Source organism: Chiloscyllium punctatum, chromosome 30 (assembly GCF_047496795.1).
Source record: "Chiloscyllium punctatum isolate Juve2018m chromosome 30, sChiPun1.3, whole genome shotgun sequence".
In the NCBI taxonomy this organism is placed as follows: domain Eukaryota; kingdom Metazoa; phylum Chordata; class Chondrichthyes; order Orectolobiformes; family Hemiscylliidae; genus Chiloscyllium; species Chiloscyllium punctatum.
Window position 1 is genome coordinate 40,942,195 of NC_092768.1, and position 133,107 is coordinate 41,075,301.

The 133,107-nt window shown below is 42.7% G+C and overlaps 1 long non-coding RNA gene and 1 other non-coding gene across 8 annotated transcripts; both read left to right on the top strand.

Annotated features, from left to right (window-relative positions):
• Window positions 1-5,576: 5,576 nt before the first annotated feature.
• On the top strand, window positions 5,577-73,326 carry LOC140455437 (uncharacterized). 7 transcript variants are annotated; one of them, XR_011952839.1, is made up of 11 exons: window positions 5,577-5,981; window positions 8,522-8,636; window positions 18,880-18,976; window positions 20,160-20,213; window positions 21,135-21,365; window positions 32,754-32,800; window positions 32,932-32,997; window positions 39,697-39,731; window positions 44,218-44,292; window positions 58,377-58,698; window positions 73,011-73,326. It is a non-coding gene; the product is annotated as an uncharacterized lncRNA (long non-coding RNA). The 7 variants fall into 7 exon arrangements; XR_011952843.1 differs by lacking the exon at window positions 73,011-73,326 and adding an exon at window positions 6,146-6,565 and having other exon boundaries at window positions 58,377-60,380; XR_011952840.1 differs by lacking the exon at window positions 73,011-73,326 and adding an exon at window positions 47,697-47,843 and having other exon boundaries at window positions 58,377-60,380.
• Window positions 73,327-115,802: 42,476 nt separating this feature from the next.
• Window positions 115,803-115,874, top strand: trnae-cuc (transfer RNA glutamic acid (anticodon CUC)). Its single transcript has one exon. It is a non-coding gene; the product is annotated as a tRNA-Glu (tRNA).
• The last annotated feature ends 17,233 nt before the right edge of the window (window positions 115,875-133,107 follow it).

The following is a 133,107-nucleotide window of genomic DNA, read 5'->3' on the forward strand; positions in this document are numbered from 1 at the left end:
AATTTCAGGATTTTTACCCACCAATACTGAACGGTGATTCATTTTTAAGTCAGGGTGCTGATAGGCTTGGAGGAGAACTTGCAAGTGGTGGTATTCCCCATGTAGCTGCTGCCCTTGTCCTTCTATAGGGTATTGGCTGTGGATAAAGAAGAAGTTAAGGATCTTTGGTGAACTTCTGAAATACATTTTTATAGATGGTGGTGGAAAGAATGGATTTTTTTGTGGATGTGGTGGCAATCAAGTGGGCTGGTGTCAAGCTTCTTGTAAGTGGTTGGAACTGCACCCATCCTGGCTCGCGGGGAGTGTTCTATCATACTTGTCACTTGAAAATGGTGGACAGGCTTTGGGGAATCAGGCAGTGAGTTATGTGCAGCAATACAGGTACAGCATGCAGGTACAGCAGGTCGTGAAGAAGGCTAATAGCATGCTGGCCTTCATAACAAGAGGAATTGAGTATAGAAGCAAAGAGGTGCTTCTGCAGCTGTACAGGGCCCTGGTGAGACCACACCAGGAGTACTGTGAACAGTTCTGGTCTCCAAATTTGAGGAAAGACATTCTGGCTATTGAGGGAGTGCAGCGTAGGTTCACGAGGTCAATTCCTGGAATGGCAGGATTGCCTTACACGGAAAGACTGAAGCGACTGGGCTTGTATACCCTTGAGTTTAGAAGACTGAGAGGGGATCTGATTGAAACGTATAGGATTATGAAAGGATTGGACACTCTGGCAGGAGGGAACATATTTCCGCTGATGGGGGAGTGCCGAACCAGAGGACACAACTTAAAAATACGGGGTAGACCATTTAGGACAGAGATGAGGAGAAACTACTTCACCCAGAGAGTGGTGGCTGTGTGGAATGCTGTGCCCCAGAGGTCAGTGGAGGCCCAGTCTCTGGATTCATTTAAGAAAGAATTGGATAGAGCTCTTAAAGATAGTGGAGTCAAGGGTTATGGAGATAAGGCTGGAACAGGATACTGATTGGGAATGATCAGCCATGATCATATTGAATGGCGGTGCAGGCTCAAAGGGCTGAATGGCCTACTCCTGCATCTATTGTCTATTGTCTATTGTCTATTGTCTCATTTACAAGCCTCAAGTTTGGCTTTTGTAGCCAACAAATTTATATGGCTAGTCCCATTCAGTTTCTGGTCAATGATAACCTCCCAGGATGCTGGTAATGTGGGATTCAGTGATGGCAACATAATTGTATGTTGAGAAGCATTAGTTAGATTGTCTCTAATTGGACATTGTTATTGCCTGGCATTTGCAGCATGAATGTTGTTTACCACTTACCAGCCAAAATCTGGCTACTATCCAGGTTATGCCATATGTGGATGTAAACTACTTCAATATCTGAGGAGTTCTGAATGATGCTGAACATTGTGCGATCATCAGTGAACATCTTCACTTCTAACCCTGTGATGGAAGGAGGGTCATTGATGAAGGAGTAAAACAGGATTGGTCCTTGGCCACTCTCTTAAAGAATACCTAGAGGGATGCTCTGAAGCTGACGCGACTGACCTCCAAAATGTTCAACCCTTCCATGTGGTCGGTACGACTCCAACAAGTACAGAGTTTTCTGCTGGTTCCCATTGACTCCTCTTTTGCTTGGGCTCCATGATGTCACACTCGGTCAACTGTGACCTTGATGTCAAGGCTGTCACTATCAGCTCACTTCTGAAATTATGCTTTCTTGTCCACGTTTGAAGCAAGGCTATAAATAGGTCAGGAGTTGAGTGGCCCTGGCAGATTTAAAACTGGGTGTCACTGAACCAATTATTGCTGAGCAGATGCTGCTTGAAAGCACTGTTTATGACAACTTCCATCAATTTACTGATGACTAAGGGTAGACTGATGGTGTGGTAATTGATGCTATTGGATTTGACCAATGTTTTGTGTACAGGGCACACGTGAGCAATTTCACATGTGTCATTAGACGCCAGTGTTGTAGCTGTATTGGAACAGTTTAGACAGGGATGTGGCAAAGACTGTAGCACAATTTTTCAGTACTAATGGTGAATAGGTGCCACAGACTTTGCAGTATCCAGTACCCGAGGAGCAATAAAATCAACGTTACTGCTCCTTGGATGCTGCCTGAACTGCTGTGCTTTTCCAGCACCACTCTACTCCACAATCTGGTTTCCAGCATCTGCAGTCATTGTTTTTACCTAGTATTCAGTACCCCATTTGTTTCTTGATATCACATTGAATTGCCTTAAAACTGGCATCTGTTAAACTGAAGACTTTGGAGGAGGCCAAGATGGATCATCCACTTGACAATTTCAGAGGAAGATGGTTGCACATGCTTCAGCCTAATCGTTTACACAGAAGTGCTGGGTTTCTGCACTACTGAGGATGGGATTTTTGTGAGCCTCTTCCTCCAGTGAGTTGCTAATTGTCCACCACCATTCACAACTAGATGTGGTGGGACTAAAGAGCTCAGATCTAATCCACTGGTTGTGGGATCACTTAGCTCTGTCTACTACTTGCTGCTTATGCTGTTTGGCATACATGTAGCCTTGTGTTGCAGCATAATCAGGTTGACATTTCATTTTTCGAATTTCCATGTTGCCCACCCAGCATGCCCTCCTGCACTCTTCATTGAACTAGGGTAGATTCCTTGGCTTGATGGTAATGGCTCATTTGGCAAATGCCTGCTACAAGGTTGTACATTACGTTGAAGCATGATTCTGCTGCTGCTGATGATCACAATGCACCATAGATGCACAATCTTGAGTTGCTAGATCTGTTCAAAGTCTTTCCCACTTAGTATGGGAGTCCTACCGCACAAACATGATTTAAGGCAAAAAAAGTTTGAAGGCAGGACATCATCTCCACAAGGACTGCATGGTTGTCAATTACATCTGTAGCAGACAAATTGGTAAGAATGAACTCAAATATATTTTTCCCTCTTGTTGGTTCCTTCACTATTGCCTGACCCAGAGTTGCAGTTGTTTCTCTTGCCAGGAGGCTATTTTCATTCCTTATTTTCCTTTCTAGTGGTAAGTAGAACTGAGAGCAGATAACAGTAACACATTGGCCAGAGAAGACGAAACTTTTATTTCTCTGCCAAAATCACCAGCAGTCATCATTGAACTGTAAATTATATATTTTTAATCTAATTCAAATTCCACTATCTTCCATAATTGGATGTGAAGCCAGGTCTCTGGAACATTACCTGGGTCTCCAGATTAAATGTTTAGTGATAATACCATGAAGACATCACCTACTCGCTGTACTACTGCACCTTGATATTCCTCTTTAATTTTTTTTTGAATCCCACAAACCCACTGAGTTAATTTAAAGCTCTCTCAACAGTACAGCACCTGCCCTGTGAGAAACCCAGTCCCAACTCAGTTCAGTAGAAACCCATTTTGTCTTATACAGAAATCATTTTACACAGAACTTGTTCAGATGTCTCAGCCCTCTAAGATTAATTTATATTTGTTTTATAATTTTCCACATTACTTCTGCAATTTCTGTAATAAAATGTTAAATAGTCAGGAAGAAACTCAACACTGTATAAACAAGTTGTTCACATGGGCTGAACAATGGCAAATGGAATTGAAATCTGAAAATAATGCGGTGATATATTTTGGGAGGACTAACAAGGCAAGGAAGTACCTATTGAATAGTGGGACCCCAGGAAATACAGAGAATTTCAGTGACTTTGGTATGTATGTTCATAGATGCTTGAAGGCAGCAGGACAGGGAGATATATTGGTTAATGTGGTTAAGAAGGCAGATGGCATACTTGCCTGTATCAGTCAAAGCATTGAATGCAACAGTCAGGAGCTTATTGTTCAGCTGCATAAAATGTTATTTAGGCTAAAACTGGAGTGCTGTGTGCAATTCTGGTCACCATGCTTTAGGAAGGATGTGATTACACTGGGAAGAGTGAAGAGGAGCTTTGAGGGGATGTTGTCTAGGTTGGAGTGATTCAGCACTGAAGAGACTAGATCATCTAGGGTAGCTTTACGCAGAGCAGAGAAAGCTGAGGGTGTATCTGATTGAGCTATTCAAAGTCCTGAAGGATCTAGACAGGATAGACTGGGAGAAATTTTTCTCTTTAATAGTGGGGGTCAATATGGAGTGCAATTTGAAGGTAAGGACGAGGAGATTTCATTTTTTTGAGGAAATATATTTTCACTCAGTGTTGTGGAAATCTGGAATTCACTAAGTAAAATGGCAGTAGAGGGAGGAATATATAAAGCCCCCAAGAACTAATGAGATGAACATTTCAAACAACTTTGTATACAGGGCTAGGGGTTACGGGTTGGATAATGGGATTAGACGTATGTTTGATACCTGACATGGAGACAATGGGCTGAAAGGCCTCTCCATTGACAGTAAAATCTATGACTCTTGACAAAGAGCTGATGGTTGAATTGGACAGATCCAGAGAAAGTACTGGATTAGTGGTGCTGGAAGAGCACAGCACTTCAGGCAGCATCCAACGAGCAGCGAAATCGACGTTTCGGGCAAAAGCCCTTCATCAGGAATAAAGGCAGTGAGTCTGAAGCGTGGAGAGATAAGCTAGAGGAGGGTGGGGGTGGGGAGAGAGTAGCATAGAGTACAATGGGTGAGTGGGGGAGGAGATGAAGGTGATAGGTCAAGGAGGAGAGGCTGGAGTGGATAGGTGGAAAAGGAGATAGGCAGGTCGGACAAGTCCGGACAAGTCAAGCAGACAGTGCTGAGCTGGAAGTTTGAAACTAGCATGAGGTGGGGGAAGGGGAAATGAAGAAGCTGTTGAAGTTCATGTCTTGCCTGCCACAGAGATATGCTACAACATGTCCAAGCCAGTTTACTAAAAATAATTTTAAGGGCCCTACTATCACTGGGTTTGAAGTCCAAGATTCCATTCTCACCTGCTCCCAAGGTGTAATATATCTGAACATAATCTATCTGAACAAGTTGATTTAAATATCTAAGCTCTGTTTCCCAACTGGTCCAAATAGGCCCCATTTGAAATTCTGAGGCTTTTGTGGCACCATGGTTATGTCCCTATCATAGGGTGTGGGTTAAAGTCCCACCTGCTCCAGAGATGCATTTTAGCATCTCCGAATGGGTCATATGGAAAAGGGATACATTTTCTCCGTGAGCTGAGAGATGTTTGGGTTTCCAAGTCATTGGTGAACTAAATACTGGTGCAAATGGACAAAAAAGAAACAAAACCTAAATTTCGTGCCTTTTATTCTCTAGATACTTACTTCTATTTCTGTAACATACATGAACTCTCTAACTGTTTTCCTAAGATCATGCCCTCCACTGTCCTTGCTGCTCCATTTTCCAATATTTTGGGTGTTAGAGACATTGCATACCAGCGTTGACAAAGAGCAATTTGTAAATTTGCTATTATTCAATCGCTGTACTTACTGTTTTTGCCTTTACTTGTCATTTTCGATTTTTAAGTGTCAGATTTTTCTTTTGTTTAGTGATTTATGCTTATATTTCTGAATACTGCAGACTTCGTATTTGAAGTGAGCTTTGCAAAGCCAGTGCAAAGTGATTGCAGTTCCTTTGATTGACAACTTGCTCTCGCCCGGGGAGGGGAGCCACCAAGCACGTGACTCGCTATTTACATCAACACGTATGTGAACCGTGGAGACGCTGTGAAGCTGCTTTGTTTGGAAGCTAAAAATCACAAAATACTAGGTTAAAGTCAGTCCTGTTGAATGATAACCTGGTGTTGTGTGATTTTTAACTTTGTGCATCCCAGTCCAACAACGGCACCTCCACATCATTGTTATTGAGCGGCAATGCGTGACCAGCAGAGAGGCTCCTGGGCACTGAATGCTAATGTTGGCGGCTTTTTCTGGATCGTGGGCGAGTCCTCTCGAGAGACGTGCGGACTGGCAACCCAGGAGCGGACTAGGCCCAGACGTTTGCTCGTTATCTCCGTTTCCGCTTGGATTTCCACCGGATGCCCCTGTTTCCTCCCACAGTCCAAATATGCGTAGGTTAAAGTAAACTGGCCGATAAAGTAAGTTGCTCGATAATGTCCAGGGATGTGCAGGCTCGGGGAATTAGACATGGGAAGTGTGGGTTTATGGGATAGGATTGGGGGAGCGGATAGGTCTGGGTAGGATGCTCTTCTGAGGTTCCGTGCAAATTCGATGGGCTGAATGGTCTCTTTCTGCTCCCGAGGGATTCTACAATTCTGGACCTGGCGCGGTGAGGGTGATCCAGTCATTGTGAGGTCACAATGGCTTAAGTGGGCGTAGATTCCCTGCAGTACAGAAAGAATCCACTCATCACATTCACTCTGCACTGACCCTGCAAGCAGAAGGACGTCCAGACCAAGGAGTTTGGCCTTCCACGATTCAATGGGGTCATGGCTAATCATCCAGCGCCATCCTCCTCCATTTGCTTCATATTCCTTGACCCTTTGGCTGACAAACATCTTTGGAGGATTTTGAGGAAAGAACACTTGACCTGCAACATGAACTCTGATTTCAGGCTTTTTCTGTTTTTGTTTCTGATTTGATTTTGCAGTTCTTTTTATTCAACTATCTTTCAATCTCAGAACTAGGGGAAAAGGTGGAGACAGGAGCAGTGAACCAGACTGTGAGTTACATTGGACCTCCTGTGTGGTTCTTCATGAATTTCCATTCTCACACCACCTGGTTTGCTTTCTCAGCACAGTCACAGGAACTAGGAGCAAGAGAAGGCCATTTAAGCCTGTCCCTTTGTAACACACTGTTAGATCCAGGGGGAAAAGAGGAGAAAAAAGGACAAGAAATAACTCTGGGCCAAATACAGAAAATGTTGGAGAAACTCAGCAGATGAGTTGAACATCCTGTTGAGTTTCTGTGAATTTCTACTGCATCTGGTGAGCCAGCACAGCTTAGCCATTGTGTCTCTTTTGCTTCCTCCTAGCCAGATGGGCAGTGTATTGGATCTTAAAATTGCACTGATTTAGGGGATGATACAGATGGAGGTAATCTGGCCCATAATATACTTGAAGTAGCTTTCTGAATGTGTATTTAAAAAAGGTGACGAGAGAGATTTTAAGAAAGACATGATTGTCAAATTGTTTACACCGAGGGTGGTTCACATGTAGAATGAACGTCCTGAGGAAGTGGTGGAGGTGGGCACAGTTATAACTGTTAAAAGACACTTTGATAAGTCCCTGTATAGGAAAGGTTTGGAGAGGTATAGGCCAGGAGCAGGCACATGGGATAAGTCTTGTTTCAGACTATGTTTGGTGTGGATTGGTTTGTATGCTATATGACTGTTGAATTTATATGGATTCAGTTGTGTGTGAGTGAGCCACTCTGCTATCATGACTGTTGACGTTAAATTTGTCATTCATAAACGTCTCTGCACAACTGGGATTGTCCAGCGCAGGATATCAAATTGCAAAATCAAATGTTGCACACTGTGCTCTGAAGTTTGCAAGGACACATGCTTTGTATCAGATCAGTTCTCTGTCTGTTCATAGATGTAAATGGACACGTTTTATATGATCTGCCAGTTGTGGGACATAATATTTGTTTCTAACTTCACACTAGCACAGAGAGTCAAATCCAGATACTTATCATAGAATCATAGATTCCCTACAGTGTGGAAACAGGCCCTTCAGCCCAACAAGTCCATACCGACTTTTTGAAGAGTATCCCACCCAGACCCATTCCTCTACCCTATTACTCTAAATTTCCCCTGACTAATGTGCCTAACTGACACATCCCTGAACACTATGTGCAATTTCGCATTGCCTATTCACCTAACCAGCAAACCTTTGGACTGTGGGAGGAAACCAGAGCACCCGGAGGATACCCATGTAAACACGGGGGAGAACGTGCAGACTCCACGCAGTCAGTGCCCGAGGGTAGAATCCAGTGCCCCTGGCACTGTGGGCAGCAGTGCTAACCACTGAGCCATGGTGCTGCTGTTTTGCTGCTTTTGCAGTAGGCACATTTATTTGGTTTGAATGCTTCTAGTGAAGAAAATGGTGGCACGGTGGTACACTGGTTAACACTGCTACCTCACAGTGCTTGGGGCATGGGTTCAATTCCCACCTTAGGCGACTCTGTGTGGGTTTGCTCTGGTTTCCTCCCATAATCCAAAAATGTGCAGGTTAGGTGAATTGGCCGTGCTAAATTACACCTAGTGTTAGGTGTAGGGGAATGGGTATGGGTGGGTTACATGTTGGTGTGGACATATTGGGCCAAAGGGCCTGTTTCCACACTAAGTCATCAATTTTTTTTTAAAAAATCACTTGTGTTTCCACTGTACCATCATAAAACTAGTTATGCTTGCTCCTGAGGTATTTATGTTTCCCTTTTTAAAATTACCTTTGGATTTATTTTATTTTTAAACAACACATCAGAAAATCATAAGTAATCATGTTTAAAATTACGTTCTACCCCAGTTCTGATGTGTTCCCAAAGTTCTTTTCATCTGGAGTTTAGTTTTAAAAGATGGAAAATTGGCTATTGTTAATTCAGCTGATGGTTGGGAGAGGTGGTCTTTGGGGATGTTTAGGCTCTGTTCTAAGATATCTCATTTTCCTTACTTCAGCTATTCCCATTTCTACCTTTTGAACTGACACAGTGGCTGTGACTTGACTGTTGTGTGATCGTGACTGCTTCTCCAAGAACATTGATGTCCTTTTTTATTCACAGCGCAGCTTGCCGTAAGTACTTCAAATGCATTTCAACATTAGATGTAAAATTGTCTGTGCCTTGATTTTAGCATTCTCATCATCTTGGGGTTGTTCGGGTGGTGGATAATGATAGCTCAAAGTAAATTGTGAAAATGACACAAGGAATCTTCAAAGGGGAAATAAATAACATTTGTAAGCGAGCAAAGAATTGCCAGATTTTAGGGTGGTACAGTGATTAGCACTGCTGTCTCACAGCATCTGGGATCTGAATTCAATCCGAGCCTTGAATGACTGTCTGAGCAGTTTGCACATTCTCCCCATGTCTGTGTGAGTTTCCTCTGGATACTCCGGTTTTCCCCACAGTCCAAAGATGAGCAGGCTAGATGGATTAGCCATGCTAAATTGCCATGGTGTCCAGAAATGTGCAGAATAGGTGGATTAGCTGTGGGAAATGCAGGATTACAGGGATAGACCAGGGGGTAGGTCTGGGTGGATGCTATTTGGAGGGTCAGTGTGGACTCGATGGGCCAATAGCCTGCTTCTGTGGCTATTGAATTTAGTCCTGGATTTTGTGTTATTGCAGTCGGTAGTGCTGGAAATTTATACTGGCTTGTGTTCTTGAACTGTACTGTTGGAATACTTCTAGAACATGTCTCCACTCATGCTCTCTCCCAGCACATCTAACCTATGAGACCCACCTCCAGCTTCCTTGATAGTTCTTATTGCCACCAACGACTTAGGAAGGGAAAAGATTGTGATTCTGAAGGAAGATAACAGAGAGTTAGGCAGGAATTTTAAAAGGAGGTCCTCAAGAGTAGTAATATCTGGATTGGAGTAGAATTGACCTGTACAAGAAGGACACATTGCAACTAAATTGGAAGGGGACTGATCTCCTGGCAGGGAGACTTGCTGGAGCTGCTCGGGAGGATTTTAAACTAGTAAGCCATGGGGGGTGGGAACCCGGGAGATAGTGAGGAAAGAGACCGATCTGAGACTGGTACCGTTGAGAACAGAGGCAAGTCAAACAGTCAGGGCAGGCAGGGACAAAGCAGACAACAAGATAGGACTGATAAATTAAACTGTATTTATTTCTATGCAAGGCGCCAAATAGGAAAGGCAGATGAACTCAGGGCATGGTCAGGGACTGGGATATCATAGCAATTATAGAAATATAGCTCAGGAATGGACAGGACTGGCAGCTTAATGTTCCATGATACAAATGCTACAGGAAAGATAGAAAGGGAGGCAAGAGAGGAGGGGGAGTGGTGTTTTTGATAAGGGATAGTATTACAGCTGTACTGAGGGAGGATATTCCCAGAAATACATCCAGGGAAGTTATTTGGGTGGAACTGAGAAATAAGAAAAGGATGATCACATTAGTGGGATTGTATTATAGACCCCCTAATGGTCAAAGGGAAATTGAGAAGCAAATTTGTAAGGAGATAGACGAAAATAGCCTGGAAGCAGAGCCTAGCGGGGAAGACAATAGAGCAAAAATGGCAGGAGTTTGTGGGTATAATTGAGAACACTGTACAGATGCTCATCCCCAAGAAAAGAAAGATTATCCGGGGAGGGATTAGACAGCCATGGCTGACAAAGGAAGTCAGGAAGTGTATTAAAGAAAAAGAGAGATCCTATAAAGTGGCCAAGAGCACTGGGAAATCAGAAGATTGGGAAGGCTATTAAAACAAACAGAGGATAACAAAGAGAGAAATAAGGAAGGAGAGGATCAAATATGAAGGTCGGCTAGCCAGTAATATTAGAAATAGTAAAAGTTTCTTTCAATCCATAAGAAACAAACGACAGACAAAAGTAGACATTGGGCCACTTCAAACTAATGCTGGAAGCCTAGTGATGGGAGATAAGGAAATAGCTGGAGAACTTAACAAGTACTTGGTGTCAGTCTTCACAGTGGAAGACATGAGTAATATCCCAACAATTAAAGGGAGTCAGGGGGCTGAGTTGAGTATGGTTGCCATTACAAAAGAGAAAGTGTTAGAAAAGCTAAAAGGTCTTAAAATTGATAAATCTCCTGGCCCCGATGGGCTACATCCTAGAGTTCGGAGGGAGGAGGCTGAGGAAATAGCGGAGGCGTTGGTTGAGATCTTTCAAAAGTCACTGGAGTCAGCAAAAGTCCCGAATGATTGGAAGATTGCTGTTGTATCCCCCTTGTTCAAGAAAGGATCAAGACAAAAGATGGAAAATTATAGGCCAATTAGCCTAACCTCGGTTGTTCGTAAAATTCTAGAATCCATCTTTAAGGATGAGGTTTCTAAATGCTTGGAAGAGCAAGGTCGGATTAAAACAAGTCAACATGGATTTGGTAAGGGGAGGTCGTGCCTGACAAACCTGTTAGAATTCTTTGAAGAGGTGACAATAGGTTAGACCAGGAAACCCAGTGGATGTGGTCTATCTAGACTTCCAAAAGGCCTTTGATAAGGTGCCATATGGGAGGCTGCTGAACAAGGTGAGGGCCCATGGTGTTCGAGGTGAGCTACTGGTATGGATTGAGGATTGGCTGTCTGACAGAAAGCAGAGAGTTGGGATAAAAGGTTCTTTTTTGGAATGGCAGCCGGTGACAAGCGGTGTCTTGCAGGGTTCAGTGTTGGGGCCGCAGCTTTTCACGTTATATATTAATGATCTGGATGAAGGGACTGGGGGCATTCTAGTGAAGTTTGCCGATGATACAAAGTTAGGTGGACAGGCAGGTAGTACTGAGGAAGTGGGGAGGTTGCAGAAGGATCTAGATAGTTTGGGAGAGTGGTCCAGGAAATGGCTGATGGAATTCAATGTGAGCAAATGCGAGGTCTTGCACTTTGGAAAAAAGAATACAAGCATGTACTACTTTCGAAACGGTGAGAAAATTCATAAAGCCAAAGTACAAAGGGATCTGGGAGTGCTAGTTGAGGATTCTCTCAGGTAAACATGCAGGTTGAATCCGTGATTAAGAAAGCAAATGCAATGTTGTCGTTTATCTCAAGAGGGTTGGAATATAAAAGCACCGTTCTGCTACTGAGACTTTATAAAGCTCTGGTTAGGCCCCATTTGGAGTATTGGTCCCCACACCTCAGGAAGGATATACTGGCACTGGAGTGTGTCCAGCGGAGATTCACAAGGATAATCCCTGGAATAGTAGGTCTAACATACGAGGAATGGCTGAGGATCCTGTGATTGTATTCATTGGAGTTTAGAAGATTGAGGGGAGATCTAATAGAAACTTACAAGATAATACATGGCGTGGAAAGGGTGGACGCTCGGAAATAGTCTCCTCGCCTAACGGAAACAAGGACCCGTGGACACAGCCTTACAATTAGAGGGGGTAAATTCAGAACAGAAATGCGGAGACATTTCTTCAGCCAGAGAGTGGTGAGCCTGTTGAATTCATTGTCGCGGAGTGCAGTGGAGGCTGGGACGCTCAATGTCTTCAAGACAGAGATTGATAAATTCTTGATGTCACAAGGAATTAAGGGCTGCGGGGAGAATAAGGGTAAGTGGAGTTGAAATGTCCAGCAGCCATGATTGAATGGCGGAGTGGACTCGATGGGCCGAATGGCCTTACTTCCACTCCTCGGTCCTATGGCCTTATGGAGAATTTATCTCAGTTATCTGTAAGAATAATAGGGTGGTTATGGTCAGGGATTTTAACTTTCCAAGCTTAGTCTGGGGCTGCCATAGTGTTAAGGGTTTAGATGGAGAGGAAATTAAGTGTGGAAAAGACAAAATTCTGATTCAGTATGTGGATATACTGACTTGAGAAGTTGCAAAACTTGACCTACTCTTGGGAAATACGGCAGGGCAGGTGACTGAGGGGTCAGTGGGGAGCACTTTGGGGCCAGTGACCATAATTCGATTAGTTTTAAATTTGTAATGGAAATGGATAGACCAGATCTAAAAGTTGAAGTTCTGAATTGGAGAAAGGCCAATTTTGATGGTATTAGGCAAGAACTTTCAAAAACTAATTGAGGGTAAATGTTCTCATGTAAAGGGATGCCTGGAAAATGGGAAGCCTTCAGAAATGAGGTAACAAGAGTCCAAAGAAAGTATATTCCTGTTAGGGTGAAAGGAAAGGCTGTAGGTGTGGGGAATGTTGGATGACGAGAGAAATTGAGGGTTTGGTTAAGAAAAAGAAGGTAGCATATGTCAGGTATAGACCAGATAGATCGAGTGAATCCTTAGAAGAGTATAAAGTCAATAGGTGTATACTTAAGAGGGAAATCAGGAGGGCAAAAAGGGGACATGAGATAGCTTTGGCAAATAGAGTTAAGGAGAATCCAAAGGGTTTTTACAAATACATTAAGGACAAAAGGATAACTAGGGAGAGAATAGGGCCCCTCAAACATTAGCAAGGCAGCCTTTGTGTGGAGCCAAAGGAGATGGGGGAGATACTAAACAAGTATTTTGCATCATTATTTACTGTGGAAAAGGACATGGAAGATTTAGAATGTTGGGAAATAGATGGTGACATCTTGCTAAATATCCAGATTACAGAGGAGGCAGTGCTGAATGCCTTGAAATGCATAAACGTGGATAAATCTCCAGGACCTGATCAGGTGTACCCTAGAACTCTGTGGGAAATGAGGGAAGTGATTGCTGGGCCTCTTACTGAAATATTTGTATCATCGATAGGTGCTAGAAGACTGGAGGTTGGCTAAGGTGGTGCCACTGTTTAAGAAGAGTGGTAAGGAGAAGCCAGGGAACTATAGACCAGTGAGCTTGATGTCGGTGGTGGGCAAGTTGTTGGAGGGAATCCTGAGGGACAGGATGTACATGTATTTGGAAAGGCAAGGGCTGATTAGGGATAGTCGACGTGGCTTTGTGCACGGGAAATCATGTCTCACAAACTTGAGTGAATTTGTTGAAGAAGTAACAAAGAGGATTGATGATGGCAGCGTGGTAGGTATGATCTATTTGGACTTCACTAAGGTGTTCGACAAGGTTCCCATAAGAGACTGGTTGGCAAGGTTAGATCTCATGGAATACAGGGAAAACTAACCATTTGGATACAGAACTGGCTCAAAGGTTGAAGACAGTGGGTGGTGGTGGAGGGTTGTTTTTCAGACTGGAGGCCTGTGACCAATGGAGTGCCAGAAGGATTGGTGCAGGGTCCACTACTTTTCATCATTTACATAAATGGTTTGGATGTGAGCATAAGAGGCATAATTAGTAAGCTTGCAGATGACACCAAAATTGGAGGTGTAGTGGATAGCGAAGAAGGTTACCTCAGATTAAAACAGGATCTTGATCAGATGGGCCATTGGGGTGAGAAGTGGCAGATGGAGTTTAACTCAGATAAGTGCAAGGTGCTGCATTTTGGGAAAGCAAATCTTAGCAGGACTTATACACTTAATGGTAAGGTCCTGGGGAGTGTTGCTGAACAAAGAGACTTTGGAGTGCAGGCTCATAGCTCCTTGAAAGGGGAGTCGCAGGTAGATAGGATCGTGAAGATTGGTCAGAGTATTGAGTACAGGAGTTGGGAGGTCATGTTGTGGCTGTACAGGACATTGGTTAGGCCACTGTTGGAATATTGCATGCAATTCTGGTCTCCTTCCTATTGGAAAGATGTTGTGAAACTTGAAAGGGTTCAGAAAAGATTTACAAAGATTTTGGCAAGGTTGGAGGATTTGAGCTATAGAGAGAAGCTGAACGGGTTGGGGCTGTTTTCCCTGGAGCATCGGAGGTTGAGGGGTGACCTTATAGCGGTTTACAAAATAATGAGTGGCATGGATAAGATAAATAGACAAAGTCTTTTCCCTGGGGTGGGGGAGTCCAGAACTAAATGGCATAGGTTTAGGGTGAGAGGGGAAAGATATAAAAGAGACCTCAGGGACACCTTATTCATACAGAGAGTGGTACATGTACGGAATGAGCTGCCAGAGGAAGTGGTGGAGGTGAGTACAATTGCAACATTTAAAAAGCATTTGGATGGGTTTATGAATAGGAGTGGTTTGGAGGTATATGTACTGGGTGCTGGCAGGTGGGACTAGTTTGGGTTGGGATATTTGGTCGGCATGGATGGGTTGGACCGAAGGGTCTGTTTCTGTGCTGTACATCTCTATTCCTCTCTCATTCTGTTTGGAAAACATTCTTTCCCTGTGTTAGCTTACATCTTGATCACTGTTTTCTCTTTTAAATCTGTCCCCTTTCCTGCAAAAATTGACATTGTCGTCTCTCCTGTCCTGCAAAAAAACCATTAATTCTTCTGCCCCTGAAAACTACAATCTGACTCCAACCTTCCTGTTCTCTCCAAAATGCTTGAATGTGTTGTCACTTCCCACATCTGTGTCCATCTTACCCTGGATTATGTCTGAAGTACTCAGCTTTCGGCCTCTGCTACAGTAATTAAACGGCCTTTTTACAAAACCATTAATGACTGCGTTAGTGGCTGTGAAAATTACGTTTGAACAATTTAGTATTGTGAAGGACTGGGTATTAGTCTTGGGTGTTAAGATGATGCATGGGATATCTGCCTTTAATAATCAAACCTTTGAATTCAAGAGCAAGGTGGTTATACAATGGAGCTGTGTACAGTATAATATTATTTAGGCCCAAACTGGACTGCTGTACGCAGTAATTGTTGCCACACTTTTGGAAGGTTGTAATTTGCACTCAGAAAGGTGCAGAGGAGATTGACTGGCATGTTTCCTGGACTGGAGTGATTCAGCTATGCAGGAGGACTACATTAGAACAGAGAAGACTGAGGAGGCACATGATTGATGTGTACAAAATTGTGAATGACATAGATCAGATCATCAGGAGAAACTTTTCTCATTAATAGAGGCGTCAATAATCAGAAGCACGGTTTTAAAATAAGGAACAGGAAGTCTCGAGAAAATTTGAAACAAGGTTTGTACCATATGGCGCTGGGTACCTGAAACTCAACACAAAAAATGATTGAGGCAAGAGCCCTCAACAAAATTCAATAAGTATTTAAATTCACTTGAAACAACATAGCATGGAATGCTATGGCCTAAGTGCTGGAAAATGTGATTAGAACAGATTGAGGCTTGAGTCAGAGTGGACACAATGGGCTGGAGAAGCCTTCTGTACTGTAACAGTTCTGTCTCACCATTAACTATGGGTTCTCATCTTTCTCGACCTCAATACAAGCTTTAGTGAACTTGATCGCAGAATCTTCCTCCAAAATCGTTCTGCTACTCTGCAGCTGGATTCAATTGTACTCGTTTTGTTCCGTTCTCATCTGTCTAACCATATCTGGAGAAGCACTGTTGTGTTCTGGAGACACAAAGCACTTGCTAGCCAGAATTCCACTGATCCTTTACCTTCAATCATCAATAAAGTGATGAAAAGGGTCATCAACTGTGCTATCTCACAGCACTTGCTTGACAATAACCTTCTCACCAACATTCAGTTTGGATTCAGCTAGGATTACTCATTTCCTGACCTCAATATTACGAGAAATATGAAGAAAGGTGGTCAGGAAAACTATAGACTGGTGAGCTTGACATCAGTGCTGGGCAAGTTGTTGGAGGGAATGCTAAGGAACAGGATTTATATGTATTTGGAAAGGCAAGGACTGATTAGGGATAGTCAACATGGCTTTGTGCATAGGAAATTGTGTCTCACTAATTTGATTATGTTGTTTTGTAAAAGTAACAAAGAAGACTGAATGGTATGGACATGAATAAGACATTCAACACAGTTCCTCATGGTAGACTGGTTAGTAAGGTTATATAACATAGGAGGACTACCCATTAGGGTATAGAACTGGCTTGAAGGTAGAATACAGATGGTGGTGGTAGAGGGTTGCCTTTCAGATTGGATGTCTGTGATCAGCAGTGTGCTATAAAGATCAGTGCTGAGCACACTGCTTTTTGTCATTTGTCTAAGTTATTTGGATCTGAACATGGTTAGTAAGTTTGTAGATGATACCAAAGTTGGAGGTGTAGTAGACAATGAAGAAGTTTACCTCCGAGTACAATGGCCCATCTGATCAAGATCCCGATGAGCTGAAGTGTGGCAGATGGAGTTTAATTTAAATAAATGTGAGCTGCTGCATTTTACAAACTCAAATCAGAGCAGGACGTATGTACTTAGTGTTGTTGAACAAAGAGACCTTGGAGTGCAGGTGTATAGCAGAGTCCCAAGTAGATAGGATAGTGAAGAAGGTGTTTGATCTGTTGCCTTTATTGGTCAGTGCATTGAGTATAGAAGTTAGAAAGTCTTGTTGTGGCTGTATAGCACATTGGTTAGGCCACTATTGGAATACTGCATACAGTTCTGGTCTCCCTGCTACAGCAGGGATATTGTGAAACTTGAAAGATTTACAGAAAAGATTTACAAATTTGTTACCAGGATTGGAGGGTTTGAGCTATAAGGAGAGGCTGAATAGCCTGGGGCAATTTTCCCTGCAACGTTGGAGGTTCGTAAAATCACAAGGGGTATGGAGAAGGTGAATAGCCAAGGACTTTTCCCCAGGGTAAGGGAGTCCAAATCTAAACAGCATAGGTTTAAGGTGAGAGGGGGAAGACACAAAAGGGACCTAAGGGGAAATGTTTTCATGCACATGGTGGCACTTGTATGGAATGAACTGCTAGAGGAAGTGGAAGAGGCTGGGACAATTACAATGTTTAATAGATTTCTGGATGGTTATATGAACAGGAAGGATTTAGAGGGATATAGGCAAAATGCTGGTAAATGGGACTAGATTAATTTAAGAAATCTGGTTGGTATGGTTGGGTTGGACAAACGGGTCTGTTTCCATGCTGTACGTCTCTGGTTCTAATGCTCACACAATGGAGAATCACTGGAAATGTGGGTTAGTAGAAAAGGATTGGATTATCAATCCAGGGGGGATTTCATCAACTCAGCCACACTGGGGATTACCCCTTCCCTGTTCTGTACATGGCAAGGAATTTAATCACTCGTCCCACTTGCAGACACTAGTATGCTCACTCTGCAGGGATGGTACCTTATCGGTACACAAGAAAGGGTTCACTTGTTCACCCTAACTCTGACACTTGGCATTCATGCTGAGGTAGTCGCCTGCTCTGTTTATGAAAGGGCATTTAATCAATCTTCACACAAGCCCTAGGGGTTTTCACACCACACCAGATTTTGTCTCTCTTGAGTCGAAGACAGCATTGAGATTAGTAACCTTGGCTGAATTCAAAAATAAGCATCAGTGAGCAAGTTATTGCTGTGTAAATATTCTTCAAGAGCATTATTGATGATACCTTTTGTTACTTTGCTGAAAGTGAAAGTAGAACGGCTGGAAGATAGTTGGTCAAATCAGATTTGTCTTGTTCCAGTTTCAGTTTGTTTTCAGCATAGCAGAGCGATTTTCACCCACTCGAACCCCGATTATCATTTGTCTAGCATCTCCTCTTCCCTGGTTTGATTGCACCCTGGTTTATTCACAACAATCACTTTGTCTGCCTGCTCTTCAATATCTCTCTCCAGGCACCTACTCAGTCACTCCATTTGTCCCTCCCATCTCCCCCAGCATGAATACCACCTTTTCCTCGATGTTGTCAGTTCTGAGGAAGGGTCACTCAAAATGTTAACTGTGTTTTCGCTCCACAGCCATGCTGAGTTTCTCCAGCAATTTCTGTTTTTGTGTGTTTTGGATCTCTCTTGAGTTGCTTTGTGTGTGTGTGTGTGGGGTATACCCGAGCAATTTTCGGCATCATTTCCCTCTGCTTAGTGAGCTTCTCTGGGGGATCAATGTTAGTGGTGGTGTCTGACTGTAATGTGTCGTAGTGGAGCCTCAGTCTGGCCAGAGTCAGCATAGCAGTTCTGGAGGAGGAATAGGACCACTAAGTGGGTTGGCGAATCTGACGGTGTTGGGGCGGGCGTGCAGACAAGCTGTCTTGCATCTGCGTAGTACATTCCGGAATTACAAGTCTTGGCTCTATGTTTAAAGGGCACTCAGACAGCCATTCGTTCCCTGCGAGCCACAAGGCATCAGTCGACCTGCAGCTAAATGTACTTTCACTTTTTCTCAGCCGGCCCACTTATGACAGAATCATTTTGGACTCGAGATGTTAACTCTTTCCGCGCAGATCAGCCAGCTGTACTGAGTTTCTCGAGCGCTCTGTGTTCATCTCAGAAGCTCAAAAACTGTCTGGCTTTGAACTTCCTGGTAACTGATGATAGAATGCTGTTTACCATTTTTAATTTTATTTTTGTTTCTGAGACAAACCAATCATTTACCCTCTGGTTGAAAAGTTCAAGCTTTGTTATAGTAGAATCCAGTAGAATGATTGTTCATTTTCTTTTCTTTCTGGTTAACTGTTGTTTTCCTATCGCTCAGAATTTTAATTCCCCAGTCCTAGTTTGGAATAGGGAGAGTGGATTTCAAGAATGTTGCTGATCCTTTTCATCTCCTTGTTTTTCCTGGGTCTCTGCCGGTAAGTACAAAAATAGCCTTCCAATTCCTCCCTCTCTACTGGGGTCACCCAACCACGTGCACGCACTCTATCCATTAGAAACAGATCTTTTGGTGAGAGTTTGAAATTGGGAAGTTTGATCAGAGCCAAATTGATTTGTTTTTACACTTTGAAGGCAACACAACCTGGCTTGACAAGGTAAATGCTGAGAGGATGTTTCCCCTCATGGCCGAGTCTAGGACCAGAGGATGTAGTTGTTTTTTATTCTCCCATGGGATGTGAGAGTCGTTGACTAGTCAGCATTTATTGTCCATCCCTAGTTGCTCTTGAGAAGGCAGTGGTGAGCTGCCTTCTTCTACTTCAGTGGGTAAACACAATGCTGTTAGAGACGGAAATCCGGAATTTTGATCCAGCAATAGTGAATGAATGAGGACATATTTTCAAGTTAGGATGGTGAGTGTACTGAGGGGAACTTGCAGATGGTTTTGTTCATATGTACGCTACCCTGGTCTTTCTGGATGGAAATAGTCGGAGATTTGGAAGGTGCTGTTTAAGGATCTTTGTCTCAGGATAAAGGGGTTACAATTTAAGATTGAGTTGAGAAGGCATTTCTTCTGAGTATAGAAAGTCTCTAGAGCTCCTTGCCACAGGGAGATATGAGGGAGGAATAGAGTTTTGTATTGAAGACTGTGATAGATAGAATCAAGAATTGAGGGAAATGGCAAGAAAGTGGGAATGACGAATGCTAGATCGGCCGAATGGCAGAGCAACTTATGGGGTCAAATAGTCTACTCCTTTTCCTATTTTTTATCGAAGACTCCGATGGGCTTTGTGTCCAGGTGTCCTGACAGCAGGATATAGAAACCCTGAGAACAGAGAAGCTCCAAGCAAACAGAGAATGGTTCAAATGGACAATTTTAGTCTTCCTATGATAACACTTTAAAAGTTATTTTGTCCTTTTTGTTTTGAAGAGTGGTTGTAAAGGCAGTCTAGCAGAACCACTGGACTAAACAACTTGTGAAACCTTGGTTTTCTTTTAACAGTCTGAGTAGGTGTGGCTAATTCTCTCAGATCAGAATTTCTGGGCTTTGATTTTTGTTCAGCAGTCAAAAGCTGTCTGGGGTCTCAGAAAAATTGTAAGCTTCAATGAATGATTGCTAGTTGCTACTTCCACTGAAATTTTTCTTGATGTTTTTTCTTCCAGGATTGGAAAACTGCATGTAAGAATCTGCGTCTGAATTTGCATTTTTGTCAAGAGGTGTGTTTATGGCATGTTACTATAATGCAATAGTCAATTAGTAATGGTCAGTGTATCTATTATTCAATTAAGTTTTCCAATAGTTAAGTTATTCTAAATTCTTCTTTCTTTTGTTTGTATTTTAACTGTAGAGTGTGAATAAATTGTGTTTTGCTTAATGTTGAGTAGTTTGAACAGTTGCAACTGGAGCACATGCTTCACATCTACCTTTTAAAATAAGAGTCTTAATCTTTGAGGGGGTCTGCTCTGGTCTGTAACAATATGAAATGAGAGAAGCCAAATGGCTGCGGATAATCTGTGTTGAACCCATCCCAGGTTCAGAAGTGATGCCCTCACTGTTGAATAGAACAGATTATCTCACACCATCAGCATCTGACTGCCTATACATGAAGAAATTAAAAAGCTCTAAAGGATAGTGTAAATCCAGCAATCCAGATTCACTGACACCATTCCCTTCCTGATTATGGTGATAAACCACAGACCTGCCCTTGGGTTGTCCTGAATTCCTAACTCCAAATGTTTTCTGGTCAGAAGGGTCTCTTCATTGTCTCTCTCCAAAAGTTTCCTCAAGTTGGCTTTACCTCATTGCTGTTCTGGATTAGTCATGGATCCAGAATGCCCCATATTATGTTTCCAAGTTAGAGAGTGAAGTAATTGTTATATTTGGGACCTAATATCTACCCCACATCTACATATATTGGGTTTCTTTCAGTCTATGTTTCCACATTTACTCCTCGAACTGAGAGACTGAAGTCTTCTAATTCTGACCCAATTTTATATGATTTGCTTCTCATACCAGACAGAATTCTGAGAGTGCAAGGATGTGGTGGATTATTGGAGATTGTCACTCTGGGTATGCCTTTGGTTGTGGTCAGTGTGTGTATGGTTGATAATCTGCCTCTTTCCTTTTTTGTTTTATAGACAGTGATTCACTGACTGTGCTATACATGGCGTTGATGACTTTCCTGACGTGACTAAAATTGCAATAGTGAAAGGAATTCAACTTAATTACCATGATACAAAAATCCGTAAAATGATTCCCAAGCGGAAGTTCATGGCAGACGCTTTTGGTGCCGAAACTTGGAATGTTGTCACCGATATTGCAAATTCACATTAACTATATCAAAGGAGAATCTCCACACAATAATGAAGGTAAGATCAGGTTGACTGTTCTGTTGAATGGATGTTAGTCAGATACAATACAGTCAAAAACAATAATACTGCAGACCTCTTATTGGAGAATTCGGAGTTACTGTTGTAAATAAGAGGAGAAGAAGCTTCTTCTCAAGGTAGAGAGTTTTGGAACTCTGTTCCTGAAGAGGTGATGGAAACAGAGTCTTTGCATATTTTTAAGGCATTAAAGTGGATTGAGAATTAAATGTTATCATGGGTAAGCAGAAATGTGGATTTAAGATTGCAATCAGATCAGCCACCATTATATCAATCATCACAGAAGGCTAATAGGGTCTATAATGGCCTACCCCTGCTTCTTGTAGATATACTCATGTTAGTAATTGTTTACCCCAGCTAGGTTACATAGAATTATGACTTTTTGAAATGATTCTGGTCAGCTGCAAACCTGAAGCTTGTAGCATTATCAAATTCCTTAGCCTTACTTTGGGCCTCATTGATTAGCATACTATCTTCAAATTAGCTACTACACACGGTGCATATGCATCCACTGTCCAGCAGCATCATTTAATGATGCAGCAACCATTTAGAATTATAGAATCTACAGTGTGGAAGCAAGCCTTTGGCCCATCGAGTTCACGCCGATCCTCCAAAGAGCATCCCACCCAGACCCACGGCCCTCCCTAACCCTGTAACCTTGCATTTCCCATGGTTAATCCACCTAAACACTATGGGCAATTTAGCATGGGCAAGCCACCTAACCTGCATTTCTTTGGAGCACCCAGAGGAAAGTGAACAGATATGGAGAGAATGTGCAAACTCCACACAGACAATTGCCTGAGGGTGAAATTGAACTTGGGTCGCTGGTGCAGTGATAACCACTGAGTTACCATGCTGCCCTGGATTACTGGTTTGAAGGTTACTTGGTTTATTACTGGGTTGATGCTTCCTGTGAGAAATAGAGTTTCTTCAGTAGGATCAATCTCCATCATCACCTTAAGGAGCTTTTGTTATCATGTGTTATTTCAAAAACCTTGTGCTATCAATGTTCATTTTATTATTTGAGATCTTGTGTTTTAAAGGAAAAATAGATTTAAGTGTGTGAAAATCAGACTTTTCTTTGAATGTCAGTCATTTTTAACATTGAGTTCGAATCAGCGTTTGCATGGAATTTCGTGACGTTTAACAAAAATGCCTGCCACAAGGAGATAATTGCTTAGGAGATTGCTGATTTGAGGATTTTTCTCACCAGCAAAACAGCAAGAGACAGAGGATCATGAGCAGGCCCATTCAGAGAGAAGACTTGCTGTTATGAGCAGTCTCCAAGCAATCAGGGCTAGGGGAGAAGAAAGTTCCAGTCGCAAAGGAACTATCTGAGAAAAAATCATCTTACAAGGCTGTTGAAGATATGGGCCAAAGGCTTGCTTCCACACTGTAGAGATTCTATGATTCTAAATGATTTAATTGTTGAGTCATTAAATTATTGCTGCCCATCAGTGAATGCACATGCACAGCATGTGGAATGGAATTTTTAGATTAGATTAGATTGCTTACAGTGTGGAAACAGGCCCTTCGTCCCAACAAGTCCATACCGACCTGCCAAAGCGCTACCTACCCATACCCATTCCCCTACATTTTACCCCTTCACTTAACACTACGGGCAATGTAGCATGGCTTGTTTTAATCATTGAGGCTCAAAGTAAGGCCAAGGAATTTTATAATGCTGTGTGCTTCAGGTTTGCAGTTGACCAGAATCATTACAAAAAGTCATAATTCTAAGTAAAGTAGCTAGGTTAAGCACTGACCAACATGATTATATCTACAAGAAGCAGGAGTAGGTCATTAGGCCCCTTTAGCCTTCTCTGACAATTACTATTGCAATTAACAAGTGGGCTGAGTTTTCTGCTTATTATAAGGATCTCAGAGAGGGAGGGGGAGAGAGAGAGAGAGACATTGGCTTAAGACAATAGCATTATGTGAATGCTGGCAAATTTGCCAAAAGGAAACTAGTTAACATCAAATGTGTTGAGGAGAAAGCTTTAACACGGAAATAATGGTGACTCTTCGCTGACGTTTGAATATTATAAAGGTATTGCTGCGATTAAAAGCGGATGAAACTCTTCCTGATATTTGTAAAGAGATCATTCCAGTTGTTTTTGGTTAGTGAAAGACAGTTTACATTTTTCATTTGCGTATTTAGGGCCCAACTATAATTGTTGGCTTTTCTTGGCTCAGTTGTGCCTGATTTGCATGCAGTGTGATGGCAGCAGTTCATGTTCCACACTGGCTTAGATTATCACGTGCGTTCCAGATTCTCAACCTCGATCCTGTCTGAGAGGTGTTAAATTCACTATCAGTTATCTCTCTGAGCCCTTTAGTCCTCTGGGGCTGTAGTGACATTTCCTTGATAGTGCCACACAAGTTATATCTGTAATACAACCAACAATGCATCTACTACTTACTTATTTCAGAAGTAACTTGCTAAATACGAGCACTATGCTGTGATCCGACGCCCCATGGCACAAATCAAAAACAGACAAACTACCCATATATGCTCATTTGGGAATGCACAGTTGTAAGCACTGAGGTCATGTGATGTCATATGCCAATGAAGTAGTGTGCAGATAGATATGTGCAATTTTGACTGGGCTTAGCAATAAGAGAGGGATGCTGAATGTGGGACAGGGAAGCCCCTAGATTAAGAAAGGAATGCAGACCAGAAGACAGGGTTTTGCGTGGGGGCGTGGTGACATGTTGAGCCTCGTCGTCAGATGGCCACCTTCCCTTCTCTCTCCTTTCCACACCCTCCATACTCAGCCTAGCTCTCTTTTTCCCCAGTGGCTTTCTTTTCCACCCACTGCAGCTCCCCAGCATCTGGCTCTTTCCCCACCTCCCCCAGGCTTCTCTGTAGGATCCCTGATACAACCCCATTCGTCCCTGCCCTTCACTTCCTGCCCTGCAAAAAAAAAGACTCTCCTGATCTCTCCCCACCGCAAACTTTTACACGTGCACAATTTAGTATATTACATCCTGTGTACACAAGCAGTCCAAAATGCAGGTCATATTCAACCCAGCCTATTTTGACGCCACCACTGTACTCTTGATCATCAGTGAAGTGGTGGAAGGTGTCACTAACGGTGCTATCAAGCAGCACCTGCTCAGCAATAACCTGCTCAGTGACGCCCAGTTTGGGTTCTGCCAGGGCCACTCAGCTCTTGACCTCATTACAGCCTTGTTTCAAACGTGACCAAAAGAGCTGAATTCTGGAGATGAGGTAATCATGAGAACCCTTGAAATCAAGTCCACACTCTACCAAGTGTGGTATCAAGGAGCCCGAGCAAGACTGCATCCTATAGGAATCAGGGAAAAGACCCTACTGGTTGGAGTCATTCCTGGCAAAAAAGAAGATGGTTGTGGTTGTTGGAGGTCAGGCATCTCAGCTCCAGAACATCATCTCTGCAGGAGTTCCTCATGGTAGTGTCCCATGCCAACCACCTTCAGCTCCTTCTTCAATTACTTTCTCCCCGCCATAAGGTCAGTTGTAGGAATGATTTGTAGAATGTACAGCACTATTCACAACACCTCAAATACTGAAACAGTCCATATTCAAATGTAGCAATACCTGGACGATTTCCAGACCTGGGCTGACGGTTGGTAAGTAACATTTGCACCAGGCAATGACCATCTTCAACAAAAGACAATCTAACCACCACCCTTGCCATTCAATGGCTTTGCCATTACTCAATTCCCACTATCGCCATCCTAGGACTTACCATTGACAAGAAACTCCACTTGGATGTTTCACAGAAGTATGGTGGTTGCAAGAGCAAGTCAGAGGTTTGGAATACCTTTGAGTAACTCTCATCCTGGCTCCACAAAGACTAGCCCCATCTATACTGCACAGTGAGAAGTATAATGGAATACTCCCCACTTGCTTTTTGAACTACACAAATTAAATCAAGAGGTTTAACATTATCCAGGACAAAGTAGTCCACTTGATTAGTGTCACATCCACAAACAACCACTTCCTCCACCCCGATGCTTAGGAGCAACAGTGTGTATGATCTGCCAGATGCACTGCAGAAGTTCACCAAAGATCCTTCAGAAAACACCTCTCAGCCCTCTGACCTCTGCCATTTAGAAGGTCAGTGGGAATATACATGGGATATGCAGATACATGGGAACCCGACCATGTGGAAGGTGGTGATCAGAATTGCACATAGCGCTCCAACTGTGGCCTAACCAATGTTCTGTCCAGCTCCAACATGACCTCCCTGCTCTTTTCATCCAAATCACAAAAGATCAAAGCAAGTGTCTTAACTACAGTATTAATTTGTCCTGTCACCTTCATGGATCTCTGAACAAGCAATCCAAAATCATCAGTCAGCACCTTCCAAACCCACATCACTTCTATCGAGAAGAACAAGGGCAGCAGATACAGCAGAACACTCCCACCCACAAGTTCTCCAACAAGCCATGCACCATCCTGACTTGGAAAGATATTGACATTCCTTCATTGTTGCTGAATCAAAATCCTGGAATTCCTCCCTCATGGCACTGTGTATGTACCTGCAGCACATGGATTGCAGCATTTCAAGAAGGCAGCTCACCCCCACCTTCTCAAGGGCAACTAGGCACTGACCATAAATTGTCACGACCCATGAACGTATTTAATTATAAATCAAATGTGATCATGATGGATCCTACAGATTTCTCAGCCAATCCTTCAGAATTTAAGGTGACGTGCAGTCAGTCAATAAATCCCATTGACTTTCACAAGGGTTTACAATACTTCACTTTTCCTGGTCTGGTCTTGAAATCTACTGTCAAGACAATCTATACTTCTAAATTTTTACCCATGTTGTTGTTTTTTCCCTTTATTTTCAAATCCATAATATCTGTGCAGAGTTGTCTTGTCCTGTCTTTTCTGGTATGAATGTGTTTTTGGATTAAGGATACACCATTTAATTCGAAACAGTATGATTGTTGATCACCAGTTTTGCCACTTGTTTGAATAATTTACATTTTTAATAAACTATTGTTTAGCTTTTTGAAGCAAACCAGTGGCAGTCTCTTGTTGTAGGTACAATAGTAAGGGTAAACACCTTGACCATTTTGGTAAAATGAACATTTATACTTGTAAAATTTATGTGGTGGGAAAGTTAATTACCAGTCAGAGTAATAAGAAAGTTTGGGGCTTAGTGTGGGCATTGGACGCAGATAACATGAAATTGGATGTTGAGTACTTGTAATGGCACCAACTTTCTCTTATTAGAAAAGTAAAATGCTATTTGTTAAATATTACAAGAGGTATCCCTGATTTGTTTGCAAGATTTAGTTAATTGGCAAAGAAAGGAAAGTTGAGATTTCCTGCATAAGACGATACGACATAAGACAGAAATTAGGCCATTCAGCCCATTGAGTCTGCTTTGCCATTCAATCATGGCTGATAAGTTTCTCAATCCCATTCTACTGCTTTCTCCTGTAACTCTTGATCCCTTTGATACTCAAGAACCTGTCTGTCTCCATCTTAAATATACTCAATGACTCGGCCTCCACAGCCCTCTGTGGTAGTGAATTCCATAGATTCACCACTCTCCGGCTGAAGACGTTTCTCCTTATCTCCATTCTAAACGGTCTTCCCTTTTACGCTGACGCTGTGCCCCCTGGTCCTAGCCTCTCCTACCGATGAAAACATCTGCCCAATATCTACTCTGTCCAGGCCATTCTGTATTCTGAATATTTCAATTAGATTCCCCTTCATCCTTCTAAACTCGATCAAGTATAGACACAGAGTCCTGAAACGTTCCTCAAATGTAAAGCTTTGTATTCCTGGGGCCATTTCTGTGAACCTCCTTTGAACATGCTGTAGGGCCAGTACATCCTTCCTGAGATATGGGTCCCAAAACTGCGCACAATACTCTAAACCTGATAATAGCCTTATGCAGCCTCAGAACTGCATCCCTGCTTTTATATGGAAGTCCTCTCAAAATAAGTGCCATCATTGCATTTGCCTTTCTAACTACTGACTCAACCTGCAAGTTTACCTTGAGAAAATCCTGGACTAGAGCTCCAAAGTCTCTTTGCATTTAAGACTTCTAAACTTTCTTCCCATTTAGAAAATAGTCCAAGCCTCTAATCTTCCTACCAATGTGCATGACCTCACACTTTCCCATATTGTACTCCATCTGCCACTTCTTTGCCCACTCTTCTAACCTGTCTTAATCTTTTTGCAGTCTTCCTGCCTCCTCAATGCTGTCTTTCCCTCCACCTATCTTTGTATTGTCTGCAAACGTAGCCAGAGTGCTCTCAGTTCCTTTATCTAGGTCGTTCATGCGTACAGTGAAAAGTTGTGATCCCAACACTGAGCCTTGAAGAACACCACTTGTCACTGGCTTCCATCCTGAGAATAACCCTTTTATCCCCACTCTCTGCTTCCTGCCAGATAGCCAAGCTTCTATCCATGCTTGCACTTTGTCTCTAACACCATGGACCCATATCTTACTCAGTCGTCTCCTGTGTGGCACCTTGTCAAAGGCCTTCTTGAAGTCCAGGTAGATAACAATCATTAGCTCTCCTTGGTCTAACTTGTTTGTTACTTCCTGAAAGAATTCCAGCAAGTTTGTCAGGCATGACCTCCCCTTGATGAAACCATGCTGTCTTTGCCCTATTTTAACATACACCTCCGCGTATTCAGAAATCTCATCCTTCACAATGCCTTCCAAGATCTTACCCATGACTGAGGTTCAGCTGATCGGTCTGTAATTTTCCGTCTTTTACCTTTAATCCCTTTTTTAAAAAGGGTGTCATGTTAGCAAATTTCCAGTCCTCTGGGACTGTCCATGATTCTAGCGATTTCTGGAAGATCACCACTAACAGCTCCATTCTCTCTTCAGCTATCTCCCTTAGAACTCTGGTGTGTAGTTCATCTAGCCGAGGTGATTTGTCCACTTTCAGGCCATTCAGTTTTTCTAGCACTTCTGCCTTGGTGATGGCCACCATACTGAGCTCCATCCCTCACTCTCTTGAATTTTTGGGAGATTGCTCATGCCTTCCATCATGAAGGATGACACCAAATAACTTTTCCGTTCCTCAGCCATTTCCTTGTTCCCCAAGACTATCTCTCCAGCATCATTTTCCAGTGGCCCAAAGCCCACTTTTGCATCTCTTTTGCCCTTTATATATGTGAAGAAACTCTTACAGTTTTTCTTTATATTATTGGTTAGCTTACCCTCATATTTAATCTACTTCCTCCATATTTCTTTTTTTTTGCCACCCTTTGTTGGTCTTTTTAAGCTTCTCAATCCTATGGTTTCCCACTGTCCCTCGCCATATTATATGCTTTCTCTTTAGCTTTTATGCTATCCCTGACTTCCCCTGTCAGCCATGGTTGCCTCATCCTCCCTGTACCATGCTTCTTTTTCCTTGGGATGACTCTCTGCTGTGGCTCTCAAATTACTCCCAGAAACTCCTGTCATTGCTGTTACACTGTGTTTCTTGCTAGGCTCCTCTTCCATTCAGGAGGGAGAAAGTGACAATTGCAGATGCTGGAGATCAGACTCTAGACTGTGGTGCTGGAAAAGCACAGCCAGTCAGGCAGCATCCGAGGAGCAAGAGAATTGACGTTTCAGGTATAAGCCCTTCATCAGGAATCCTGATGAAGTGCTTATGGCCAAAACGTCGATTTTCCTCTTCCTTTTTTCAGCTGTAACACTGTTACCTCTGATTTTGTCTTCACCCTCTCAAAGTACAGAGTAAGTTCAATCATATTATTATCACTGCCTCCTCGGATTTCCTTCATCTTAAACTTCTTTATCAAGTCTGCCTCATTGCACAATACTAACTCCAGTATTGCCTGTTCCCTAGGGGGTTCCACCACAAGCTGCTTCAAAAGCCATCTTGTAAACATTCTATAAATTTCTTTTCCTGCAACCCATTACTAACCTAATTTTCCCAGGCCACCTGCATGTTGAAATCCACTATGATCACTGTAACTTTGCCTTTCCTATACATGTTTTCTATCCCCTATTATATCTTGCAGTCCAGCTCCTGACGACTGTTTGAAGGCGTATACATAACTTCAACTATGTTTATTTTTTCCCTTTGCAGTTCCTCAATTCTACCCACATGGATTATACATCATCTGACCCTACTTCTTTTCTTAGTATTGATTTAATTTCATTTCTTACAATAAGGCAACCCTTACCTCCTCAGCCCGAAATGTTGATTCTCCTGCTCCTGGGATGCTGGCTGACCTGCTATAGTTTTCCATACACTCTGTCATTTTTTGTGTCTTTGCTGGAGATTTTAATAACCTCTCCTAAGTTCTGCACTCCTACCTCCTCTTTTAATTCAGGTTTTCTAGTTTCCCCTATAACTGAACCCTCCATGCCCAATCTAGTTTCAAGTCCTGTCCACAGCCCTGGTTATGCGATTCACTAGGACACTAGTCCCAGCACGGTTCAGATGAATACTGTCCCATTGAAACAGGTCCCTTCTTCCTCAGTACTGGTGTCAGTATCACATGAAGCCAAGAAGGCAGGGATGATTGAAATGTTGCCACAGCATTTAGGACTTATGGAAATGGAAGAAAGACCAGGTACTGTTCGAAGGAAATGATGTAAATGGAAGTGAAAAGGCATGAATTTTAACTTTAGAAAGAGGACACAAAGAAAATAAGAGAGAGAGGCTTGAATTAGAATTGCAAAGGGTTAAAAGGAAGGAGAGTGACTCTCAGTTTAAACTGCTGCCATTGAGAAAAGGGACTTCATATGCCAAGGAAGATTCTAATGAGAAAAACTTAAACATAACCTAAAGCCCAGTATGGGAAAGTTTAAATTTGTACAATTCCTATCTAAATTTCAGAAAAGAGATGTGGAGGCATTCCTTATACTGTTTGGCAAAAGTACTCAGTGGCTGAAGGTAAACTTGGATACTGACCAAGCAGAGCTTATGAGATGTATGCATCCTTCTGTTTTTCAATGGATAATTACACAGTTTAGAAAAATTATGTTATTCTTGGTCTATTTAAGTTCCTGAAGCGTCCATGCTGAAGTTTTGAAACTTAAGGAAACACATTGGCAGTTCCAAATTCAATTTGAAAGAGTAAAGCCAAGGAATATTTGACTGTGGTCTATCGATATTAAAAGGTAAAGTTCTCAAGGCAATGAAATTCCCATGGAAGTTATCCAGTCAGGTGAATTGAAAAATCCACTGCTGGCAGTACTTAGAGTTTACATTGAATACCAGTAGGTTGCTGCAGCTAAGCAGGCAGTGAGCTAGCTGACTATTATGAGGTGATCGTTCAATCTAGACCATTTTCCTGCTGTCATGTCAGCCATTATCAAATGGCGGAGCAGACTTGATGGGCTGAATGGCCTAATTCTGCTCCCCTAACTTATGGTCTCCCACTCCATAAAACCAAAAAGGGTAAAAGGAAAATAAAAGGAAGGCATGTAGCCAGGGCAAAGAAGGGGCAATTGGGAATGACCCAGCAATGTTTCCTCAAACTTTAAAATAAGGTGCTGAGGGTGAAATTGAGAATCAAAGGTCAAAGTGTTTCCATTGTGACAAAGTGTGACACCTTCATTCAGAATGTTGAAATTTGTGGGTATGTATTAAAAGGCCTTGTTGAAGTAGGAATGTGTCCAAGGAAGGGGCTTACAGAAGAAAACCTGTGGGTCAAATTATAATCTTAACTCCAATTATGAGATTCACTGTAAACACTGCAGAGAGGTGGAGAGGTGAATAAAGTAGCTGAGAAACGTTTCTTAAGTCCTCTTTATTGAGGCTCAACAAACAGATTCGGAGTTGGGCAACTTCACACAATCAGTCCACACTGAAGCTAAGGGCAAACGAGATCTATAGATTGATTGTTCAAAATATGGAATTCTGCTGAGAAAGTGGAAAAGTTCTAAGAGACCTGAAGACAAATAATAGATGGTTGTTCATCAGGTAGTGGTTTTTGCCTGGATATTGTTGAGACCTATATTGTGAGTGGCACATGAAATTTCTGTTGCTGGACTTCACAGTGACATCATAGCCAAAGTAACGCTGAATGAAGTTTATCAACTGTGCATCAGATGCTGATGACAATGAATTTGATGGTTCTAAAACGCTTTGACGGTGGTTGAGTTGGGTTGCGTTGTAGTGTGTTGTGTTTTGTTGTATTAGTTGTGGGTATGTTCTCCGGGCTGGGAAGTTGATTTGCAGATGTTTTGTCCCATCTAGGTGACATCTTCAGCACTTTGCAGCCTTCTGTGAAACGCTGCTGTACCGTGTCTTCTAGAATTTATTTTGTTCTATTTCTGCTGCTTCCAGTTGTTGGTTCCAGTTGTTCATTATAGTGGCTGGTATATTGGGCTGAAAAATGTGTTGCTGGAAAAGTGCAGCAGGTCAGGCAGCATCAAAGGAGCAGGAGAATTGACATTTTGGGCATAAGCCCTTCTTCAGGAATTCCTTCTTCAGCTTTTCCAGCAACACATTTTTCAGCTCTGATCTCCAGCATCTGCAGTCCTCACTTTCTCCTAGCTGGTATATTGGGTCCAGGTCAATGTGCTTGTTGGTGGAATCTGTGGATGAGTGCCAAGCTTCTTGAAATTCTCTGGCTGTCTTCTATTTAGCTTGTCCCATGATTATTATATTGTCCAAGTCGAATTTGTGGTCCCTGTCATCTGTATGTATGGCTACTAGGAACAGCTAGTCATGGCGTTTATTGGCTAGTTGCTGTTCGCGGACGTGGATTGCTAGTTATCTGTTTGTTTGTCCTATATTGTGTTTTGTGCAGCCTTTTCATGGAATCTCGTAACTTACTTTAGTCTTGCACGTGATGGGTATCGGGTCTTTTGTCCTGGTAAGTTGTCTGAGTGTGTCTTGTCGGTTTATGGGTTATCATGAATCCCAGTGGTCGAAGAAGGCTGGTTGTCAGTTCTGAGATGTTTTTTATATAAGGTAGAGTGGCTAGTGTGTTAAGTTGTGGCATGTCTTGGTAGAATTGTTTGTCTATTAGGCATCTGCGGATGAAGTTGCAGGGCTATCCATTCTTGATGAAGACTCTGTAGAGGTGAACCTACCCACAACCATGATAACCAGCACCCAAGCTACAAAAGTTTACACAAATGTTGTGTTGTATCTTTGTATTGTTAGTTCATTCAGTAAACCCCACCACACTTAATTTGAAATGAATTATCAGATTATGGTTGTTTCTTATATTTTAAAATCATGATCACTGACATTTTAAACTCTATTCTTAAGCCACCTTTCAAAAGTTTATAGGCTTCAAAAGTTGATTTGTATATCTTGATCTGCTGTATTTATTTAATACTCTCCATTCCAACGCACTTGCTTTGGTCTCATTCTCTAATCATGGGTTATTCCCCATTCTACTTAATATTTATTTTGTTTCTACAGATTCACCAATGGTGACCTAAACAGCAGCTTGCAGTAAATGACTGAAGGTATAGCTTGTTTCACAGTTACATTTATTGAAAAAAGTAAAAAAAACTTCATGAGGTTTGACTTAATTAAGGAAAGCCAGCTAGATTAGTAAAATACCGATCATCACTGACCATTTCAATTCAACTTTCAGATGAAATAACGCATAAATTTGATGAAGGGAAAGGAATGGAGAGGATTTTAAGAAACACTTGAAAAGGTACCATTCAAAACTACCAACAAAATTTAGACTTGTGAAGTAGGAAGGCCAGTGTCACCTTGGATAGAAAATTATTTTCAGTATTTCTCAGACTTGATGATAGTGGTTCTCCCCAAAGATCAGTGACTCAACTATCACTCATGTAGTTTTTAAATCTCTCTCCTCTCACCTTAAAACTGTGCCTCCTAGTCTTGAAATCCCTCATCCTGTGGAAAAGACAACTACCATTAATACTCTTATTAAATTTCATTTGTCACTTGGCTAGCCATTAACTCGTCTATGTCCTATTGCAGTTAGTTTGTATAATCGTTACTGCTTTGATCGCTTCTCCAAGTTTTGCGTCAGTGGGAAATGTAAAAATTTGCCACTGACGCAAAACTTGGAGAAGCGATCAAAGCAGTAACGATTATACAAACTAACTGCAATAGAACATAGATGTGTTAATGGCTAGCCAAATGACAAATGAAATTTAATAGAGTGTTAATGGTCTTTTCCATAGGATGGGGGATTTCAAGACTAGGAGGTACATTTTTAAGGTGAGAGAAGAGAGATTTAAAAACTACATGAGTGACAAATACAGTACTTTACAGGGGGTGCTTCACGTGTGGAATGAACATCCTGAGGAAGTGGTGAATGTGGGTACAATTACAACATTTAAAAGACATTTGGATAAGTACATGAATAAGAAGGGGATATGGACCAGGATTATATTCGGAATGGACTGGTTGAATCGAAGGGCCTGTTTCCGTGCTGTATGACTCTAAGTGTGAGTTGACACACTTGGCAGAACAGATATGGAGAGAAAATATAAATGTAATGGCATAATTTTGAACAGAATGCAGGGTATATTGGGGCAGCATGGTGGCTCAGTGGTTAGCACTGCTGCCTCACAGAGCCAGGGATCTGGCTTTGGTTTCAGCCTTGGCCAACTGTCCATGTGGAGTTTGCATATTCTCTGCATGGGTTTTTCCTTTGCGTGCTCTGGTTTCCTCCCATAGCCAAAGATATGCAGGTCAGGTGAATTGGCTGTGCTAAATTGGCTGTGTTAGGTGCATTAGTCAGAGGGAAATGGGTCTGGGTGGGTTACTCTTCAGAAGGTCGGTGTGGACTTTTTGGGCCGAAGGGAATCTTAAAAATAAAAGTCTGAATAACAGATCTGGGAGTGCATATGCATTGAATCTAGATGTAAACAGGCTAAACAGAGAGTGGTGAGCAAAGCATGTGAAAACTTGGTTGTCATAAATATAGTTAAAAATCCCAAAACACCAGGTTATAGTCTAACCGATTTAATTGGAGGCACTTGCTTTCGAAGCGCTGCTTCTTCATCAGGTGATTGTGAAGCAGGACCGTAAGACACAGAATTTATAGCAAAAGATTACAGTGTCATGCATTGGTCACTCATTTAAAATAGAGATTAGACATTTTTTTTCTGAGGGTCATCAGTCTTTAGAACTCTGATAAAGTAGTTATAGCAGAATAATTGAATTTGAAGTAGCATCCATGAATATTTTTAAGGCAGAGGTATGTAGGTAGGTAGATTCTCTCTAAATGATAGAGTGAAATGTTATCATTGGTAAGTAGGAATGTGAATTTGAGTTGCAGTTGAATTAGTCACTATCTTATTGAGTGGCAGGGCAGCCGTAATAGGCAGAATGGCCTACCCCTGCTCCAGTTCAAGTGTCACAACTGGAATATACCTTCCATAAATGATCACCATTCTTTGAAGAAACTGAGGGGCCTTGAGATTGCAGAGGAGATTTGCAAGAATGTTTCTAGAGATGAAAGACTTTATCCATAAGTTTAAAATCGAGAAGCTGGGCTAGTTCTCTTTGGAACAGTGGAGACTGAGGGGAGCTTTGACAGAGGTGCACAAGATTGTTATAATTTGGAAATACTGGTGTTGGACTGGGGTGAACAAAGTTAAAGATCACACAACACCAGGTTTGAGTCCAACAGGTTTAATTGAAAGCACACAAGCTTCATTAGGTGATAGTGGAAGACTCAATCCTAAGACACAGAATTTATAGCAAAAATTTACAGTGTGATGTAACTGAAATTATACATTGAAAAATACCTTGATTGTCTGTTGAGTCTTTCATCTGTTTGAATACTATGATAGTTTCACTTCTTTCATGTGTAAATCACAAAACCTTTTTTTAAAAGTTGCATTCTCAGGTTAGCTGTAACAATGGGTGATAGCTAGACAATATGTTGAAGGTGTTAGCCCCCTGTGTTCTCCGTCTATGCCATGATATTTAGATTGATTCTAATCCAAGAAGTGAGATAAGAGTTTCACATGAATTCATGCAGTTTTTGAGCAAAGTACAATGTAACTCTGCAAGTACAAATTCACCCCACAAAATATATGTGTGCATGTGGGTCTTTGTGCGTGTGTCTGTCTGGGCTGGGGGTTGTGAGTGTGAGAGAGAGTGTATGTGTGTGTGTGTAGTGAGTGTAGAGTGTCTTAAGTCTGTGAGGGGGTGCATGTGTGAGTGTGGGAATGGGTGTGCGCATCTGGGGTGGGGGGCTGTGAGTGTCTGTGAGAGAGAATGCATATGTGTGTGCATGAGTGTAGAGTGGTCTAAGTTTCTGAAAGGATGCCTGTGTTAGAGTGGGGGTGTGTGTGTCTGTGTGTGTGTAGTGCAATGGTGGTCACCTGACACGGAGGAGTGCATCAGACGAATGAGACACCGGGAATTCTTTTAAGATGCCGGCAGTGATCCCAATGAGCCCACTGATGAACTGGAACAGTCGTCACAGGGATCTGTGGAGGAGCGACCAAGGAAGGTGTCAACTTGGACCCCACCGGAGGGCCGCTGCCCTGGGCTTGACGTGTATGCTCAAACCGTCAGGAAATATATAAATGCCAGATTCATCAGCCATACCCACAAGGTAGAGCAAAACATCACCCGTTCACAAAGCAATGCCATCCAGGCTCTCAAAACCAATCTAACATTGTCATCAAATCAGCCGATAAAGGAGGAGCCATTATCATTCAGAATAGAACAGACTACTGCAAGGAAGTGTACCGACAACTGAACAACCAGGAACACTACAGGCAACTACCAGCTGATCCGACCAAAGAACACACCCGTAAATTGAACATATTGATCAAGACTTTGGATCTAGTCCTTCAGAGTTCCCTACGCGCCCTCATCCCACGTACTTCTCATGTAGGCGACTTCTACTGCCTTCCAAAGGTACACATCGTATCGGGCAATGGGACCCTGTGTGAGAATCTCTCTGGCAATGTTGAAGGCATCTTGGGAACCTATGGTACAGGGGATATGCAGCTTCTGTCGCGACACTATGGATTTCTTACAGAAACTCAGCACCCACGGACCAGTCAAACCAGGAACGTTCCTCATCAATGGATGTTTCAGCACTCTACACCAGCATCCCCACAATGATGGGCATCATGGCGACAACTTCAGTACTCAGCATCAACAACTGCCAATCTCCGAACTCCATCCTACAACTCATCCGCTTTATTCTCGATCATAACAACCAGTTTTGACAACCAGTTCTTCGTCCGGACACATGGGGACCAAATTTGCACCCCAACATGCCAACATTTTTATGCACAGGTTCAAACAAAACTTCTTCTCTCTGCAGGACCTCCAACCAACATTATGCACCAGGTACATTGACAACATTTTCTTCCTCTGGACCCATGGTGAGGAGTCACTTATAAAACTACACAGTGACGTCAACAAGTTTCATCTCGCCATCTAACTCACCATGGACTACTCTCAACTATCTGCCTCATTCTTGGACACATGCATCTCTATCAAGGATGGGCACCTCAGCACCACACTACTCTGCAAACCCACAAACAAACTCACAGTGCTACACTTCTCCAGCTTCCACCCAAGACATATTAAAACAGCCATCCCCTATGGACAAGCCCTACACATACACATACACCGGATCTGCTCAGATGAGGAGGAACGTGATGGGCACCTGGAAGTACTCAGGGATGCCCTCACAAGAACAGGATATGATGCCCAACTCATCGACCGCCAGTTCCGATGTGCCACAGCAAGGAACCGTAATTACCTCCTCAGGAGACGGACATTGTGCTGCAACCAACAGGGTACCCTTCGTTGTTCAGCACTGCCCAGGAGCTGAAAAACGACACCATGTTCTTTGTGACCTGCAACACAATGAGGATGAGCACCTCACCAAGACCTTCCCCACACCTCCACTATTTGCCTTTAACCAACCGCCTAACCTCAAACAGATCATTGTTCGTAGCAAGCTGCCCGGCTTTCAGGACAACTCCACACAACCCTGTCACGGTAGGCGCTGCAAGACGTGTCAGAGTGTGGACATGGATACCACCATTATGCGTGGGGACACTTTGTACATGGCAGGTACTCATTGTACTCTATGCTACTCTCTCCCCACCCCCACCCTCCTCTAGCTTATCTCTCCATGCTTCAGGCTCACTGCCTTTATTCCTGATGAAAGGCTTTTGCCCGAAACGTCGATTTCGCTGCTCGTTGGATGCTGCCTGAACTGCTCTGCTCCTCCAGCATCTGCAGTCATTGTTTTTACCTCAGGTACTCATGTGACTCAGCCAACGGTGTCTATATTATACGTTGCAGGCAAGGATGCCCTGAGGCATGGTACATTGGAGAAGCTGAGCAAAGCTACGACAACGGATGAATGGGCACTGCACAACAATCAACGGACAGGAATGTTCCCTCCCAGTTGGAGAACACTTTAGTGGTCCAGGAAATTCGACCTCGGATTTTCGGGTGACTATCCTCCAAGGCGGACTTCGGGATGGGCAGCAGCGAAAAGTGGCCAAGCAGAGGCTGATAGCTAAGTTCCACACCCGTAGGGAGGGCCTCAACCGGGATCTTGGGTCCATGTCACATTACAGGTGACCACCATTGCACTATACGCACACCCAGACACTCCTACACACACAAACCCTCTCACATACACACGCGCACACACGCGCACACACACACACACACACACACACACAGGCACTCCTGTACACACATGCACACGGACACACCCTTACAGACACATACACCCCCACACTCACAGGCATTCTCTCAGAGACTTAGACCACTCTACACTCATGCACGCACATATACACTCTCTCTCACAGACACTCACAACCCCTCACCCCAGACACGCACACACACTCCCACACTCACACATACACCCCGTCACAGACTTAAGACACTCTACACTCACTACACACGCACACACACACACTCTCTCTCTCACACTCTCTCTCACACTCACAACCCCCAACCCAGACAGACAGATACACACAAAGACCCACATGCACATATATTTTGTGGGGTGAATTTGTACTTGCAGAGTTACATTGTACTTTGCTCAAAAACTGCATCAATTCATGTAAAAATTCTGTTATCTTACTTTTTAGATTAGAATCAATCTAAATATCATGGCATAGATAGAGAACACAGGGAGCTAACACCTTCAACATATTGTCGAGCTATAACCCATCGTTACAGCTAACTTGAGAATGCAACTTTTAAAAAAAGGTTTTGTGGTTTACACATGAAAGAAGTGAAACTATCATAGTATTCAAACAGATGAAAAACTCAACAGACAATCAAGGTATTTTCCAATGTATAATTTCAGTCACATCATACTGTAAATGTTTGCTATGAATTCTGTGTCTTAGGATTGAGTCCTCCACTCTCACCTGATGAAGGAGCGACGCTTCGAAAGCTAGTGTGCTTCCAATTAAACCTGTTGGAATTGGTGTTTGTGATTTTTAAGATTATAATTGAATCAGATACAGTATACAAGGACAAGGACTAGGATCGCTCAGTGCTTAGTACTGCTACCTCACACACCAGGGATCAGCATTCTATTTCAGCCTCGGGAGTCTGTCTATTTGGAGTTTGCACATTCTCCCTGTGTCTGCGTGGGTTATCTCAGCGTCGTCCAGTTTCCTCCTACAGTCCAAACATGCTGTTAGGTTGATTAGCCATGCTAAATTGCCCACAATGTCCAGGGATTTTCCGACTGAGTGGAGAAGCGATGGGAAGTGCCGGATTGCAGGATAAGGTAGGGAGGGCGGCTCTGGATGGGATGCTGTTCAGAAGGGTAGTGTTGACTTGGGGCAAATGGGTTTCTATGACTCTAGGCGGAAGACAGGGCCATGAGTTTAAAGTTTTGCAGAAGAGATACAGGGGACTTGAGAAGACATTTTTTTGCACAGTGAGTGTAATAACTTCACACTCACTCCTTACTTGGGAGATGGAAGCAGAAATAATCAGCAATTTCAAAATAAAATTGAATGCCCACTTGAAGTAAATACGATTGCAAGGTTATGGGGCTACAGGGCAATAACTGAGACTAACTGAATTGCCTCACAAAGAATCAACATAGAATTAAGCTGAATGTCTTCTAATTGCTATTGTTACATCTCAGAATGTATCAATCCCCATCTTTTGTATACTCAATGAGTGCTCTGGGTGTGAACATTCCAAAGATTAATATTCATCAGTGAAAAAATTTCTCCTCATTTCAATTCTAAAGGGAGAAGCTTGTATCCTGAGACCGTATAGAACATAGAACAATACAGTGTAGTAGGTTCTTGACTCTAGCTAAGATGCAATTTGTGTCTTCTCTCAAATCTTCAGATTTGTTTGCTTGTCAATGGGATGTTGAATGCTTCACCTTTTTTTATTTTCTCAGCTTCTGATGTCACCGATCTACCTTCTTCATGACTAGTAAGTGAGGTTTTGATCTCTGAACCCACCCAGTAATTTACAGATGGATTTGTGTCTTGTTCATTACGTAGCATTGTGCTTCCATAGATTCAACAAGAAATCCTGGTTCCTGCAGATTGGGATCCTGATGTTTCAAACCAAACTTTGCAGATAGCATTTTCAATGAGCAGCAGCTTCACAGATAGAGACATCTTCAAAACTGATGTTTGCTCTCACGCTTTCTCATCTTGAACAATGGGCATTTCCAAATACAGCATGCAAGCTTGCACTGTTTCGCAGTTGCTTTTAACCAGACTTTGCAATGCTTATAGTTGACCCCAAAATGTTCCAGAAACACCACTTATTCATCAGATACTCAAACCACATGAGTTGACTAGACCAGTCGCATCACGATTCACAATAAGAACATCTGCAACTGGAAGGTCAGCTTATTGTTTGAATTTGGTGTCAGGGTTTTACTTAAACATCTGACCTTCATTCCTGCTGTGAGGAAGTTAATTTGAATGTCATTCTTTTTAACATGACCCAGGTATGTTGTTCACATTTCATGTGTATAAACTGATGGATAGAGATGGATGTGTACATACATTGATCAATGAATTTCACACACTTGCTAATGGACAGAATAATGGGCACACCCAGAAAAAGAGCTGAAAATGTGTTGCTGGAAAAGCGCAGCAGGTCAGGCAGCATCCAAGAGCAGGAGATTCCTGAAGAAGGGCTCATGCCTGAAACATCGATTCTCCTGCTCCTTGAATGCTGCCTGATCTGCTGCGCTTTTCCAGCAACACATTTTCAGCTCTGATCTCCAGCATCTGCAGTCCTCACTTACACCCAGATATAGATGCAATGATGGATCATTATATTTGCAGGCATGCTGATGCACCAAGATGTGCACTGAGATAGATGTAATGTTGCAGGGTTGTGATATTATAAACTCTAGAGCTGTAATAACTGTTCATGGATTGAAAGAATCAACAAGGATAAACTTGTTAGGTGCAGAAAGAAGCAGCAATATCTCTGGAATAAACTCTTGAAGGGCAAGGGCAAATTTGTACAGGAATTGACAGCAATTAGCCATGCCTGAGAGTAAGTGGCTTGAAGCTACATGAATGAAACTGTTAAAAGACTGCTTGATAAATAGCTAGACATACTGGCACCACTATTACCTTATATGGAGCATTGTATGTGACTGCTTGCAACTTAATATTAACATTTGGGATTTGTTTCTCAGTGAACTCCATTGTATGGGATCATTGTGATCAGGTTTCAGTCAATTCACTGGCTGAGTGCCAGAGAAGTTCCTGGAAGAGAAAGCACATTCTGGCAGTACAAAGAATTTACTTCCTCAGAGAGGATTGAAGACCCACATTTGTGACATATGTGCCCTGAAGTTGCCTTCAGAGCAAGGCAAAGTCTACACCAGCAGCAAACGTTTGTTGCTTCATTCGAGTTGGGGTGGTACATGTTTCCATCCAAATTTATAGAGTTACATTACTGGTTAGAGTTAAATGTAATTTATGTTACAATGAAGTTGATTGGAATTAAAATTGCAGTTGTTAGAGGTAAGAAGTAAATGTTGCAGCAAAGATATGTTTTAGACTGGTACCTGAAGTGTTAAATAAAGGAGAGTTTAATTAAATTCCAAATCGACTGTGTCTTTCCTCTCTAACACAAAGGAAGAGCACTTGGAGAAAAGGTTTAAGTACACCATTCGGTTAACATCTTCTTATGCTCCTGGAGAGGCTTTGATAAGAGGTGACCCTAAATTGCTCCAAAGTCAAACCTATAAACCTTTATCTTGTCAAACATACAGCCTGGGCCTGAATTATGAGGACCGCTGCTACACGTGATGTCCAGGATTCAAACAGATCTCTGAGGGTAGAGGTGGATTGACCAGAGATTGAAAAAAAATTGAGTGCTTGCTGAGTGAGACAAACAGTGGAATTTGTGAAGTTGAGCTAGTTTAGTTGAAAGGGTAAGGGTAAACTATAGCCAGCCACAAGAAGGCTAAGACTTGTCTCATAGAATGTCAATGTGACTGGGGACAGGGGAATTTCACAAAAGCTGGACCGTAACCCCAGTCGCTTCCCTTATCTTTTAGACGACACCTAAAGAATCAAGGGTAGAGAATGGTAGATTGCCAAGAATGGGAAGGCATTCTAAGAAAGTGCCTAATTAGTGGCCCAAGTGGGTCAAGCATGTGAGAAACAAAGCTCACTCACTTCAATAATTTCAGTCCGAGACAAGATCTGAATCGGTAGTATCGTTTATTACGTTCTTGCAAGAGGGGTGTTGTGTCCACTGTCCACAAGGCAGACACACACACACTGAATTCAACTAGTACACAATATTTATGTAATTTGTTTCTCTTCTCTCCTCCCATTGCTCCTCCCCTGTTTACATCTGTTTCTAATCTAAACCCGGCTGTCCATCTCTGAACTCATCCGGCCTTGTCCATGACAAAATGTTTATCTCTGGCCTCACAAGGCCATTTGACCACATCCTGCTGTGGGCCATTGTTAGGTATACCCTCCTTCACTACCATCTGTTTCCCTTCCTTGTTATGACCTTATGACCTCATGACTTCTTGATAGTGGTTTGTTCTTGTTTTTGCGGGGGAATGGAGCAGTTAATTAGAAGTGGGAAATAGATATTTATAACTACTGTTTGTACAGGCATACCTAGCTTAACCCCCTCCCCTCACAATACCTTATCTATTTCTCTGTAACATCTACCATTGTTGCAGGCAGTGGGCGGCACGGTGGCACAGTGGTTAGCACTGCTGCCTCACAGCGCCAGAGACCCGGGTTCATTTCCCGCCTCAGGCGACTGTGTGGAGTTTGCACGTTCTCCCCGTGTCTGCGTGGGTTTCCTCCGGGTGCTCCGGTTTCCTCCCACAGCCCAAAGATGTGCAGGTCAGGTGAATTGGCTATGCTAAATTGCCCGTAGTGTTAGGTAAGGGGTAGATGTAGGGGTATGGATGGGTTGCGCTTCGACGGGGCGGTGTGGACTTGTTGGGCTGAAGGGCCTGTTTCCACACTGTAAGTAATCTCATCTAATTTCATTCTTGTATGCTCATTTTAGCTAATACAAAAACAATTATATATTTCCTGCACATGGTTTTCATTCTTGTTGACTCAACTCTTGGCTGAAACAATTATACACTGGTGTGAGTTCATTTACCTTGCATAAGTAATTACAATTGCAGAAGTAACACTGCTTTACCTATATCCCAGAAGCACTTCTCTAAATTAGACTGGATTCTGGGATCCACGGGTCAGATTTGACAGTCATAGAAATATACAGCACGTCCCTTCGGTCCAACTCATCTATGCTGATCAGATATCCTAAATTAATCTAGTCCGATTCACCAGCACTTGGCCCATATGTCGCTAAACCCTTTCTATTCAAATACCCATCTAGATGCCTTTTCAATATAATTGTACCAGCGTCCACCACTTCTGGCAGCTCATTCCATAAACGCACCACCCTTTGTGTGAAAAAGTTGCCCCTTGGGTCCCTTTTAAATCTTTCCCCTCTTAAACTAAACTTGTGCCCTCAAATTCTGGCTTCCTCCAACCCAGGAAAAAGACCTTGTCTATTTACCCTACCTATGCATCTCTTGATTTTATAAACATCAATAGGGTCACCACTCATCCTTCAATGCTCCAGGTAAAACAACCCCAGCCTCTCCCTAAAGCTTAAACCCTTCAACCTGGCAGTGTCCTTGTAAATCTTTACTGAATCCTTTCGAGTTTCACAACATCTTTCCTACTGGAGGGAGACTAGAATTGCACACAGTATTCCAACAGTGGCCTAACCAATGTCCTGTACAGCAGCAACATGACCTCCTAATCCTGCACTCAGTACTCTGACCAATAAAGGAAAGCATACCAAATGCCTTCTTCGCTATCCTATCTCTCTGAGATTCCACTTTAAGGAACGATGAACCTGTACTCCAAGGTCTCTTTCTTCAACAACACTCCTGGAGCACGTAGAGTGTAAGGAAAGTGCACTTCTAAGCTTAATAAGGCAACAATGATCAATATTTGGAGCAGTTAATGGGGAAAAGAGCGAGAAAATGAGAAGTTATGTTAAGACAATGAGAAGTTGTCCATGTTGAAAAGTAGTAGAACAGGAGTGAAAGTGTCAGATAAATGTGTTGTAAATTGACCAGTTTCAAACACGGTGTGAGAAGGCTTGCCAAGATGTATGGCGTGCAAACAGTGAATGAGACGTGGACAATTTGCAGGCTGTTGTTAAAAGTCCTGTGTCAAGTAGGCAGAGAAAATAGAATTTCTGTGGCTGATCTCTCATTGAGCCAGCAGGAGATTGAGAAATTGACATCTCTGCTGTCAGTACAAAAAAAAGTCTATGTTTGGGAGAGTTATGTCTGATGGAGATGGTGATGATGGAATGGATTAATGGGAGACAGAAGTGAATGCCCAGTGGTATGCCCCAGGTGAAAATGACTCTGTTTCAGAGGCATCAAATCCACCAGTGCCACCAGAAACTACCCTCGCCCTGATGAAACCTGTGACTACTGAGTGCAGAGAAGGTGAGGACCCTCAGTCAGTTCGTTATACAATCCTGCTTAATGGTAGCACAGTAAGGGGAATCGCTAAAAGGATCTGTACTTTTGAACATACTGCAGATCCTTATTTCTTTTTAAAACAATCACCAGTGAAGAACTTTACATGGGCTTGATGATAAAGATGTAAAATGAATGCTAATATGTGTGAGCCCTGTGATTCAGACTGCTTGCCCACTCCTCAGCGTGGGGGAATTGAAATATATGAAGGAGTAGGTGCAAACAAAATGGAACATCCGACTGCATGTGCAGATTGGAAACATTTTACTCAAGGTTTTGAGGACATGGATTGTACGAGGTTAACTGGATGTGATTTTTCTAATTGGTTCAGAACCTTGAGTAGTACATGCTTCAGAAGGGGTAATAAGGCCTGTGAGAATTAAGAGTCTGTAGATGTTACACATAATAAGGTATAGATAGTAAGGCGACCAGTTTGAGCTTGGGAGAAGGAAGTTCAAAAGGCAAGTAAAGTCAAAGGGAGTAAGAGTGGGAACATATTTCTTATTAAAGGTCCTAATGCTGGTCCAGTGTGAAGAACTGAAGGAGGGAAAGGAAGAGGTGGTGTTGTTAATTTTTGTGGTGATGTTAATCTTTGGTGTTTTGCACCCCCATTTACAGTGCCTGTGGGTTGAGGTGGAGGACAATCACAAGGGGACACTAGACCTCAGGTGCAGTGTATTAATTGTGGCTGACTAGATTACTTCATTCGGGATTGTAGAACACCTTGTCACTATGCACAGGCACAGCACGAGAGTAGGGACGAGGACAAGAATCAGAACAGCGATACAGAGATCTGCCACTAGAGGGACCAGTTCGACAGGTTCCAGTAAGGGAAGCAGTCCTCTGCTCTTTATCCACTGTTCTTCGATGTGAGGGCGTGATAGTGCCAGGCCTTTCTGTATGGATGTGTAATGCTAGATAGGACTGTGTATGGAGACCCATAGTAGAAGTCAAATTAGGGGGATACCCCACTGAATTCCTAGGGGATGCATAGGGTTCCTGTACTACCCTTAAAACATCCAGAGTTTTTTGTTTTGGCGAAAGAATGGGACAATTGTTTTGAGTGGGTTTACCGAACATTTAAAAGAGGGACTTTGAATGGACTGGATTGAGTTTAAGTTGGGCACTTTATTTTGTTATCATGTGGTCATATTAGCACATGTTCCCCGAATAGTATTTTGGATTCTAATTTTATCAGCAGGTGTATTTTGTCTTTTGATCCGGTGATTTGTAACATCTGGCAGATGGCTGATATAAATGAGATGCCAATAGAGATATGCACAAGAATCGAAACAGACAGGATCCGTACATTCAGGGAATTTTGACTCAAACCTACAAAGATGTCCAATGATTTAAATGCACAAGAGCTTATTACTAAGCATGCAGATGCATTCGTAATGCATATGCAAGAGTGTGGTAAAATGTTAGGGGAAATAATTGTAGAAGGTTCAGACACAAAATATCAAAGGCAGTATGGTTTCTCTCAACAAGCTGAGGGTGAAGTAACAAAGGTAATTATAAATTTGCTAGAACAGGGAGATTTGTGACCTATACCTTCAACAAATAATTCTCCCAGTTGTCCAGTTAGGAAACCAGATAGTTCTTGGTGATTGACCATTGATCATGGAGAGTTAATAAAAGGACTGTTAACAGTACGAACACTAATCTTTATTGTGCAGTTAATGTTTTACTGAAAACATTGCCTGCATTGCTTCTACTTGACCTGCAGAACTAATTGTGGCGCATTTACCAGACTGACCATAAGATGAGGGAGCAAAATTATGCCTTTCAGCACATCAAGTCTGCTGTACTGTTTGTCATTGCTAATATGTGCTTCCCAAGCCCATCCTCCTGCCTTCGCTCTGTAACCCTTCATCCCATTATGAATCAACAGGATTTGTACCTCTGTCTTAAATACACTCAACAACTTAACTTCCACAACATTCTGCACAAGATATTCACGACCCTTTAGCTGAAGAAATTCCTTCTCATCTGAGTTTGAAACAAAATCCATTCACTCTGAGGCTGTGCTGTGGGTCCCCGTTGTTCCTATGAGTGCATTAACTGATTGTGGTGGTAATCTCTGATTGACTGATGTCTCCTTGAATATATTATTAATTCCTTCCCTTTGTCTTTCAAACACAGCTAATTGGTTGAAGCACACACTGTGTTCTCTGCATAAATTGCTGGTACGTGTTGCAGATGTGACATTAAGATGACATGGTGCAGCACAGCAACATGTCCAACTCATTGACTGCTCAGTGCTCCCAACTATGAAAAGCACCTGCCTCTCTATCTGCACTAAAAAGGAGTGTAGGTCACAGAAGCTGGCAGCCTTTAAATTGAAGATCCCAGGTGTTCAAATGCAATTCAAGCCATAGGCTAGCAACCTGTAAGTAAGCACAAAGTGAATGGTTTAAAAAAAAGCTAAGAACTTTAACATGTACCAAAACCATCACTGTTTAAAAAAAACTCAGCAAGTCTGACAGCATCTGTTGGCAAACCAGGTCACTAACTGAAATTTACCTCATTTAGCATTTCATTATTTCATGGAAACACTTAACCTTTTAAACTGGGAATAAAAAAAAAGACTTTTGGCAAACAGATTTCTTTGCCTGGTCTTAGTAACTGCTAGTCCTCATGTTTTATTAAGTTCAGACCTTATTTTCATCTCCGATATTATTATACATTACTGAATTGAATTGGCAGAAGGTTGGCACATATGATGCTGGGGACGTCAAAGGGAGACTTAGATGGATTGTACACTTGTCATCTTTCAATGAACGTGGTTACAAGAGCTTTAGCTCCCCTGTCAGTGTGGATGGAGATATTCATGGATCCTCCTCCTCCAGTGAGTTTGTTACATGGCCACCACCATTCATGACTGGATGTGCCAGGACTCAAAGAGTAGACCTGATCTCTTGGTTGTGAGATCACTTAGCTCTCTCTATCAAAGGCTACTGGAGCTGCTTCTCATGACAATTGCCTTATACTTTGTGCTGCTCTGGTGATATTGCCTCATACTCAACATTAAATGAGAGTTGGCCTAATGGCTTGCAGTATTGCTAATGGGAGATAACCTGTACTACAAGACTGTACATTGTTATTAAATGCAGTTCTGCTGCTGATGGTTCATTGCATCTTAAGGAAGCTCAGTCTTGATTTGCTCTGTTTGAAATCCCTCTCGTTCATGGTGTAGTGGCACACAATACAATGGAGGGTATACTTAAGAAGAAGCTGGGACTCGGTCTTCACAAGGTTTGTGTGATTGTCACTTCTACTAATCTGAGGCATCTGTTACAAGTAGATTGCTGAGGATAAGGTCAAGTGCATTTATTTCCTCGTGTTGATTCACTCACAATTTGATGCAGACCCTTTCAGACACGTCTGGCTCAGTGGCCATTCAAGTCCCCCACTCAGAGCACCTTCCACATTCTGATCATCCACATTGTATCCATAAAGTGGTGTTCAACATGGAGGAGAACTGATTCATCAGGCTTGAGGAGGAGCAGTATATTGTAAGCATACTTTAACAATCCCATTTCTGGGGTCTGTTGCTTTCTTTTTATCAGCCTGTACAAAATGCTATTTACATTATTAGAGCAGATGGGACTGAAGTCATAGATCAGCACAATACAGAATTGGCCCAACTTGCCAATTTTGATGCCATTCTGCACTAATTCCATTTTCCTCCACATGTTCTGGATCTCTCTATTCTCTGCCTGTTCATGTGCCTGTCTAAATGCTTCTTAAACTTGGCTAACATATCTGTTTCTACTACTTCACCTGGCGGCACGTTCCAGGCACCCATCACCGTCTGTGTAAAAAAAGTTTCTTTGCACGTCTCCTTTGAACTTTTCCCCTCTCACCTTAAAACTCAGCACCCCAGTATTTGACATTTCCACCCTGGAAGAAAGACACTGACTTTCCACCCTATTCATGCCCCTCATAATTTTCTGTACCTTTGTTAGGTCGCCCCACCACCTCTGGTGCTTTTGCAAAAATAGTCCAAGTTTATCTAAGTTTTCTCTATGACGAATACAGTCAAGACTAGAATGGTGCTGGAAAAGCACAGCAGGTCAGGCAACATCCGAGGAGCAGGAAATTGACGTTTTGGGTAAAGCCCTTCATCAGGGATTTTGCCTGAAACTTTGATTTTCCTGCTCCTCGGATGCTCCTCCAGCATCTGCAGCACCCACTTTCAACTATGGCTAATATAGTCCAATCCAGGCAACATCATTGTAAACCTATTTTTACCCTATTGAAAGCCTCCACATCTGTTTTATTCTGTGAACTTGAACCCAGGCTTCCTGGTCCAGAGGTAGGGGGCATTACAATTGCACCAAAAGAGAGTGTATGTTGATAATTCTTCTCTTGTTTTCCCATTTTATATCAAACATCTAAAAGTCATTTATTTTCCATCACTAATTCATCGCCACCACTCCAATCATTTGTGTTTCCAATTACTCAAAATATGTGCCAGAATGTCTGTTGTTCATGAACAAATTAAATCTGTTTTAGCTGTGACAGAGGAGGCTGGTCAGGCATACACAGGAATTAACATCTCTTGGTAAATATACACAGATAAACCACCTCCAGACTAGGGCATTCAGAGATTACACAGAGATTGGTTTACCCAGGGCCTAACATAAAACAGGAATATTCAGAACAGGCACAAATGGAGAGGGATACCTAGGGATTCTGGCTTTTAGATTTTAATTCAACAAAGCAGAAGTGTTAAGTACAGATCACTTACCATTTAAATAGGACAATACATTAAGAATTGTTTTGCTTTCACAAAAACTATTTGATCACTAATAACTAAAGCCACTTCTCAGACTACAAAATGGCTTGATCAAGTTCTATATGTGTAGAACCAACTTGTTTCATTGAAACCAACAACTTAAGGTGAAAGATTGCAACATCGTTTACATGAAAATATTAAGGGAAGTGCAAACACTTAGGGTGCAAGGAGTGAAGTACTGCTACTTCAGTATCACAAAATTGTTACATCACAGAAGGAAGCCGTTGAGTCTGTCATGTCAGCATGGGGCTTCAAAAGACCGTACCCTACTGCCCTTCCCCCGCCTTCGCTTTGTACTCTTGCTCAGTCTTCCTTGTCAGGTAGTAATCCAACTCCCACCTTAATTGGAGCTTCCACTACACACACAAGCAGTACACAGTAGAACTTAATCATTCTTTTTATAGGATTTTATGTTCTGAAAGAAAGACAAGATTCTTTAAAGACCACTGGTGGCCCAATCATGAGATATTCAGACAAAAATGAAGGGAGATGGAGTAACTCCAGAGAGGCAATTATCCCATCACAAAGTCCCTTTTTATATACATATGGAGAGTCCTTATCTTTGATCTCGCTCCCTCAGAGCCAGTTCTTAATGAACAGAATCTATGACACTTCAGTTTAGTTTTATTTTTTTTTAAAAATAAGATACACTGACTGGGTGGTTCCAGGCAGTTCAGGAGCTCCTCCCCTCCCCTCATATGTCTCAATGCTTCATGTGTCTCAAAGCTTTTTTCTAAAATGTTGCAGATATCTGCCTCCTCCTTAAATATTTTCTGTGATCTAGCCTCTACAACTCTCAGACATTCACCATCCTCTGGCAGAAGGGAAATTCCTCTGCATCTCACCTTTAAATGAGTTACCCCTTATTCCGAAACCATGTTCCACAGCTCGAGATTCCGTCGCAAGTGGTGACATCTTCTCAACAACATCTTCTTGAAATAACTCCACAGAGGCTGATATCCCATCACCAAGTCCCCCATTATTTACACATGGAGAGTCCTTGATACCGATGCAGCTCCCTCAGAACCAACTCTCAGAGTGAACAGGATGTCTGATACACCTTATTTTTGCTTATTTTTTCCCCAGCAGCCATGTATGTATGTGCAGGTATGAGACACAGTGAAAGACACAAGGTATACAAATCTTTATTCAATTTTCTTCACCAGGAAAAAAAGAAACACTTGAGTGGCCAGTGACAAACAGTGCCCTTCACCTCCAAGGGCAATGCTACGTGATCAAACAGTGAAGGGGAGGGCAGGGATTAAATCAAAAGAGAATTGAAGGGGGAAATAATGCACTCCACTTCCTGCAGTGCCCACCTCTCCCTGAACAGCTCAAGGGTGTTGGTGGACACCGCATGCTCCCTCTCCAGGGACACCCGGGCTCGAACATAACCGCAGAAGAAGGGCAGGCAGTCGGCCCTGATGACCCCCTCTACGGCCTGCTTCCTGGACCAGTAATGGCCAGGTCCAGAAGCAGACCCAAAAGGAGGTCCTCAGACCTGCCCTCCCCACTCTGTACCGGGTGCCTGATGATCAGGAGTGTGGGACTGAAGTGCAACCAAAAACATAGGAAGAGGTTTTTTAGAAAATTGAAATGGGGGTGCAAGTGCCCACACCCAATATATACATGGTCCGTTGACTCCACAGCGCCACAGAACAAGCAGTTGGGCTGGGATTTCGTGAACCACCGCAATCTGAGGTTGCAGGGGACCGCTGCATTCAGCACCCTCCACCCCAAATCCCCGAGAGAAAGGGGGAGGACTCCCATGTAGAGAGCCCTTCACTAGGGATCCCCACCACCTGGTGGCAAATGGGCATGCCAAGGTGTGTCCGGGCAGTGGATGAGGGAGAAGAGGTGGATGGTATGCATCAGCAGTCGATACAAGGCCCGTCTTTTTATGTCCTTAAAGGGGACGAAACCAAAATACACTCCAAAGTTATTTCCTTTCTTTTCATTTCCCCTACACTACCGCCTAACTGCGGTAGTGTTTATTTTTCCCCCGCACCCACGTTGTTTGTGTGCAGGTGTGAGACACAGTGAAAGACGCAAGGTGCATGAATCTTTATTCAGTTTGCACCACCAGGAAGAAAAGAAACACCCAAGTGGCCAGTGACAAGCAGTGCCCTTCACATCAAAGGGCAATGCTGCATGATCAAACAGTGAAGGGGAGGGCAGGGATTTAATAAAAATAGAGTTGGAGGGGGAAATAATGTACTCCATTCCCTGCGGTGCCCACCTCTCCCTGAACAACTCCAGGGTGTTGGTGGACACCGTGTGCTCCTTCTCCAGAAACACCCGGGCTCTAATGTAACCGTGGAAAAGGGGAAGACAGTCAGCCCTAATGACCCCTTCCATGGCCTGCTGCCTGGACCTGTTTATGGCCAGTTTGGCCAGCCCTAGGCGCAGACCCAAGAGGAGGTCTTCAGACATCCCCTCCCCCTTCCGTACCGGGTGTCCGAAAATCAGGAGCATGGGACTGAAGTGCAACCAGAAACAGAGAAGGAGGTTTTTGAGGAAATCAAAAAGTGAATGCAAACGCCCACCCCCAATATATACATGGTCCCTTTTTGAGTCTGAGGACACTGGCCAGTTCTTTTTTTGTAGTTTCTCCTGGAATGTTTTGGCACTGGGCCAGCTTCCTACAACTCTGCCTCTGATACAGATGGTATGTAATACGCATTAACTCACTTCTTGTGGCTGGACAGTCTTGGAAGAAATTCATTCCCTGATTCAGGAGGCAAAGGTATCAAGGAGATGGCACCTACTATGTACATCTCAGATAGCGAGATATCTTCAATGCCTAAAGGAGACGAAAAACCTACAGATTTGGAATCAGCCAATAAAGCAATGGGGGAGCCAGCTAAGTACTGCTCCTGTGCCATTTGCAAGATTGCAGCTTTCCTATAGGTCATGTACCTGCACATGAAAACATTTCTGCACCTGGCCTCACATCAGCTATGCCTCTTACCCATACAGGGCAATCCCTGTGGTTCCTCCAAGAAACTTTGTCCCTTGAAATAAACTGCCTCTCTTGCTTACTGGAGTCTTGTGCCTAGCATTGGAGTTCCTGATGCCACTTCATCTGGCACCCAACCCCCACAAGATCCGAGGATATCATATTTAACCTGGTGCAGAGTCTTCTCCAAATTTGCAAATCTGCTGGAGCTATCACTGTCGTTGCATTAGGGCAGTCCTACAACCAAATAGGAACCACGGCAGTTTCACATCTAGTGAGGCTGTAGGCTGTTTCTTTAAGTCTGCCTCAGAATTTAGACTGCTCTTTCTGTCAGACCAATGGATTATGGATGGTATGGAGCTGTCCTTAGATGGCACATACCATTCAACTATGTGAAATGCTCAAATTCCCTGCTAGTAAACAATGGCCCATTATCTATGACCAATACTTCTGGGAGTCCATAAATTGCAAAAGATGTGTGCAGTTTTTCTTTCATTGTTCACGTGTTTGATTAATGAACTCTATGCACTTCTAAACACCTTAAGCGGGTATCCACAATGACTAAAAACATTGACCCGAGAAAGGACCTGCATAGTCGATGAGTAACCGAGTCAAGGGTTTATCCGGCCATTCCCATGAATGTGGGGGAGCTGCTGGTGGTAATTATTGTCCTTGTTGGTACTATTTCACCAACACAGGTACGTCTGCATCCAATCCTAGCCACGAGACCTAAAGTCTCGCCAACATTTTTATATTGTTTACTCCTGGATAATGTCACAGAGTTCAGCCAGAATCTGGTGGTGACTTTTGCTCAAGACAATCACACTTGCTTCCCATAATAACATGCCATCCTCGACTGAGATTTGGTCTCTCTGAGTTCAAAGAGGTTTCAATTCTAGTTATGATTTCACTCATCACTACCAGCTACTTCACTTGTGCTAGCACCGCATCTTTCTATGTCCAAATTCTCATATTGTGAGCACTCTGGAAGTGCGTCCAGAAAGTTTAAAAACATTGTGGATTCTTCCAGCAGCGGTATCACCGGTAGCATATCTGTCGTGGGAAATGACTCAATGAATCTCCATTTGCTAGTTGGCCTGGATGGTGTTCCAACTTATACATATTTAGTATTAGGTCCACCACTGAATTCAGCCTGAAGTTATGGGTGCTACTGCCTTGTCCTCTAAGAAGACCTAGCAAGGGTTTGTGGTCTGTCATTATTACAAATGTACATCCATAAAGGTATTAGTAGAACTTACTGATTCCAAGTATGACCGCCAAGCCTTCCTTCTCTATCTGGGCAAATTTACATTCTGCACCTATCTGATGCTATATGGGGAGGCATCACATGTCAATACCAAGATCTGGAGTCGAAAAGGATGCCTGGAAAAGCACAGCAGGTCAGGGAGCATCTGAGGAGCAGAAGAGTTGATGTTTTGAACATTAGCCCTTCATCAGGAATGTTATCTAGCTTTAGATCTCGCTTGGGATCACAATATGCCAACATCTTAGAGGATGATAGCTGTTTCTTCACTTCCCTGAAAGCTATGGCTTGGCAATTTTAAAAAGGCTGACCCTTTTTAAAAGTCAAAGCAATTATGTTACAATTAATACTCATGGAGGCAAGGTTATGCATGAAGTTTCCATAATAATTCATCAACTCAAATAAAGACTTAAGATCTGGTACTGAGATGAGATCTCGGGCACGTTCAATCACCTTCATTTTTATTTTCCATTGGATATTATATGGTCTTATTGACTGTTGTCCAAGTTGGTCATTTGGGGTGCCAGGAACACACATTTTTCCCTTTTAAGGCTTATACCCACCTCAGAGAAGGACTACATCCAATTTTGCTACAAGTTCTCCTTATTAATTCTGTTATTAGCATGTCATTTAGATAAATAGTGACCTAGGGTAGATTATATAAAATATTCTTCATCATTCACTGAAAAATAGCATAGGCTGATCATATCCCAAAATGCAGTCCCGTAAAATGGTACAAATGCTTATGAGTATTAATTGTAACATAATAGGGGGAATCCTTATCTAACCACAATTGCAAGCAAGCATGGCTCATGTGTGGCTTCATGGAGGACAGACCCTACCCCTGCGTACACACCCCCCAATCAGCTTTGCGACAGATTCATTGTTTATCCAGCTTCAATAATCAATTTACCATGCATTCAAAATCCCTACAACCAATCACAACCAATATGACCAGTGCTACCTATTCCACCAACTGGATTCGTTTGATGATTCCATCGCTTTCCCACCTTCTGTTTGTTGCCTATGCTTCCGTCCTTCAGGCAAATGGCGTGGGCAGGCCTTGCAGAATCATGGAATTGCTTTCTAGTCAACATGCAAGGTGGCCTTGGCTCCTTTGATAGCCTCCAGACCTTCCTGAAAAACTTCGAGATATTTAATTAGGACTTCACTCAGGCAGCCATTGTATAATCGAAAATGTTGATGCAATCACACTTAATCTTTTTCAACCAATGCCACCCCATTAAGCTTGGACCTGAGCATTTTACTACAATCAGTGTTAACTAAACTAGCTGCTTCTTCATACAAGACCAGACCAAAGTTGCACCCTTAATCTGAAAATGTTCCACTGTATAGCTGATGTTTTGCATAAACTTAAGGTTTAGAGGCCAGAATGAATTTTGTTCCAAACTAGTTCTGCGATCACTGAAATCGCTGTGCTGGAATCAACCTCCATTAGAATTGGGGAAGCATTTAACCAGATGTTTAATTAGTTCTGATTTGGATATTGCTAAGCAATGTAACTCATTCAAACCTGTTGTTAGTCAACTTTGCAGGATGTATAGTCTCCTGGATACCGCCCTCAGACTTCTCTTATTCAACTTAGGTTAAGTGGGACTCCTTTGCTGTCTCGAGTCCACAAGGCAGCAGCTTGCCAACCTGTATCCTGAAGAAAATTTTCAACGTTGGCCGAGGCTGGGCTTTGACTGGGGTTTTGCTGTGGGCTGACCTACAATCCCTCTGTTCAGGATGTGCCCTGTGTGAGGCCATGCAATTGCCCTTATAGAAGTGGTGTTCCTCATGAAAAATCGGACTGGCAAGGTGTCCGCTTCCATCAGCATACCCTGCAACTCATATGTTCCACTTGTTGCATTTTCCAAGATAAAGCCAGTTGTAATGTCTGTTTGTAGACCTTTTGGGCTTCAGCTAGTAGACATTTTTGCATGGTAACATCATTAGTCCCATATACTAAACAGTCTCTCAGCATCTCATTACAGATTAAAACAAAGTCACATGCCAGCTGCCTTTGAGTCATGTAGTTGTACAGCACAGACACAGACCCTTTGGTCCAATTGGTCCATGCTGACCAGATAAATTAATCCTAAATTAATCTAATCATATTGGCTAGCATTTAGAGTCATAGAGATGTACAGCAGGGAAACACACCCTTCGGTCCAACCCGTCCATGCCGACTAGATATCCCAACCCAATCTAGTCCCACCTGCCAACAACCGGCCCATATCCCTCCAAACCCTTCCTATTCATTTACCCATCCAAATACCTTTTAAATGTTGCAATTGTACCAGTCTCCACCACTTCCTCTGGCAGCTCATTCCATATATACGTACCACCCTCTGCATGAAAAAGTTGTCCCTTAGGTCTCTTTTATATCTTTCCCCTCTCACCGTAAACCTATGCCCTCTAGTTCTAGACTCCCCGACTGCAGGGAAAAGACTTTGTCTATTTATCCTATGCATGCCCCTCATAATTTTGTAAACCTCTATCAGGTCACCCCTCAGCCTCCGACACTCCAGGGAAAACAGCCCCAGCCTGTTCAATCTCTCCCTATAGCTCAAATCCTCCAACCTTTGCAACATCCTTGTAAATGTTTTCTGAACCCTTTCAATTTTCACAACATCTTTCCGATACAAGGAGACCAGAATTGCACGCAATATGCCAACAGTGGTCTAACCAATGTCCTGTACAGCTGCAACATGACCTCCAACTCCTGTAATTAATGCTCTAACCGATAAAGGATAACATACCAAATGCCTTCTTCACGATCCTATCTACCTGTGACTCCACTTTCAAGGAGCTCTGAACCTGCACTCCAAGGTCTCTTTGTTCAGCAACACTCCTTAGGACCTTACCATTAAGTGTATAAGTCCTGCTAAGATTTGCTTTCCCAAAATGCAGCACCTCACATTTATATGAATTAAACTCCATCTGCCACTTCTCAGCCCATTGGCCCATCTGATCAAGGTCCTGTTGTAATCTGAAGTAACCTTCGCTGTCCATTTGGTCCACTTCCCTCTAAACCATTCCGATTCATGTACCCATCCAGATGCCTTTTAAATGTTGTGATGGTACTCGCCTTGACCCTTTCCTCTAACAGCTCATTCTGTATGCATACCATTCTCTGCGTGAAAATGTTGCCCCTGTATTCCATTTTAAGTCCGGAATTGAATACAGCATTCCAAAAGTGCCCGAAGCAATTAGTGATTTTTGAGAAGATTTGTACAAACAGATAGACAACTAGCCATTCGGATACATGAACACCAATTAGCTACAAAAAGACCTGCCATCACTAGCATCCTTCCATATAGATGAAGAAAGACACCACTTTCACTGGGACAACACATCAATCCAAGGACAAGCTAAACAGAGACATACATGAGAATTCCTGGAATCATGGTATTCTAATCAGAACTCGATCAATAAACACATCGATTTGGACCCCATCTGCCATCCTCTGAAAAAAGATTTGGAAATGATATCACACATCCTAAGACACATAAATAGAAATGTGCTGGGCATACCACCAGTACTTCACCGGAGGCTCACTGATGATGTTACCTAATATGGTGATGAAATGTCTGAAAATAAACCTTCTAACATGTGAGCAAACTTGTAACTTGCCCTAAGCAATGTCCTGGACAGCTGTAACATGGCATCTGAACCTCTACACTGTCCAATAAAGGCAAACGTACCAAAAGCCTTCTTCACCTCCCTCCCCCCCCTTCCCCCCCCCCCCCCCCCCCCCCCCCCCCCCCCCCACTAACTACCTGCAACTCCACTTTCAAGGAACTATCAACCTGCACTACCACCTTTGCTTGTTTGGCAACAGGCCCAGGATCTCACCATTGAGTGTATAAGGCCTGCCTTGATTTACCTTACTAAAATGCATCAACCTACATTTACCTATATTAATTTCTATTTGCCACTCTTCAGCCTATCAGATAAAGGTCCTATTGTACACTGAGATAACCTTCTTCACTATTCACAACACAACTAATTTTGATGTCATCTGCAAAATTACTAACCGTTCCTTCTATAATCACATTTAAATTAATTGTACAAATGCCAAAAATCTGTGGACCCAGCACTGATCCTTGTGGCGTACTGCGGTTCATAAGGCTTCCATTCCAAAAACAACCATCTATCAACAGCTTCTATACCCTACCTTCAACCTTATGTTGTATCCAAATGGCTAGGTCTTCCTGAATTCCATGTGATCTAACCTTGCTAACCAGTCTCCCCTGTGGAACCTTGTGGAACACCTTGTTGAAGTTCCATACAAAGTCCACCACTCTGCCTTCATCAAACGTCTTTGTCACTTCAAAAAAAAACTCAGTTACATTAGTGAGACACGATTTCCCAAGCACAAAGCCATATTGACTCTCCCTAATCAGTCCTTGACTTTCCATGTAAATGCTGTCCCTCAGAATCCCCTCCAACAACTTACCCACCACTGTCATCAGGCTCAGTGGTCTATAGTTCCTCAGCTTTTCATTACCTTTCTTAAATAATGGAATCACATTAGCCAGTCTTCTGGCTCCACAGCCGAGGTTATCAATGATATAAATATCTCAGCAAGGGGCCAACAACCACTTTCTGAGCTTCCCACAAAGTTCAGGGATGCGCCTCATCATTCCCAAGGCTTATATACTTTTATGTATTTTAAGACATCCAGCTCACCTCCTCTGTAATTTAGACTCTTTTCAAGATATTACTATTTCTCCATGTTCTCTAGCTTCCATCTTCGTCTCCACAGTAAACACTGATGCGAAATACTCACTTAGTATCTGACCCATTTCCCATGTTTCCAATAACACTTGGTGATCTTTATGTGGCACTATTCTGTCCCTAGGTCTCACGAACTCCAACCCGATGGTGAAATGTCTGATGGATTGGGCAATGTCCCTGACATTAATATGACTCTCTATTTAAGATTATTTGCTGAACACCAACTTTTGTTTTTCTATTCTGTTTTTCTCTTTTATTTTACTTGCCTCATGTTGAAGAGCACGGTTGGCAGTGATGAGTGAGCTCAGCGTGGACTCGAGTAGGCCCAGCTCATGGCAGCAACGTCGGAACCAAGTTTGCGTTCCCAGCAGCTAGCGAGATGTTCCAAGTGCCAACGCATGGCTACAGCTGCAGAGGCGAGGTTTTAGTACAATACGAGACTCAGTGGCATTGGCAGCAGCTGCATTGCGAGGTGGGCACAATGCAGCCTCATGGCAGTAGCGGAGTTGAGTTTGGGCTGGTATGGTACCTGCCAGCATCAGTGACATTTGCATTGGCGAGGTCCTGCGAGGATTCAGAGTGGCAAGGATGTCAATGGAGGTGAGGTGGCACCAAAAAATGACAACTTTCATTCCAACAGTGGTGGCAGAGTAAATGGGACTCATGCCTGACCACAATGGCATAGCACTTAACAAGAAGCACTGCAAATTTGAACACTTTTCCTTTATTTCTTTCCTTTTCTGCCTTTAAGTAAGTTCTATGTTTTGGTTTATTTTTCTGTGTTTTAAGATGGCATCGGGAAATTATAGAATTCCTACAGTGTGGAAACAGGCTCTTCAGCCCAACAAGTCCACACTGACCCTCTGAATAATATCCCCACCCAAACCTGTTCCCCTTCCTTATTACTCTACATTTAACCCTGACTGATGCACCTAACCTAGGTCCCTGAACACTATGGGCACTTTAACATGGCCAATTCACCTAACCTGCGCACCTTCAGACTGTGGGAGGAAACCAGGGCATCTGGAGGAAACCCACAGAGACATGGGAAAATGTACCACTCTACACAGACAGTCACCTGAAGCTGGAACTGAACCCAGGTCCCTTGCGCTGTGAGGCATCAGTGCTGACCACTGAGCTACCATTCCATCTGGCTGTGGCACAATCCTACATTTTCCATTGTAGGATTTCGAACAGAATATAGTGGCAATAAATAAATTAAATGTATGGATGATTGTAAGAGTTTTGAAAAGAGCTGGCAAGATTTTTACTGCATTGTCCAGTGGTTTCTAATAACAAAACATAAGCTTGGTGTACCAGCAGGCCTTCCCAGCAGCGATAGATTGTGTTGTCCTCCGGCAAGCGTCTTGGTTATACCAGATCAAACAGTCTCTCAGGAAGCATCATTGAGTGCCTAATGATGGGCTTTTCCTCAATGTGGCTTGGATTCAGGGAGAGGCAAATCAGCAGGACTTCAAATGGACCATTTCAACTTAAACAGCATTTTTGGATCTTTGGTGAAGTGCCAAACTATATTGGACTAGATTAGTTTCCTCTGTGTTGCATCATCCCAAGATGGCAGCAGTTTGAAGTTGAATCTTATTTTATCAACTGTCCTCAGGTCCAGTGAGTCTGCAAACCAGACACAGAGCCTAGTCACATGATCCTGTGACTCATCAACTGGGAGAGGCTCCAGCAAATTTTTATGAAATCATATCTGAGACTTATATCTGGCTTCTGCCTCCTTAGTGTATTTCTGCCCCTGGCTGCAGCCCATGAGTAAGATGGTGTGAGTGAGTAAGAGTGTTCACAAAAAGAAAAAAGGACAGAAATGACAAGATCATATAAAATGATGTTTCAAACTAATTAACTTATCACAAGTAAATTCAAGATAAGTTTAATCATGTACACAAAACTGTTGACATTGTGTTGTAACTATTATTTGTTTGACAGATTCTTGATATGAGCAATATGTTAGCAAGTCCAAAACGTAATGAAAACTTGAATCATTGTCATACTAACTGGATATGAAAAATATAGCTTGTTCACAGAGGACAGCTAGGATCAAGACTTACAGTGTTGGAAATGGGGAACAAAACTGGGAAACTTCAATCTGATGGGAGATTCCCTTTAGTTCACAATTTTGCTACGGTGACACAGTGTGCAGAGAATGCAAAGCATTTAACATTTGCAAACAGACTCAGCTTTTGGGATACTAAGTTGATAGAGCTTAATGTAATATATATACCCTTGTGCATAAACCATTATTATATTTACATGAATATTGGTTTCTAATATGCATTTACTATCTGTCTGTATCTGAGTTGGTCAGATATTGGCAATATAAAGGAGCTTCACTTCAAGAATTCATGTTATTTCTCTATTTTGTGAATCAAATTAGCAGGAACTACCATCTGTATTTTAGTTGTTCTATTCCTGTATAGACAGTAATGGAACAGTCTGGAGAGACCATTACTCTGTTTCTAATGAAAGATATTCCTGACCATGGAGTGTTTGATAGTACAGGGGGAACATTACTCTGTCTCTAATCTGGACTGGATGTGTTCTGAGATTGCATGATGGAACATTTTTGAAATAATTTAAAGCTCAGTTAACACTTTTGTGTGATAGACTGAAGTATATGGTCGAGCAACGTCGAGGTACCATTAGTGTGCTTATGGAATTATTGATAATGGTATGTTAATTGTATGGTTCAGATTATAGAAACATAAATTGGGAAATTGATTCATAACATACCTTGAGCGTACATAAACAGTGACCTTCTGCACCTTGTGTGTTGGTGAAAGAATGGACTTTTATAATGGTTCATGTTTGGAATTTGGTTTCCAGCTTCAACGCCAGCTGTCAGACATTTAACAACTGACAATCTTTGAATGGATGGTATCAAGGAATGTTTAGCCTGCAATCTAGTCTGCGTTGCACCAGGTTTTTAATGGCACGTGTAGTGGAAGCACTGTACAACATATAATCCTGCTAACTGCTTGGGATTACCTAAATGAACAGGGTTAATTGCAGTTTGCCACTGTACTTTCCATCGTCTATATTTTGCCACTACAGTAAGTGTTTCGTTGGGGCAGTCTAGAAGGAGTGTCTGAACTGTCAGTGTAGATAAAGCTTTACTGCCTGTAACCCAGTTTGTAACTTCCCTGGGACTATTTGATTAGATTAGATTAGATTAGATTAGATTAGATTAGATACAGTGTGGAAACAGGTCCTTCGGCCCAACAAGTCCACACTGACCCTCCAAAGAGCAACCCATCCAGACCCATTCCCCTACATTTACCCCTTCGCCTAACACTACAGGCAGTTTAGCATGGCCAATTCACCTAACTTGCACATTTTTGGACTGTTGTGGAGTGATCTTCATTGTTTAGTGATCCTGTGTGTTACTTGGCATGCAAATATATAAGTAAAACAATTTAAACAGCATCTAATCCATACTTTATCAAATTAGCAAATTTGTGAGTAGTCAGTATGAAAGTCACTATCAAGTCACTTGATAGAAGATACTGGGTATGTTGAATGTCACTTTGTAAAGGGAGCGCTACTATGTATTTAACTTGGGTGTTGTCCTTGCTTGGGACTGTTTGGGGCAGTACAGATAGAGTTTTACTCTTTATCTATGCTATTGGAACAAGATTATGCCATTCAGCCCGTTGAGCTTCCTCTGCGATTCACTTGGGTCATGACGGATCATCCATTTCAGTGCAGGAAAGTGACATTATTTCCATGTCCTTTTGTTGTCATTGTCATCCAGAAGAGTATTCATTCTGTCTTCAACATGCTCAATCTAACTCACACTGTGACTGCCCTAGAAGTACTTGAAGGGATTGTGTAGAGACAGTGTTACCCTCTATCTAAATGTGCTGAACATTTCCTTGGAGAATATGATCAGATTGTTCAGAATAAACATTGATTTTACTCCTTGTAATCTTAAAAGATCCAGAATTCTTTCAATGGAACATTTGAAAAGGATCTTTAATCTACTTTATCCTATCTATAAAGGTTGTTGCAGGCAGTATTTGAATCTGCATCTCCCATTTTATCTGGCCAAGAATTATGGGGCAATGTAGAGAGGGAGGTACTTGTATCTCATCCATGAGCTTGTTTGATGCGAAGTGTAAACAGTCAGAGTTGTTGACAACTGCTTAGAAGAGTTTCAGTTTTGCCTGGGCAAATATGAATTCAATTAAATAAAACCACTGTCAATTAAATAAAAATTGTCTTAATATGATCAGCGTTACTATCTTGTTTAACATCCTTCAGGGAAGTATCTTTGCCATACTTATCTGGTCTGGTTTAGCTATATCTCCAAATTAGGCTTGATGTTATTTGAAAAATGTACAAGAGGATGTCAAGAACAACACCCACCACACGAAGGGGTGCGGTGCCAATAAGGTGAAGCCCCATCATAAAACTCCAATTATGCTACACAGCATTCTAAAGGCAGAATTCACTGGTCCCTAAAGAGATCAGTTTGAAGATATTTATTTCTCTAATATTCTGTGAACAATCAGTTCAATTTCTCCAGCATTTAATTCAGGGACGGTCCAAAATCCTTGAGGGGACATTACATTTCATCTTCTGATGGATCAGGATCTGCTACGTTGATTTCTCTCAACTGCTTTATGTTCATTCATGTCTCAAAGATGATTCAAGTTCCTGGATGAAGTTTCACACAAATCTTTCAAGGTGGCGTGACAAGTTGTGAAATTTATTTTTACAAAAGAATAAAAGATTCTTGACTGAAGAAATAGTGTTATGAAGCACAAAAAAACTTCTTAAATCCAATGGTTGGAAAGAGACTTGAGAATGAGGTTCAGTTTGGAGTCTGGCTTTTCAAACCACTGTGTATGCTCATTGCAAAAGATTCTTATTCCTCTGCTCTTTGGCCAAGAGCAGGTAGGTTTATTTTAATTTATTTATCCAATTCCCTAAATTCCTTATTATTGATTTTATTTCTACCACTCTTTTAAACTATAGTTCTGATCAGAACTAATTGCATAAAAAAGGTTTTAGTAATCCTCATGTTTTTGTGTTAATCACTTGAAATCTATATTGTCTGGTTCCACATCCTTCTGTGAAAATAAATTATTCCTTTGCAATTTATCAGTCAAAACCCTTAAGAATATTGATTATTTCTATGAAATGTCCTCTCTACCATATCTGCTTTAGGAAAAACAATCCTAACCTCCTCATTTTCTCAGCATAACTGAAATGCCTCATCCATTTTAAAGTGTCTTACCGAAGAGTTGGATATGATACTTCACTATATTTCTTCTTCATTTTCCCAATTGGTTTGAGTGATGAGATGCACCTTCATGATGTCATTACTAATGTATCTGTCCCTCTTTGATAAGGGGATCAGATCATTTATTTTAGCTTCCCCTGTATGTGGAACCTCAAGGGTCTGGATGTCACCCACAAACCACTGACTATTGATAAATTGGTAGAGCAGGACACATATCTTGTGAATGTGCTTCATGTCTGCTGGTTCACAGCTTCCCAGCCTGACAGTTAATGTCGAAAAGTCATCTTCTTGCACAAAATGAGGAAGATATTTATTGCACTTGTAGTCGAAAATCTGTTGACCTTTTGGAGACTAGTTGACATTCCATTCAGTTTTCAGGTGGAAATATCTTGTAGATAAACGTTTACTAAGAACAATTTTATTCATTGTTTTATATCCCGAGATGTCCCAAAATTGGCTGAACCTTTCTGAAGTGTAATTCCTCATGGTAAAAGGATTGGCAGCAATATTGTTGCTTTGGCTAATGGTTTCCATTGACAAGACATGAGCTTGGTAGACCAGCAGGCTTTCCCAGCAGATGTAGGATGCAATGCCGCCAGGGAGGCTCCCCGGGCTTAACAGGTCAAACAGTTTCTCAGGAGGCATCATCGGATACCTAATATGGGCCAACATTTCCTCAGCATGGTTTGGATGCAGGGACAGCCAACTCACCAGGGCTTGAAAAAGGACCACTTCATCTTCAACCACCATGTCGGATCTTTGGAGCAGTGCAGAGAGTTGATATGGTTCTAACAATGTCCAGTCTGGTGACTTGATTACAGTGTTGGTATTCCAGGTTATAAACCTAAGGCATTCGTCTTCCAGTTGGCAAAGGCCAATTAGGTTGGCATATTTGTGCCAAGTAATGGCATGGTTATAAGTGCTTGGGGATGTCACATTAGCTTACATGATGCTCTGACTGCTTTCTCTCAGCTCCTGGACATTGTACTTCTCTGATAAAACATGAAGGGGTAGCACATTCTCAGTGTTGAGTGTGATTGTCCCACTGCAGAGGTAACTCACAAATTCTTCAAAGTGGGCAAGACAGTCTTCATCCTCAGTAAGGTGGACAACATGGTCTACAGAATCAGGCCAACGTTTACTGTCGAGCATGGATTTGAAGACATCACTGTGCACAGCCAAGACAAATCTATGAGCTTACAGGGCAAGTTTATGGTTCACCACCAAATTGATGTCACTGAGTTGATTATTGTTGAATAGTTTGGAGATGGTCTCCATCAGTTTACTCTGATGCTGCAGAGTCTCTGAGGGCCCTGTGGCATCCATCACCTGGCAGAAAAGGGAAATAGAACAGACTTAATAACACAAAGTGACCAGATGTCCCGTCTTCCCTGTCTGCCTTTGCTGTCACTGTCTTTGGCTTTGCCTCTTCTCTGTGACTGTTTTTGTCGCTGTCTTTCATTCTCTATATCTGTCTGTCTCTACCTGTGTTATCCCTCTGTCTGCTATCTTTTCTCTTTTTTGCTGACTTTCTCTGCTCCCGAGTCTGTTTCTTATACTTATTTGACTTTTCTTTCTGGGTTTCCCTCGGTCTTTTTGTCTCACGTTCCATCTTTGCTATTACATTTTGTTTTTTGCTGATGTGTCTATAGGGGAATCTTATAGGGGTTTGAGTGACAAGGGTTCTGGTGAGATATGTGGCAGAATTAGGCATGAAGTCTGACAAGGGCCAGCCCAACTCAAAATCATCTTCATTTTTATGTTTTTTGCAAGCAGTATGATGCTGCACATGTAACCTCTACTATAATTGATAAAGTTGTGTCCTGAATGGCTTCTTTACCAGCCAATTAGCCTGTTGTGCTACCTTCTGGAATCTGTTGTCAATATCCCAAAATCCCTCTGGTTTTCTGAGTTTCCTATTTTCCTGCCATTCCTTGAGTACTTCTTTGTGTTCTTACTTCTTCCAACGTCCATCACCTCACACTTTTCTAGGTTAAAGTCAATTTTCTACTTAGATGCCCATCTGACCAATCCATCTTTGTCTTCCTGTAACCTGTCTTTCTTTCTTACTATCACCACCTGGTCAATCTTTGTGTCTTTTGCAAACTTAATTACTATCCCCCTTCACATTCTTATCCATATCATTGATACAAAGCACAATCAATAAAGCACCTTGCACTACTTCCTGTAGTACATCACAAAACGTCAGCCTCCAATCACACAAACAGCCTTTGACTGCCACTCTGTCTCATACTGTGATGAATGTGATTGGATGTGTGCTGCCCCTTTAAGTGAGAGGGTCAGGTGGATCCAGAGATGCGCAGCAGGAGAGATAGTCTAAACCCTGATAGTGGAGCTGAAAGACCTATAATAACGTGTACCCTGTTCATCTACAAACCTGATCACCTCTTCAAAAATGCAATCAAATTTATGACCTCCTCTGACAGAGCCAATCTGACTATCCTTAAACAAACCTTGTCTGTCCTTCAGAATTTTCTTCAATAGATGATGTGAGACTCACTGGTCTGTATTCCCTTGTTTATCTTTTCCACCTTTCTTGAAAAGTCGAAACACATTCTCTGTGCTTGTGAATAAGGAAGGACAAATGTGTCATGAACTCTGGAGTTTTGGCTGGGAAAACCCTGGGGCAATTGTGTCGGGACAGGCCAGAGGCACGTTGATCCTCTTGGGCTTGATCTTCCAAGCAGGGATCAGGTGGCGGTTGAAGGTCTGTTCACATCTGCAGTGATTTGAATACAAAGTGAAGAGGGACCTGTGTGTTTCCACATTTGGCGGGTGCCTCATGACACCACCCTATCTCTTTGTGAAGTGGGTGAATGCAGATTGTAACCAGTGTTCCCCACCCCCTTTTGCCATGACTTGAGTCCTAGATATCAATGTGTGGGGCGGTGGAATGCAGACGGCTGCCCTTCGCAAACAGCTCCTGAGTATGCTGGGCCTAGCTCACCATGGCAGCCACCAATCCACCTGAGGTGGCAGCCAAATGGTCACAGGATTTACTGCATTTAATGCAGCTTCTGGGCAATGAGGAGTATTGCATCCCATGTGCCTGTCTTCCACTGCTGGTCGGCTTTGAGCATTTTGATGAAGTCCCTTATTGTCAATATCACAGGGTCTACTCCTGCTTGAGGCCGAGCAGGTGCCTCGTCTCCTTCAGTTCTCTGAGTGCCAGTGGCCTGGGCCATTTCTTACCTGGACTAGCTATGGAGCTGTTGTTGTGAGGTGCTCACCAAATTGGATACCCACACTCTCTGTACCTACAGCTCCTCTTGAGGTGTCAGCATCTTGACTAGATGGCGCTGCAGGAGGGGGCCATGCGATGCTTCCTCAGAAGCCTCTGTACACCCGTCCTCAGAGGTTGAGAGTGGCACTTTTGTGGGAACCAGGCATTTCTTAGCAGAGGTTAAGGACAGGCAAGCAGATTCTTCAAGAAAAAAAGGATTAAAAGCAAAATGCATAAGATGCTAGAAATCTGAAGCAATACAAAGAGTGCCAGAGAACCTCAGCAGGTCTGACAGCATCTATGGAGAGTGAACTCAGATTGATGATTCGAGTCCATTATGAATGTTTGTTGGAATGAAAGAGAGGGAAGGTGTCACAGTCAGTCATTAGAAGTAGTAAAAATGATTGATTGAGGGCGACAGCTGGATTCATACGAGATCTACAGTGGGATGAAGAGTGATACTTACCCAGTTGGCGGGATATGTATGCTTTTTGTATTCCCATAATGGCAGTCCCAGTTTTCCTGGGAGGAGTAGGTGAGGTTGTGGATGTCAGGCACCCCTCCAAACAGAGGTGCTATCTCTGCCCTGTTAGGGTTGTGTCTTCTCCTGCAATGAGATGACATGATCTACATGGGTGGCATGTGTGGAAAATGAGGTTGGGAGTATTGAATGACTGAGAAGGCAATACAGAAAGCATGTATGGTCCATGCTGTGGAGGTTCAGAATTCTGATTGGGGGTCTGGGGGTAGGGGAACATGTGGAAGGTGGATCTGTAGACAAAGTGTGGGAAGGCTTGCATTCAATCCTGCCAGCGGCAGAGAATGAGATTAATAAGAGGCAGGGCAGGAGTAGAGACAAAGACCCTGTGTGGTAGTCCAAATGCACAAGGCTTTAAAGGTGGTGCAGGCATAGGGGATGCCTGTGTTTTAGCAGATACCCAAAGTGGTGTGTTGTTATGAAACGACATGGTAGAATGAGTTGGAAATTAGACATCAGAGATGCCTTAGGGATGGGTAGGTAATTAATGCTGTTTTAATCTGGTGTACTCTACATTGCAGAGGCTGAGCACCAGATCCCTGTTATCTCCTATTATCTCCCCCTGATCCATGACCCCGTCATGGAACCTCATTTCACCTGGTGATCTCCTCCCCACTGCCTCCAAACTGATGGAAGAGCTCACTTCTACTTCCTCCTGAAAATCCACAAACAGCAGTGCCAAGGCAGACCCATTTCTTCTATATGCTCCTGCCCCTCAGAACTCATTTCCAGTTTGAAGGTTCCAGCTACCTCCTCTTCCCCGTGGATGTGCAATCCCTCTACATGACCATCACCCACCAGGATACTCTCAGGGATCTCCACTTCTTCCTGGAACAAAGGCCTGAACTGTTCCCATTCACCACCACCCTCATCCACCTGGCTAAGCACATCCTCACCGTGAACAACTTCTCTTCTAACTCCTTTCATTTTCTTCAGGTTAGAGGGTGCCCATGGGTACCCACCTGGGCCCTTGTTATGCCTGTCCCAGAGTGGGGTACATGGAACATTCCTTATTCCAGTCATCCTCTGGTCCCCCCTCACAACTTTTTCTCTGATATATCGATGATATCATTGATGCTGCTTCCCTCTCTCATCTGGAATTAGAAAGGTTTACTGATTTTGCTTACAGTTTCCATCCCGCCCTGGCTTTCATATGCTGTATCTCTGATTCCCCCCCCCCCCACCGCCAAAACCCTTCCTTTGTTTCTTCAACATCTCTGTTTCCATTTCTGAGGATAGACTGGTCACTAATATAAACTCCCACAGCTACCTGGACTATACATCCTCAGACCCAGCTTCCTGTAAAGATTCTATTGCATTTCTCCCTGTTGCTCCGTCTCTTTTGCATATGTTTCGATAATGCAAACTTTGGCAAGGCTCCGAAACGTACACCTTTTTCCTCAAGCAAGCACTGTTGTCTGCAGGACCCTCAACCAGGTCTGCCCCATCTCCTGCAGTTCAGCCCTCTGATTGCCATCTACAATGACTTTTCTCTCTGGGGCACACTGTTTCACTCTTCCTTCACTCTCAACACCCCCAACAGTCTGATTGCACCCGCCCCTGTAACTACTGAAGTTGTAACACCTTCCCATTTACCTCCTCTCTCCTCAGAATCCAAGGGCACAAACATACCTTCCAGGTGAGGCAGAGCTTCACCTGCACTTCACACAATCTCAGCTCAAAACGTGTGACACTGGAAAAGCACAGCAGGTCAGGCAGCATCTGAGGAGCAGGACAGTCAATGTTTCATGCATAGGCCCTGCATCAGGAAAGCTGCCTGACCTGCTGTGCTTTGTAGTCCTCATTTTCTCATTCACACAATCTAGTCCACTGCACTCGCTGCTCACAATGCTCTACACTGGGGAAACACAGCGTCGACTGTGCGATCGCTTTGCAGAACACATACATTCTGCCTGCAAGCAAGACCCTGAGCTTCCAGTTGCCACGTCAACTCGTCAGCCTATTCTCAGGCTAGCTGCAGTTGTCCAGCAAAGCTCAGCATAAGCTGGAAGAACAACACCTCAGTTTACAGCATGGGACGCTGCAGCCTTCTGGACACAAAATTGAGTTCAATAAATTTAGGGCTTAAAGTCTCCTATGTCCTAGCCCCCACCCCACGCACAGCAGGTCAGGTTATGATCCCATCGAGAGTGTAGTGCTGAAACAGCACAGCAGGTCAGGCAGCTTCCGAGGAGCAGGAAAATCGATGTTTCAGGCATAAGCCCTTCATCAACAGCTTATTGGTCGGGCTTAAGAGATAAATGGGAGGTGGGTGGTGTTCAGGAAAAGGTAGCTGGGAAATCGATAGGTGGATGTCGGTGAGGGAGAAGGAGGTCGGTCAGAAGGGGGAGTGATGGATGGATCTGGAAGGCAATGCAGAGTTGGAGGGTTGGGACTGGGATAATGTGGGGGGAGGGGAAATGAGGAAGCTGTTGAAATCCACCTTTATACTGTGTGGCTACAGGGTCCCAAGGCAGAATATGAGACATTCCTCCTCCAGGAGTCAGGTGGTAACGGTTTGGCGGTGGAGGAGGCCCAGGACCTGCATGTCCTTGATGGAGTGGGAGGGGGGTGTTGAAGTGTTCAGCCATGGGGCAGTGGGGTTGGTGGGTGCAGGTGTCCCAGATCCACAGGAAGGCGTCCTGTCTCCCCGATGTAGTAGAGATCAAATCGGGTGCAATGGATGCAGGAGATGATCTTCCCCCGAACTCCAGCCCTCCCCAATTAATTTTTAAACAAGACTCATTCCTGATGAAGGGCTTATGCCTACAACATCGATTCTCCTGCTCCTCGGATGCTGCCAGACCTGCTGTGCTTTTCCAGCACCACACTCTTGACTCTGAGCTCCAGCACCTGCAGTCCTCATTTTCTCCTTGTGATCCTATCATCTGCTATTATGCACAAGCCATTGTTAGCCACTCTCGGTTTCCATTAACAGCTATTCACCCTCCTCGCTAGATCATCATCTATTCCTTTGTCTGTCCAAAGGCTCTTCCCTCTCTGGTTGGGCTCCTTCCCCCTTCACCTATCCTTTACTCCTTACCCCTCCCTCCACCCTATCTTCTTCATCAAAATCGATATTTTCCTAACTACCATCAGTTCTGAGGAAGGATCACCAGACCCGAAACATTAACTCTGATTTCTCTGTACAGATGCTGCCAGACCTGTTGAGCCCTTCCAGCAACTTTTGTTTTTGAGGTAATTAATAGAACTAGTTTGGTAAGGCAAGAAAACTCACTCAGCATCACAGGAAGAAACCCTCCAAAGTATTCCATGCAACTCATGAGTTTTGTTTTCTATTTGTGATCATCTTCCTCTTTTTCTCTCTATTTCTTTACTTTCTTTGTGTCCTTGACTCTCTCTCACGCTGCCTGTGCTTTGTATCTGTCCGTATCTCTGTCTCTCATTCTCAATGTGTCTCTGACTTTAGGTGTGTGTATGTCGGTTTCTTTATCTTCCTTCCCCGCTATTCCCTATTCTCAGTAACTCCCTTCGTCTGCTTGTCTTTCTGTATGTCTGCTGAGATTTCTGGATGGCATTTTGTTTTCTCTATGTCTCTCTCTTTCTCCCACTCTCTGTTATTCCATCGGTCTATCCCACCTACCCCATTGACCCACATTGTATTTCTTTCTCAATTCCCAACTCCCCTCTACTTTTGCAGAGTTTTTTAACAAGTCTTTTTCGCAAGATTTCGATTTAATTCTTCCTATATGAAAGAAGTTAGCATTCACCAATGACTTGAACGTTTGAATGAATTTACAGCTGAAGATGGTTCAGCAGCAGGGAGGAAGTCAGCGTTTTGCTTTCAGTTTCATTCCCCTGCGTGACGATTTTTTTTTAACGAGAACGCCAACTCATGGAAAGCACCAGAAACAACCCGAAAAAAATTAACATTTGTACAGAAGCTTTAATTGTGTTAAATTAGATCACAGGCTGCCTCACCTAAAGAAAGAACACGGAGGTAATACAACAGACTTGCTGAGATTTTCCAGCATTTTCTCTTTTTTGGTAATACAACAAAAAGTTACAACGATTATGATTTGCAAGTGCCGGTGTTGGTCTGGGGTGAACAATGTAAAAGTCACACAACGCCAAGTTCTAGTCTAACAGCTTCATTTGGAGGCACGAGCTTTGTCACAGTCACCTGATGAAAGAGCAGAGCTCCGAAAGCTAGTGCCTCCAAATAAACCTGTTGGACTATAACCTGGTGTTGTGTGATTTTTAACTGTATTACAGTTAAGTATTGGCACGATCAACGAGCCTGTTTCTCTTGCTGTGGACTCCAGCCTACCCCATCCATTGTTGGTTTCTGGCATTGAACAAGACTCTTTGCAACCCGGCGGTCAAATTGGACCCTGAACTGAAATTTTGATCTATTTCCTCATATCTTCAAGATACCCTCCTTTCACTTATGTACTAATGTTGACTTCTGGCTCAGCTCAGCTGCTGCTCCAATCAATACTCATACTCAAGAGCACTTCAGTTTGAAATATACATTGTTGTTTCCAAATCTTTCCCCATATCTCTAACCTCCTCTAGCCCTTATAACTATTTGTGATGCCTGTATGCCTTTATTTGTGCATCTTTAATTTTACTTGCTTCACCATGTTGGGCCTGTCTATTCTCTGCTTTGAATCTAACCTCTGGACATTCCTTACCAAGCTACTCAATGTTAACTATTCACAATCACTTGAATACCTTTTGTACATTTTAAACTTAATTAGTCTCAAAAGCGAACAGCATCACAGCAGTGAAAGTTTATACATTCTTCATTGTTTTGCTGTGAGAGTCTTTACAAGTCCGAACCAACACCAATTTATAGTAATTGCCCAGACTTTGTTTTTGAAATTTGGTCACATTTTCAGTGCAACAATCGTCTTCATCACTGGGCATTTTTATGTGAGACTTACCTGGATGCTAAACCACTATCCCATTGTCAATTTCTGGTGGAGACCAGTTTTTAGCAGTGAACCTACCACACCAAACCACACAGTTGAGTCAAGTCCTGAGAGCCAACTGTTCACCACCTGCCCTCACCCCGGCCTCCCCAGCACACCTGGGTCTACCCAATTGCATTGGCTCAAATACCTGCCCTTCTGAATATTTTAGTACCCCAACAAAACCCAATTTTTCCCACACCACTAATGTCTTTAACCACTCAGCAAACCTTCTCCACCCTCCCAAATCCACTTCGCAAACACATATCAGGGCCACCACTCCCTTTCTGCCAACTCACTCACTCCCTCCCTCTTACTGTACCTTTTCATTCCTAACCACTCTCTCACTAATCTACTAACCCTTTTGAGACCTACAAAATCTTGCCTGTGCTATGCAGCTGGGGTGGTGAAAAGGAATAAAGACTTCTCCACTGCTTCTCTTCACCATTTCTTTGTGGGCCTGACATCTGCAGCCAGGTCCTGATGGCAGTAAGTCCACACTTATCTTCACAGTGAGCAACAATGGACCCAGCAATGACCATACTATCTGATCCATTTTATGTGAGATTTCTGCAGTGTCATGATAATATCATTCATAACCCCAGATTGAGAATAGTGAGCAGTTGACTCTCGGGTCTTGATAATTGACTGGTCAACACTGGCTAACAAAGACATCAGTGTTGCTTGTAATCATTGTAACATGAAAGTATAAAAATGTTATATTGAGTGAGGGAACTCAGCCTCACAGACATCTGACCTGAGCTGTTATTAAGAGAGTAACTGTGTCCAATGTGAATTTCAGATTCGGCGTGGTGTCTGGCCTCTCCCACACATGTGGCAGAAGAGCTCTGAAAAAAGATCATTTGTACTCCAGAATACAGAACTCAAGACTCCTCTTTGTTATTTATCCCTACAACACAGGCACAACACAAGCAGGAATGATGATGGAATATTAATTCCACAGAAGAACCATGGGACTGAAATCACCACCACCTGCACGTTCCCCTCCAAGCAACTCACCATCCTTACTTGGGAATGTTCCTTCAATGTCGCTGTGTTAAAATCCTGGAATTCCCTCCTGAATGGTATTGTGCTTCAACCCACAGCAGGTGGACTTCAGTGGTTCAAGAATGCAGTTCACCAAGACCTTCTCCAAGATAATTAGAGACAGCAATAAATGCTGGTCAGTCAGCCATGCTCATATCCCGTGAATGATTAAAAGAATATGTTAACTCTGTTTCTGCCTCTTCAGATGCTGCTAAACTTCTCTCTAGCAAGTTCTATCTTTATTATGAATGGGATGGTGTTCTTCATTGCAAGAAATTTAACATAAAAGTAAGGATGTTATGATTCTGTCATCTAAAGCATGGGTGACACCCCATCTTGAAAATTGTTTGTAGAGATGTAAATGTGTTGGGGACACTTCAGAGGGGGTTTAATAGAAGAGAAACCTGAATAGAATTCCTTGTTTCATGAGAATAGTTAGGGCAGGTTGGACTTGTTTTCAATGAAATTCGCAACAGCAGTGGGTGACTTCATTGAAGTGTATACAGATCCCAAAAAATCTTAACAGAATGGAAAGGATATTTTCTCTTAATTGTGTCTGGAACTAAGTTTGAAAATTAGTCATTTCCCTGTCAGGACAAAGATGAGGAGTTTTTTTTTTCTCAGATGGTTGTGCGGTTTTAGAACAATCTACCTCAGGTCATATGGCAAGTTCGGTCAGAGAATATTTTTAGTAGAGGTAGACAGCTTTTTTAGGAAAGGGAAGCAAAGGGCATCAGTGTAGATTGGGAAATATTGGCATAGAAGGAAGGTCAGTAGATTATTGCAGAAACCAATTGTAATGGTTTGGGGTACATAGCTAAATATCTCACCATGACAGCTCATGAAATTTGAATCCAACATTGAAACCAAACCAACAATTGAAAGCTAGCCTAACAGTGATGATGCAATCATGATTGACTCTTATAAAAATTGATTGATTTCCCTGATGTCCTTTAGGGAAGGAAATTTGCTGTCCTAACCTCGTATGACCTACATATCTCTCCAGACCCATAGCAAGGTGATTAAATCTAAACTGTCCTCTGGGTAATTAGGGATGGGCAATCAATGCTGCCCTAGCCATTGATACCCACATCCCATGAATAAATATTGAAAAAGTTTGGAAAGTAGAAATTGAAGCAGCCATGATATTATTGAATGGTTTTGAGGATTCAAAGGGCCAATAGCCCGCATAATGTAAACAAATATGTTATCCTTATTGGACTTTATTGTGAAATAATCATGCTTGTGTTCAGAATGATACCAAGAACCAATTTAAGATCGTTAGTTAGGCTGATTCAACAAAATAGATGACAGCCATTCTTTAGTTTATTCATCAGAGCAAGGCTTAGATGAATCAGAATTAATCTATCTGATTTATATTTCAACAAAATTTGGCTGTTAACTCTCAGTCGTCATTAAATTTGTGCATTTTCTAATAGCAACAACTTTACTAATCAGAAACCCTCTCCATAAAGCATTGCAATGTTTTCCCCATTTTCATTGGTATTCCTGAAAATTATTCTGATAATTTTAAGACAAAAGCTCATCCATGTAACTGCTCTTAACAATATTTAAAAAGTTCTTCTGTAGTCACAGTGAAAGGAATATCAATTGCTATACAAACCCATGGAACTCATTAAACTCATATAGGGTAAGGGATCAAGGGGTCTGCTAACCTCCGCTGGTTTGGCCTACAAATAATTCTGAGCCTCTAGCTTTGGGAAGGACTCAGAATGACCTAAAATCCAGAACAAAATTTGGAGGAAGTAATAAAATTGGATGTGACATCTTATGTTGAACTGGGCAGCAGAAATTACAATTTTGAATCCAGCTGTATTCACACTACGAACTCCTCCTTACTAATATCTGGGGATTTGTGCCAAAATTGGGAGAGCTGTCTCAGAGACTGGTCAAGCATCAGCCTTCTATAGTCTCACGAATGGAATCATACCTCATGGACAATACCCCAAGCACCACCATTACATTGCCCAGTAGTCCAAATCCACTGTGAGGACAGGTGTGCAAGAGTGGCAGCGTTGTGCGATACAATGGGTACAAGTTCCATTAAATATCCATTCCAGATCTGCTGAAGTATCATGGTGTAAATTAAAACAAGAGCAGGGAAATGTCCTGCAGATTGCCACCAACCACTGAGGAATCAATGCTCCTCCATGTTGAAAGCAATTCCATGAAGCACTAAGAGTCACATGGAATGACCATCAATGTCCAACACTAAGAGTGGACTAGTAATACAACAATGTACATAAACTGACCAAGTCTTAAAAGACATAATTTCCACAAGTAGTGAGGAAGCTACCAAAGTGAAACAAGAACTTATTTAACCTTATTCTCACAAACCTACCTGTCACATATGCATCTGAGCATAATAACTTTGAAAGGAGTGGCTCTGTACATTCATTATGGAGATGAAATCCCATCTTTGCTTTGAGAGTATCCTCCCTAGTGTTTTTTTTTGCATGACTACCAGGCTAACTGGGACAAACTTTGAACATATCTAGCAACTTCACACTGCAAATCCATGAAGAACTGCAAACCATCAAGAACAACAGAATTATTTGAAACACATTCTCTGAAACCTCATGCCTCGCCTATCTCCCATTCTAAAACTGCTTCCAGACAGGGGATTCACCATGGTTTAATGAGGAATGTAGGGAGGAAGTTGAGGTACACGTAAAGATGAGGTGTAAACCTGGTGAATTTGCAAGACATGACTACTTAGACGTCAGACAGCTGAAGTAAGACATTATAGACAAAGCAAGGCTGTCTCAAAACTAATTGATCAGATGCAAGCTCTGCCATTCTGCCACACCCCAGTCATGACTAGTAGTGACAATTATAGAACAAACACGGAGGGGAGATTTGACAAATATTGCCACCCTCATTTCCAAGGAAGCCCAGCACACCAGTGCAAAAAACTGGCTGAAGTATTTCCATAAATATTTAGCGAGAAAGATTGAGTGGATGATCTGTATCGGTTTCCTAATGAGTTCACACTTCACAATTGTCTGTCTTCAATCAACTTGGTTCACCGTATGTGACACCAATAAAAAAAGAACCAAAGTCAATGACTCTTGTACATCGGATGGATCAGTTTTTGTCCAATGTGTGCAGGAAGGTTTCCTGACACAGTATGTCGAAGGGTCAGCAAGAGGGGAGGCCACACTGGGTCTGGTGTTTGATAATGAACCAAGCCAGGTGTTTGATTTAGTGATAGGTGTGCAATTTAGAGAAAGTGACCATAATTCCATTACATTTAGTATAGCGATGGAAAGGGATATGTACATGCCACAGAGCAAGAATTATCGATAGGGGAAGGACAATTATAATGCAATTAGGCAAGACTTAGGATGCATAAAATAGGATAACAAAATGCAGGGGATGGGGAGAATCGAAATGTGGAGCTGGTTTAATGAACAGAAATTGCGTGTCCTTGATAGGTATGTCCCTGTCAGGCAGGGAGCAAGTGACAGGTAAGGGAACCATGGTTTACTACAGAAATTGCATCTCTTGTTTAGTGGAAGAAGGAGGCTTATGTGATGATGGGACGAGATGGTTCAAAGCAAGTGATGGAGAGTTACAGATTAGATAGGAAGGATTTAAAGAGAGAGTTAAGAATAGCAAAGAGAGGACATGAGCAGTCTTGAGCAGGTAGAATAAAGGCGAAGCCTAAAGCTTTCTATAGGCATGTGAGGAATAAAAGGATGACTAGGGTAAGAATAGGGCAGTCAAGATATATGTGAGAAGATGTGTGTGCACCCTGTGGAGATTGGAGAGGTGCTAAATGAATATTTCTCATTGGTTTTCACTGAGGAAAAGGAAAATATCGTAGAGGAGAAGAATGAGACACAAGATATTAGATGAGAAAGGATCTAGGTTAGTAAGGATGAGGTATTATCAATTCTAGAAGCAGTGAAAATAGGTCCCCTGGGCCAGATGGGATTTATCTGAGGATTATCTGGGAAGCTAGGGAGGAGGTGTTGCAGCCTTTGACTTTGATCTTTGAGTCATCATTGTCTACAGGTTTAGTACCAGAGGATGGGAGGATTGCAAATGTGCCCTTGTTCAAGAAGGGCAGTCGAGATGACCCAGGAAATTACAGACCAGTGAGCCTTACATCTATTGGAGGAAAAGTTGTAGAAAGGATTATGAGAGATAGGATTTATAATCATCTAGCAAGCAAGAATTTGATTACAGATAGTCAACATGGTTTCGTCAAGGGCAGGTCATGTCTCACAAACGTCATTGAGTTTTTTGAGAAAGTGACCAAGAATGGATGAGGATAGGGCAGTTGATGTGTTGCATATGGACTTCAGTAAGGCCTTTGATAAATGGTAGGCTGTTAGAGAAAATGCAGAAGCATGGGATTGTGGGTAATTTAGTAGTTTGGATGAGAAACTGGATTTCTGTAAGAAGGTAGCAAGTGGTGGTTGATGAAAAATATTCAGCCTGGAGTCCGGTTACTCATGGTGTGCCACAAGGATCTGCTTTGGGACTACTGCTCTTTGTCATTTTTATAAATGACTTAGATGCAGGCATAGGTGGATGGATTAGTAAGTTTGCAGATGACACTAAAGTCAGTGGAGGAGTGGACAGTGTCGAAGAATGTTACAGGTTGCAGGGCGACTTGGTTAAACTACAAAATTATGCTGAGAGCTGGCAAATTGAGTTCAATGCAGATAAATGCGAGGTGATACACTATGAGAAGAATAACAGGAAGGTCGAGTAATGGGTCAATGCAAAGATTCTTGTTAGTGTGGATATTCAAAGGAATTTTGCAGTCCATGTACATAGATTCCTGAATGTTGTCACCCAGGTTAATAGTGCTGTTAAGAAGGCATATGGTGTGTTCGGTTTTTTTGGTAGAGGGATTGTGTTCTGGAGCCTTAATGTCAAGCTGCAACGCGAGTGTGTCCTCAGTTGGAATATGATATACAGTTCTGGTTGCCCCATTACAGGAAGGATGTGGAAGCATTGGAAAAGGTGCAGAGGAGATGTACCAGGATGTTGCTTGGTCTGGAGTGAAGGTCTGATGAGGAAGGGCTGAAAGATTTGGGTCTGTTTCATTAGAAAGTCGAAGGCTAAGAGGGGATTTGATAGAGACATACAAGATGATCTGAGGATTAGATAGGGTAGATAGTGAAAGTCTTTTCCCTTGTATGATGATGTCAGCTTGTAGGAGGGGTATAGCTACAATTTGAGGGGTGATAAGTTTAAGACAGATGTCAGAAGCAGGTTCTTTACTCAGAGAGTGGTAAGAGTGTGGAATGCCCTGCCTGCCAATGTAGTTAACTCAGTCACATTAGGGAGATTTAAACATCCCTTGGAAAAGCACATGGATGATGATTGGATTGTGTAGGAGGATGGGCTTGATTTGTTCACAGGTTAGATCAACATCGAGGACAGACGGGCCTGTTCTGCACTGAACTGTTCTACATTTTATGTTCAATGAATATTGCAAATGACAACATCCTCGCAACAGTACTGAAGTCTTGTGTTCCAAACTAATGTCGCTGTGGTAAGCTCTTTCATTGCAGGTATAACACTGTCATTTGCCCAGAAATTTGTGGGAAATTGACTAGGTACAATTGAAAGCAGGGCAAATTCAAACCAGGTATTATTACCCGACAAACCAACTGTTAATTATCATCAAAGTGTTAGCACGTGTCATTAACAGTGTTATCAATCAGTACTGTACAAAGAACTGCTCACTGTCATTGAATTTGGGTTCCCAGGTCATAGCCTAATTCCAATTTTGCTCCAAACATGGGTAATAAAACTGATCTCCAGTGATGAGTTGGAAATAGCCAGTTTGATTTCAAGCCTACGCTTAACCAAGTTTGGTATCAAAGGCAATAAGATAAGATAAATTGGGACCAGTGGACACAGGGTCAATGTATCCAATGAATATATGTCTCCTTTTGTTGGTGACATACCTTACACAAATGAAGATGGTTTTGGCTGTTGGACGTCACCAGCTCAAGGTTATCACAGCATGAGTTTGATTTGTTTTGAGTTATTATTGTCACATGTACCTCGGTGCAGTGAAATGTTTTGTTTTCCATAAAGAATGGGCAGATCATATCATACAAAGATCATAAGATGATAGTACAGAGCAAGGAATGCAAAGTTACTGCAAAGAAGGTGCAGCTGATTTGAAATTTGCGCGATCCATTCAGCAGTCTAATACCAGCAGGGAAGAAGCTGCTTTTGAAGCTGTTGGTACCGGTGTTTAAGTTTTTGCAATTGCTGCCTGACAGAAGAGACTATAACCAGGGTGGGAGGGGTCTTTGCTGATGTTGGCCTTTCAAGGACAGTGAGAAATGTAGATGAAGTCAATGAAGTTTGGCTTGTGTGACGTACTGGGCTGCGTTCACAATTCTCCATAGTTTCTTATGGTCCTGGGGAGAGCAGTTGCCACAGCTGGCCATGATGCATCTAAATAGAAGGCTTCTATGGAACATCTGTAAAAGTTGGAGAGAGTCCTTATTGACATGTCAAATTTCCTTAGCCTCTTGAGGAAGAAGAGACAGTGTTTTGCCTTCCTGACTGTCATAATAACTTGGTTATCCAGGAGAGATTGTTGGTGAACTCCGTCATCTTTAACATTTGTGATCATCTCCAACAAGTGAAATTTAACTCTGATACTAATCTAACACTTGATAGAGTTCTTACAGTCATCGTGATATACTGCATGGAGAAATGTCTTTCAGTCCAACTTGTACATGCCGACCAGGTCTCCGAAACGGAGTTCATCCTATTTTCATGTGTTTTCCCTACACCCCTCTAAACCTTTCATATATCCATGTCCATTTGTCTTTTAAATGTTACAATTGTACCTGCCTCTATCACGTCCTCCGGCAGCTTGTTTCATTTATGCACCATCTGCTTTGTGAAAAGTTTACCTTTTGGGTACCCTTCAAATCTTTCCACTCTCATCTTAAACATATGCCCTCACGTTTTGGACTTTCTTATTCTGGGGGAAAAGACCTTGGCTATTCACCTTGTCCATGCCCCTCATGATCTTTTACATATCTTTAAGGTCACCCCTCAGCCGCCTACACTCCAAGGAAAAAGGTCCCAGTCAATCAAGTCTCTCCTTATAACTCAAACCTTCCAGTCTTGACAACATTCTTGTCAATCTTTTTTTTAACACCTTTCCATTTCATAAAATTTGCCTGTAACTGGGCGAATAGAATTCCGTGCACTATGCAAATATGGTGTCATCAATGTTCTGTACAGCTACAGCGTGGTGTCCCAACTCCTGTACTCAGTGCTCTCAATGGTGAAGGCAAGCATGTCAAACAGCTTCTTTGCCACCCTGTCTACCTGTGACACCACTTTCAAGGAACTCTGTACCTGAACCCCTAGTTCTCTCTGTTTGACAAAACTCCACAGTTCCCTACCATTAGCTGTGTAAGTCCTGTCCTAGAACCAGCAATGATCCTTATGGAACATCACTAGTCACAGGCTTCTGGTCTGAAAAACAACCCATTACCACCACCCTCTGTCTCCTGCCAATAAGCCAATTTTTATCTAACTGACTAGGTCTCCCTGAATCTAATGTGTTCTAATCTTATTAGCCTGTCTAGTGTGTAGTGTCTTGTTGGAGGCCTTGCTAAAGTGCATGCATACAATGTGTACTATATGGCCCTCATTTATCATCTTGATAACTTTTTCAAAAGTTTCAAATATGTGAGACAAGTCTTCCGAAACAGAAAACCATGCTTATTATCCCTAACTAGTTCTTGCCTTCCCAAGTGCATGCAAACCCTGGTGCTGAGAATACCCTCCAACAACTTATCCACCACGAACATTAGGTTCACTGCTCTTTAGTTCACTGGCTTTGACTTGCAGGCTTTCTGATGGTATCCAGCATTCGCCTCCAATCAGTCTTCCTGCATCTTGCCTGTGACTGTTGATGACAAAATTACCTCTGTTAGAGGTCCTTCAATTTCTTTCCTTGCTTCCCACAATACCTTACGGTATACATCATCAGGTCCCATGGTTTTATCAAAAGTCACATATTTCAAGGTTCCCAGCACTATCTCTTCAGTAATGTCGACTCTTTTCAAGACATCATCATTATTTACTTCCCTGAATTCCCCAATTTTCATGTCTTTCTCCAGACTAAATACTGCTGAGAAATGACACCAAAATTGGAGGTGTACTGGACAGCGAAGAGAGTTACATCAGATTACAACAGGGTCTTGATGAGATGGGCCAATGGGCTGAGAACTGGTAGATGGAGTTTAATTCAGACAAATGTGAGTGCTGCATTTTGGAAAGCAAATCTTAGCAGGACTTATACACTTAATGGAAAGGTCCAAGGGATTGTTGCTGAACAAAGAGACCTTGGAATGCAGGTTCATAGCTCCTTGAAAGTGGAGTCACAGGTGGATAGGATAGTGAAGAAGGCATTTGGTATACTTTCCTTTATTGGTCAGAGTATTGAGTACACGAGTTGGGAGGTCACATTGCGGCTGTACAGGACATTGGTTAGGCCACTGTTGGAATATTGCATGCAATTCTGGTCTCCTTCCTATTGGAAAGATTATGTGAAACTGAAAGGATTCAGAAAAGATTTACAAGCATGTTGCCAGGTTTGGAGGATTTGAGCTATAGGGAGAGGCTTAACAGGCTGGGTCTATTTTCGCTGGAGCGTCAGAGGCTGAGGGTTGACCTTAGAGATGTTGATAAAATCACGAGGGGGATGTACAGGGTAAATAGGCAAAGTCTTTTCCCTGGGGTCGGGGAGTGCAGAACTAGAGGAAATAGATTTAGGGTGAGAGGGGATAGATATAAAAGAGACCTACGGGACAACATTTTCACACAGAGGGTGGTACATGTATGGAATGAGCTGCCAGGGGAAGTGGTGGAGGCTGGTACAATTGCAACATTTAAGAGGCATTTGGGTAGGTATATGAATAGGAAGGGTTTGGAGGGATATGGGCTGGGTGCTGGCAGGTGGGACTAGATTGGGTTGGGATATCTGGTTGGCATGGAAGGGTTGAACTGAAGGGTCTGTTTCCATGCTGTACATCTCTATGACTCCATGTCTCTATTTAGGATTTCATCCATCTTCTCTAGAGACAAATCCACATCGAGACAAATTCTGAATTTTTAAGGGGGTCTGTACTATTCATTGTTCATCTTTAATATCACAGGCTTGCTTGAATGCTTTGATTTTTAGCACATTATTAGTTCTAATTAGTAATGCTTTGAAATATCTGGAGGTGCAAAAAATAATATCCTAGACCACCTTACAAACAAATTCATCAAATAATATGGAACAGTTCCATGAACTTAACTTTATTGCATACCTGGGTGATATGAAGAAAGAAAAATGCTTTACAAGAAGTATTGCTGACCAAGGAAGTACTAACCCTCTGACAGTGTGGGACATCCTCAGTACTGACACTGACAGTGCAGCACTTCCTCGGTACTGAGGCTCTGACAATGTGGCGCAGCCTCAGTACTGACTCTCTAACTGTGTAGCATCTCCTCTCTAATGACCCTCTGACAGAGTGGCAGTCCCTCAGTACTGATTCTCCTACAATACAGTATTCCCTCCGTAGTGACCCTCTGACAGCGCAGCATTCCCTCAGTACTGACCTTCTGACTGTGCGGCATTCACAGTACTGATGCTCCTTAGTGCTGAACCCCTGACAGTGCAGCAATCAGTACTGACTCTCTGACAGTGCAGCTCTCCCTCAAAACTGCCCCTCTGGTAGTGCAGGCAGTCCCTCAGTATTGACCCTCTGACATTGAAGCACTCCCTCTGACAATGTGGCACAGCCTCAGTACTGACCCTCTAACTGTGCAGCATCTCCTCTCTAATGACCCTCTAACAGAACGGCAGTCCCTCAGTACTGACTCTCCGACAATACAGTACTCCCTCAGTAGTGACCCTCTGACAGCGCAGCATTCCCTCAGTACTGACCTTCTGACTGTGCGGCATTCACAGTACTGATGCTCCGACAGTGTGGCACTCCCTCAGTAGCGACCCTCTGACAGCACAGCATTCCCTCAGTACTGACCCTCCGACAGTGTGGCACTCCCTTTGTGCTGAACCCCTGACAGTGCAACAATCAGTACTGACACTCTGACAGTGCAGCTCTCCCTCAAAACTGCCCCTCTGGTAGTGCAAGCAGTTCCTCAGTATTGACCCTCTGACATTGAAGCACTCCCTCAGTATTGACCTTCTGACAGTGCCACACTCCCACAGTACACGGCAAAAGTGAGGATTGCAGATTCTGGAAACCAGAGTTTAGATCAGACAGGTGCTGGAAAAATACAGCAGGTCAGGCCGCATCTGAGGAGCAGGAAAATCAACGTTTTGGGCAAAAACCCTTCATCAGGAATAGAGGCAGGAAGCCTCCAGGGTGGAGAGATAAATGGGGGCTGGGGAGAAGGTAGCAAAGAGTACAATATGTGAATGGGGTGGGGATGGAGGTGATAGGTCAGAGGGGAGGGTGGAGTGGATAGGTGGAAAGGGAGATTGGCAGGGAGGACAGTTCATGAGGACAGTGCTGAGCTGGAAGGTTGGAATCGGGATAAGGTGGTGGGGTGGAATGAGGAAACTGGTGAAGTCCACATTGATGCCCGGGGGTTGAAGTGTTCTGAGGTGGAAGATGAGGCGTTCTTCCTCCAGGCGTTGGGTGGTGAGGGAGCGGCAGTGGAGGAGGCCCAGGACCTGCATGACCTCAGCAGAGTGGGAGGGGGAGTTGAAATGTTGTGCCACGGGGCGGTGGGGTTGGTTGGTGCGGGTGGCCTGGTGATGTTCCCTAAAGCGCTCTGCTGGGAGGCATCCTGTCTCCCCAGTGCAGAGGAGACTGCATTGGGAGCAACGGATACAATAAATGATATTGGTGAATGTGCAGATAAAACTTTGATGGATGTGGAAGGCTCCTTTGGGGCCTTGGATGGTGGTGAGGGAGGAGGTGTGGGTGCAGGTTTTGCAATTCCTGTGGTGGCAGGGGAAGATGCCAGGATGGGACGGTAGTTTGTTGGGGAGATGTGGACCTGACCAGGTAGTCATGGAGGGAACAGTCTTTGCGAAAAGCAGAAAGGGGTGGGGAGGGAAATATATCTCTGGTGGGTGGGGTCTGTTGGAGGTGGCGGAAATGTCTGCGGATGATGCGGTTTATGCGAAGGTTGGTAGGTTGGAAAGTGCGGACCGGGGGGGTGGGGGGTGGGGGGGGGTTCTGTCCTTGTTACGATTTGAGGGGTGGGATTTGAGGGCGGAGGGGCGGGATGTGTATGAAATGCGTTGCAGGGCATCTTCAACCATGTGAGAAGGAGGCCATCTGGTGTGCTCTGTGGTGGAACTGGTCCACCTGGGAGCAGATACAGCAGAGGCGGAGGAATTAGGAATACGGGATTGCATTTTTGCAGGCGATAGGGTGGGAAGAGGTGTTACCTTATAGATGTGGGAGTGCAGTTTGTAAAAAATGTCAGTGAAAAGTTGCTCATCATTAATGGAGATGGAGACGTCCAGGAAAAGGAGGGAGGTGTCAGAGACTGTCTAGGTGAATTTAAGGTCGGGGTGGAATGTGTTGGTGAAGTTGATGAACTGCTCAACCTCCTCACAGGAGCACGAGGTGGTACCGATGCAGTCATCAATGTAGCGGAGGAAGAGATGGGGAGTGATGCTGGTCTCATTACTGACCATCTGACAGTGCGGCCATCCCTCAGTACTGACCCTCTGACAGTGCAGCATTCCCTCCCTCCTAACCCTCTGACATTGCCGTACTCCTTCAGTACTATCCCTCTAAAGGTGGTGCACTCCCTCATTAATGACCATCTGACAGTGCAGCATTCCGTCAGTGCTGACCCTCTGACAGTGCGGCATTCCCTCAGTATGACCCTCTGACAGTACAGCACGCCCTCAGTACTGAGTGTCTGATAGTGTGGCACTCCCTCAGTACTGACCCTGTGACAGTACAGCATTATCTCTGTCCTGACCCTCTGACAGTGCCGCACTCCCTCAATACTGACCCTCTGATGGTGCAGAACTCCCTCAATACTGACCCTCTGACGGTGCTGCACTCCCTCAGTACTGACCCTCTGACATTGTGGCACTCCCTCAGTACTAACCATTTGACAGTGCAGCATTCCTCAGTTCTGACCCTCTGACAGTGCAGCACACCATCAGTGCTGAGCCTCTGACAGTGTGGCATTCCCTCAGTACATACCCTCTGGTAGTGCAGCACTCCCTCAGTACCGTCTGCCAACAATGTGGCACTCCCTCAGTACTGACCCTCTGACAGGGTAGAATGGATGTGATTCCCTTATCATTAAGAAATGAAGTTAACCCAATAGTAAGCAATGATGTAGGGTCGGATGGTGCAGAATTTGTGAGGGTAGAAATGAGAAACTGCAAAGGTGAAAAAACACATTTGGAGTTATGTACAGACTGCCCTTAGGAGCTGTGCCTCAAGGTACATGAGAAGATAGAAAAGATGTGTAGGAAAGGCAAAGTTACAGTGATCATGGGGGATTTGAATATGAAGGTGGAATGGGAAAATCAAGTTGGTAGTGGATTGCAAGAAAAGGAATTTGTGGAATGTCAACCAGTTAGCTTTTTGGAGCAACTTATTGTGGAGCCCACTTGGAAATAGGAAATACTGGATTTAGTGTTATGCTACAAGGCAGACATGATAAGAAGCTTTCGGAGGTGAAGGAAGCCTTAGGAGGCAGTGATTATAATATGATTGAATTTGCTCTGCAGTTTGAGAGGGTGAACATAAAACAGAGGTAATAATTTTACCGCTTAATTAAAGGCATGAGGAGGAACTGGGTAGAATTGACCGGGACAGGAGTCAAGCAGGAAATACAGTGGAAAAACAATGGCAGGAATTTCTGGGAGTAATTCAGGAGACACAGCAGAGATTCATCTCGAGGAAAAAAAACAGTGCAGGGAGGATGAGGCAACCACGGCTGACTAGGGAAGTCAGGGATAGAATAACAGCAAAAAGAGAAAACATATTAGGCAAGTTGTTGGAGGGAATCCTGAGGGACGGGATGTACGTGTATTTGGAAAGGCAAGGAAATATTTGGGATAGACAACATGGCTTTGTGTATGGGAAATCATGTCTCACAAACTTGATTGTGTTTTCTGAAGAAGTAACAAAGAGGATTAATGTGGGCAGAGCGGTAGATGTGATCTATATGGATTTCCGTAAGGCGTTCAACAAGGTTCCCCATGGGAGATTGATGAGCAAGGTTAGATCTCACGGAATACAGGGAGAAGTAGCCATTTCGATACAGAACTGGCTCAAAGGTAGAAGACAGGGTGGTGGTGGAGGGTTGTTTTTCAGACTGGAGGCCTATGACCAAGGATCAGTGCTGGTCCTCTACTTTTTGTCATTTACATAAATGATGTGGATGCGAGCATAAGAGGTACAGTTAGTAAGTTTGCAGATGACACCAAAATTGGAAGTGTAGTGGAAAGCGAAGAAGGTTACTTCAGATTACAACAGGATCTTCACCAGATGGGCCAATGGGCTGAGAAGTGGCAGATGGAGTTTAATCTAATTCAGATAAATGTGAGGTGTTGCATTTTGGGAAAGCAAATCTTAGCAGGGCTTATACACCTTATAGTAAGGTCATAGGGAGGGTTGCTGTACAAAGACATCTAGGAGTACAGGTTCATAACTCCTTGAAAGTGGAGTCGAAGGTAGATAGGATAGTGAAGAAGGCGTTTGGTATGCTTTCTTTTATTGGTCAGTGTATTGAGTACAGTATTTGGGAGGTCATATTGTGGCTGTATAGGACATTGGTTAGTCCACTGTTGGAATATTGCGTGTAATTCTGGTCTCCTTCCTATCGGAAATATGTTGTGAAACCTGAATGGATTTAGAAAAGGTTTACAAGGATATTGCCAGGGTTGGAGGATCTGAGCTATATGGAGAAGCTGAACAGGCTGGTTTTTTTTTTCCTGGAGCATTGGAGGTTGAGGGGTGACCTTACAGAGGTTTACAAAATTATGAGGGTCATGGATAGGATATTTAGACGAAGTATTTTCCCGAGGTTGGCAAGTCCAGAACTAGAGGGCGTAGGTTTTAGAGTGAGAGGGGAAAGATATATAAGAGATCTATGGGGCAACTTTTTTCACACAGAGGGTAATACGTGTATGGAATGAGCTGCCAGAGGAAGTGGTGGAAACTGGTACACTTGCAACATTTAAAAGGCATTTGGATGGATATATATGAAGAGGAATGGTTTGGCGAGCTATTGGCCAGGTGCTGGCAGGTTACACTAGATTGGGTTGGGATATCTGGTCGGCATGGACGGGTTGGACCAAAGGGTCTGTTACCATGCTTTACATCACCATGATTCTATACTGTGGTGAGGGCAATAGGAAACCAGAGGATTGGGAACCTTACAAAGACTAACAGACGAACAATGAAATTGCTGAAAAACTGAATAATTACTCTGGTCAGTCATGAAGACATGAGTAAATCCCCAAATATTCAAAAGAGTGAGGGGACAGAGCTGAGTATTGTGGACAACACCAAGGAGAAGGTGCTAGAAACACTGAATAGCCTGAAAGTGGATAAATCACCTGGACCAGATGGACTCCAACCCAGAGTTCTAAGGGATAATTGAAGAGATAGCGAAGGCAGAAGTGGTGATCTTTCAGGAATTGTTAGAATCAAGGAGGGACCCAGAGGACTAGAAAATCGTTAACATGACAACCCTATTTAAAAAGGGAATAAGGCAAAAGATGGAATCTTACAGACAGATTAGCTTAACCTCGGTCATGGGTAAGATTCTGGAATTCATTGTGAAGAATGAGATTTCTGAATCCTTGAAAGTGTGTGGTAAAACAAGGCAAAGTCAGCATGGTTTCATCAAGGGGAGGTCACACTTGACAAATATATTAGAATTCTTTAAGGACGTAATGAGCAGGTCCGACCAAGGAGAGCCAATGCATGTTTTCTACCTGAACTTCAAGAAGGCCTTTGACAAGGTGTCACACAGGAAGCTACTGAGTGAGATGAGGGTCGTGGTGTTCGACGCAAGGTGCTCACTTGGATAGAAACTTGGCTGTCTGGCTGAAAACAGAGAGTGGGGATAAAAGGATCCTTCTTAGCATGGCAGTCAGCGACAAGTGATGTTCCACATGGCTCAGTGTTGGAACACAACATTTCACTTTATACATTAATAGAGTCATAGAGTCATGGAGATGTACAACATAGAAACCAATTCTTCAGTCCAACTCGATCATGCTGACTAGATATCCTAACCTAATCTAGTCCCATTTGCCAGCACTTGGCCCATATCTGTCTAAATCTTTCCTATTCATATACCTATCCAGATGCCTTTCAAATGCTGAAATTGTACCAGCCTCCACCACTTCTCCTGGCAGCTCATTCCATACCCACACCACCTTCTGCGTGAAAATGTTGCCCCTTAGGTCTCTTTTAAATCTTTCTCCAGTCAGCCCGAACATATATCCTCTAATCTGAATTCCCGACCCCAGGGAAAAGACCTTGCCTATTTACCCCTTCCATGCCACTCATGATTTAATAAACCTCTATAAGGTCACCCCTCAGCCTCCAACACTCCAGAGAAAGCAGCCCCAGCCAATTCAGCCTCTCTCAATAGCTCAAATCCTCTCATGCTGGCAACATCTTTGTAAATCTTTTCTGAACCCTTTCAAGTTTCATAACATCCTTCCGATAGGAAGGAGACCAATAGTCCAACAGTGGCCTAACTAATGTCCTGTACAGTCGCAAACTAATGTCCTGTACAGTCGCAACATGATCTCCCAACTCCTATACTCAATACTCTGACCAATAAAGGAAAGCTTACCAAACGCCTTCTTCTCTATCTTATCTACCAGTGACTCTACTTTCAAGGAGCTCTGAGCCTGCACTCCAAGGTCTCTTTGTTCAGCAACACTTCCTAGGACCTTGCTATTACGTGTCCAAGCCCACCTATTTTATGATACACTTTTACAAAACGTAGCACCTCGCATTTATCTCAATTAAACTCCATCTGCCACTCCTCAGCCCAATGGCCCATCTGATCAAGATCCCCGTTGTACTCTGAGGTAACCGTCTTCACTGTCCACTACATCTTCAATTTTGGAGTCCTTTGCAAATTTACGAACTATATCTCCTGTGTCCATATCCAAAGCATTTATAACATTGACAAAAAGCTTTGGATCCATCACGAGCCTTGTGGCACTCCACTGGTCCCACGTCTCCAGTCTAAAAAGCAACCCTCGTCCATCACTATCTGTCTTCTACTTTCGAGCCAGTTAATTCTCCAAATGCTAGTTCTCCGTATAGATCTAGTTGAAGGAACTGAGGGCATTCTGGATAAGTTTGCAGACAATACAAACATAGGTGGAGGGACAGATAGCATTGAGGAGATGGAGAGGCTGCAGAAGAATTTGGACAGGTTAGAAAAGTGGGTGATGACATGGCAGATAGAGTAAAACATGGGAACGTATGAGGTCATACACTTTGTTCGGAAGAATAGAGGCATGGACTACTTTCTAACTGGGGAGAAAATTCAAAACTATGAAGTTCAAAGAGACTTGGGAATTCTAGTCCGGGATTCTCTCAAGGTAAACTTGCAGGTTGATTCAGTAGTTAGGAAAGCAAATGCAATGATGGCATTTATTTTGAGAAGTCTTGAATATAAAAGCAGGGATGTACTTCTCAGTTTCTATAAGACTCTGGTCAGACCACAATTGGATATTGTGTGCAGTTTTGGGCCCCATATCTCAGGAAGGATATACTAGCCCAGTAGCGTGTTCAGAGGAGGTTAACGAGAATGGTCCCAGGACTGAAAAGCTTTACAAATGAGGAATGTTTGAGGACTCTGGTTCTATACTCAATGGAGTTTAGATGAATGAAACATACAGAATATGACCACCTCATCTTCTGCCTAGGACCCTCCAACCACAAGGGATGAACTCAGATTTCTCCCGTTTCCTCATTTCCCCTCCCCCACCTTGTCACAGTCAAATCCATCGAACTCAGCACCGCCTTCCTAACCTGCAATTTTCTTCCTGACCTCTCCGCCCCCACCCCAATCTGGCCTATCGCCGTCACCTTGACCTCCTTCCACCTATCGCATTTCCAACGCCCCTCCCCCAAATCCCTCCTCCCTACCTTTTAATTTAACCTGCTGGACACACTTTCCTCATTCCTGAAGAAGCGCTTATGCCCGAAACGTCGATTCTCCTGTTCCTTGGATGCTGCTTGACCTGCTGCGCTTTTCCAGCAACACATTTTCAGCAATAAATGAGGAAACCACGCTGCAGCTGACAAACAACGCAAATCCCCCTGTCTTCAAGTTCAAATGCTTGCCATGTAAATTGTGGTTTACACAATTAACTCTAACATTGAGTGAAAAAAAACCTGCTTTTTGAGCTAATGTTCTTGCAAAAATTTCCTATTGTTTCTGAGTCTGGTGGGATGATTCCATATTTTCACACTCTTGATGAGCCTGTACAAAATGCAGTTTTTTTTTCCCTCAAACTGGTTGTGTAAGTGTTAAATTTATCAGTGACATCTGGGAGAACGTATACTTAATCAAAATAAAAGCAATACTACTCTATAGGATTCAACACATTTCATAATGTTATGAATTTTCCAATAAACGTAAATGGATTGGTCACACACTTTTCGGTTGCTCTCCAAACTTCGCCTGAGTTACAGCATATATGCAAATTTTCGTGCAGCAAACGGGAAAAATGCACACCGATCTCCCCGTGCGACCCCATATAGAATACAACATGAACATAGAACATAAAAGTATGAAATTGCCCGAGATTTCAAAGAGTAAAGTTATGAATGTTCTTCTGTTTTCCATCTGCTGGCTACAAGAATGTGTTTGACAGTGAAAACATTCACTGACTGAATCAAAATAAATGGTATAAAGCGGGTGAGGATGTGATACAGAAACTCAATTGTTCCCCAAAACCGGGATTGCAGAGCATGCATTGTTACCTCACGAATCCAGGTTGCATTGTCAAGCCGATATTGATTGGTGAATGTAAAATACCAGACAGTATTCTCTAAACAATTCAGCACAATCACTGCTCCTCGATTAATAGCCCGAGTTTTGTACGAGAAGTACTTAGCAGTCAGTTTTTGGCAACAAATAGCTAGTAATCGATACTTGGTAAACACAATAGTGAGTCAGACGGAACAATATGGATATTGCACAAATATGAGATAATATGTCTGCAAATACAAGTTCACCCAAACATTGATGTGTGTTTGTGACCACGTGCATATGAGTGTGTGTGAAAGAGAGAGAGAGAAAGAGAGTGAGCGAGGATGTATAGTTGTTTGAGGGAGAGAGAGGGAGATGGTGTGGGTGTGTGCGCTCTTCAATATGTCTGTGTGTTGAAATAGTGTGTGCGTGAGTGCAGTACATCCCTATGAGAGAGGATAAGTGCGACTGCGTGTTTTAGAATGTGTCTGTGTGAGTGTATGTGTTTGTGTGAGATGTGTGTGTGTGTGTGTGTGTGGGTGGGTGGGTGGGTGCGCGCGCGCGCGCATGTGTGTGCGTGCGTGTGTGTGTATGTGAATAGTGATGTGGGTTCACCTGCAGTGTAACATGAAGTCAAGATCCTGTCTGAGGCCGTACTCATTGGTCCCAAACATGGCGAACGGCCATTTGAGCAACACAATTTCGTGAAGTTTAATAAAACTGTTGTTGCGTGACCCAAAGTCTGCCCTGGGCGATATTTACTCGTCGAACCGAGGCTGAATTTGGGTGATTGCTTTCCTGCCAAAGTCATACAACACAGAAAAGCCCCATTGAATCTGTAGATAGATTTTCTTCAGATGAATGAAACAGAAAAAAAACGCGTTGTATTGCATGCTTTAACGCAAATACCACCTCAAGCGTGATACATCCCAAATAATTTAGAAGGAAAATCAAGGTAAGAAACGCAGCACATGACGTAGTCATCAGCATTCGAGCCGACACTGGGTAACCCCAATGGATTTTGAATCCATCGCCTAAACCACACGCCCACGACTACCTCGATGGCTGCAACTGTGCAGCCCTCTCTTTCCCGAGTTATAGACGTAAATCTTTGTTGGTTCTTTTGTGAAACCCTCTCCGGTTGCTGAGCACAATTACGTCAAAATGCATCGACATCATCTCCCAGATAAAAGACGGAAGGATCCCGTCAACTCGATTCCACCCATGACCAAAATATCTGAGGAGTAACTTATGAAAGTGAAAATGTGTACAGCTCAAGTGGATGCCACTTCATGACAGGACATTCATTCATCGGATGTGCCTGTATTAGCCTACTTGAATGTTTGTGTGTTTTTGTTTGCTTGCTTTAACATTGAATGATTCACAAAAAATGCCCGTCAGTGAGTGCAACAACAATAAAACGGAACGGGGTTGTAAAGAGGGAGCAGGTAAAGAGGGAGGAGAAACGTACTGCATCCTGATAATTAAAAACAATTGTACAGATGACTAGTAATGAAAATAATAGAAGAAAAACATATCTAAAATAGTGTAATGCCAACTTGACTATTGTACCCAAGTCAAGCCACCACATTCTGGACGGATAGTTCGGTTTCATGGTGATTGCAGGAACAGTTTTCTGAAAGGTATGCTGATAGAACACACCCTCATTTGACTAACTAGCACAGTTCATCAGTGCTCTTTATTATAGTTTGAGCAACATAATTTCGGCAAATTTAATCAAACAGTTTTGAAATTCATTTTCTCTCCGCACTTGCTGCGAAGCTTTTGTTTCTGAATCCATTCTTTTCCACGGATGTATTTTTTTTAAAATCATTTTCTGTGTAATGCTTTGGTAATATTTTGCTCTTGACTGAAGCTGGAGAATGCCTGACACTACTTTCCAAGGAGAGCTGATGGATGTTGTATCCATAGATTTTCATGAGGCGTTTTATAAAATGGTACAAAGGAAGCAGGTTAGAAAGGTTTGAATACATGAAATTCGTATTGACATGGATTAATGATTGGCTGGAAGTCTAAAGAAGATGGGAACAAGAATAAATGAGTAACTTTCACATTGGGGTAGTGTGCCTTCTGGTGTACTGTGAGGATCAGTGTTTGGGCACGAACTGTTAACTCTATATCAACCATTTGCAGGTGAGAGTCAAGTCCAATGTTTGGACGTTTGATGAAAGTGGCCCGAGGTGTATTAGAACGATCGTTATGAATAAACTAGTAGATGACATTTGGGGTATAATGTGGAGACGTACGGGGCCAGACACTTTGGTAAATTTGCAAGCATGCAGAGTATTTCTTAAACATTAAGTGATTGGAATGTGTGGATATACAAATTTACATAGGATGACCTGCAGTTGCAGGAAGGCCACGAGTTAGACTTACACAATTCTAGACTGCATTTAAATGTTGATTTGAAGACAGGGGTATAAGAGTATTACTTTGGTTGCTTAGGAGCTTGTTTAGACTGCTGCTGATGTGTTCTAATCGCAGCAAATATATTGAGTTGGAGGGAGTGCAACGTACTTTCACCCGATTGTCGACAAAGTTTCGAGGAATGAGAACAATCTCAACGAAATGCATCAAACAGAAAACATGAATAAGCAGAGTAGGTTCAGGTGAGACATTTCACCAATTGAGATGGCTTGAACTCGGGTTATGATATAAAAACAGATCCAAATTAAGTCAGAGCTGAGGAGAACTGTCCTTTACACAGAGGGTTGTAGACCTTCGGCATTGTTTATCACAGAGAGATGCAGAAGTTTTATGTTTGAGTTTAGTTACATACATATTTGTGCTATGTTGTGTACTAAAGATCTACAGATTAATGGAGGTAATTTGCGAAATAACATTGAAGTGTTCCAAGTCATGATTGCAATAGATGGTGGAATAACCAGTTGAGCTGAAAGGCTTAGTTGTGTTCCAGTGTGAATAAGTATGCTCTTCATCGCGTTGTAAATGTGTGATCTACAAAATACAGACATATTTTCTCCATTTAATGCAACAACCTGGACTCGTTGGACACTCCGAGAGGAAAGTCAACAATCAGTCAACTTCCGATTCGACCTTTAGCCAATTCTTATTCAATGCTTTTTCCAAATCTATTTCATTGCAAGGTAGTGATGCTGGACACTACTCTCTATACAGGCGGTGAGGGAGCAACTTCTACGTGGAAACATCATTTTGTTGTAATCAGTAATGAGCTGTGGCTTTCATAAACTCGACAAAATCCAAAATAAGTTTATGTCATCAGTTCTCTGCAACACGGTCTACAACATGGAGTGATGAGTCAACGTTTACTACTTTGTCACATTTCACTTTAGTGAAGAAAGCTTATGATTCTATACCAGTCTCGTCGTCGTGTGTATTCTTGATGTTTCAAAACTGAAACCTACTTCTTTTTCCAAATGTTTTCTCCACTTCACCAGTACTAACCTATCAAAAATTCCCTCTTTGAATGTATTCGTAACTTCACTTCCCATTATTCAATAAACACTTTCAATGTGTAACCTATTTAAAATCATTCTTCTGCATTCAGTTCTCTGAAGTGCGTATGTCCCCTCTCCATTGTCTGTACATCAATGCTTTGGAGCCAATTCAATTAGGTAGTGCGAATATGAGATACTGAAGTTTAACACTGGTTTTATGGAAAAGTGAAGAACTCCCTTGTATGTAGCAAGCGGTGAAAACTGTGAAGTCCTCGTGTTATTGATGGCGACCTGGAAAGATTATATATTGAAAATGATGTCATTAAAACGGTACCTGCCAGCAACATTTCGAAAAGTAGTGAAAGTTTGAAGTTTGCTTGGGGAAAGAAGTTGTCTATTTTTAACATTCTGATCCTATACCTTAGTTAACCGTTTATTTAGATGGATTCAATTAAAAAGTGGAACCATATTTAGGAGTTGGAAAACGGTTTTTGCGGAATTCAGTGACACATTTGGTGGAAGAAACCTGTAGTTCAGAAAACAATGTTTGGCACCGAATGTTATGGCAGTTTATATGCTTCAAAAATGTAAAGATAATGCTCTAGTCAATCTTCAGATCAGTTGTGCTGCATTGATAAAGAGTTATTTAATGAAAACAACCAGCTTATACAGGTGGATTTGAATTATTTTAAAAGCATTCTTCTGAAAAGAATAAAAATATTTACCTATTGCTGACCTGTTAAGTCATAAGGACTCCCCTTTTTGCCCTGCGGATATTGGAACTTTCTTATTTGAAAATAACCACAACGTTGTTTATAGAAGGTTGTGAGTGCATTGGTTACTGGAAGGGTCAGTACTTTTGGACATATTATGACTTTGTTTTCAGGTTTGTAGGGAATGGAAGGGATTCACTTGTATGGTTTAGGGATTCAGATTCAGAAACGTGACAAATATATTTGAGGAAAATATTAATGAATCAGGATTTCATTTAATTCTATATTGGCTCAATACACACTACCTACTTCACAGCATCCAATTTGCCCGAAGACTTGCTTTGAAATCTTCATGCAAGTACTGCCACAAACACTACGTAGGACAAACAGGAAGAACGTTAGCTACCAGGGTACATGAACACCAGCTAGCCACAAAAAGACACGACCCCCTCTCCCTCATAGCCCTGGACACGGATGAAATTTAAAGCACCATTTCGACTGGGACAACACACCTATCCTGGGACAGGCTAAGCAAAGACATGCCAGATAATTCCTAGAGGTCTGACACTCCAACCACAACGCCACAAACAAGCACATAGATTTAGATGCCATCTATCAATCCCTCAGAAAACGAACTGGAAATGACATCACCACAACCCCAGGAACCCCATCCAGGAGAAAGATATAAATAGAAAGCAGGAGACAACAGCTTCGCTTCACTTGGAGGTCTCTATACTGATGATATTACCTAGCCAGGTAATGAAACGTCTGGATATCAAACCTACAGCTCAGCGAGCAAACCTGCACCCTCAACCTCAACCTGAGCTGCAAACCTTCACAAACCTTGCGAGATCCTCAGTTCATATTCGCACCTTCTATTGCGGTGGATTTTATTACGGAACATTACCATCGACAGAGCTTTTTTTGTCATTGCCTTTGTATTCATCTCTCAATGGATTACCAGATAGCGTGGGAGTATTAAATGTTACTCACAGTCTCCATTTCTTGACAGGTAATAAACGAGTAAACCACGTTGAAGCTGACAAATAATGCAAATGACCAGTCTTCATTTTAAAACAATTGCCATTTAAATTGTAATTTGTCGGCAGTTAACTATATCATTGAATATAAAACTGCCTGGTGCGCTAACATATTGGTAAAAGTTTCCTGTTGTTTCCGAGTCTGGTGAGATGATTCCATATTTTAAGACTCTTGATGCGTCTAGTACAATATGCCATTTTTTTTTCCCCAAACTGAGTGTGTAAGTGCGATCTTTGTCAGTGACATCTGTTAGGAAGAATAGTTAATCAAAACCAAAAAAACCTGTAAAGGATTAAATATATTTCACCATTTATTGACTTTTCCAATAAACATAAATGGATTGGCCACGAAATCTTTCATTTGCTATCCAAACATTGTCTGAGTTACAGCATACATGCAATGGTTTGTGCAGCCCCCGGGAGAAATACAGACCTATGATCCATCTACACATGTGATCCCATATAGAATACATATATAGATTTTCTTCTGCTTTCCATCTGAGGGACCTTGGGACTGTCTCTATTGCTTTGACTTCTAAGTCTCCTGAGAGTTTTGCTGGCCTCAACAATGGGTTTGACGGTTAAAACATTCGGTGACATAACCAAAATTAAGGGTTCAAAGGTGGTGAGGCTGTTCTACACGTAACTCAATTGTTCCCCAAAATTGTGATTGCAGAGCGTGCATTGTTACCTCACAAAACCAGGGTACATTGTCACCAATATTGATTGGTGAAAATGAAATATCAGACAGTATTCTTTAAAACAACTCAGCACAGTCACTGCTCCTAGATTAATAGCCACTGTTTTCTGCCAGCAACACTTCGTTGTCAGTTTCTGGCAACAAATAGCTACAAGTCGATCCTTAGTGAATCAGGTAAAACAATCTGTGACTGCATAGATAGGGAGAGCATGGATATTGCATAAAGGGATCGAATACACAAAAAATAAACTGTTCCTCGTAAACAATTGGAATCTGTCTCAATATCAGATCGATGATTACAATGAGTACATCAGCTGCTCCCATGGCGACCAGATTTCAAGGAATGCGTTTGGAAGGACCGCACTTGCGAATGATCACCACGAAAATCGTCAGTATGCTCACTGCAACGAAGTTAATTAATAGGAAATTACGCATAAGTCTGCGAGAAAAGAATATCAGTATGGGTCTCATTGAATTTCGCAAGTGTATTATTGCATTTAGAAATGAACTAATCTCCTTGTGTGATCAGGATTCTGCACTGGAAATAGACATTTTCTTCCAGTTGTACGTGTTAATTTAGAGGAAATACTGCATGGCAGAAAATAAATTCTAAAGCAAATTGTTTACTTAACAGCTGGATACTTCAATAATTCAAAGTTCAAAACACGTGAAAATACTAAGGACGACAACAGGATAGTCTCCGTTGTCAACAAAAGAAAAAAAAAAAGAACCAAACTATGGGAGCTTCAGATCAATATCTTTTCACTTGTGATTGTCGAAAAATTGCAGATTGCTTCCGGTAAGTCACCATAACAGCTTTTTCATGCCTGAACCGAGAGACGTCATTCTGTGGACAGCTTGCCTGTTTTGAACTATCGTCCCATACTGAAATTTGGAAGAAAAATAAAACAGCAGACGATTTTTTTTTTCTTCAAGGACACACGGCGATAATGAGCCCAGAAGTGTAAAAGCGCTCTCTTCTGCACTTTTGAAAACCGAGACATCAGTTTAGGAAATCTGTCAGTCATTGTTCAGTTGGTCAGTTCAAACTGTGAGGTTTTTGTGGCTTGGCGGCAGGCATAGTGTTCCTGCGGGAACATGATCCATTCCTGCAGCCTAAACACAATCCTCAACAGGCAGCTACGTGAATTTAAGTACATTTGCCCATTTTCTAACACACGTCACTTCATAAGAATGTTGCAGATAGGCTAGATACTAAAAAGCGAAGAAACTGTTTGGATTCGATGAAATATATTTACAATGACTCACGTGATCAGTGATGATGTTTTCTGAAACATATGCCATGATTCGAAATGAACTTGAAGTTTAATTGGCAGGACAACGGTTATTTTTTTATTCACGTTAATATTGTCCAAGTGTCTCTGGATCAACATCTATAAGGTCAGTTTCGAGTCAATCATGTTGCCATCGTCTACTTTGTTAAGGCTAGATCAAGTAAACTGAATGTCAGAACATCAGAAGTATTCCTGACCGGCATTACAAAGTAGATGAATATTTTACAAAAATTACTACACAGTCATCATGGGGCATTTTCACGCTTCCAGTACTTTGGAGAATACAAATTTCATTACCTTCTAACAAAGATATTTAGTCAAGACTTGCAAAATTGCTTGCCCAATGTTATTACCGTTTCGCCACTGACCCAGGAATTCGAGAGATTAATGTAACCACAATTCGTATTTGGGTAGCATGGTGGCTCAGTGGTTAGTACTGCTGCCTCACAGCGGAACATAGGTTTGATTCTGCACTTGTCTGTGTGGATGTCTCGCTAATGCTCTAGTTTCCAGTCACAGTCCAAGTGTGTGAATGTCCGGTGTCCATGGCAATCCTAAATTGCTCATAAGCAACTTTGCAAATAATGCTTCTCATATCTACAGTCTCTGAATCGTGTCATGAACACTTGTATACCACTAAATATCATAATGTGTGAAGATACTGCAAAGTAGTCCGAAAGGGTGAGGACATGAGTAACTCAAGACAAGCAATAAATCTGAGCATGTTGCAACAATCTTTATTAGAATGTCAACTGGAGAACGCCAAAATCATTGATGACAACCTTCCTCGAATTTAATTCGACAAATGATATCGAGAAATGTCAGAAGGCACTGGTAACTGGAAAGGCTATGAACTTTTCTGACATTCCTGTAATTGTAAAAAACTCTTTTATTTCTGCAAAACTTGCTGTGTGTTCTTGAACACTTACAACACTGCAATTTACCTGATGGTATGTGCTTTGTGCACAAAGGCAGGGTATAATTAATATGGCAACTGGATACACAATGAATACGATATTATTCATCATCAAAGTGATAGAAAGTGTCATTAATCGATAAATCAAACACAACCTGCTTACTAATTACCTGCACTCTTGTGTTTAATTGCGACAAGCTCACTCAGATTTGAACAGTATTACAGTTTTGTTCAAAGTGGACAAACGTTTTTAAACTCCGGTGTTTGAGTTGAGAGTGAATGACGTTGACTTCAAGGGAGGAGTAATTTGAATGTAGCCCCGAGGAACTCATCCCAAATCGGTGTCATCATAAACCATAGTGAAGCCTCAGTTTTGGTTGTGGCTGTTCACATTCTATCATGTTCATTTCCACGAGTTCTTTGCAGTAGATTGCCAATATAGACATTTCAAATCATTCTGCCCAGTGATGATATCATACACGACCAGAGCAGGTGGGACTTAAATCCAGACTCCTGACTTAGATGTAACGGTGTTATCATTGTGTACAAAGTTCTTCGATTTTCACATTGTTGACATTTATAATCCACCTTTTCAGGGACGTTATGACACTCCTCGGGATCAGGTGGGACTTGAGCCCAGGGCGCCTGTCTCAAAGGTAGAGATACTATAACTGTGCCATTTTGATCTTTCCTGCGTAGCTGCAGCAATAAATGCAACTCTTCAGATATGGTAGCTTATTATGGTATATCGTATAATCTAGGAAATATGCAACTATGGCATACACTTGCAATGTAATGAGCATTTCTAATCAGACAGAAGCTTACCATTACCCCCATAGCATTCATTTGGGTTACAATTTCTGAGTCCCCAATACGAAAACATAAATATCTACTCATAGTAATTAATGAATTGCACATAAACACTGCAGCTGCAAGAAGACGTCAGGTACTAGGAATACTGCTGGAAGTAACCGAGCTTATCACTCCCCGAAGCCTGTCTGCCTTCAGTAAACACAATATTGGGAGTTTCATGGAGTATTCCGTACTTGCTCGAACAGCTGCGGTAACATTGAACAAGATCACCAGCATCTAATAGAAAGCAACTCACGTTCTTGGCACCAAATCCACAAATATTCAGCTACTCTGACATCGAGGCTCCTCACAGTCAACATGTGCAAGCTAAAGGATACATTGCAGAAGTTCAACGAAGTTATGCAGATAGAAACTTCCAGACAAACAACACCTACCACTGAGGAAGACGAATCAGCAGTACATGGAGACATTACCTTCTGCACGTTGCCCTCCAAGCCACTCAGCGTCTGTAGTTGGGTAAACGTAATTTACACATCAGGAACACGAGGTGAAAAATCCTGGACTCTGTCTCTCACTGCACCATACATGTACCAACAAGGAATGGACTGAAGTGGTTTAAGAAAGCAGCTCACCAATACCAAGGGGAACTAGTGATGCAACGTCGATTATGTCTCAACAAGAGATACCTGTATCCCATGAACGACTAACATAAACGAATATTTATATGATGACGTAAAACAAGGAATCATCAACGATGCAAAGATGGGGAATTGCGACAGCAGCAAGTTGGGGACAATAGATTCTTTGAAAAGAAAAAAATACATATTTGAAACTCGAATAGATTTTTTTTGTCCATTGTCGCTCACACTCTCCCTCCAATAGCAGATGCCTATTTGTTCCAGAGACGCTTCCCCAAATAAAATTACATCACAAAACCCAATTAAAAGATGCTCTTTATAATGAAACGAATGTTCTCAAGTGCACTGCATTGCCTACGCAGAATGACATTATGTATATTCATCGATGAAACAGTTTTAAATCTTCCCGTTCATGTGACCTTGTTAAGAATATCTCTTGGCACTTCCAAACTGCTGCAGCATTCACTAAATTCATGATTGATCTAATTTTAATCTCGACTCTACATCGTCATCAGCAGTTTGCCACACCCTTAGTAATCAATAATGTCTACGTCAACCTTTAAAAATACTGAGGAATTCTCATGCACTACTTATCGAGAAATGGAATTATAAAGAACGGCAAACATCTGCAGGAAAGATAAAATGTTCCCTCAACTATATTTCAAATTGGGGACATTTTATTTTAAAATGATTACCATATGATCTGGATTCTCCCACAAGAGGAAACATGCTTTCGTCATACAAATATCTAAGCAATCTCAGAATTTTGTTTGTTTCAATTAATTCATCTGTGAGTCGTCTAAGTCCCAGAACGTATAGATCTCTCCTGCCTACCCTTTTCTCAGAAGGCAATCTGTTCACCCCAGACACTAGCAGACGCCGTGTGTGTTGCTTCCGACGGTTTTCCATTCTGCTGTAAGTGCCGTGAATGATACCGCATAGAGTACTCCAGCTACAATCTCAGCAATGCTCTGTATAAGTGAAACACAGCCTCCCGAGGTAAGATAGTACGTTCATATAACCATACACATGACAATGCCTTTCATCCACCAACTCTGTGTCAATCGACTATTGCAACTTCCAAAAATTTGATCGATGACACTTAGTGTTATAACAGTTCAAATGGGAATTAACATGCGTTTTAAGATTGTGCTAGCTCCCACTTTTACTGCCATCTGGGAAGTGCATTCTACAACTTCACTAATTGATTTAAAAAAGATCAAATCCCCCTAGCTCTTATTTTTATATCCTAGCCGTGTATTAGTGACACTTCAAATGATAATAGCTGTTTTCCATCCACCCTGTCCACACCCCTCATATTCATATACACCTCAATTTTGTGCTCCGTCCCTAACACTATGTCACTCAAAAAATTCAAAGCCATCCAAGCTCTCGAAATATCTGAAATGCTCCAACTGGAATGTTGTGTGACGCCATAGTCTTACCAGATCATAGGGTCTGGACTATCAATAGAGAGAGAAGGGACTGGTGGTGATTCAACCTGAGGGCCTCTAGAATTCTGGTGAAGGAGGAGATTGAGAAGGAAAGTCCTTCATGTAATCTCAAACCTGTGATGGGAATAGAACCTTCGCTGTTGGCATTAAACTGCTCTGTCAACCAACAATCCAGTAAACTGGCAGCATACTGGAATATCTCCTCTGCAACCGTAACACTGCAACAGTACAATGACATCGTATGGACAGTAGGTCAACATTAACGGCGTTCTTTAATTGGGGATCAACTAAGGCCATTAGAGTGTTCATAAAAATTGGGCTGGTGGGAGTCCTAAAGACACACTGCCTTTTCTTCATAATGCGCAGTGAGCTCCCGTAGGCTTGTCTTGTTTGTACAACAGAATCTGAACAGATTGGCTTTTGGTGGATTCTTGGACATTGATCTGAATGCACTACTCAATGATAAAGAAATAGTGCATCTTCCACAAAACCAGGACTCACAGGCGGCCATCTGCACCACTAATATGGATACAGCAAGCTCCCAGAAACACTGAAATAGTTCATGAACACATCATAAATGTTTTACGCATGCTCGGTCTTATACCACTATACGGAGAAAAACAAAGTGCTTTCTTTCGCACAAGTGAGGAGGACCATGAGATCATTTTCAATTATCAAATGACATGGGTTTTGTCTTTGTGTTTTTACTTCAAATGAGGTTTGGTACCTATGAGAGACCAGCACACACTCAACGAAGGAAATGGTCTCTATGATGAAGACTTATAAAGATCCCGCGAGCAATTGCTGCTTAGCAAAGGATTTTACAGATTCACAAATGAAAGTATTTAAAACAACAATAACGGAGTACCCACAGTCGTTGTCAAGAATATCATCGATGCTTAAATTGTGTGAAAATACATTCGCTGGACAATAGATACGTGAGACCCTCACTTTGTAAACACAAGCTGCAAACCTTCAAACTAAGAACGACAAGCGCAGGGGATTTAGCATTGTCTTTGTGCAGGACAAAGTTGTGTGAAAAAGCGGTGTTCCATATAACTACATTTGCATTGGCAATCAAAACGGCAACAAAATTAGTTCAAATAAATGGTGCAGAAAGACACGGAGAGTGGAAGTAGTGAGAGGCTTTGCTGCAGACTTCAGTGGCTACACTATTTAAGAGTGTAGAATGTCTGAGCCGAAGTTGGACAGTTCACCCATCGAGCTTACTTCATCATTCTACGAGATCAAGTTTAATCTTCATCCTCGTGTTTTTTTTGTCTCTGTAGTCTGTTATTCCCTCAGTACTTTTCTTTCGAAACCCCGTCAGTCCACAAGCTTTTATAGTCTGCAATATTTTCTTGTCCCACCCTCAACCATTAGCTGCGATATCATAGTGTGACGTGATATCAACGTACGAAAATTATCAATCTTCCATTCATTTAAATTAAACGTCCTTCATAGAACATAGAACATAGAACAATACAGCACAGAACAGGCCCTTCGGCCCACGATGTTGTGCCGAACTTCTATCCTAGATTAAGCACCCATCCATGTACCTATCCAAATGCCGCTTAAAGGTCGCCAATGAATCTGACTCTACCACTCCCTCGGGCAGCGCATTCCATGCCCCCACCACTCTCTGGGTAAAGAACCCACCCCTGACATCTCCCCTATACCTTCCACCCTTCACCTTAAATTTATGTCCCCTTGTAACACTCTGTTGTACCCGGGGAAAAAAGTTTCTGACTGTCTACTCTATGTATTCCGCTGATCATCTTATAAACCTCTATCAAGTCACCCCTCATCCTTCGCCGTTCCAACGAGAAAAGGCCGAGAACTCTCAACCTATCCTCGTACGACCTACTCTCCATTCCAGGCAACATCCTGGTAAATCTTCTCTGCACCCTCTCCAAAGCTTCCACATCTTTCCTAAAGTGAGGCGACCAGAACTGCACACAGTACTCCAAATGTGGCCTAACCAAAGTCCTGTACAGCTGCAACATCACCTCACGACTCTTGAATTCAATCCCTCTGCTAATGAACGATAATACTCCATAGGCCTTCTTACAAACTCTATCCACCTGAGTGGCAACCTTCAAAGATCTATGTACAGAGACCCCAAGATCCCTCTGTTCCTCCACCTGACCAAGAACCCTACCATTAACCCTGTATTCCGCATTCTTATTTGTTCTTCCAAAATGGACAACCTCACACTTGGCAGGGTTGAACTCCATCTGCCACTCCTCAGCCCAGCTCTGCATCCTATCTAAGTCCCTCTGCAGCCGACAACAGCCCTCCTCACTGTCCACAACTCCACCTATCTTTGTATCATCTGCAAATTTACTGACCCACCCTTCGACTCCCTCCTCCAAGTCATTAATAAAAATCACAAACAGCAGAGGACCCAGAACTGATCCCTGCGGAACTCCACTTGTAACTGGACTCCATGCTGAATATTTACCATCTACCACCACTCTCTGACTTCTACCGGTTAGCCAGTTTTCTATCCAATTGGCCAAATTTCCCTCTATCCCATGCCTCCTGACCTTCCGCATAAGCCTACTATGGGGAACCTTATCAAATGCCTTACTAAAATCCATGTACACCACATCCACTGCTCTACCCTCATCCACATGCTTGGTCACCTCCTCGAAGAATTCAATAAGACTTGTAAGGCAAGACCTACCCTTCACAAATCCGTGCTGGCTGTCCCTAATCAAGCAGTGTCTTTCCAGATACTCGTAAATCCTATCCCTCAGTACCCTTTCCATTACTTTGCCTGCCACAGAAGTAAGACTAACTGGCCTGTAATTCCCGGGGTTATCCCTATTCCCTTTTTTGAACAGGGGCACAACATTCGCTACTCTCCAGTCCCCTGGTACCACCCCAGTTGCCAGTGAAGACGAGAAGATCATTGCCAACGGTACTGCAATTTCCTCTCTTGCTTCCCACATAATCCTAGGATATATCCCGTCAGGCCCGGGGGACTTGTCTATCCTCAAGTTGTTCAAAATGTCCAACACATCTTCCTTCCTAACAGGTATCTCTTCTAGCTTATCAGTCCGTTTCACACTCTCCTCTTCAACAATACGGTCCCTCTCGTTCGTAAATACTGAAGAGAAGTACTTGTTCAAGACCTCTCCTATCTCTTCCGACTCAATACACAGTCTCCCACCACTGTCCTTGATCGGACCTACCCTCGTTCTCGACATTCTCAGGTTTCTCACATATGCATAGAATGCCTTGGGGTTATCCTTGATCCTATCCGCCAGGAATTTTTCATGCCCTCTCTTAGCTCTCCTAATCCCTTTCTTCAGGTCCCTTCTGGCTATCCTGTATCCCTCCACTGCTCTGTCTGAACCTTGTTTCCTCAACCTTATGTAAGCCTCCTTCTTCCTCTTTACTAGACATTCAACCTCCCTCGTCAACCAAGGCTCCCTCACACGACCATTTCTTTCCTGCCTGATCGGTACATACATATCAAGGACACGTCGTATCTGCTCCTTGAAAAAGTCCCACATTTCCACCACATCCTTCCCTAACAGCCTATGCTCCCAACGTATGCTCCTCAAATCCTGTCTTACAGCATCGTAATTTCCCTTCCCCCAATTGTAAAATCTACCTTGTTGTGCGCACCTATCTCTCTCCATAACCAAGGTGAAAGTCACAGAATTGTGGTCGCCATCACCAAAATGTTCACCCACCAACAAGCCCACCACTTGTCCCGGTTCGTTACCGAGTACCAAATCCAATATGGCCTCCCCTCTGGTTGGACAATCTACATACTGCGTTAGAAAAGCTTCCTGGACACACTGCACAAACACCGCCCCATCCAATCTACTTGATCGAAAGAGCTTCCAATCAATATTTGGGAAGTTGAAGTCGCCCATGACGACGACCCTGTGGCTTCTGCACCTTTCCAAAATCTGTTTCCCAATCTGTTTCTCCACATCTCTGCTGCTATTGGGGGGCCTATAATAAACACCCAACAAGGTGACTGCACCTTTCCTATTTCTGACTTCAGCCCATACTACCTCCAGAGGCAGATCCCCCTCAAACTTCCTTTCTGCAGCCGTTATACCATTTCTAATTAGCAATGCCACCCCCCCTCCTTTTTTACCACCCTCCCTAATCTTACTGAAACATCTGTAACCAGGAACCTCCAACAGCCATTCCTGTCCCTCATCTATCCATGTTTCCGTGATGGCCACAACATCGTAGTCCCAGGTACTGATCCACGCCTTAAGTTCACCTACCTTATTTCAGTTTCACCATGCCCGATCATGCCTTAACCTGTGCCTGAAGAGTTGTATCTCTTCTTTCTTGAAACTCCATCACCCTCTATTCCATCTACTTCCAGATCCCATCTCTCCATCAAATTATTTTACAATTGCTCCACCAATAGTATCAGGAACTCTTCCCCGCCCCCAGCAACTCTCATAGCAGCAACAGCATCTCTTTAGTTTCCTGCCAGTTTTGATGCAGTGAACCAGGTTAGTGCACATTCCATCTTCCCAGTCACAGACTCAGTGATCCAGAATCCGAAAGGCCTTTTATCTGACAACAGCTCTTCAGGTATTCATTTGTCGAATCCATTTGATTATTGCTATCGCCATTGGTATGTTTTCAATGCGTAATGCGGAGAGTACAACAATGAGGCTCTGTTAATCAATCTAGTTTAAAATTTCTTATTACAGTACATCATCCTCTTTGTATCTATGTATTGATATCTTTATGAAACCAAATATCTGACTGTTTGTGCTGCCCAATCACGATGCTCTCGAGCTGCTCGTTGACGTCCTTGTCCATGACCCCATTACAGTCACACACCACAGTTTTGTCACGTTCACGGATACAAAACACAACAACAGAATGTACTGCACACGATAGTGGCCCTTCCTTTATTAGTCTTTATCAATTTCTGCAGTGCAAATACGCACTGGCTGAACTCCGAGAGGAATTCTCAGCTTGCTGATTTCGATGACAGCAAAACTTTTTTGATTGTGATACACCATAGATCTTTCCAGACTACCCCTTATTGTGACTACTCCTTCTCTGAACACACTTTCATAATTCGCCGGGTGATCATTGAGAAATAAAATAACGTGCTATTCAGGGATTTGCCTCCACCCATCAATTTAGCGTAAGCGCTAAATTTGAAAACACGAGGAAATCTTGTAGATTTGTTCATCCGGAATTCCAAGCACATTCAAGACGTCTCATACTCTACAGACCATGCAACTAACAGATCATACTCAATATAATCTTCCCATAAATGTAAAAGAAGTACGGAAATATGCAAAGCATTTGAAAGCAAACATACATAAATCTCAAATTCTCTATTCCAACAATAATGTCGGGACACAAAACAAAGTGACCGAATAGTCAGCTCACGAAATGTGGCTGATTTGAGTTTTGAGTTGCATCCTCCTGTTCGAATTTAGATGAGCCTTATTGTGCTGACAATTCTTCCAATTGGCTCAGTCTGCACCTCAAAACTCAATACTTTTATTCAGAAGTTTTGCTGTCGCTGTTCATGTTTGCATGAGGCTGCTCTGTCCGATGCTCTCACTGTCTGGATGAGGACCTCCACACTCAGATATTTATTTGGTATGTTTCCTGACGCTGTTCACCTCCATGCTATATTCACAACAGTCCTACTGCTCATCTGATGAACTCTGTCTCTGAATGCCTGGCATGGGCTCCTCATCTTGTCCACACCTTCGTGATGCTAACATAGATCTGAAGGTCCACACCGTTGCTGTTCCTCTCTGCAATATTTATTTCTCCTTATACCTTGCTCAATTAATTCTGTACTTGAATACCCTGATGTATCCTCTTCGTCCAGCACTGCCATGCTCTGTTGACCAATCTCTCTCCACACCTTTTAAAAATACTCATTCAGAAAGTCAGTTCAAGTACATGGAGGGCCAACTTACCTACATCTGTATCATCCTCTGATTCAGTGCAATTTTAAGATCCAATCCACCGCCTGTTTGACTGGGAGGAAGGAAAAGAGAGACAATGACTAAGCTGAGCCAGCTCACCAGATGCAGTAGAAATTCCCGGAAACTCAGCAGGATGCTCAACCCATCTGCTGAGTTTCTCCAACATTTTCTGTATTTGGCCCATAGTTTCTTCTTGTCCTCTTTTCTCATCTTTTCCGCCTGGATCTAACAAAATGTGACAAGGGGACAGGCTTAAATTGCCTTCTCCTGCGTCTAATTCCTGTGACTGTGCTGAGAAGGCAAATCAGATGGTGCGAGAAAAGAAATTCATGAAGAATCACACAGGAGGTCCAATGTAACTTGCAGTCCGTTTCACTGCTTGTGTCTCCTCTTTCCCCCCTAGTTCTGAGATTGAAAGATGTTTAAATAAAACGAACTGCAGTTGCTATAATCCAGAATGAAAAAAAACAAATTGCCTGAAATGTTCAGCAGGTCTGGAAGAGTCTATGGAGAGAAATCAGATTTAATGTTTCAGGTCAAGTGTTCTTTCCTCAACAGTCTTGAAAGATGAAAGAAGGATTGAGGAATATGAAGCAAATGGAGGGGGATGAACCTGGATCGATAATCAGCCATGACCACATTGAATCGTGGAAAAGGCGAATCTCCATTGCCTTTGGTCTGGATGTCCTCTTGCCTGCAGGATCAGTGCAGACTGAATGTAATGAATGGCTGATACTACCGGAAATCTACGGCTTCAGCCTCAGCTCATGTGACTCACAACGACCGGTTTACCCTCACCACGCCAGGTCCAGAATTAGACAATCCCTCGGGAGCAGAAAGAGATCATTCAGCCAATCGACTCTGCACAGAACATCAGAAGAGCATCCTACCCAGACCAATCCGTTCCCCACACTCTATCCTTTAAAGCCACACTTCCCATAGCTAATTCCCCTAGCCGGCACATCCCTGTACATTATGGAGCAACTTAATATGGCCAGTCTTCCTTAAACTGCGCATATTTGGACTGTGGAAGGAAACAGGAGCAACCAGTTGGAATCCAAGTGGAAACGGATGCAACGAGAAAACGTCTGGGCCCAGTCCGCTCCTCGGTTGCCAGCCAGCACCTCTGTCTGGAGGACTCACCGACGGCCGAAAAAATGCTGCCAAGATCATACCAGGCCCGTGAGCTGGTCTGCGGGTCAAGTTACGCAGCTCAGTGACAATGATGTGGAGGTGCCTGTGTTGGACTGGGATGGACAAAGTTAAAAATCACTCAACACCAGAGAACCAGCCAACAGGATGGACTTTAACGTCGGGTTATATGATTTTTTGCTTACAAACAAGGCTGCGTTCACAGTGTCTCCACAGTTCACAAACATGATGATGTGAAAAACGAGTCATGTATTTGCTGGCTTGATCCCAGGCGACAGCGAGCTGCCAATCAAAGGAACTTCTCTCACTTTGCACTGGCTTTGCAAAACTCACTTCAAATGCAAAGTTAGCGTTCGTCCGAAATATAAGCAGAAATCATTAATAACAGAAAAAATCTGATATCTAAAAATCGAAAATTACAGGTTAAGACTAAAAAAAAGATTGAATAATAGCAAAATTACGAATTGCACACTGTCAATGCTTTTATTCAATGTCTCTAACACCCAAAATTTTGGAAAATGGAGCAGCAAGGGCGATGGAAGGCATGAGCTCAGGAACGCAGGTAGATAGTTCATGTATATTACAGAAATAGAAATAAGTACCTGGGGAATAAGAGGGATGAAATTTAGGGTATGATCATTTTTCATCCATTTACACCAGTACTTAGTGAGCCAACGACTTGGAAACCAAAGCACCTCTCAGCTCAAGGAAATAATGTATCCCTTTTCCATATGACCCTTTCGGAGATGCTAAAATACATCTCTGGTGCAGATGGAATTTGTATCCACGCCTTCTGGAAATGACATGATCATTTTGCCACAAAAACCCCTGAATTTCAAATGGGGCTTATATGGACCTGTCGGGAAACAGGGCTTAGATATTTAAATCAACCTGTTCACATATATTGTGATTCACCTTGGGAGCAGGTGAGATTGGAATCTAGGCCTGTCTCAAAGGTAGAAGACAGAGGGTGGTGGTGGAGAGTTGTTTTTCAGACAGGATGACCAGTGGAGTGCCACAAGGATCGGTGCTGGGTCCTCTACTTGTTGTCATTTCCATAGATGATTTGGATGCGAGCATAAGAGGTACAGTTAGTAAGTTTGTAGATGACACCAAAATTGGAGGTGTAGTGGACAGTGAAGGGTGTTACTTCAGATTAAAACAGGAACTGGACCAATTGGGCCACTCGGCTGAGACGTGGCAGATGGAGTTTAATTCAGATAAAGCGAGGTGCTGCATTTTGGGAAAGCAAATGTTAGCTTAACTTATGCACTTAATGGTAAGGTCTGGGGAATGTTGCTGAACAAAGAGACCTTGAAGTGCAGGTTCATAGCTCCTTGAAGGTGGAGTCGCAGGTAGATAGGATCGTGAAGAAGGCATATGGTATGCTTTCCTTTATTGGTCAGAATATTGAGATCAGGAGTTGGGAGGACATGTTGCGGCTGTATAGGATATTGCTTAGGCCACTGTTGGAATATTGCGTGCAATTCTGATCTCCTTCCTATCAGGACGAATTTGTTAATCTTGAAAGGGTTCAGAAAATATTTACAAGGATATTGCCATGGTTGGAGGATTTGGACTATAGGGAGAGGCTGAACAGGCTGGGGCTGTTTTCCCTGAAGCGTCAGAGGCTGAGGGGGTGACCTTATAGTGGTTTACAAAATTATGAGGGGCATGGATGGGATAAATGGGCAAAGTCTTTTCATTGGGTTCAGGGAATCGAGAACTAGAGGACATAGGTTTAGCGTGAGAGGGGAAATATATAAAAGAGACCTCAAGGGCAACGTTTTCACATAGAGGATGGAATTACATGTACAAAATGTGTTGCCAGAGGAAGTGGTGGAGGCTCGTGTAATTGCAACATTTAAAAGCCATTTGGATGGGTATATGAATAGGAAGGATTTGGAAGGATATGGGCCGGGTGCTGGCAGATGGGACTAGATTGGGTTGGGATATCTGGTTGGCATGGACAGGTTGGACCGAATGGTCTGTTGCCATGCTGTACATCTCTAAGACTCTATGATTCTATGACTCTATGACTTCAGACCCAGTGACAGAAGGCCCGTAAAATTATGTTTTCATAAACTGGCTTTTGGCATATCTCTGTGGCAGGCAAGACATCAACCTGAACTTATCAGTCAGTCATGGAGACAGGATCACAGTGCCACAAGAATCCATATAACTGCCCATATTCTGTTGGACATATTATGCTTCTGCTTTTACCTTTCCCTCTCATTCCATGTCCTCCATGTTTGCAAACTAAATACTTTCACTGGAACCCGTAGTCTCCATGCCAGGTATCAATCATACGTATATGCTAACCCATTTTCCAATAGTTGACCCCTCATCCGGTATGCAAATTTGTTTGAAACGTTCATCTCATTAGTTCTTAGGGGCTTTGCATATTCCTGCCTCTCATGACATTTTACTTAGTGAATTCCAGATATCCGCAACACTGAACGAAAAGATATTTCCTCGAAAAATGAAATGTCCTGGTCCTTCTCGTAAAGTTGCACTCCATAGTTATTGACCCCCAACATTTAAGCAAAAAAAAAATTATCCCGATCTAACCTGTCTAGATCCATCAGGACTTTGAATACCTTAATCAAATATATCCTCAGCCTTCCCTGTTCTAAGTAAAGCTGCTCTAGAACTCGCAGTCTCTCTAGAGCTGAATCACTCCAACCCAGTCAACATCCCCTCAAAGCCTTTCCAGTGCATAGTGACCAGAATTGCACACAGCACTCCTGCTTGCGCCTCAAAATATATGCCGCTGAATAATGATGATAATAATAATAATAATAATAATAATAATAATAATATTCTCCTCGCTGTTCCATTCAATGCTTTGACTCATAAAGACATGTATATCAGTTGCCTTTTTAACTGCATTAACCAATAATGCAGTTGCCTTGTTGCCGACAAGCCTCTATGAACATGCATACCAAAGCTACTGAAATTCTCTCTATTTCCTGGAGTCCAAACATTCAATAGGTACTTCGTTGCCTTGTTAGTCCTCATAAAATATAATCACCCCATTATTTTCAGACTTCAATTCCTTTTGCCATTGTTCAGCCCAACTAAACAAGTTGTTTATCGAGTATTGTGTTTTCGGCGAAGACTGAGAATTGAACATTTTAATTTAAAAAATGCAGAAAAAATGTGGAAAAGTATGAAAAAACAAATATAAATTAATCAAAGAGCTGATGCTCCTGAACAAGTTCTGGGTAAAATTAATGTGCAAGATAAAATGGGCTTCTGCTTAACTGAGTTGGGACTGGGTTTCTCACAGGGCAGGTGCAGTACTGTTGAGAGATCTTTAAATTAACTCAGTGGGTTTGTGGGATTCAAAAAACAAACATTAACGAGACTATCAAGTTGCAGTCGTGCAGCAATTAGGTGATGTCTTAATGGTATTAATCTGGTGACCGAGGTCATGTTCCAGAGATCTGGCTTTACATCCAATTAAGGTAGATTGTGGAATTTCAAGAAACATGAATATGTATTTCACACTTCTGGTGATAGTGGGAGAGAAATAAAGTATTATCTGCTCTGGTCATTATGCGACTGTTATCTGCTCTCAATTCTACTAAGCACGAGAAAGTGAAAAAAGGAATGAAAATAGCCCTCTGGCATCAGAAAAAAACAGCAACTCTCGGTCAGGCAATGGTGAAGCAAACAACAAGAGGGAAAAACATATTTGACTTCATTCTTACTGGTTTGTCTGCTACAACCCTGCAGTCCTTGTGGAGATAATGTCCTGCCTTCACACTGATAATGCCTTAAATCATGTTTGTGCGGTAGGACTCGCATACTAAATGGGAAAGACTTTAAACAGATCTAGCAACTCAAAATTGAGCGTCTCTGGTGCAATGTGAGTATCAGCAGCAGCAGAATCATGCTTCAACGTAATCTACAACCTCGTAGCAGCCATTTGCCAAATGAGCCATTACCGGCAAGCCAAGGAAGCTAGCTTAGTTCAATGAAGAATGCAGGAGGGCATGCTGGGTGGGGCAACATTGAAATTCTAAAAATGAAGTGTCAACCTGATGATGCTACAACACAAGGCGACATGTATGCCAAACAGCATAAGCAGCAAGTCGTGGACAAAGATAAGTGATCCTACAACCAGTGGATTAGATCTGAGCTCTTTAGTCCCACAACATCTAGTTGTGAACGGTGGTGGACAATTAAAGAACTCACTGGAGGAAGAGGCTCACAAATATCCCATCCTCAGTAGTGCAGAAACCCAGCACTTCTGTGTAAGTGATTAGGCTGAAGCATGTGCAACCATCTTCCTCTGAAACTGTCAAGTGGATGATCCATCTTGGCCTCCTCCGAAGTCAGTTTAACAGATGCCAGTTTTAAGGAAATTCAATGTGATGCCAAGAATCAAATGTGGTACTGGGTATTGCAATGTCTGTGGCACGTATTCACCATTCGGACTGAAAAATTGTGCTACAGTCCTGTCTAACCTGTTCCAATCTGCTACAACACTGGCAATTACTGACACGTGTGAAATTGCTCAGGTGTGCCCTGTACACAAAATATTGGACAAATCCAATAACGTCAATTACCACGCCATCATTCTACCCTCAGTCATCAGTAAATTGATGGAAGTTGTCATGAACAGAGTTTCCAAGCAACGTCTGCTCAGCAATAATTTGTCAGTGACACTCAGTTTGAATTCTGCCAGGGCCACTCAGCTCCTGACCGAATTACAGCCTTGCTTCAAACGTGGACAAGAAAGCATAATTTCAGAAGTGAGCTGATAGTGACAGCCTTGACATCAAGGTCACAGTTGACCGAGTGTGACATCAAGGAGCCCAAGCAAAAGAGGAGTCAATGGGAACCAGCAGAAAACTCTGTACGAGTTGGAGTCGTACCGACCACATTTTGGAGGTCAGTCGCCTCAGCTTCAGAGCATCCCTCGAGGCATTCTTTAAGAGAGTGGCCAAGGACCAATCCTATTTTACTCATTCATCAATGACACTCGCTCCATCACAGGGTTCGAAGTGAGGATATTCACTGATGATTGCACAATGTTCAGCATCATTCAGAACTCCTCAGATATTGAAGTAGTTTATGCCCACATACGGCATAACCTGGATAGTAGCCAGACTTTGGCTGGTAAGTGGTAAACAACATTCATGCTGCAAATGCCAGGCAATAACAATGTCCAATTAGAGACAATCTAACTAATGCTTCTCACATGTTGTCGTCACTGAATCCCGCATTACCCGCATCCTGGAAGTTATCATTGACCAGAAACTGAATGGGACTAGCCATATAATTATGCTGGCTGACAAAAAACTAGCTAGAGGCTTGTAAATTGCGGCACATAACTCACTGCCTGACTCCCCAAAGCCTGACCATCAGTGACGAGTGACAAGTATGATGCACCACTCCCCCCTAGCTTGGATGGGTGCAGTTCCAACCACTCAGAAGAAGCTTGACACCAACCCACTTGATTGGCACCATATCCACAAGAACCCATTCTTTCCACCACCACCTAAAAATGTATTTCAGCAGTTCACCAAAGATCCTTAGCTTCTTCTTTATCGACAGCAATACCATATAGAAGGACAAGGGCAGTAGGTACATTGGAATACCACCACTTCAAAGTTCTCCTCCAAGCCTGTCAGCACTCTGACTTAAAAATGTATCACCGTTCCTTCAATATTGGTTGGTTAAAATCCGGGAATTTCTTCACTCATGGCAAAATATGTCCCCTTCCAACACATGGATTGCAATTGTCTGTCTGTGTGGATTTTGCACATTCTCCCCGTGTCTGCGTGGGTTTCCTCCGGGTGCTCCGGTTTCCTCCCACAGTCCAAAGATGTGCAGGTCAGGTGAATTGGCCGTGCTAAATTGCCCGTAGTGGTAGGTGCATCAGTCAGACGGGAATGGGTCTGGGTGGGAGACTCTTCGGAGGGTCGGTGTGGACTGGTTGGGCCGAAGGGCCTATTTCGAAACTGGAGTGAATCTAATGTAATTTCAGTCAGCTCACAATCGCCTTCTGAAGGGAAACTAAGAACCGGCAATTAATAGTGGCTTAGCCAGTGACACTCCGAGGTTCATCAGTGATTTTTTTTTGTTAAAAAGTGTCTGACGTCAGAGTAGAGGCCCGAGTCATTAAGTTTAAATTAGGATCATGAACTATATTTGGCTCAATACCGATGGTCCGTCGTTTAATGGTCTTAATTACAGTTGTTTGAAACACCCCGTAGCTTGACAGGCGATTTCAGAGGACATTTAAAAAATCAAGCACAGTTCTGTATGGCTGAATTCACATGATTCACGTTAGATAATGACGACAAATTTCCTGTCCCAAAGAGAATTAGTGAAATATCGTGATGACAATTATGTTTTTTTTAAGAAAGAACTTCGAATGAAGCCAAATGCAGCTTTCAAACACTGACGGACCGAAATAGATTTTAGCAAGCAAAGACATGAAAAAAATGTAATATCCAGCGCATGGAAATAAAACAATTAAAGCATGACAAATTCGATGCATTTCGATACATTGACTTCACTGTAAAAGGCATTGAGACAACGAAAGCATGCATCAGTCTCTGGTGGTCTAGTGGTTAGGATTCGGCGCTCTCACCGCCGCGGCCCGGGTTCGATTCCCGGTCAGGGAAGCAAGTTTTTGAAGAGCTATCTACAATGTAAATAGTTTTCACACAACTATTCCAGCTTCTATATATTACTGCCTATGAAAAAAAATGTTTACCAAAGATCTGGTTGGTGATCTCGTGCTACCTCAATTTTCATCACTTTTGTCCCCGGCTTCGGCTGACAGCCAGGATAAAAATTTGTAGACTGCGAAAATGTTGGATCAGTGGACGGAGATTTCAGAAGAGCTCGTGGCGAGATTGGTGGGGGATGGTGATAGTGCACTTAGCAACTTCAGGTGTATACACCTAACCTTTTGCATTGTCGAGTTCTTTGCATATATTTACTTTCATGCCCATTTCACAGTTCACAATTCACTTTATGCGAGGGGGAAAAAAGGAACATCAATTTCTACAACTTAACACTCACGAATCTGTTCCTCTTCCGAAGAAGAATTACTTCTCTCCCCATAAAGGTCACTCGTGTTTCCCCATATTTCCGGTACTTGTCGTTTTCGTTCATATTTTCCTTCCGCGACTCATGGGATCCTCCTTCGGATCCTTCGTCCCGCCTCCGGGAAACACCACACTGATTCTGTGAATTGGAGGTGCCGATGTTGGACTGGGGTGGACTAAGTTAAAAATCACACAGCACCAGGTTATAGTCCAACAGGTTTATTTGTGCTTCTGTGATTTTGAACTTGATTCAGTTAATGCAGCATGTTTTGTTGGGGTGGGGGAAAGGTGGAGAGGAGAGTCACTGAACCACACTTTCCTACAAACATTTTTTTCCCGGAATGTGACAGTCATTCATTCACAAAATCTCCATTCTCTTGCATAGGCAGACGCCGCTGGTAGGAGCGATGCCTGGCAAATATGCACCTTCTGGCCGGTATCCATATGCAGAGCACAGCTGGGGAGGGATATACTGATTCTGTCATTCGGAAATATGTCCAACATTGGGGAAAAAAATTCAGAATAAATTTCTTTCAAATGGAACAGTATGTTTAGCATTGTTTTGCCTCCACTAATTCAACCTGCACAACAACTGAAGTAGCTTTACACTGTATTTGAAATCTGTAGAAACAACTTGCAGCAGTCTGTTTGAATCAGTAACTTAAGGCGAGAGGTTAGAAAGGAAATGTTGCTAGCTAGGAGTAGAAAGAAATGAAAAATAAGAAAAAACAAGACACCAATTCTGTAACTCTTGATGGACGCTTAAGTGCACCCTTCTTTCTAATCAAAACAAAATTTGCTGGAGGAAACTCAGGAGGTTTGGGAGTGCCTGTTGAGAGAAAGCAAAGTTAAAGTTTCGGAGTTCACTGTTCCTCATTCAGAACTGCTCGTGTACAGGTGCTCTCAGACCTGCTGAGTTTTTCCAGCAGTTCTTTATTTTTACTATTGTTCATTTTTCTTTCTCAATGGTGATACTGGAACAGTTACTCCAAACGTCTCCACAAAATCAATGAATCTGTATCACTGAGACAATTCCCAATATTGCACAGCAGGACCTAAAGTGAAATGTTGGTTTCAAAACCTTGTGAATAATTCGTTAACGGTGTATTAAATGGCTATTACGAAGGCAGCGGCGACAGTAAACAAAACACATGAATCTGTTTCCAAGATATCTCTGAGGATCCCCTTGGCAAGCTTTCGTAGGAGGTTTTGGTGGCGCAACCAGTTAATGCGTTGAGCTGTTAATGAAAATGCTGGTGGTTCGAGTCTATTCGGAGACGCATGTCCCAGTCAATTTTAGCATTCTTGCTGAAAAACATCACCATGAATTGTTGTGCTCTCAATCCCAAGGAAATATCCACAAACGTTATCATCGCAAGAAAACCGGAAGATGATCATTCATCAATTGAGAGATCAGTTCGTACTATCTTCTTTTGCGATACTGTTTTGCATCTGTATTGCAGCAATCCTGGAAAACTTACTACAGATGCTGGAATCTCGACTGAAAAGTCTGGAGACCACAAGCGAGTCAGACAGCTTCCATTGAGATAAAGAAAGCTAAACTTTCGAGTCGTGATAACTCTTTATCACAGCCGGTGAAGCGTGGAATGGGCAGCTTTTATGCAGTAAGGGATTTTTTAGAATGCTGCAGGAGAGAGGATTTGGATCGTTCAGATGAAGTGATGGGAATGTGAGAATAACAGAACAATGGTGTGGCGAATTGCCAGACTGGAATTGTCATTCTAAGAGCACTGTATGTAATTTTTGCTTCTTGGCTGCAGAGAGTCAAGGAGCGGACGCACCACCCAGTGTAAATTGCAACAGGCAAAAAGTGCTGATCTGTGCTTCCTTCCCATAATCGAATGCAAATCTCATTGAAATTTACAAGATTAAATGTAGATTTAGGAGGAATATCCTCACCGGCTGCGAATGCAAAACATCTGAACTTCAAATGGAAATATACAATAAACATAAAACGTTTTCAATCCTTAAAATTGTTTTAGTTATTTTCCACACTTGGGAAGGATACGCGGGAGTGCGATGAGAATGAGGCATTTGGAGTAAACTTTACAGCGGAATAAAGAACAACTGTTGTGTAACAGGTGAATATAAATTAACGCCAAATTAATGTAAATCATATTATCTGCCAACGATTGTTGTTGATTCATTTATTTGTTCGTAACAAGAAAACTGCTGGTGGTCCCAAGATGTTCATATGCTCCATCGCAGGAACAATTTTGGGTTGGCCTCCGTTAGAACTGGGCTATGAGAAACCAAACAAGAAATTCAGAACCGGGTTCGTTCATTCGGAAACACGGGGGATTACTGCGCAGATTCTCTGAACGGAGTTCGAATTTCTGGGAGAAAAAAAATCATTGGCTTTGCCAATCCATACAATTTAACACTAAATAGTTTCACCCGTGCAAGAATAATGTATAACATTTAAAGTGTGAAAAATAGGGAGTAAATGCTGATCAGCTGTGTGCGGCAACACTTTTCTGGTTACCACTCCTGTACATCACCCCTTGTCTGCCAACTGGTACAATGTGATCTAACATCTAATGTCTCCACTTATTAAGCAACTTCTTAAACTTGTTACAAACAGGATTGTTACAGGATACCCAGCTCTGGAGGAAGAAGCAAAATGTAAACATGTAGTAACTAATTGCTTCGTCTTGACCTTCAGCAGACTTTACCATGAGAGACTGAAAACAACAAATGCTGGAGATCACAGCGCTTCAGACAGCATCCATGGAGAGACAGCAAGCTAACGTTTCAAGTCGAGAGGACGCTGATGAAACGTTGCTCTCGCTCCATGGATGCTGCCTGACCGGCTGTGATTACCAGGATTTGTCGTTTTCATTGCAGATTGCAGCTTCTGCAGTAATTTGTTTCCACCATGAGAGACTTTCGTGTGAGTGTGAAAGCAATGAAATGTTTTCTTGAGTGGCGTAGTGTTTATGTCAGCCAAGAGTGGAGTGCTGGAAAAGCACGGCAGGTCACGCATCATTCGAGGACCAGGAAAATCTTTTGTTTAATTTCAAAAATATACTTTATTCATAAAATATTTTGATGATCTGTACAATTGGTCATGCCATACATACGTAAACATTCCATTTCTTTGCATACAGAGATCGAGAAATCAACCATATATACAGGTCTGTACGTTTACTCTCCATATGTTGAGGCGTCAGCAGAGCCCACTTACCGCGTGGGCCCCCTGTTCTTAGGCAGACAGACCTTACACGGTGGTCTTTCCCCACTGCGCCTTGGCGGTAGCTGCCCCAAGCTTCAGTGCATCCCTCAACATGTACTCCTGGACCTTGGAATGTGCCAGTCCGCAACACTCAGTCAGGGTCAACACCTTCACCTGGAAGATCAACAGGTTTTGGACTGTCCAGAGAGCGTCCTTCACCGAGTTGGTGATCCTCCAGGCACGGTTAATGTTAGTCTCGGTGTGCGTCCTGGGGAACAGGCCATCGAGCACGGAGTCCCGCTTCACGGTGCTGCACGGGATGAACCTCGACAAGCACCACTGCATTCCTCTCCAGACTTCCTTTGCGGAGGCACATTCCAGAAGAAGGTGTGTGACAGTCTCGTCGAAGGGCAGCGTGCGGTGCGGCAGAGAGTCCGGGCGTGCATAAAGGATCTCACAGGTACAGCCCTTCTCACCACCAGGCAAGCCATGTCTTGGTGCTTGTTGGAAAGTTCTGGCGATGAGAGGCATTCTGCCAAATAACTTTGACAGTCTGCCCAGGGAACCGTTCGACAGGATCTGCCCTCTCCTTTTCCCAAAGGGTCTCAAGGACACTATGTGCTGATCACTTCCTGATGGAGTTGCAGTCAAAGGTGTTTTTCTTCTTAAATTTCTCCAGGAAGGACAGGTTATACGGAACGGTCCAACTACTTGGAGCATTCTGCAGCGAGGCCAGGCCCATCCTTCGCAACACCGGGGACAGGTAGAACTTCAGTATGTACTGACACTTGGTGTAAGCGTACCAGGGATCCATGCACAGCTTGATGCAGTCACACACAAAGGTGGCCATCAGGGTGAGAGTGGCATTGGGATTCGACGTTTTGGTCAAACGCACTTTATCAGGAATGTGGCCTGGAACCTTGACAGTGAAGTGTTAAATGGGAGCATGGTGGGGCACTGGGGAAGGTAACTGAGACTCGGATAGGTTGATGGAGGTGTGGGTAATAGTGATAGGTTGGAGAAAATGCTGGAGCAGGTAAGTAGGAGGGAAGATGGACAGGTCATGAGGGCGGTGTCACAAGGGAAGTTTGGAACGGGATAAGGTTTGGGGAGGGGAAATGAGCAAAGTGGTGAAATCTACATCGATGCAGTAGGGCTTTTTTTAGAGTAGATTCCCGATAGTATGGAAACAGGCTTTTAAGCCCAACAAGTCCATACCAACCCTCCCAAGAATAATCCACCCATTCCCCCACCCTCTATTTACCCCTAAATAATTTGGTAAAACAAGCAGATTAAACATTTTGCGTCGTTTAGAATGTCGTTTGCTATGTCCACGATACAGGACACAAACCATTGCATTATCCCTCAGACACACAGCAGTAGCTGTTCTAAAATCTGGAACGTTATGTAGATCACAATCATAGAAAGTTTATGACACAAGAGAGTGGCCAGTTGAGTGAATCAGCTGAAAACAAAAAGACAACCACCAAATCAATTTCGGAGCAGCTTTTCCATGGTCGATGAGTTCACCAGCTCAGACTATAGATGGTACAGTATTGAAAATAATAAATGCTGGAGATCACATAGGGTCAGACTGCTTCCATGGAGAGAGAGCAAGCTGACGTTTCGAGTGGCGATGACTCGTCAGGAGAATCTGGGGAAAATTGACTAACGAAAGCAGAGGCGAATGCTAAGTAAAATAGTCAGGGGGATGACCACGCTCTCTCCCCCTTACATGCATTCCTTGTTAAAATATAGGTGAAATTGTTGTGGAGAAAATATAGAGAATCACCAGGAGACGAAAGGAGTTCTTAAATAATTAAGTCTTTTATTTGCAAACAAAAAAACCATGACACTGAGAAATCAGATTCTCGAATGCCCCAAACCTCAGGGTCCATGGATTTTTATATCTTTCTCAATCATGTTTTTTCTTTGGTAATCAGCATGTCCAACTATATTAATCAAAGTACCTCACTCTAGCTACACAACAAACCAGTGATGTTAGTTCCCATTATCTCTTTAGTTGTACATTCTACTTAATGTTATTCTAATATCTCGGTTAGATATTTAGTTCTAAGTCTTGCAACGATGGTCTTTCATTCCATACCCTACTTAATGTTTTCCTAATATCATGATTAGATATTTATTATCAGCTCTGCTACAGTGATCGTCTTTTCCAGACTAACCTGTCATGATAGATATTTAGCTATTCCATCTATTACAATAGTCTTCTGTCTCAAGCTGCCTCTAAGAACTACTAATTCGCTATTTTAATGCCATGTCCCAAATATTCTTCTTCCCAATCCTGTCATACGAACACTTAACAGAGAAACTTGCTTCATTACTTGTGTTATCCTTAACCTTACTCTGCTAATTGGAGTAAGAGCGTTCCAATATGCTTATCCCATCTGCCTTCCACAGACCACAGATTGCCAGTGGTCTTCATGCTTTAACCCTTCCCTTGTTTTCATGTTCTTTATTTTCCATAAAAGGAATTGATCTGCCTCATCAAAAGAATGTTCATTTCTGTCGGTCAGGAAGTAATACAAAAGTACATACAACATTGACTGAATGAGAATTAGAGTGTAGTCATGACTTGGAGATGCCGGTGTTGGACTCGAGTGGATAAAGTTAAAACTCACAAACGAGGTTCTCGTCCAATCGGTTTAATTGGAAGCACTAACTTCCGGAGCGCTGTTACTGGACGTCTACGATTTTATTGAGACGAGAGGAAATTGCTCAGCTAGCAGCTGCTCGCTGTGGCGCAATCGGTTAGTGCGTTGGGCTGCTAACTGAAATGTTGGTGTTCCGAGCCCACCTAGAGACGTGTTTTGCTACCGTTGAACGCCACACTGCCCCAGTTTGTCATGTGCCCTCTGATCATGACCGCTTTGCCGACTGGAGGCTTGTGACCAGTAGTGTGCGACTGCTTCTCGTCATTTATTTGAAAGATCCCACTGGTCCCACTGCTTTTCGTCATTTGTATAAATGATTTGGATGTCAACATAGGAGGTAGAGTTAGTAAGCTTGCAGATGACACCAAAATTGGAGGTGTAGTGGACAGTGAAGAAACTTTCCTCAAAACGGGATCTTGATCAGATGGCTCAATGGACTTCGAAGTGGCAGATTGAATTTGTTTTAGATAAATGTGAGGTGCTACATTTTGGAAAATAAAATCAGAGCAAGACTTATACACTTAATGGTAAGGTTTTTGGTAGTGTGGCTGAACAAAGAGAACTTGGAGTGCAGGTTGCTCGTTCCCTGAAAGTAGAGTCGCATGTAGATAGGATAGTGAAGAAGGCGTTTGGTATTGTCAGAGCATTGAACATAGGAGTTGGGAGGTCATGTTGCGGCTGTACAGGACATTGGTGAGGCCACTTTTGGAATATTGCGTAAACTCTGGTCTGCTTCCTATCGGAAACTGTGAAACTTGGTGTTGTAAAACTTGAAAAGTTTGCAAGTATGTAACCAGGATTGGAGGATTTGAGCTATAGGGAGAGACTGAACAGGCTGGAACTGTTTTCCCTGGAGTGTAGGAGGCTGAGAGGTGACCTTACAGATGTTTATAAAATCATAAGGGGCATGGATAGGAGAAATAAACAAGGTCTTTTCCCTTGGGTAGAGGAGTCTAGAACTAGAGGGCATAGGTTTAGGGTGAGAGGGGAAAGAGAAAAAAGGGACCTAAGGGGCAACTTTATCACGCAGAGAGTGGTGTGTGTAGGGAATGAGCTGCCAGAGGAAGTGGTTGATACTGGTATATTTACAGCATTTAAAAGGTATCTGGTCGGGTAAATGAATAAGATGGGTTTAGAGGGATATGGACCAAGTGCTGGCAAATCGCAATCGATTAGTTTTGGGTATCTGGTCAGCATGGACGAGTTGGACCGAAGGGACTGTTTCTGTGCTGTACATCTCTGTGTCTCTGTGACTCTATGACTGTGGTGTTCTTTTCCGAGACGGTACAGAACAGTACCACACACTGGCCTTGACCTCACGTTGCAGAAACCGCATTGACAGATCCGTGATTTGAGCAAAATATTGAAATCAGCTTCAAATTCGGTTAGATTTCAGACTAAGGGAAGATGGGACAATTTAACGATAGAGGTGTTTAAAATATTCTCCAGGCCCAATACAAATAATTTCAGCTCGTAAGTGAGTAAGAAACGGTTATCTGATCTCCACATCATTTTGATCCCCGTCAGTTTCTGTTTTTCTTTCATGTTATGTGTTCACTTTGAACCATAAAATAGAGAGTCGCAGATACTGGAAAACGGAAATTGCTGTCAAAACTCAACACATTTGGTGTCGTCTGTGGAAGAGAGTAGAGATAGTGTTCAAGTCCAATGACTCTTTATCAGTGCTGACAGCAATTTCTGATCCGGTTGCTACAGAATCATCCTGAACTCCAGACAACTTCATCAAGGGGAGAACTCCTTGAGCGTTTCTCCGACATGAGTGCTCATATTCACTCACATCTGCTTTGAAGTCGGCATTTCCGAAAAAGGCTTAAGACAATAACATTTTTCTCAGGGCTAACTTGCTGCAACATTTTTTCCATTTCGGATTATCGTCTATCTCTTGCGACTGCACATTTCAACAGAGGAGATGCCTGGCAGTTCGATCTTGAACTCTCCACCGGTTTGTCGGTGCACTGCTCATCTGTCTGGATATCATGCACATCTAAAGAGATCGATTGGTTTCACTGCACAGCCGGTGGGATTGAGCCACATCGTCCAAGGAACAGCGCTCATTGCAGAACACACATGGAAGCATAAATATGGAAATAAATGGAAACTGTTCCCTAAGGTGATGTAGCACGAAAGTAAAGATATAATGAAAGAATGAAAATAAATGAGTGCTAGTGATTTAGGACGAGGAAAAGAAAACATGAGAAAAGGGTTCGGTTTGAGAGGGAGCACAGACGCGCGAGGGCGCTAGGTTTAGAAGCTTCAAACAGGTTTTGCCATCACATATCTTTATTCTTCGCATGGCGTGTTATTTTGCCAGGTTTGGCAGTGTTTAAACTCCGTCAAAATGGAATGCGCTATGATTCGGATTCAAACCGCGATTGATGCGGCCACACCAGAGAGCACGAACTACTGTACAATCACTGCGCCACACAACAAATGCAGTACTTTGGTTTGCCTAGGGTTCACTTATAAAACACACTGGCTGGTATGGAAAGATTGAGAAAACCCTCTGCTGCATAGAAAACAGGTGTACAAAGTTAAAAATCACACACCACCAGGTTATAGTCCAACAGATTTAATTGGAAGCATACTCGCTTTCGGAGCGTCGCTCCTTCAGGTGGACCAATGTGAACTGGGTGGTGTGTCAACAGATAAGAGGAATCATAGAGTCACAGAGATCTAGGCAGTGAAGAAGGCTTTTGGCACACTGTCCTTTATCAGACCGGACATTGAGTGTAGACATTGGGAAGGTGTACTGCAGTTGTCCAGGACATTGGAGAGGCCGTACTTGGAGTATTCTGTTAAGTTTTCGTCACCGTTACTGGAAGGATGTTCGAAGACTAAAGACATAGGATTGGAAGCAAGCCATTCGGACAATCGAGAACACTCTGCCATTTAATCATGGCTGATGGGCGTTTTAACTCCACATATCCGCACTCTCCCTGTAGCCCTTAATTCCTTGCGAGAGCAAGAAGTTATCAATCTCTGCCTTGACTACACCCAAAGTCCCGGCCTCCACCATGCTCCGTGATAAAGAATTCCACAGGCCCACCACTCTCTGGCTGAAGAAATGTCTCCTCATTTTCATTACAGTTTGACCCCCTTTAATTTTAAGGCTGTGCCCATGGGTCCCAATCGCCCTGTCTAAGGGAAGCAACTTCCCAGCATCCACCCTTTCTAAGCAAAGTATTATCTTCTAAGCTTCTTTGACTTCCCCTCAACCTTCTAAACTCTAATGAATACAATCCTAGGATCCTCAGCTGATCATCATATGTTAGGCTGACCATTCCAGGTATCATCCGTGTTAAACTCCACTGGACATGCTGCAGTGCCAGTAAGTCCGTCTTGAGGTGTGTGGCCAAAAACTGTACACAATATTATAAATAGGACCTAACTAGAGCTTTATAAAGTCTCAGAAGCATGCCACTGCTTTTATTTTATTAAACTGGAAAGACTGAAGAAGAAATTTACCAGGTTGTTGCCTGGACTAAATGGGCAGAGTTATAGGGAGAGGTTGGACAAACTAGGATTTTTTTCTTCAGAGCATAGGAGACTGAGGGGGCACCTTGTAGAGGTGTATAAGACCCTGTGAGGCATGTCGAGGGTGAATGCACTCAGGGTTGGGGAATTGAAAACTAGAGGGGATTAGTTTAAAGTTCAAGAGCGTGGGAGGTACATGGAATAAGCTGACAGCGGAAGAGGTTGAGTTGGGTGCATTAACATTTGGACAAATACATGGATATGAAAGGTTTAGAAGGTATGGGCTAAGTGCAGGGAAATGGGGTTAGAGTGGATGTATTTTTTGGACGGCATGGACAAGTGTGGGCCAAAGGAGCTGTCTCCATGCTGTTGGACGCTTTGACTCTATCTACAGATATTACAAAAAAAAAACAACCTTTAGCCTATTCACTCAGCTGCAGGTCAATATCCACCCAACTATTCCTGTCCTTTTTACAGTATTTCAGCAATAGCCCGGCATGGCTTGTCATTCCAATTGTATTTCTAAATGTGTCATAGATGTCCTGAGCGTTTGTGCAGAGGGTAATAGTGGTCGAATGCTTCTTGGACTGGAGTTCTGTGACTGGTGGAGTGCCTTGGGGGTCGGTGCTGGGCTAATTGATGTTTGTCATTTATGTGAAGATTTGGATTAGAATGTACAAGGCACAATTAATACGTTTGCAGATGACATTAAAATAGAAGGTATTGTGGACAGTAAGGAAGGTTCCCAGAAATTGCAGCAGGACCTTGATGAGCTGGGAAAGTGAGCTGAGAAATGGCAAATGGAGTTTAATGTAGACAAGTGTAAGGGATTTAATATTGAATATTGGAAAGTCAAATCAAGGCAGGAGTTTCATGGTAGGGCTTTAAGGAGTGTGATGGAACAGACGGATTTTGGAGTTCAGGTGCATGGTTCTCTGAAGATGGAGTCACAGGTCGGCAGGGCAGTGAAGAAGGCTTTTGGCAGACTGACCTTCATCAGTCAGTGCATTGACGACAGGTGTTGGGAAGTTATGTTCTGGTTCTACAGGATGTTGGTGAGGCTGCACTTGAAGTAATGTGTTCGTTTTTGTCACCTTGATATTGAAAGCATGTTATTAAACTGGAAAGTGTGTTTAATAAATTTATAAGGCTGGTGGCTGGACTCAAGGGTCTGAATTATAGGGAGAGGTTGGATCACCTAGGAGATTTTTCTTTCGAGTATAGGAGATTGAGGGGTTAGCCTTGTCAAGGTAGAGAAGATCATGAGAGGCATGGATAGTGTGAATTCACTCAGTGTTTTTTCCTCAGGGTTTGGGAATCAAGGATGAAAGTGCATCACTTTAAGGTTAGAGGGGAAGAATAAAAGGAAACCTGAGGGTCAACGTTTCTCCACAGAGGATGGTCAGTATATTGAATGAGCTGCCAGAAGAGGTGGTTGAGGTGGGTATATTGACAATATTTGAAAGGCATTTGGGCAAAATCATTGGCAGGAAAGGTATGGGCCAAATGCAGGGAAATGCGGTTTGTGTTCCTGGACCAGTTTCAGCCAGAGGGCCTGTCTCTGCCCTGTTGGACTGTATGACTCTGAAAGCAGACAGAAGCCTTGGCCCTTCAGCAAGAAGTCCACCCCGACCCACCAAAGCACAACCCACCCATACCCCTTAGCTAACACTATGGGCAATTTAGCATTGCCAATTCACCTGACCTGCACATTTTTAAATGTGGGAGGAAACCGGAGCATCCGGAGGAAACCCACGCAGACATGGGGAGAATGTGCAAACTCCGCACAGTCAGTCGCCTGAAGTGGGAATTGAACCCACATCTCTGGCGCTGTGAGGCAGCTGTGCTAACCACTGTGCCACCATGCCACCCACAGGGCTATTACTCTGCCATTATCTTCGAAAATTCTGTGTGCCCTCTACAGTACAATCACATCTCTCCTATAATGTGGATCCAATCCTGTATAAAATGCTCCCGCAGTGGCTTAATGAACACTTTTTTTTTACAATTCCAGCACTTACATTTTCCTGCTCTTAAATTCTGTACCTCAGCTAATAAAGGCAAGTATCCCATTTAGAGTCAGAGATTCACAGAGATACACAGCATGGAAACAGATCCTTTGGTCCAACCCATCCATGCCGACCAGATATCACAACCCAATCTAGTCCAACCAGCCAGCACCCGACCCATATCCCTCCAAACCCTTCCTATTCATATACCCATCCAAATGCCTTTTAAATGTTGCAGTTGTGCCAGTCTCTGCCAATTTCTCTGGCAGCTCATTCCATACACGAACCAACCTCTGTGTGAAAATGTTGCCCCTTTACTCTGTTTTATATCTTTCCCCTCTCACCCTAAACCTATGCCCTCTTGTTCTGGACTCCCCGACCTCAGGGTAAAGACTTTGCCTATTTATCCAATCCATGCCCGTCATAATTTTGTAAACCTCTATAAGGTCACCCTTCAGCCTCCGACACTCCAGGGAAAACAGCCCCAGCCTGTTCAGCCTCTTCCTATAGCTCAAATCCTACAACCCTGGCAACATCCTTCTAAATCTTTTCTGAACTATTTCAAGCTTCAAAACATCTTTCCAATAGGAAGGAGTCCAGAATTGCATGCAATATTCCAACAGTGACCTACAAGAAGTAGAGGACCCAGCACCAATCCTTGTGGCACTCCACTGGTCACAGGCCTCAAGTTTGAAAAACAACCGTCCACCACCACATTCTGTTTATAAATGGATAGTTCTTCCTGTATTCCATGAGATCGAACCTTGCTAACCAGTCTCCCATGGGGAACCTTGTCGAACGCCTTACTGAAGTCCATATAGATCACATCTACTGTTCTGCCCTCATCAATCTCCTTTGTTACTTCTTCAAAAAACTCAATCAAGTTTGTGAGACATGATTTCCCACGCACAAAGCCATGTTGACTGTCCTGAATCAGTCCTTGCCTTTCCAAATATATGCACATCCTGTGCCTCAGGGTTCCCTCCAACAACTTTCCCACCACTGAGGTCAGGCTCAGTGGTCTATAGTTCCCTGGCTTGTCATTCCCGCCCTTCTTAAACAGTGGTACCAACGTAAACCAACCTCCAGTCTTCGGGCACCTCACCTGTGACTTTCGATCATACAAATATCACTTCTCTAGCTTCCCACAGAGTTCTCGGGGACACGTGATCAAGTCCTGGGGATTTATCCACCTTAAACTGTTTCAAGGCATCCAGCACTTCCTCCTCTGTAATCTGGACATTTTGCAAGATGTCACCATCTATTTCCCTACAGTCTATACCTTCCATATCCTTTTCGACAGTAAATACTGATGCAAAATATTAGATTAGATTAATTACAGTGTGGAAACAGGCCCTTCAGCCCAACAAGTCCACACCAACCCGCTGAAGCGCAACTCACCCAGACCCATTCCCTTACATTTACCCCTTCACCAAACACTACGGGCAATTTAGCATGGCCAATTCACCTAACCTGACCATTTTTGGACTGTGGGAAGAAACCGGAGCATTTGGAGGAAACCCATGCAGATACAGGGAGAACATGCAACCTCCACACAGTCAGTCACTTGAGGCAGGAATGGAACCCAGGTCTGGCACTCTGAGGCAGCAGTGCTACCCATTGTGTCATTGTGCCACCCAAATGGAAATGTTCCTTTTGTATCTCCCCCATTTTCTGTGGCTCCACATGAAGGCCGCCTTGCTGATCTTTGAAGGGTCCTATTCTCTGCCTAGTTCCCCTTTTGTCCTTAATATATTTGTAAAAACCCTTTGGATTCTCCTTAATTTTATCATGTCTATACCTGACATATGCTTCCTTCTTTTCCTTAACCAAACCCTCAATTTCTTTAGTCATCCATCATTCCCTATACCTACCAGCCTTCCCTTTCACTCTGACAGGAAATATACTTTCTCTGGATTCTTGTTATCTCCTTTCTGAAGGCTTCCCATTTTCCAGCCGTCCCTTTACCTGCGAACATCTGCCTGCAATCAGCTTGCGAAAGCTCTTGCTTAATACCATCAAAATTGGCCTTTCTCCAATTTAGAACAACTTTTCGATCTGGTCTATCCTTTCCCATCACTATTTTGAAATGAATACAATATGGTCGCTGGCTCCAAAATACTCCCCCGTTGACACCTCAGTCACCTGCTCTGCCTTATTTCCCAAAAGGAGGTCAAGGTTTGCACCATCTCTCGTAGATATATCCACATACTGAATCAGAAATTTATCTTGTACGCACTTAAGAAATTCCTCTCCATCTAAACCTTTAACAGTATGGCAGCCCCTGTCTATGTTTGGAAAGTTAAAATCACGACCATAACTTCCCTATTATTTTTACAGATAGCGGAGATCTCCTTACAAGTTTGTTTCTGAGTTTCCCTTTGACTATTGGGGGGTCTATAATACAATCCCAATAAGGATTGTATTATAGACTTTTTGTTCGTCTCAGTATCACCCAGTATCACCCAAATAACTTCCCTGGATGTATTTCTGGGAATATCCTCCTTCTGCACAGCTGTAATGGTATCCCTTATCAAAAATGCCACTTCCCTCCTCTCTTGCCTCCCTTTCTATCCTTCCTGTAGCATTTGTATCCTGGAACATTAAGCTGCCAGTCCTGCCCATCCGTGAGCCAGGTTTCTGTAATTGCTATGATATCCCAGTCCCAAGTTCCTAACCATGACCTGAGTTCATCTGCCTTCCCTGTTAGGCCCCTTGCATTGAAATAAATGCAGTTTAATTCATTAGTCCTACTTTGTCCCTGCCTGCCCTGACTGTTTTACTCACTTCTGTTCTCAACTGTACCAGTCTCAGATTGATATTTTTGCCTCACTACCTCCCGACTAACTAGTTCAAATCCTCCCAAGTAGTTGTAGCAAATTCCCCTGCCAGTATATTACTCCCCTTCCAATTTAGGTGCAATCCGTCATTCTTGTACAGTTCATTTCTACCATAAAAGAGATTCCAATGATCAAAATGTGAATCCTTCTCCCACACACGAGCTCGTCAGCCATGCATTCTTCTACTTTTTCCCCTATTCCTGCCATCACTATCTCATGGCACTGGGACTAATTCAGATATTCCTAGCCTTGAGGACCTCCTTTGTAACTTTCGGCCTAACTCTCTGCAATCTCCCTTCAGAATCTCAAACTTTTCCCTTCCTATATCGTTGGTTCCAATGTGGACAATGACCTCTTGCTGGCGCCTATCCTCCGTGAGAACATTCTGCACCCTCTCTGAGACATCCTTAATCCTGGCACCAGGAAAACAACACACCATTCTGTTCTATCTCTGCTGGACACGGAAACGTCTGTCTGTACCTCCGACTACAGAATCCCGTGATACAATTGATCTCTTGGAAGCTGACGTGGCCGTCGTTGCATTAGAGCCAGTCTCAATACCAGAAACCTGGCTGTTTGTGCTACGTTCTCCCTGAGAATCCATCACCCACTTCATTTTCCAAAACAGCATATCTGTTTGAAATGGGTATATCCATAAAAGACTTCTGCCCTAGGTGCCTACCTCTCTTACCCTGCAGGAGTTAACCCATCTATGTGACTGTATCTCAGACCACACCCACTTCCTAGAACTGCCATCTATCACATACTGTTGCTGTTGCCAACTCCTCATCCCTTCTGTCTCTCCCTCCAACTGATCCACTCGAACTGATACACTTGAACTGATAAGATTTGCATCTAACAGCATTTATGGCAGACATAATCTGCAGTAACCCTTAAACTCACTTTAAACTCTCATATCTGACAAGAAGTACAAATCACTGCAAAGTACAAATCACTGCAAAGGCCATTTTTGCTCCTTCCCAATCTACAGACCCAGAAAATAACACCATCTTATTCCTCTACAAAACACTGCACCAGTTTAAAATATAAGCTTTGGCTATTAATTTGAGTTTAATCAAGAGACTTATCTCCAAAAAGATATAATCAAGAAAGAACCCACTGTGCTCACTTATGCAGCCTTTCTCTTGGACAGATGTAAAACAAAATAACAACAAAGTTCCAAAACAATGCTGCCTCTTAACTATTTTAACTAATGATCGTGGGTGAAAATTTTCCCACCAATGCAACAAATTCAGGACCTCGCTCCAGTACAAAGCTGCTGGTGCTTCTGCAGATTACAAACTCTTCTGGAGCTCTCATGAGCAATTGAATGTAAGTGGGAAAGTAACTGATTATCAGTGATAGTTAAAGACAATAAACCATGGGATGGAAGAGGTGGATCTGATTTCTGGAGAAAGATTTATAAGGGCATGAGATTTAGAAAGTGCAAATATGTCTTGCTGACAAATTTATTTCTTTTTGCAACTGATTCCTCATTGTGTTCATTGACTAGTTGCAGCAGACAGCAAAATATCTCAAAAACAAAATGGCGGTGGCCACAATGAAGAATGATAACCATGATATGATCATGGTGGTACAGATCAAATGGTGTTCTGTAGTTAGCTTACTGTTAACTCACAATGCACATAGCTCAATCAGACTAGCTGTTTGGCACAGCAGTAAGATACAAAGGGCGAACTGACAAAGAACATCAATTGGTATTTCAATGGGTGTAAGAAATGATAGAATCCCTTCCCATGTACAGAGCAGGTAAATGGCTTTTCAGCAGTGTGAACCTGGTACGATGTCAGGCGTTTGGAGAGAGAGACACACATACCCCGACAAAGTGAAGACAAAGCTGTTCTACCTGGAGTTATCATGAACTGATTATAATGTTGAGATGCCAAAGTCAGCAACTTTCAACTTGGCAGCATCTCATGAGGTCATCCGGAGACTTACCTGGACTAGCCTTGGAATTTCTGGAGCTACAAAAGGAATTCAGAAGCTGAGATTCTGTGAAGAGTTACTCAATGCCTGACTCAAAAAGTCACGAAACTTAACTCACAAGTGTAATAGAATACTCTCCACAAACCTGGATGAATGCAACTCCACAAACATCCTTCAGGATAAAACAACCCATTTGATCAAAACGCCGTTCAGTACCTAAGCTTAAAATTAATACATCTCCGGTGCATAGTGGCACATGAACATCTACAAGGTACAGTGTCACAACATGACAATGTGTGGGAATCTGAAGAGCAGCGAGGACATGCCAGAAAAAAGCTCCTATGCAGTGAAACTCCAGTGGTTCAAGTCCATGACCATCAGAAAAGAAGAGAAAGGAAAAGACCTAGACGCTTCTCATCTAGGATTGATGCTACTTCAGTTTCCTGAAATGCTTGGCAGCCTCTGTGTCGTGAGAGTTTTCACAGACGAGAGATGGGAATAATCCAAACTGGCAGCAGACTTTCTCTTTGGCTCAGTCTGCATATAACTGATGGGGCCTGCTAAATTCAAATGGCAAGTATTTAAAATCATGGTAACTTTTATCCATGATTTAGAAAAACAAAGCGGGAGCTCCATTAAAAC